Here is a 121,896-nt window from a genome sequence, read left to right on the forward strand (position 1 = left end):
TTGGAATTGTGTCTTCATCTGCCTGTTGGGAGAGATAGTCAATGGTCTTAATGGTCTTAATCCAGCGCATGTCTGCCTGACTTGAAAACAATACACGCAATTTGCACAAACCAAGAAGAATGAGCCAAAGCGGGTGGAGTTGCATCATGTTATCAAGGGGAAGAACAATAGAAGTGAAGAAGACAAGCGAGTAGTTTCCTCATTCAAGATTATCCTTGTTCATCAGGGTGTTCATTCAAATAATAGTACACCCTAATTGGAGATTCTTGTTATCAGTTTCATCCAGTCGCATTTTTATCCAGCTTATATGGTTTGTGATGTCTATACTGGCTAATGGATATTGTGACTGTTAAATTTCCTTCAGTTCTATTTAACTGGCTATTTTTTCTGCCAAAAAATTGAGTTCTCTCAATACTTATGGAAAATGATATATTATACACCTCAAACTTGTAGTGATCATATGTTATTACGGATTATTAGGGAGATTAATATTATACAATCATACAAAATTAGATGAAAGAGAATAGCCTTAATAGTCGGGCATATTTTCATTTTAATTGCTATTTGGACATAGAAATAGGTGATGAGAAGAATAGAGTTGAAGAAAATGAAATTATTATTCTAATTAATATAGATCCAAGTATATATCTAAGTCAGGATATGTAATAAGTGCGAGGAATGTAGAACTAAACAAATGGACTTATTCATCTTTCAACATGAAAATGTGATAATTTTTTTGTTCTTACTCGTTTCTTCTTTTCATACAAAATTATTCTTACAGGCACGGCAGTTGAGTTGTTCTTATCACTGCTATAGGTTTGCACCAAAGGGGGTTGTCTACTCCTACAGCCAAACAGAGATGGACTAAGTTAACCATGAACATCAATATGTTGAAAAGCTGAAATCTGACCCACAACATGACAACCTTTGCTCTGCCTTCCATATACCTGTTAAAAAAATCATGCAGTACAGGGTTCCTAGATTGACATAAAACATGATTTCAAAAGTATTCCTTCAATTTTTTGTGGCCCCTGATTCCAATCTAACACTACCACTAGTGCCATTATTTCACAAAATTATAACCTATATGACACTGCAAACTCTCGTGATACAGCAAACACATGCCTGATGGTGAATTCGGTGCGTCTATCATTCTTCTTCCGGTTCTCCCTCTTCTTGGAGAAGATTCTCTCTATTGTCATGGGCCCAGAAACCGCGCACATCTACAAGCATGCTGGCAACAGTTCCACCCTATTTGCAAGCCAATAGATCAGCCAGAGTGATCCGTAGAGGATCAGATGGTTTCACCATGTCCCAATCTCTTACGGCCTCAATACAAAGCTCATAGTTCCCTCCTTCAATCCATTTCTGGTGTACATCTCTGTTTCAAACCCACAGGGAAGAAAATTATGTTAGCTCTGTTCCATTTCTGGTGTACATCTCTGTTTCAAAGCTCATAGTTCTATATATGCGAGTTTTTTTTACCAAGTGCATGTGATTTTAAATCATATTTCCCAATCTCAAAGTAGTTTTCAACTTATTTCCCAATTTTTTTTTTTTTAAAAGTTACAGTAAGGTATTTGAAGTCATGTAACCAAACCACAACTCGAATAAACAACCTGTATTGATAAATATGTTTAAAAGTGGGGAAATTCGTTTAAAAGTCAGCCGACCTTGGTAAAAAAACTTGTACATATGCATTGAGGTTACAAAAACAAATTCAGGGGTAACTAGCTCCCTAGTCTAAAAGCCTTCAACAAGGTTTCCAAACTTAGTAGTTTGGTTCATGTGTCTTGTAATTTGGGACTTGCAGAACTAACTCAAGTAACCACAAGCAAGAAATTAGAGAGATTTTCTGTAGGAAGATTGCATCAGGTAACACCTCTGCTTGTGAAATACGAAAGTAGTATTACATGAGAGAGAGAGAGAGAGAGAGAGATCCACAAAGAGACTAACACTAACACAAGCCAGAGTTCACAATTAAATATCCACAGATGAAACTTGTCTCATGTTTACGCATTCACTGTAATAGCACAATCACGTGATCAAACCACAGTGATAAAACAACTGTGGAGTTGCATTATTAATGTTGTAATTTATCAGAGATATTTTGTTACAAGAAGGATCATGCTCTCTTATTCATTTTTTATTTTTCTTCCTCGAATAAACACACAATCAAATCCTAAAATCAATCAGGTTTCAGAGCAAAACACACACCATTGGGAATCAATTTAGAACAAAGTGGCTTAATGACAGTTATTAATGTCACCAACTACATGTAAAACGATAAAGTCCGTATGCTATGTTGCCTGTTGCCTTTATGTTGAAGTTCACATCAGTCGCTGTTTGTTTATCTATTGTTCTTAATCCTTTCTTTTGCATATGAAGCTTATGTTATTGGTGGTTGTGGTGGTTAAGTTTCTATTTTCCTATATACTTGTGTTACTCATTTTACTGTTGTTACTTATCAAAGAAAAAGTTACTATAATAATTTTTTGCAATAATTAGGCACCTTGGTATCAACGAGCCTTATTAACTCAAATTACTTAATACACTTTATAGGTGAATATCTAATTACACATGTCAGACACATATAGAAAACAAGACATTGTTATGCATAGAAAACCAAGACCCACCGTATGCATGACATAAAGGTAAAATGGCAGGATGACAATTCTTCCTGACTCATCTTTCTCGAACTTCATGAAGTTTGACGGACTGAAAAAGCGTTGACATTTAGGGCCTATTTGTTCTGTACACACAGAGGCAATGTGGCAAAAGTCCTCATAATTCATCTAACAATATGAGAAACAAGACGTGTTTTAGCATCATTAGAGAAAAAAAAAAAAACAGACAAACAAACAAAAGAGTAGTTATAAGGCTGTAACTGTACGAGGGATATAATCAGAATTGTTAAAAATAATAATAATAATAATAATAAAAGAAGAAGAAGAAGAGTTGTACCACAGCATCAAATATCTGTACATTAGATCAAACATGCCAAATTATTAACTTCAAAATTAGTAAGCTTAAACAAGCAGTTAGCAAGAAATCTAAGAAAACAAATGCACCAGATGTGGCTATAGCAGTCTAATCCACACTCAGTGAATGTCCGCTAATTCAATAATGTGAAAGAAAGACAACATTTCTTTCGGTCAGGTTTGAATAGAAAATAAATGGACAGAAGAAAGAGAAAAACAATGAAAAATCAAGATACAAAAACTGGCATGAGAGAGAAAGAAAACAAAGTATTGTACTATACGGAGAATTGGTAAAATGTTTGCACAACAAAGTATTGTACTTAAAATTATCAGGACATGTCAGAAATCCAGAAGAATCTAAAGAAGAAAATAAGTCAACTACCACTGCTAGTGTAGACATTTTGCAAAGAAGTTGAACATATATATTAGATTCTTAGCAACATGAAAGAAAAATTATATAAAAACGATAAGGTGTACAGACCTTTTCAGCACCAGTGGCATCATCAATCACACAATTTTCTTTGAAGCAAACCCACATGGCATCCAGATCATCAGCATTTAGTAAAAGATCAGATTGTTTCTGCATGTATGAAATGATGAATTATTGCCAATCCACATCCTAATACTAAACCAAATAATTAGTCACTACAAATGAAATCATATTGAAATCTTGCACAACCCAATAAACTTTGTAAGATTCAATCTAAAAAAAAAAACAAAAATGGCAATATGGAGTTCCAATATCACACCAAAAGACAGAGATATACGCTTGTTTCAATCTGCCAAAGATGAATTGATTAAGTGATGATGACTAACAACAGTCAACAAACGAGGAAAAGTGTAACTGATACCTTTAGAAAACGATATTTAGCCACCCTCTGGACCCTATGACTGATGGAGCCTTCTTCTGGTTTCTGAACAAAGGGGAAACAGAAAACAAACAAAAAAAAGAGGCTAAAGTAAGTACAAAATATGAAAAAAAAAATGAAAATGGTAAAAAACATTATCATATTAACGAAACGAACAAAACTATATGAAAATAAGGAACCTTCTCCCTTCAGCATTTGCACTCAAGTTCTATCCAAGTAGATACCAAAACAAATGGACAAATTTTGTCTGCAAAAAGAACAAGAAAGAAAGTGACAAAATCACCTGGCCTATATTAACTCAAACACCTAAGCAACAATAACAATGCTTACCTTCTTATAGAAGCTTGGAATTGTGCCAGCTTCAGCACTCTTTTGCTGCTTCTCTTTGAAAATATTAAGCAATATTCTCTTTGTCTCAAGTTCTATAAATCAAAGCACAATGTATACAGTTATACTACTAGAGAAACATGCACGTGGTAATCATGGCCATGTTTACATCTGCCATGTAATTCATGCACAAAATGCCATATACAAGCCGCCAATAACAACAGATAAAGAAATCCCATTTTGAGATAACTAACTAACATAAATATGTTGTCAACATGCAATCTTTAATCCATACCCACATGAATTAACATTAACATTACCATCAAGCTTGACCAAAAAAATAAATCCTAAAAATGTATAATCCATACCCACATGAATAACCCCCCTATCGTGGATGACCCACAAACTCCGGAACAGAATTTTAAGCCTCAACCTCCCCAAATCATTAACACCTAGTTTGGATTGAGTGATTTGGAGAGAAAAGAAATGAAATCAAATTCTCTGGGTCCTAATCACTTGTTTGGATTACTGAACAGGAGATAAATGAGGAGAAATGGAACTATTGATTTCTCTCATAACTCACTTTTTGAATCTCTCCAAATTGGAGAGATTGGGAGAGAAAATAAATAAGAACATTACTAATTAATTGTCCATCTACCAACAAAAGAAATAAAAACATAAACGGTTATTTTGGTAATATAAACTGTAAGATTTTCTTTTCTTTTCTTTTATATAGTCTATCCAAACAATTTGGAGTCTTTCCAACTTAACCAAACAAGAGGGAGAGAAATCACAATTATTTCTTTTCTTTTCTCCCCTAAAAATCCAAACATAGTGTAAAAGACTGGCAGCAAGGAATCCGAGCCTTGAATTTTGAGTTGGAAACCACCTTAAGCTGGTTCCAATTCCACCACGGCATTGATTATACTGACAAAATCACAACAATAACAACAGCAAAATTGTTTTTGTATAGACAACTAAATTCAGATAAAAGACACAAATTTAAGGGCAAATTACATATACACCCCTCGAGGTTTGGCTAAATTACAGATACCCCCCTGAGGTTTGAGAAATTACGAATTCCCCCCTGAATGCTATATTTGCATAAGAAATTAGGGGGTAATTTGTTATGAAATATAAACCTCAGGGGGCAAATTGTTATGAAAATACAAACCTCAGGGGGCGGGATGTAATTTCCGAAACCTCAGGGGGGTATCTGTAATTTAACCATACCTCGAGGGGGTATATGTAATTTGCCCCAAATTTAAACACTGTTAAGATAGCCAAATTTGTGAAATTACATAGTCTATTCAAATTCAATCATGTCATAACTGCCAATTGGTTTTTTGAGTTTCGCAATTGATTAACCAAAACACATAATTGTCAAGGAATTAGATAAAATACAGACCCATTAATGCTTTAGAACCGAGACCAGAACCGGATCCGATGTAATGGCGAAGGTTTCGGGCCCATAACAGGGACGACGATGGTGGAATCTTCCTCGGACGCGATGCTTCGTGGTCTTGGCCATCAATCGATACACTGTACATTGCTTGAGATTGCAGCCTCTTCGTCTTTGTCTCTCTGATTCAGAAATCTGAGGAGCTTAACCTTTCAGATAGAGAGCTCGATCTATGTACATTACGACTTGGAGGCAGAAACATTGCTCACTGTTTTCGAAACCCTAGTGTTCGCTCGCGAGAGAGTCTTCTTTTCTTGTTGAACGAATCTTCAAATGGTGAACGTGCATAGAGACCCATCGTCCCTGGATGTTTCCAAATTCGCATTAACCACCCTGTGAGCTTTCAAGGCATCTACTTTGGTGTCACGAAGCCTGGCTTAGAAGTGAGGCTTGAATTTGGTCTATTGAAACCTCTACCATACGCTGCCACATGAAATTTAAGTAATTTGGAAAAAAAAAAATAGATCCCACGTTTTTCACTTTCTTCCTTAATCAACTACCCAATACTCAATTGGTGAGAAACGATTTTGATTTCCGTCTCTCTCCCACACACAAAAACACAAACACATTAGCGATATCTCTCTCCGTTTCTTTTTCATTTGTTTTCGTCTGCACTTTCTGTTTGTTTCTTAGCAAAATTTGTCGACTGTTTCGTTCCTTCTGGGTGTTCTTTGATGGTGGTTGTTCTACATATTTGACTCTCTCTCTTCCATTACTCTCATTTGTGGGTATACAAAGAGAGTTTTAGAGAGAGAGAGAGAGAGATATGAAGATAGAGAAATATGGACGCGAATAAGCAAATGGGTTCTCCTTCATCTTCCTCATTCACTTCTGATCTTTTCAGTTCCAAGGAGTCCTCTGCTTCATCATCTTTTGGAATTTTTGGGTCTATCTTTGAGCCTTCTTCCAAGGTATTCATTCCCTTTTCCCACCACTTTGAATTGTGGACATTTGGCGAGTTCTTTGCATTTTCTTTGAATTATTTGATTCAATTTTAGTTTTTATGGTATTGGGTTTTGTGCATTTTTCTCTGAGTTTTGTTAATGGCATCAGTTGTTGTGGTTCTGTTCTTTTGTGGATTTGTTGTTTTAAAACTTTTTGAAGACTTTGAAGGTTGTGTGTCAGGTTCTTGCTGTGAATTTTTAATGGGTTTTTGTGTAACTTCATCAAATTGCGTAATAGGCCATGCAGATTAAAGAGAACTATATACAATTTGATGTAATATATGGGTTTTTCTTGAACCTCACCATATTTGTGTAAAGACACAATTGGGTATTTTCCTACAAAGCATACAAATCACAAAAAAATTAGGGTGTACATAGAAGACTTCAAACTCCCCCACAAAGAGAGAGAGAGAGAGAGAGAGAGAGAGATGCAACTTAGTTTTGTAAAACATGCAGTATTCTACTGGTTGTTTCCATCATTCCTATGAGTCTTCCAGCATATCTCTTGGACATGGAATACATTTGAATAATTTAAATAAGGAAAAATGCTAAAGACAGCCTTTGGGCTGTTAACAGTACCAGTGGACGTGTAAAAAGTGTATCCAAATTTGTGAAAAATCTGAATACATGCATGAAAATGCTTTGGGATGTGTAAAAAACACATTGAGAGTTTTTTTGGCTTTTCTTCCCCTTATTGGTAGCCCATCGCGCTGTCATTAACATGACTCTTTAAATAATTTAGCATTATTATTTATTAGAAAAAAGGCTTGTATAGAAGTTAGTAGACAAAATGAAAAATTTACAAAAAAATTTCCAAGTAAATATGAAAAAATATTAAAGAAAACAAAGAAGCTAAAGTTGCATCTGGGAAAGTTCCTGGACAGTTTTCTAGGGCTAGGCAATAAACACTATGAACAAACACAATGTTGCCAAACAACATATATACTCCCTGGAAGGAGCAAGGCATATTTGGCACAAAAAAAATAAAAAAATACTCTTCCATCAAAGTGGAAACATACAACGGAGAAATGAAGGCTGTTAGAAATTAACCACACCAAAAGCTCATGTCTAGGCAAGATTCACCATACCTCAAGGTTGCAACTGTTAAAAGAACCAAGCAGCTAGAGCCTTGAGTACACTTTGTTTAGTGCTCGCAAAATTTAGATTGTTGAGCTAAATGAACAAAGTTCAAGTTCTATGAATCAACCCAATTTGAAAGAAATCAAACTTGGCAAACAAGAGTACACTAAAATATTTTTAGTAATGCATGTGAAAGAGAGTTAGGGGTAACCATTGGTTCAATGGTAAAATCTTGGCCTAATAACCTTGAGGTTATGGGTTTAAGTCTCAGGGTAGCCACTTTGTGCACTATGCCAAAGGTTAGGTGTGTACCCAATCTTTCCCCTCCCAAACACACATTAATGTGTACTATTTGGGCGTTGTTTTTCCTATGTGAAAGAGAGTTGAAGTAAGACATGACAGGTTGTGGGAATTTTTGTCCAATACCAAATATCAGGCAGATCATTAGGCTAATTTTACTCCTTGAGTTTTATTAAAGCTGATGAACAAACAAAGTGAGAATCCATTCTAATGCACCGTGACAAAAAAATCCTTTCTTTCCCACATTTTACCCAAAGGCCCCTATTCTTTTGACTTTTCGACAACGTAAAGCTTATCCAAGGTTAGGAGCTCAATCTTTTGTCTGAAAACTTTGAGCTGAACTTGAGTAAGATTGGCTTAGCTCTTGCCAAGTTTGAAAACAATCTACTCCTCACCAGCCAAGGCTAAGCAGCTAGAAGTATGCTTAAGAATTTGGACAGCCAGATATATTGCTTGATTTGGCTTATCTACACACCTTCACTAAAGGTTCAAGGTCTACATGTCAAGTGCTATGACTTAGACATAACGCACCAAACATTAACATATTGTATACTCTTCTTCCACAAAATTACGACCTTAAATTTCATTTCCAAGTTATTTTATTTTCTCATGTTCCATTAATTAACAATTCATTATTTACTGAAACCATAGAAAAGAAACCAATTAACATAGATAGAAGTAATACTATATTTACATTTTAAAGATCTGTTTCAAGACTCCAGTCAAGATGAAAAAATCTCCTTGCTAGAACTAAAGGAATACAAGACCTTTTACTGGCACATTAATTTTTCCAAGACTTCTCTGCTGCATTTTTCATCTCTATTTTTTCAAATTAATCTGTGATCCTTCCTCCATTCAGTAATATATATAGATTAATCAATAGTCATTAATAAAAACATTAATTCAACTTATTTATTTTGGAAGAGAGGAATTATAAGTGTTAAATGGTGTGCTTCAAGGCCTACACCTAAAACATTATGAGATCTCAAGGAGACAATGTAAATTCCATCATTGCAGCTACATCAAATATTCTTGGTCCATTGCAAAAAAGGCCATCAAATTAAGTTTAAGAGCTGAAATCTAGCACTTCATAGAATGTTTAAGTGAAGTACAAGATCATTTTTGCTAACCTAAAATCAAGATAAACTATAAAAGCCAAAACACATGGAGCACGAAAAGTGACCTGTTTGGACACGGAGGCTTTTGCAAGCAACATGATGTCCCCATAGGAATGAGATGTTTGTACAGTTAGTGCAACCAGGCAAGACTCGGCAATCTAGGATTCAATCCAAGACCAAACTAGAGATATGTTGTCCTGCAAACCAAACAAGTCAAGTGTTAGTTCAACTTTTTGTAACAGAGTTAGTTAGGTAGATATTTTAGTTAGATATTTTGTAAGCATGTGGAGTGTATATCATTTTAGATTTTGCAAATTTCCAGTGGGAACTTTGTTATACATGGTTCTGCCCTTAAGAATCAAGGCAATACACCAACAGCTACTAAAAGAATACAAAAGGGAAAAATTTCCCAAACTAAAGACGTACAATAGGAAACTATTCCTTCAATTGTAATAAGTTGACATAGTGCACACAAAAGACACGAGGGCTATTGCATGTGCAGTTACACACAATTTTAATAAGTTGTTTTTCCTAATCAATAACAGTAAGTGACCAATGAAAGTATGCTATTATTGGTTTGGGCATATTATTATCAAACATATGGCAAGCAAAAGACAAAATTGTAGCAAAACAACAAAACAAAGACAATACATAGGCTGAGCCAAATATTAAATAGAATTTGGGCAATAACAAGCATCAATCTAATATAGAAGCATAGAAATCAAGTAATGACATCTCCATAGAAGACAAAGAAACAGCAAGCCAAATAATTACATACCAGATTGTTTGGATTTGCAGCCAAATAATCATACAGAGTTTAGCCCAATGCAAACTGCAGAATAAAGGAAGATACAACACTCAAACGAACATTCATTGTAAGAAATTGAACAATTTATTTGATAAACTAGAGAGTAATTTGCAGCAAAGAAATTGAACAATTTACACTTCTTAATATCTCATGACTTGAGGAACAAGCTTGGGTGAAAAGTACACCGCGTAATCTGTAGCGGCACACTGCCTAATCTGTTGTTTAAGCTCATTTAAAGTTCAATCAAACCAGACCCTCCAAAACCAATAAACAAAACCCATCTGGTCAATGATAACTGATGCATTAATAGTTCCCAATTTAGCAAAGCAAATGCAAAGATCACAATTTTCACATCTTAAATTTATCCCTCCTAAGCACCATCTTCTTAATCTTTAAGAGCACAACAACAACTTAAGCAACTAAATACATACTTTAGCATAGGCCTTATATGCTAGATACACATTTCTATTTCCTTACAATTACCAGACCTCAAACTCAAAGGGCCTGAAACATGGAGGAAAGATTTTTTTACCTAAAGTATACTAACACAAGAACATGGCATAAACTCGGCCAGTGGCCAGCAATCAACCATCTCATTATTATGAAGTCACACAAGGCATCAAGCATATCATCTCACATCAGTCATTCTTTTCAATAATAAATTGCAAATGGTTGCTAATCAGGGTCCATCAAACTCCCATCCAAGCCATCAATGCCATACTTGATAGGAAAATGGCTCTGAGAATTAGCTCTATCAAGTATAATGAGTAGAATGCCCAAAAAATTAAGATCCTATCAATCAGTTATTCGACTTGATGGTGTATGCTCAAAAAATTAAGATAAACTCACAAATGTAATGAAGAAACAATATTTTTAACTTCTGATGCATTCCTGAGTTAGTCCTAAGAATTCTTGCTACTGCTATTTTCATATTCTTCTAAATATAATTCCTAATCCCTAAACATTTCAATCCCAATTAATTTCCGGGTCACAAAAGAATAAAGAATGACACAAAGATGAAGGTGAATATGGTCTCACCGATGAACATAATGAACTCCTCAAATGTACTGAAGAAAACAAGAGAAAATTATTTCACATCTTAACCGTCTAAAACAATATAGGAGAAGAAAACCAAGAACAAAAACACAAAAGAGACAAAATACTAACAATTTACATCATATGAAAGTAAAGCAATTAAAAAAGAACAATAGTTATCAAGCTGTTACTTTGACGTTGAAAATAAGAAACAAAAAAAAAACTTCCTTGTAACTAACAGCGTTTCCAAAAATGCAAGTTAAGCAGGAAGAACCATTTCCTTTATTCGAATAACTACCCAATGAAAACTTGACATATATATGCTTTCACCCAATTCTCCTTCACTCCAATTCAACATACTTTTGTTGCATTCCTAAATCTTAAAATTTATAATTAATCAAAATTCTAAAACATAATTAATATATTAAAATTAAAATCAAAGCATAAAGAATAAATCGTTTACAAACACATCCATAAATACGTAGACATCAAGCATGGGGACAAAGGCTTGAATTTTTCGAAGAAGTGAATGAACCTTACCCGAGAGTTGACTGACTGAATCTGTAGCAACCTTACCATCTTCAACCAATTTGGTCTGTGAACTACTCGTCTTAGTATGCATTCGCCTCTTGAAATTTTGTTAATTTAGTCCCAGTTTCATTTTGTTAATTGGCATAAAATTCTGTTTGAAAGAGCTTTGATTGATGGGAATTTATCTATGTTTTGCAGGAGGTCTATCTGCCATATTAATTTGTCAAAATAAGGCCCTACACTACACAAGGTATTGGAATCTACCAGTAGAATGAATGTTTTACATTTTTTCTGATTAAATCCACTTGAGGAAGTGAAATATTTTATGGTAGATATGGTATTACTTCCAGCTATGTAATTAAATACTCCTTTCTTCAATAAACCACATCATAGAATAATACAAAATTTGTTTTCACTTGTCTGTTTTGAACATAAAAATCATTGTGTTATGCAACTTGTTCCAAGGAAGATCAGCTGTTAATTTTGGTGGCTGGTAGTTAGAATGCCTCTTTATTCATGGTTGAGACACCAACAGATTTTCTATTTTCTATTTTCGAGGACATATTAGCAAACAGTTGGTGTACATAATTTACACATAAATTAAATTAAAGAAAAAGAACAACATAGAAACCATACACCGACACAACTTGTAAGGCATGGAAGCAGCTATCTACACAACTTGTTACGGTTTTGAAATCAAAGCCCCAATGGCACAACTATCTTGGGTAGCTATGGATATTAATTTTGACTGATAAAAAAAAATTAATAACAGATATTCAATGGTTAGGGTTTTGAAATCAAAGCACCAACGGCACATTTGGATGAAGCTTAGAGTTAGCAACAAACCTGAACTACAGAAAAGAGTTCTCGAAAAAATTCGATTCGACTGGAATGGAAAGGAAAAGACGATGACTAGGTCTTTGCTCACAAACCCATAGTGGAGACATCCAGAGAGTGAGAGCTTGTGAAGAAGATGTCGACATGGTTGAAGCCCGGATAGCCGACGAGGCTGATAGTCCTCGGAAGCTTCGGCTATGGCAGAAGAGAAGAGGGAGGAGAAGAGCCAACAAAAGGGCCAAACACGGCTGATTCAATTTTGCTTCCCCTTGTAACCAGTTACACCGGTTGCCTATTTGAGAGTTAAATTATTTAAATAATTTAGTTATGACTTGATTATGAGGTAATATGGTATAAATAAATAATTGAATATAACTAAGTTATGAGTCAATATGATAGTAATTATGACTAATATAGTATTGGTTATGACATTAAATCATATAAGTTCATAACTAAATGTATGGTACATCTAAATGGATCATTTATTTGCATTGAGGTACAAATTACAGCAGATGATTCAAATATGAAGTTGTAGGGTTCTAGTGACAACTTGATTGTGAGGGGTAGGAAAACATGTTATATATCAGAAACTATGTTTCATCATTTGGTCACAACTTAAGAGAGTGTTTCAACTATTCACTGTATGTGCTGCAACAATACTTTGTAACATAAATAAATAAAGAAGAGGGGAGGGGGCTTATGACTTGTGAGCTTGAAGAATTTTTTCTCAAGTAAAAGGGTTATTTTCATTGTAATCATGTTGAAGATGATCCTTTTAACATACATCCACATAAAACCAATAATTAACTCTATTTACATCTTCTCTGTACCTGGTCAGCGACATCTAACCCAATTGTAATTATGCATTATTTTCAGTATTGAAGTTTTGTAATATTTCATTCTTTCTAATTTAAGTTGAGCTATAGTCTATCTGTGTGTATTCTTGGTATGTTCATATATTTGCTACAGAATAATATGATATCATGATGTTCTTTAGCATCATCTTGGTGCTTTTTTCTAATAAAAAAATTCCTTATTCATCACAATATATATATATATATATATATCATGATGTAGACATTTTTTAATCAAAGCTCAAAACTTCACTTTTTTCAGATTTAGTTTGTGGCATGAAAAGAAACAAGTTTACAGCCACCGAGAGGGATCGGATTTCTTCTGTCTTAGAGTGGGCATTTGTTCGCCTTGAAGCATGGTTTCAATGGTTTAATACTACGCAATTAGGTAAATCTGGAGTTTTATTTTTATTTTTATTTCTCTCTCATTGGGTGATTAATTTTTGAGAAATGTTAGGGATACTAACAGTTTTATCAACACACTTACAAGTTTATGCAGGTCCCATGCCAAGTGATGGTAGATCCATTAAAGCTTATGAGTTGTGTTAGTAATAAGATTGTTAGTTGAATATCCCTAGCATTGTTAATTTTTTCCATTTGGAGATATCACTGGAAAACTCTACCACCAATCCAAAATTGGGCATTCCAATGGATGTTGCCCGTCTCCTCTAGACGTCTTGATGATAGGATAAACTTTCCACATTTCACATCATATTGATCTGTCAACAATGTGTCTGATGGACCCTGCTACCCCTTTAGTCAGACATTTTAAACCATGAATAGCAAAGAAGTGAGCAAAAGGACGAATGGTTATTCATGTAGCCAAGCAAAGTAAGATCCTTGCGACTCTGTTGAGTTTGACTATATAGAGAACGCATTCACAATTTATTTTTTCTTTCATTTTGAATATTTTTCTTTTTTTCTATTATTAGTAGAATTTTGTTCTTTGTTGCTAATCAAAAAAACAAAAACAAAAAAAGGACATTCACAATTCCTGCAAAATATGTTTCAACTTGGATCATTATTTCTGAGAAAGATAAGATATATGCTGATATGTTTCTTACTTCTGTGAGTATTTTCTTTTCTAAGTCAGTGCTTTGATTAACAGGCAAGAATATGAGCAGCTATTTTTGGCATGGAAGAGACAACGCAACCATGCGCGAATTAAATCCTAAGGTTCCACTCCACATGATTTAATGAAATTTCCGGAATAATTAAATACAGCCCTACTAAGGACACCAACTTTTCCCCTGCCCTCTCATTGTGATGGGGGCAGTGATAAAGGCTGTGAAAATATGTGGTTTTTGTGATCTTTTCCAATTAAATATGCTCGTTATTTCCTTTTACTTATGGGCTTTTAAACAGGGAATGATATTCAATATTGGGCATGATATGGAATATGAGTTCTCAAGCAGTATTTTTTGGTTCAAATATTGGGAGTTGTGTAGTCCTGTACACTAGTAGGATCTCTATTTCTTTCTCTTTTTTCCTTTTTTGAGAAGAAAAATTATTAAAAAAAATTTAAAAAAAACACATAAAGGGGCGCAGCCTCTGTACATGATGTATACAAGTCAACTAAAGCCAATCCATAAGGTTGAGCTGAATCAGATCAAAATTGATCCTAATCAATATGCTGTAGGAATCCCTTAATCAGTGCACCTGCTCTAACCTATCAAACTTATGGGTTCACCATATATCTACCTAAGCCATTTTTGTTCTTCTTCCAACATTCTGTTCTTTTTCACTCATCCTCTAACTTAAAAACCTTACAAAGATTGTTTCTTCTAATCCAAAAGGAAACAAGAGTATCATAATCAACTCATTGAAGAACCTTTGAAACCACTAGCTGTGTAACTAGATGAAGTACACGAATGCTGGTGATTCTGGATCTCCAATCATAGTTTATTCCATCTATTTATCCAATTGTTCCCCTTTTAGTAACATTACCAATGTTTAAAACAGATTTATTCATCAAACACACCAATGGTTGTGTTACCATATTAACATTGTCACTGGAATGTCCAGACACTGACCTCTGGGTTGGATGATTATCCATGTGCGTCGCACCCAATTGAAGATGAACGTCATTTGGATCTTAGATGTTAGATGTTTCTTGTAGCAGATTGCATGCATTCAATCTCAAAGCTTCTTCAGAAGGAACATGAACTCGGGAAGGTATGACAATAGGAATAGACATTTGCATCTCGGGGTTCATGTCTTGCCATATTAAACCTCCAAATGGAAATAATGCAGGAAAGGAATATGATTCAACAGCTAAGCTACTCTCGAATTTTGAAATCCTAAATCAGGTTTGTGCAAAGTTCATTATGTTATCTAGCATTATTTCTTGTTCTTCTAGAGCTTCTATAATCTTTTGTAATTGGTGATGCCTTTTTTTTTTTTTTTTTTGGTAGTTCTATAATTGGGTAGAAAGCAAAAGAAAAGTTTATAATTATTTGGAAATCTTCTTTGCTGCAATTCATTTGTATTCTATCAAAAAATTATTTCCAATTCAATATGAACTGATGTTTCAAGAAGTTAAATAAGGTGCTTAATGTTTATGCATATGCACTTTGATGATGCACATGGAACTTAATTGGATTTTGGAAATCACACGGTAAAGGTATGCTCCTTGCCCATTTATTATTCCTTTTAGATTATGGTACCACTATCCTATATTCAACTGAAAAAGTCTAGGATCACAAAACCGGACACAACTGATCAATTTTTGTGTATGTAGAACTCGTATTCAACTTATACACAATAATTACAATTCACGAAATTATTATATGCAACTGAACCATAATATAAAATGCTAAGAACTGTTTACATTGTCATAGTCTTAAAAAATGATTAATCCTTCCAGGTTCGTTTGATTTGGTGAGAAGTAATGGGAAACAACCATTATGCAAGTCGAGAGCTCGTCCAGGAAGCTTTAGAACAGCCAAGATTGAGGTTTGTTCCTCATATTGGCTATGTTTGCCTTTTGCCATTTGTGGCGAAGATTATTCCACTTGTAAGTTGCATGAAGGATCTCATCACGAAGCAATGTTTTCTCAATCTATTTGTGCTTCTGTTTAGTGTTTCTTACCTCTACACTGTCGTAGTATGAAGCTCTGATTCAACAAAAAAAATCCCCATTCCTTCATTTGGGTTGTGTTTGGATCTTGGATTTAGGTGGAGATTTGTGTAGGGAAAGGAAATGAGAAGAGAAATGTGAATGGAATACGAGCTGATGTTATTTCACATTTCCATTCCTTTTCCCTCAGCAAATCACTAACCAAATCCATGATCCAAATACAGCCTTAATGTTATTTTCAATTGGTGATTACATATCATTCGCATTTACAAATACACATACAGGACTCAACGATCCTAGAACAACAGCTGAATCTCATTTCAAACCGGAGCATTTTATGGACTGATTATGGACTCCGCTCTCTTTCCAAAACAAGGTGATGGAAGTTTCTCAAGTAGTGCATCATTTATGAGCTCCTTTATCCATACATCTATTCTATTATATAAAACACACGATCAACTTGGTGTGAGCGCTTATGTCACATATTTTCTCATGCCCAAATTCCCACCTATGTAACTGCGAAGTTTCTTATTTCAATTTTTTTCTCCTCCATCTACATTTAAATTTCTTTTTTCATAAGACGGTGACAACTGTCTTCTATTTCTGCACACGCATTCACTTGTGTGCTCAACTTCTAGTGTATGTTGTTATTTGCATGATATCATGTTTATTCTAGAACTACTAAAGAAATTAATTTGTGAAACTCCTCTTGTATGCCAAAGCTCAATGTACATGAAATACAACACGGAGCATGATGCACCCTATTGGAGAGGCCAAATTTGGATGAACATCAACTACATGATTCTTTCCTCGCTTCACCATTACTCTAAAGGTACACAAATACAAACATAGATTTATCTATTGTAAATTAAAAATAAAAATAAAAAAACTCTGATTTTCAATAAAATCTGAACGCATGGCATTGACACGTGCAAAAAATGGACCGTATAGAGACAAAGCCAAGATCATCTATAATGACTTGAGGAGCAATTTGATTAGGTAAGTGGTATGATATTTTTAGTTCTTAATCAATGCCTCTGATCTAAACTCTTCAGTCAATTCTGATGAGTATTGTTCATTTCTATTATGGCAAAAACGTTGTGAAGAATTACCAGCAGATACGGTATTTCTGGGAACAGTTTGATCAAAAGAAAAGTAAGGGGAAAGGTGCACGCGTATTTCCTGGCTGGACATCGCTCGTGTTGCTGATCATGGTAGAAGCTTATAGTGAATGCTCGGAACTTGGGACTCAATTTTGTAATTTTCTAAGAAAATTATAAAGTCATTAGAGGATAAAGAAGACCACAAACAAATCAACTTGTTAGTTCTGTATAATCTCTCCAATTCAAGATATGTACTATACTTATTGTCGCAAGTTAATTTGAAAGGTAAGGTTTGAAGTTATTGGTTGTGATATGTGGATGATGTTATTGAGAGTTTGTAATATCCTCCTCTCTCAGGCTGGTTTTACATTGATCATGGATGAAACCAACTGATATGCTGACCATAATGGACCCCATTAAAAATTGTTGTTTAAGAATGACCCCAAAATCAAGCCAATATTTATGGCATTTATTTTTGCTTCTCAAACAATTTTCTTTTTGGATTTAACCATTTCCTGTTAGGCTCTACTGTTTCAGGGGAAAACGTTTTTAAATTTTTTCGTAAAAAATGTTTTCTTATGTTTAATTACAATCTTGAAACTAATACGTTAGTGGCGGTGTTAGTGATGATGGTGAGGTGGTGAAAATAATGCATTTATGGCAATGGTGGCGGCAGCGGCAAGGTGGTGGGGTGGTCAAATAGGTGGTGATGATGATCATGGGATGGTAATAGTGTGGCTTAAAATTTGTCTAGAAAACATTTTTCACCATTCAAAAAGTTAAATATTTTTTACTCAAATAAGCTTAATTTTTCATTTTGTCATTCCAAACAACTACAAATGCGAAAAGAATGATTTCCAAAAACAATTTTCACCAAAACAAGGCCCTAGTATTAACAGGAAGTTTGGAGAGCTGAACCTCACGCTTGGATTTTGAGGATCGATTATGGATGGTTTCAGATGAAAATCAGATGCAATCAAGATTAGTCCAGTCTTTCTAACAGATGCATTATTTGTAATGAATTTAGCCATGTCCAGCAGGATTATACATGACCCCTCCTTCAACAATTAAAATGCAAACTAATGGTCTCTAATCAATTGCAATTTGTGTAACACTTTTTTTAAAATACTTCACTAGCAAGTCAAATGCAAGGTGTCTTAACGCCAAAATCATTATTAGAAAATTGCAAAAACTGTTTCCATTATTCAAGATATCAGTCTTTAACTCCCATTTTCTGTCATCTCCTTGTCCTCAGCCATTATGATCTCCATGTCCCTGATATCCCGCTTCAACACATTACCTAGCCTTGCAATGGCTTCTGTCTACTGTTGTAAAACCTGCATCAGAAAATACTATCATTTATCAGAGCATCACACATTTAATGAACACAAATTACAACCATGCATTTCATTCTAGACATATCCACACTTATTAACTGACATTGCAGAAGGAAGAACGAAAAACTCATAATCGCCATATCTACCTCTTCTAGCCTCAAGAATAGCATTTCAAATATTGGCACTCACCTCCTGCATATCAACAAGACTCTGATCATGTATTTTGGTTGATCCCGGAAGATAAATGGAACCACCACCACCACCACCACCTGCCTGAACACGAGCCATAGTAAGCAGATTTTGGACCCTCCTAGAAAGCTCTGCTCTAGATCCTTTCAACTGTATAGGTATGTGCTAATCAATATGATGCTTTTCCACAGGCCAACAAGAATAGGATGTATGAAACAAGAAAGACGAGGAACACCAACCTGCCTAGTTATTACAGCCAACTTCTTAGCCAATTCAGCTTCACCTTTCATTAAAGGCACTCTGAAACCTTTACCCTCCAATGCCTCTATTATTCTCATGACCTTTTGACACCCCCACATACAAACAAACATATAAGAAAAACAAGTACACCGTGCTACATGCATTGATTTTTCACATGAATGATCAAGAACGCAAAGCAAACAAATGTATGCGTCGCCTAGCGGATCTGGTAGAAATCAAGCATATGTAGAGACTTGAACCCTTGCACCTTGCTAGGAGCTTTAGGGTTAAAGTCTTGCCACTGGCAAGATTGCCCCCTCCAAAAAGTTATGGTCTCTAATGTACCGGAGAGAGAGAGAGAGAGAGATTACCCAAATTAGACAAAATTGTTCAAACAGACTACCAAAATGATTCACAACCATGTTGCTTAACCACTTGGAGTACAGAAGACAACGACAATTGACCCGGCCATGCAGACACGTCCTTACTACTTGTATAACGAATTTTCGAACATTCATCTCCGTTCTCAAAGTAAAATAAATAATAAAGCCAAAAGAGGTCCTACCCTTGAGAGGCGCCTTTGAAGACCTTGCTTTTTCTGTCTCATTCTTTTTATCCAGGGAAGAGTATCAGCTTGAAAGTGCCTTTGAAGCTGCAATCACATGTATGAAATTGAATATTATAAATCCATGATATGCACCCAAAATGCGGGCAAACTGAGGGTGCGCACACAGAAAAAGAGAGAGTACCAATTTCACATTACTTTGAGTCATTCGCAATCTCTCAGCATTAGAGAGTATAACTTTATCTTGAAGCTGTATTAACCAAAACACTATAATGTAAAACAATTGAAGTACAACAAAGCGGTAACAACAATACATTAGGCCAAGGAGCATCCACTTAATGCTGAATACATTAAATAGATAAGCATCCCCAAAACTAAAACTACATCATGATAAAAACACATATCATTATGAATATCACATCCTCACATCATCTATATCATTAATCAGCTTTAAAGAAGAAACAGAATCCTGTAGTAGAACAACGATCAGTAGGGTCCTCTGCCCAATCAGCATCAGAAAATGCATGTAACTGTAGGAAAAAGTGAGCGGAGTAGTGAAGACCATGACATATAGTGCCTTGGAGATATCGTAAATTGCGAACTAGAGCATCATAGTGTGGAGAGCGAGGAACAGTCATGAACTGACTAACAATATGAACAGCATAAGCAATGTCTGGACGAGTAACTGTGAGATAGACAAGATTGCCAACTAGTTGACGATATAAAGCAGCATTAGACAACATGTGACCATCAAGAGGTGTAAGACGAGTCTGAAGATCCACGAGAGTAGAGGTAGTCTTGAAATCGGTAAGACCAGCACGAGCCAAGAGATCAGAAGTATACTTGGCTTGGGAAAGAAAGTAACCAGACGGATCATGAGAGATTTCCAAGCCGAGAAAATAGCTGAGAAGACCCAAATCCTTCATCTCAAATTGGCGGCTGAGAAACTGTTTGAGACTAGAGATACCCACTGTGTCATTGCCAGTGATGATCATATCATCCATATAGAGAAGAAGAAGAATAATACCGCGCTCTGTCTTACGAATAAAAATGGTAGAATCATAGGCACTGGAGGAGAATCCAAAATCATGAATGGTGGAGCTAAACTTGGCGAACCAGGCACGAGGAGCTTGTTTATACAAATGTGTATAGGGAAAGAAAGTTGAGTAGGTTGTACGGCTGTCCTGCTGGGGCAGCATGTCTTACACAGCAAATTATTGCCTCATTCGAGGCAAAGTGTTTGGACAGTGATGGTCGGTCCGTGGGGGCCACCATAGATCCCATTTTAATAATCTGAACCGTTCAATATGTACAACTTGTCAAGTATTATATGCTTGTAAAAAATCACGTTGATCGGATATTGATAGCTATGTGATTGGATTAGTTTTTTTTTCAACAGTTAACTATCACACCATCCGTTTTGTTTATACAAAACTGATTTGATCATATAGTTAATGATATCCGATCAACGTGATTTTTTACAGACATATAGTACTCAACGAGTTTTACATATTAACGCTTCGGATTATCAAAACGGAACCCTTAGTGGGCCCCCAAGGACCCAACATTGCCATGTGGCTTTATATATGTAAATTTTTTTTTTCCCCAAAAAGTGTATGACCTGCCTTCCTACTGCGGCAGTACGGCTGACAGTGTAATTCAAACTTTTGTATTACAAAAATGTATAAAATATTTTTTTAATATATTTTATTTGTGAATAGTAATGACTTTTTTGCTTTTTGTGTAATTTTTTGACTTTTTTTATTTTTGTGGGACTTGCCAAACCTGGCCTTAATTGTGACAATTAATCTTTTTATACTTGATAGTTGTGATGTCATTTTTCTATTTATCTACTGTTAACGAAGCTAAAACAAATTTAAAATGGAGATATCAAAGTGAAATTTTGGTACAGATGTAAGAATTAAAGTGAAATTTTGATGAAAATATAAAGGTGCTAATACCTATGGCTCATATAATCAGTTTTGTCAACTTATTAAGGTCATATGTACAATGAAAATGTGACATTAATTGCAACTTGATTTAAACCATAAAAGATTAATTATTAAAAGTGACAGAGGCAAAAGAAATTTTGGTAGAACGAGTGATAAGTGAAATTTAACAAACACTTTTGCTTACATGGAAAAATAACAATAATATTTTTCTTTTTTCTTTCTTTCCTTATAAATTTTCAATGCCATGAAAAGCATCCTTTGGTAGAATTTTAATTACTAGTATGGCCGTTAAATAAATCAAGTTAAAAACTCATCATTCGAGATTAACTTATTATGTAAATAAGTCAAACATAAACATAAACATAAACTTGTTAAGTTCTACTACTTGACTTTTGGGAAGTAGGAAAAAAGCTAACAAAGCTATTTATTGGCTTTTTTTTTTTAAGAAAACGTACAAAAAAGTAGAGGTGATATAATCCTAATAAACCAATATGATGGCTTTTTTTCTATGTTCCCAAAATAAAGTTATTTAAACTCGATTTATGTACAACTTGTTAAAAACTCATTCAAAATCAATTCGTTATATAAAAAAATCAAATTTAAATATAATTTTAAACTCGTTAAATTATCAAATCAAAATTAAACAACCTATTACTTGGTTCATTTTCGACCTTAATTACTAGTTTTAGAAATATTGATTATTGCTTGTGCTCCGGTTTTTTCCAAGTTTGCCTGGGCCAGTTGGACAGCAAAGTTTGTCAAAATGGGCTTCAATTAAACAATGGGCCTCAAAGTGGGCCAATATTTTCTAATTGAGCGTTATTACTTATTGGGCCTAAACTTGGGCCAGACAACGGTCCATACTCGCCCAGCCGAAGTCCACGGCACATTTCTATCTTCATCTTCTTCTCTCTCTCTCTCTCTACTCTCTCTCCTCAGTGCTCACTGATCTGAAAATGGCTGGAAGTGGGCGACGAAGTGCGAGAAGCAGAATCAAATACAGACGCCGACGAAGATCGAACCCCTCTCCGCAATCCCAAACTCCGAAAGCACAGAAGCAGAGACCACAGTCTCATTCGCCTCTTAAATGTTGATCTCAAAGTTGTTCTAGGGTTTGCTATCATCGCGTTCTTGATTGTCCTTTTCATGATTCATCGACTTATAATTGCCGTTGAACATCCTCAGAAACCCAGGGTCGTGACCCCATTCCCTGCCCCAAAGATCATGGATCTTCCTCAGGTGAAACTTTCATCTACAATTTGAATAAACTCATATATGTGTGTGTGTGTATGTATATTATAGAATCTATAAACTGTTGCTTTCATTGTTTCTAAAAAATGTAGTTTTTTCTAGTGGGAAAGTTGATTTTTTAAAGATTTTTTAGTTGCTTTTTAGCCGAAAACAAATGGGCTTTAGCCAGGAAAAAAAAAAAAAAAACAGCTTATTTTGCCTCCAGTTTAAGAACAAAGTTTATGATGTTTGCCTCCAGTTTAAGACTTATGTTTACCACAGCAATACAAAGAAGAGGCAGAGAGAGAGGGGAAAATAAAATTCCATTTTTATGACTGTAAAATGATTTACGAACATAATTTTCATATAGAAATTAATTCAGAATTGTGTAGCAGGGTCGCTTTCAAAATTATGAGTCAAAATAATGGGTGTTTTGATTTGAAATAAAAGGAGCCGAGGATGACTGGTGTTATATTATATGTGATATTTATATATTGTGTTTGAGCATTGTTTCCTCGATCCCAAGAGGTTCCATAAATTCACGGTGAAGGTTGTTAACCCTTTCAATTTTATCCATTGTGGTAAAGATGGTTGTAATTAACAGTTATTTATCAAAAAATAAATAAAATTAACAGTTGTAGTTGTCAGGACTCCACAGTCTCTGGTTGCTGGATTGATGTGGCTTGGATTAAAGGATGGAAGATATTTCATGCGACATGTCTGCCAAGATTCAGATGAATTGAAGACATATGGTTGGACGTGTCACAATGGACGGGATTATGGACGTCAATGCTAGTTGACCAAGATATGACCTTGATGACAAGTTTTTTGAAATCCAAAGAAGATGGCAGTGGCTATGGAGGGGACTGGGCAGTTCGAATTGATGTGCAAAGTGAGAAGTAAATATCTTTCCCACCAATCTTACATTTGTCTTATCAAATACCTCTAATAAGCATGTTTTGTTTAGTGGATATAGCCCCAAAACTGGAGATTTTCTACAAGACAACCTATAAGAAAATAGCATGTGAATTTGAGGTGGAAATTATTGGTTTGCATAAAAAGAAATGTGTGTTAGCCTTGATTAACATCCATATACCTGTCATTGACCATTTTACGGCAATTGCACACATTTTTTTCTATGTTATGGTTTTTATTTGTTTGAAATTTTACACAGTAAAGATGCTGGGAATTATTGGTTTGCATTTTTAGCAGTTTAGGCATTAATTATGGGATCTTGTAAGAATACACTCATCAGTACTAACGATTGGGTTGTGTATTTGTGTTGCCAGTACATTTACCCATTGTTATAATAGTAGTTTTATATTGTGGGTGCTTTGTAACAGTACTTCTATATTGTCGAAAGTAAACTTGTACTGAATGAATACTTCTCATGGGTTAAATGTGTGTTTGGAAATTTATCAAATGAGTGTATATTTTTGGGGGGAAATTTTAAAAGGTCTATATTTAGGAATTACACATCATGTCATCAGCTAACAATTGATTTTTGTAAATTAAATAGAATTTTAGGACTAAAGACGAAAACAAAGGATCATAAAAAATGTTTGGTTCTGTTGAATTATAATTGCAAACAATTTATTGAAACCCCCCAAAGAAATGAATGAATTAAATTTAATTAATGACAGCATTGATACAAACAATGACAGGATGAAGATTAGAATGCGTTCTTATCTTAGAAGTCTTATTTTTGAGAAAAATATTTATTTGTTAATGAATTCAGCAATATATAAGGATGTGGCTATTCTTAAGTTCAAAACCTATGTGCTTGCCACGTGCTTCACACTTTGAAGTATAGCCTAGGAAGCTCTCTTTAGATCTGTGCCTCGTGTCATGGTTTACAAATATGACTAAAGAAACTTGCTCGCTTCTTGGACTATGGCAGTGAGGTTCTCTTTTTTCTTTTTCTTTTTCTTTTTATTTTTCAAATTCGACTTTGTATACTCTGTAAGAATTGGTAAATTACATTTATGTTCTCTTACTTAGCATAATTTATAGTTTTCACGTTTTTGTTTCATATCATGAATTCTTGAATATTTTCTATTCTTAAATTGGGAGTTGCTAGAAGTAGGATGGTATTATTGGCTTATGTTTCGTTCATTTGTTTTGATTTTTATCAGATCCAAGCTTAGTGAGGTGATGCAAACTGTGCACCGTTTCTTCTATCTTGCGAATGAAGATGGGAACGCTTTGAGTTTGAGTAGGGAGACCTTGAACATTCGTGAGAATTCTCTCCTGGCTTTTGGATCACAAACAGATGTTGGCAGTTTGAATCTAAATTTAGAATCAATGGTATGTTGTCAAATAGATGCGCGGGAACCTTCATTGTGAAAGAGGAAATAATTACTCATGCATGCCTGTGCTCCTCCATGTTTATGTATTTTGTGGCCCCAACAATATTTTTAATTCAGCTTTAATCTCAAACCAATTTTTTGCAGGATGATTTGGAAGTCCATTATTCTGGCTTCAGGACATCTCACATTCACAATTTATCAGACCTTGTCCAGCAAAATCTTGGAGCCCAAGTAAGAATTAATGTTTTTTGTTGTCTGCTGTTTTTTCTGCATGTTAAATCATGTTGATTTTTGCTATTGGTAAAACATTCATTTGCTTCCATTTTACAGTGTTATAATCGTACTAGTGTTTCATGTTTCAGTTTTCAGCAGTGGTTCTTTCACTTATGCTCTGTGTGTGTGCGTGCGCTTGCTTGCTTGCTTGCTCACTCACACTCTTGTATGTGTTGTTAGATGAGGAAGTTTGGTCGTTTGCAACTCTCAGACACTACCGATGATTCTTATAACATTTTAGTATTTCAGGTAGGCAGTCAGGGAGGTAACAGGTTACATGTGTCCACGGACTATGATTGCCATTCTCAGGTTTCTATTTCTCTTCTACCCCATATGCTTTTCTGTTTTTTATGCAGATCTTGGGTAGGATTTCTTTCAGAACAGATGTAGCTTTTATATCTGGAACTGGCGTAAAAGATTCAAGACTTAAAGAACGTCTCAGCAGCCTTACAGGTATCTTCTGTCAAGTTCTGTGCATGTTTCCTTTATCTTGATTGTGAACATTGTGTTTATAAGATTACAAGTGTCTCATTCTTTATGAAACTTCCGTATAAGTAATACTGGTATAACTTATTAGAAGCACAAGAAAACAGGCTGCTTGTTGGTATTGCCAAACAAGAAAGACTGCAGAATTAGATTTGAGGTAAATAACCTCTTTTCAATTTGAAAAGAGGCAACTAAAAATATTTAGCAATATGCTAGGAAGTCATGAAATCTAGAGGACTGCATATAGGATTACATGAAAACCTTCACTTACATTTTTTAATTAACTTGGTGGACAAGTTCAGTGAGGAAGGAAAAAGATCAGCTTAATAGACAAAGGAGAGTAAACGGGCATGCCGATTAAGAGAGAGAGAGAGAGAGAGAGAGAGAGGGGGGGGGGGGAGAACTTTGGGAATGATTGTTGTCTAAAAGACCTAGAATAAAAACTTCAAAGAATTGTTACAGAGATGGGATTCATGTCAATTCATAACGTTCATTAATTTGATTTAGCAGAGGAAATGAAGAGTGAAGTTGTTAACGCTGTTAAAAGAAGTGAGTGGTGTAGTGCAGTCATTCTCACGGGAGGGTGTAGAGATAAGATGGGTGCGCTGTGATCAAGATTTTAAGTCAATAGGCAATGTGATGATGTCAATGTCATTGACAAGAACTCAGCATAATGGTACCATTTTCCTGACCACGTATCCCAGTCCTCCGACCAAATTTCCCTGTTTATTTTAAATTTAAATATTTTTTGAACTTTTTGCTCTTTGGGGAATTGAAATATCTTCTGAATGTAGGATCATATTCCTTTTGCATAAACAAGTTGAACCCTCCCTCTCGAAATTATATTTCTTTTTTTAGTGCGCAATATTACAATCCTTTTTGTATGGACACGTTGACTTATACCCCAATTTCTTGTAATTTTTTTGTTTACTTTCAATAGCACAAGCTATTTATTTCAGCTTTGTAAGTTGGGATAATTTTGCTTCATACTTTTGGGTACCTTACTGACTAGTCAACTAGATGAGAAGGAAAAAGAATTTGATGACAAATTCAAAAAATGCTTTAATTTGGCTGATGCGGTATCCATTCATATGAAATCCTTATATTTGTGTCATTTGTTTTTTGAAATCAAATAACTGTATGCAGAATTTTTAGGATCATGGCATGTCTTTGATAGTTTTGTTGGAAGTAACATGTCACTATAAGCCTAGTCACATTGGTGACTGCAGGAAAATTATACGATTCTTAAGATATAGTTTTTATTATTATTATTGTTATTCTTATTATTATAATTTGAATGGTCTCATTGTGTTTAAACTTAAAATTATGAATATGTTGATAAAAGTTATTCATCCAGTTCATAGGCTCAAGGAGACTTTTTCAGCTCTCAGTTTGAAAAGAACAATGCTTGTCTCCCTTTTTTTTCGAGGCTTAGGGAGAGCTTGACCAATTCTTTAATTTTGTGATCAAGATTTTAAGGAAAATTATACAATTCCTATGATCTCTTTTCTTGACCAACTCTTAAATTTTGTAGAGCTTTTTGATACACATGAAGATGTATAGGGTTTTTTTTTTCTTCTCCTCTTTTGTATACAGATGGCATTCCCTTGATGCCTTTTTTAAATGAATCTTACTTTAACTCACCAAAATAAAATGTCAAGCAGTTCAAATAATCCCGGTGGCCATTTCATTTTATGTTTAAGTTGTATTCAATTGTACAAAATCTATATTTTGCATAAAATGGACTGTTCTGATATTATGATATGTTGTTTTCAGCTTGATTCTGAGTCCATCTCCACTGGTAAGGCTGCAGTTGCGAGTTTGTTGGGTGGAATTGGCTACTTTTATGGCCAATCAAAAATCTCAGTCCCAAGTAACTCTAATGTAAGTTTTACAGATCTGTATGTGATCGTCTTAATCATATCAAATCAATTATGTCTTCATGAATTCCATTTGAAACACAATATCTCCATCTAATATGATTAACTGTGTTTTGAGGGAGAGAGAGGAAGAGAGGTGGTTTGAGTTTACAAAAGTTATTAGGATAGATGGGCTGGGTTTACAGGTTAGCTGTAAAAGGTTTATTTGATTTAGCTTGATTGTCTGCATGATTTAATTAGGGGCCAAGTCATTGCTAATTAGAGTGGCCTGTAGGTTAAGTAACTTTAGGCCTAACAGACTGATGAATCTCTGCTGCAATAAAGTATTTGGAAGGCTTTTTTGGGAGAACAAAATTTTAGGGGGAATTTCGAATTTTATGAAAAAATGGTAGAGAACGAAGTGGTGACCAAATCTTCAATTTTGAATAAAATTCGAAATTCCCTAGAAAGACATTTGACAGAGGAGACAATTGTTTGATTAGATACTTGGAATAAGATCGAGAGCTCCTTGGGAGGAAAGAATTGTGAAAGAAAACCTAAGTAGAATTTTAGAAATTATGGAAAGTTTTTGATCAGACAGAAATCCTTAGGTTTTTAACTTTAGAGGGAATTTGATTTTAAGGAAAAGTGTTGATGAGGAGGTGATGACCGAGTCTTTCACTTTGAAGTGAAATTTTGAATTTCCTTAGAAGACATTTGACTATAAGGTGATTGTTTGATTGATTTCTTGGAATAAGATCTAAAATTCTTTGGAAATTTTTTGAAAATAAAATTTGAAAAGAGTTTTGAAATTATGGAAAGTTCTTTTTATCAGGTAAAAATATTTGGGCCGCTGACTTTGAGGGAACCTTAATTTTATGGAGAAATGTTAGACAAGGAAGTAATGACCGAGTCTCTCATTTCGAATAAAATTTTGGTTCCTGTACAAGATATTTGGATAAAGGGTGATCGTTTGGTTGATTCCTTGGAATAAAATCCAAACTCCTCAAAACTTTCAAAAAAAAAGAGGAAAAGGAAACATTGAAATTTTAAAGAAGAAAAAAAAACTACACTTTATTTTGAAAAAGGATTTTGTAAAAAATAGAAGTTGAAATTTGATTACGCACTTTTGAAAATAAATTGGGGCACATTTCGGGAAATAATAAGTAATGGAAAGACAATTGTTTAGATTGATCACTTTGGTAGAAATCCCTTAAATTCCTCATAATTCCCTTGGTCGGGCTACTATCACCCAATGGGTGATAACAATGACTTCGAGATCCAATGGTAAGTGTTAAACAAAATTAACTGGTTTCATTCACCCATCCTCTGGCTTGTTGCTTAGTGTCCCGGACACTATTCATGGGTTATGTTATGTTAATAAGGCAAGCATGAGACTATAATTCTAGTACTATTTGATCATTCCCTTGTGGAAGGAGTGGTATATTGATAGTAACAACTGATGTGCCCTTTTGTGACCAAACTTGCCTCCTTTTGCATGGAGAGAGCATTAGCAGCTTCCAAACTAGGGCAGGATACCCTCCTTTCCGGGATTTTATTATTGCCTCTTTGAATGATTTAGTGAATCCTAGGTCTAACTTCTAAATTAGGACAGGGCAACCCTACCCCCCAGATAGGCACGAATGCAAATTATGTCCTTGTGTTATATTTTGGAAAGGATTGGATTTGATTCCAGCGATCTAACAACGAGAAAGACAGTGATTTCATTCCCAAAGTCTGGGGAGTTTGATGTGGCAGTGATTTGATTCTGTGGCAATCTGAGTTGTTTGGGGGCAATGATGCAGTTACAAAGATTTGGGGGTTCAATTTAGGCAGTGATTCATATTTTGATCATGATTTTAGTAATCAGTAGTAAATTAGGTGGGTGGTTTCCCAATTTTAAAGAATTTGAGTTTGAATTTGGGTTCTTACCTTAGTGATCAAAGAAGAAGAGGAAAAAGAAAAGAATGATTGGCTTTTTAAAATTTAAATCCCCAAGAAAACATGTTATTAAAGAATTAACATCTAAAAAAAAGAAAAAAGGAACTTTCTAACTTAAGTTGAGCCTCGGAGATTATGGAAGGTGTTTGATCGAATAAAAATCTTCAAGTCATTGACTTTAGGGGGAATTTCGACTTTTATGAAAAATGGTAGATAAGGAAGTGGTGACCAAATCCTCAGTTTTGAATAAAATTCGAAATCCCCTATAAAGACATTTGACTAAGGAGACAATTGTTTGATTAGATACTTGGAATAAGATCGAGAGCTCCTTGGGAGGAAAGAATTGTGAAAGAAAACACGAGTAGAATTTTAGAAATTATGGAAAGTTTTTTATCAGACAGAAAACCTTAGGTTTTTGACTTTAGAGGGAATTTGATTTTATGGAAAAGTGTTGATGAGGAGGTGATGACCGAGTCTTTCACTTTGAAGTGAAATTTTGAATTTCCTTAGAAGACATTTGACTATAAGGTGATTGTTTGATTGATTTCTTGGAATAAGATCTAAAATTCTTTGGAAGTTTTTTGAAAATAAAATTTGAAAAGAGTTTTGAAATTATGGAAAGTTCTTTTTATCAGGTAAAAACATTTGCGCCGCTGACTTTGAGGGAACCTTAATTTTATGGAGAAATGTTAGACAAGGAAGTAATGACCGAGTCTCTCATTTCGAATAAAATTTTGGTTCCTGTACAAGATATTTGGCTAACGGGTGATCGTTTGGTTGATTCCTTGGAATAAAATTCGAACTCGTCAAAACTTTCGAAAAAAAAGCGGATTGGGAAACATTGAAATTTTAATGGGAAAAAAAAAAAAAAAGCTGCACTTTATTTTGAAAAAGGATTTTGTAAAAAATAGAAGTTGAAATTTGATCACGCACTTTTAAAAATAAATTGAGGCACATTTCGGGAAACAATAAGTATTGGAAAGATAATTGTTTAGATTGATCACTCTGGTAGGAATCCTTTAAATTCCTCAGAATTCCCTTGGTCGGGCAACTATCACCCAATGGGTGATGACGATGACTTCGAGATCCAATGGTAAGTGTTAAACAAAATTGACTGGTTTCATTCACCTATCCTCGGGTTTGTTGCATAGTATCCCGGACACTATTCGTGGGTTATGTTATGTCAATAAGGCAAGCATGAAACTATGCTACTAGTACTGTTTGATCATTCCCTTGTGGAAGGAGTGGTATATTGATAGTAACTGATGTGCCCTTTTGTGATCAAACTTGCCTGCTTTTGCATGGAGAGAGCATTAGCAGCTTCGAAAGTTGGGCAGGACACCCTCCTTTCCAGGACTGTATTATTGCCTCTTTGAATGATTTAGTGAATCCTAGGTCTGACTTCTAAATTAGGACAGGACAACCCTGGCCCCCAAATAGGCATGAACGCAAATTTTGTGCTCTTGTGATATTTTTGAAATGATTTGATTTGATTTAATTTGATTCCAGCGATCTAACAACGAGAAAGACAGTGATTTCATTCCCAAGGTGTGGGGAGTCTGACGTGGCAGCGATTTGATTCTGTGGCAATCCGAGTTGTTTGGGGGCAATGATGCAATTACAAAGATTTGGGGGTTCAATTTAGGCAGTGATTCATATTTTGATCATGATTTTAGTAATCAGTAGTAAATTAGGTGGGTGGTTTCCCAATTTTAAAGAATTTGAGTTTGAATTTGGGTTCTTACCTTAGTGATCAAAGAAGAAGAGGAAAAAGAAAAGAACGACTGGCTTTTTAAAATTTAAATCCCCAAGAAAACATGTTATTAAAGAATTAACTTCTAAAAAAAAGAAAAAAGTAACTTTCTAACTTAAGTTGAGCCTCGGAGATTATGGAAGGTGTTTGATCGAATAAAAATCTTCAAGTCATTGACTTTAGGGGGAATTTCGACTTTTATGAAAAATGGTAGATAAGGAAGTGGTGACCAAATCCTCAGTTTTGAATAAAATTCGAAATCCCCTAGTAAGACATTTGACTAAGGAGACAATTGTTTGATTAGATACTTGGAATAAGATCGAGAGCTCCTTGGGAGGAAAGAATTGTGAAAGAAAACACGAGTAGAATTTTAGAAATTATGGAAAGTTTTTGATCAGACAGAAATCCTTAGGTTTTTGACTTTAGAGGGAATTTGATTTTATGGAAAAGTGTTGATGAGGAGGTGATGACCGAGTCTTTCACTTTGAAGTGAAATTTTGAATTTCCTTAGAAGACATTTGACTATAAGGTGATTGTTTGATTGATTTCTTGGAACAAGATCTAAAATTCTTTGGAAATTTTTTGAAAATAAAATTTTAAAAGAGTTTTGAAATTATGGAAAGTTCTTTTTATCAGGTAAAAACATTTGGGCCGCTGACTTTGAGGGAACCTTAATTTTATAGAGAAATGTTAGACAAGGAAGTAATGACCGAGTCTCTCCTTTCGAATAAAATTTTGGGTCCTGTACAAGATATTTGGCTAACGGGTGATCGTTTGGTTGATTCCTTGGAATAAAATTCGAACTCCCCAAAACTTTCGGAAAAAAAAGTGGATTGGGAAACATTGAAATTTTAAACGGAAAAAAAAAAAAAAGCTGCACTTTATTTTGAAAAAGGATTTTGTAAAAAATAGAAGTTGAAATTTGATCACGCACTTTTAAAAATAAATTGAGGCACATTTCGGGAAACAATAAGTAATGGAAAGACAATTGTTTAGATTGATCACTCTGGTAGGAATCCTTTAAATTCCTCAGAATTCCCTTGGTCGGGCAACTATCACCCAATGGGTGATGACGATGACTTCGAGATCCAATGGTAAGTGTTAAACAAAATTGACTGGTTTCATTCACCTATCCTCGGGTTTGTTGCATAGTATCCCGGACACTATTCGTGGGTTATGTTATGTCAATAAGGCAAGCATGAAACTATGCTACTGGTACCGTTTGATCATTCCCTTGTGGAAGGAGTGGTATATTGATAGTAACAACTGATGTGCCCTTTTGTGATCAAACCTGCCTCCTTTTGCATGGAGAGAGCATTAGCAGCTTCGAAAGTTGGGCAGGACACCCTCCTTTCCAGGACTGTATTATTGCCTCTTTGAATGATTTAGTGAATCCTAACTCTGACTTCTAAATTAGGACAGGACAACCCTGGCCCCCAAATAGGCATGAACGCAAATTTTGTGCTCATGTGATATTTTTGAAATGATTTGATTTGATTTAATTTGATTCCAGCGATCTAACAACGAGAAAGACAGTGATTTCATTCCCAAGGTGTGGGGAGTCTGACGTGGCAGCGATTTGATTCTGTGGCAATCCGAGTTGTTTGGGGGCAATGATGCAGTTACAAAGATTTGGGGGTTCAATTTAGGCAGTGATTCATATTTTGATCATGATTTTAGTAATCAGTAGTAAATTAGGTGGGTGGTTTCCCAATTTTAAAGAATTTGAGTTTGAATTTGGGTTCTTACCTTAGTGATCAAAGAAGAAGAGGAAAAAGAAAAGAACGACTGGCTTTTAAAATTTAAATCCCCAAGAAAACATGTTATTAAAGAATTAACTTCTAAAAAAAAGAAAAAAGGAACTTTCTAACTCAAGTTGAGCCTCGGAGATTATGGAAGGTGTTTGATCGAATAAAAATCTTCAAGTCATTGACTTTAGGGGGGATTTCGACTTTTATGAAAAATGGTAGATAAGGAAGTGGTGACCAAATCCTCAGTTTTGAATAAAATTCGAAATCCCCTAGAAAGACATTTGACTAAGGAGACAATTGTTTGATTAGATACTTGGAATAAGATCGAGAGCTCCTTGGGAGGAAAGAATTGTGAAAGAAAACACGAGTAGAATTTTAGAAATTATGGAAAGTTTTTGATCAGACAGAAATCCTTAGGTTTTTGACTTTAGAGGGAATTTGATTTTATGGAAAAGTGTTGATGAGGAGGTGATGACCGAGTCTTTCACTTTGAAATGAAATTTTGAATTTCCTTAGAAGACATTTGACTATAAGGTGATTGTTTGATTGATTTCTTGGAATAAGATCTAAAATTCTTTGGAAATTTTTTGAAAATAAAATTTGAAAAGAGTTTTGAAATTTTGGAAAGTTCTTTTTATCAGGTAAAAACATTTGGGCCGCCGACTTTGAGGGAACCTTAATTTTGTGGAGAAATGTTAGACAAGGAAGTAATGACCGAGTCTCTCATTTCGAATAAAATTTTGGTTCCTGTACAAGATATTTGGCTAACGGGTGATCGTTTGGTTGATTCCTTGGAATAAAATTCGAACTCCCCAAAACTTTCGGAAAAAAAAGCGGATTGGGAAACATTGAAATTTTAAAGAGAAAAAAAAAAAAAAAGCTGCACTTTATTTTGAAAAAGGATTTTGTAAAAAATAGAAGTTGAAATTTGATCACGCACTTTTAAAAATAAATTGAGGCACATTTCGGGAAACAATAAGTAATGGAAAGACAATTGTTTAGATTGATCACTCTGGTAGGAATCCTTTAAATTCCTCAGAATTCCCTTGGTCGGGCAACTATCACCCAATGGGTGATGACGATGACTTCGAGATCCAATGGTAAGTGTTAAACAAAATTGACTGGTTTCATTCACCTATCCTCGGGTTTGTTGCATAGTATCCAGGACACTATTCGTGGGTTATGTTATGTCAATAAGGCAAGCATGAGACTATGCTACTAGTACTGTTTGATCATTCCCTTGTGGAAGGAGTGGTATATTGATAGTTACAACTGATGTGCCCTTTTGTGATCAAACTTGCCTCCTTTTGCATGGAGAGAGCATTAGCAGCTTCGAAAGTTGGGCAGGACACCCTCCTTTCCAGGATTGTATTATTGCCTCTTTGAATGATTTAGTGAATCCTAGGTCTGACTTCTAAATTAGGACATGACAACCCTGGCCCCCAAATAGGCATGAACGCAAATTTTGTGCTCATGTGATATTTTTGAAATGATTTGATTTGATTTAATTTGATTCCAGCGATCTAACAACGAGAAAGACAGTGATTTCATTCCCAAGGTGTGGGGAGTCTGACGTGGCAGCGATTTGATTCTGTGGCAATCCGAGTTGTTTGGGGGCAATGATGCAGTTACAAAGATTTGGGGGTTCAATTTAGGCAGTGATTCATATTTTGATCATGATTTTAGTAATCAGTAGTAAATTAGGTGGGTGGTTTCCCAATTTTAAAGAATTTGAGTTTGAATTTGGGTTCTTACCTTAGTGATCAAAGAAGAAGAGGAAAAAGAAAAGAACGACTGGCTTTTAAAATTTAAATCCCCAAGAAAACATGTTATTAAAGAATTAACTTCTAAAAAAAAGAAAAAAGGAACTTTCTAACTCAAGTTGAGCCTCGGAGATTATGGAAGGTGTTTGATCGAATAAAAATCTTCAAGTCATTGACTTTAGGGGGGATTTCGACTTTTATGAAAAATGGTAGATAAGGAAGTGGTGACCAAATCCTCAGTTTTGAATAAAATTCGAAATCCCCTAGAAAGACATTTGACTAAGGAGACAATTGTTTGATTAGATACTTGGAATAAGATCGAGAGCTCCTTGGGAGGAAAGAATTGTGAAAGAAAACACGAGTAGAATTTTAGAAATTATGGAAAGTTTTTGATCAGACAGAAATCCTTAGGTTTTTGACTTTAGAGGGAATTTGATTTTATGGAAAAGTGTTGATGAGGAGGTGATGACCGAGTCTTTCACTTTGAAATGAAATTTTGAATTTCCTTAGAAGACATTTGACTATAAGGTGATTGTTTGATTGATTTCTTGGAATAAGATCTAAAATTCTTTGGAAATTTTTTGAAAATAAAATTTGAAAAGAGTTTTGAAATTTTGGAAAGTTCTTTTTATCAGGTAAAAACATTTGGGCCGCCGACTTTGAGGGAACCTTAATTTTGTGGAGAAATGTTAGACAAGGAAGTAATGACCGAGTCTCTCATTTCGAATAAAATTTTGGTTCCTGTACAAGATATTTGGCTAACGGGTGATCGTTTGGTTGATTCCTTGGAATAAAATTCGAACTCCCCAAAACTTTCGGAAAAAAAAGCGGATTGGGAAACATTGAAATTTTAAAGAGAAAAAAAAAAAAAAAGCTGCACTTTATTTTGAAAAAGGATTTTGTAAAAAATAGAAGTTGAAATTTGATCACGCACTTTTAAAAATAAATTGAGGCACATTTCGGGAAACAATAAGTAATGGAAAGACAATTGTTTAGATTGATCACTCTGGTAGGAATCCTTTAAATTCCTCAGAATTCCCTTGGTCGGGCAACTATCACCCAATGGGTGATGACGATGACTTCGAGATCCAATGGTAAGTGTTAAACAAAATTGACTGGTTTCATTCACCTATCCTCGGGTTTGTTGCATAGTATCCAGGACACTATTCGTGGGTTATGTTATGTCAATAAGGCAAGCATGAGACTATGCTACTAGTACTGTTTGATCATTCCCTTGTGGAAGGAGTGGTATATTGATAGTTACAACTGATGTGCCCTTTTGTGATCAAACTTGCCTCCTTTTGCATGGAGAGAGCATTAGCAGCTTCGAAAGTTGGGCAGGACACCCTCCTTTCCAGGATTGTATTATTGCCTCTTTGAATGATTTAGTGAATCCTAGGTCTGACTTCTTAATTAGGACATGACAACCCTGGCCCCCAAATAGGCATGAACGCAAATTTTGTGCTCATGTGATATTTTTGAAATGATTTGATTTGATTTAATTTGATTCCAGCGATCTAACAACGAGAAAGACAGTGATTTCATTCCCAAGGTGTGGGGAGTCTGACGTGGCAGCGATTTGATTCTGTGGCAATCCGAGTTGTTTGGGGGCAATGATGCAGTTACAAAGATTTGGGGGTTCAATTTAGGCAGTGATTCATATTTTGATCATGATTTTAGTAATCAGTAGTAAATTAGGTGGGTGGTTTCCCAATTTTAAAGAATTTGAGTTTGAATTTGGGTTCTTACCTTAGTGATCAAAGAAGAAGAGGAAAAAGAAAAGAACGACTGGCTTTTAAAATTTAAATCCCCAAGAAAACATGTTATTAAAGAATTAACTTCTAAAAAAAAGAAAAAAGGAACTTTCTAACTCAAGTTGAGCCTCGGAGATTATGGAAGGTGTTTGATCGAATAAAAATCTTCAAGTCATTGACTTTAGGGGGAATTTCGACTTTTATGAAAAATGGTAGATAAGGAAGTGGTGACCAAATCCTCAGTTTTGAATAAAATTCGAAATCCCCTAGAAAGACATTTGACTAAGGAGACAATTGTTTGATTAGATACTTGGAATAAGATCGAGAGCTCCTTGGGAGGAAAGAATTGTGAAAGAAAACACGAGTAGAATTTTAGAAATTATGGAAAGTTTTTGATCGGACAGAAATCCTTAGGTTTTTGACTTTAGAGGGAATTTGATTTTATGGAAAAGTGTTGATGAGGAGGTGATGACCGAGTCTTTCACTTTGAAATGAAATTTTGAATTTCCTTAGAAGACATTTGACTATAAGGTGATTGTTTGATTGATTTCTTGGAATAAGATCTAAAATTCTTTGGAAATTTTTTGAAAATAAAATTTGAAAAGAGTTTTGAAATTTTGGAAAGTTCTTTTTATCAGGTAAAAACATTTGGGCCGCCGACTTTGAGGGAACCTTAATTTTGTGGAGAAATGTTAGACAAGGAAGTAATGACCGAGTCTCTCATTTCGAATAAAATTTTGGTTCCTGTACAAGATATTTGGCTAACGGGTGATCGTTTGGTTGATTCCTTGGAATAAAATTCGAACTCCCCAAAACTTTCGGAAAAAAAAGCGGATTGGGAAACATTGAAATTTTAAAGAGAAAAAAAAAAAAAAAGCTGCACTTTATTTTGAAAAAGGATTTTGTAAAAAATAGAAGTTGAAATTTGATCACGCACTTTTAAAAATAAATTGAGGCACATTTCGGGAAACAATAAGTAATGGAAAGACAATTGTTTAGATTGATCACTCTGGTTGGAATCCTTTAAATTCCTCAGAATTCCCTTGGTCGGGCAACTATCACCCAATGGGTGATGACGATGACTTCGAGATCCAATGGTAAGTGTTAAACAAAATTGACTGGTTTCATTCACCTATCCTCGGGTTTGTTGCATAGTATCCAGGACACTATTCGTGGGTTATGTTATGTCAATAAGGCAAGCATGAGACTATGCTACTAGTACTGTTTGATCATTCCCTTGTGGAAGGAGTGGTATATTGATAGTTACAACTGATGTGCCCTTTTGTGATCAAACTTGCCTCCTTTTGCATGGAGAGCGCATTAGCAGCTTCGAAAGTTGGGCAGGACACCCTCCTTTCCAGGATTGTATTATTGCCTCTTTGAATGATTTAGTGAATCCTAGGTCTGACTTCTAAATTAGGACAGGACAGGACAACCCTGGCCCCCAAATAGGCATGAACGCAAATTTTGTGCTCATGTGATATTTTTGAAATGATTTGATTTGATTTAATTTGATTCCAGCGATCTAACAACGAGAAAGACAGTGATTTCATTCCCAAGGTGTGGGGAGTCTGACGTGGCAGCGATTTGATTCTGTGGCAATCCGAGTTGTTTGGGGGCAATGATGCAGTTACAAAGATTTGGGGGTTCAATTTAGGCAGTGATTCATATTTTGATCATGATTTTAGTAATCAGTAGTAAATTAGGTGGGTGGTTTCCCAATTTTAAAGAATTTGAGTTTGAATTTGGGTTCTTACCTTAGTGATCAAAGAAGAAGAGGAAAAAGAAAAGAACGACTGGCTTTTTAAAATTTAAATCCCCAAGAAAACATGTTATTAAAGAATTAACTTCTAAAAAAAAGAAAAAAGGAACTTTCTAACTGAAGTTGAGCCTCGGAGAATATGGAAGGTGTTTGATCGAATAAAAATCTTCAAGTCATTGACTTTGGGGGGAATTTCGACTTTTATGAAAAATGGTAGATAAGGAAGTGGTGACCAAATCCTCAGTTTTGAATAAAATTCGAAATCCCCTAGAAAGACATTTGACTAAGGAGACAATTGTTTGATTAGATACTTGGAATAAGATCGAGAGCTCCTTGGGAGGAAAGTATTGTGAAAGAAAACACGAGTAGAATTTTAGAAATTATGGAAAGTTTTTGATCAGACAGAAATCCTTAGGTTTTTGACTTTAGAGGGAATTTGATTTTATGGAAAAGTGTTGATGAGGAGGTGATGACCGAGTCTTTCACTTTGAAGTGAAATTTTGAATTTCCTTGGAAGACATTTGACTATAAGGTGATTGTTTGATTTATTTCTTGGAATAAGATCTAAAATTCTTTGGAAATTTTTTGAAAATAAAATTTGAAAAGAGTTTTGAAATTATGGAAAGTTCTTTTTATCAGGTAAAAACATTTGGGCCGCTGACTTTGAGCGAACCTTAATTTTATGGAGAAATGTTAGACAAGGAAGTAATGACCGAGTCTCTCATTTCGAATAAAATTTTGGTTCCTGTACAAGATATTTGGCTAACGGGTGATCGTTTGGTTGATTCCTTGGAATAAAATTCGAACTCCCCAAAACTTTCGGAAAAAAAAGCGGATTGGGAAACATTGAAATTTTAAAGAGAAAAAAAAAAAAGCTGCACTTTATTTTGAAAAAGGATTTTGTAAAAAATAAAAGTTGAAATTTGATCACGCACTTTTAAAAATAAATTGAGGCACATTTCGGGAAACAATAAGTAATGGAAAGACAATTGTTTAGATTGATCACTCTGGTAGGAATCCTTTAAATTCCTCAGAATTCCCTTGGTCGGGCAACTATCACCCAATGGGTGATGACGATGACTTCGAGATCCAATGGTAAGTGTTAAACAAAATTGACTGGTTTCATTCACCTATCCTCGGGTTTGTTTCATAGTATCCCGGACACTATTCGTGGGTTATGTTATGTCAATAAGGCAAGCATGAGACTATGCTACTAGTACTGTTTGATCATTCCCTTGTGGAAGGAGTGGTATATTGATAGTTACAACTGATGTGCCCTTTTGTGATCAAACTTGCCTCCTTTTGCATGGAGAGAGCATTAGCAGCTTCGAAAGTTGGGCAGGACACCCTCCTTTCCAGGATTGTATTATTGCCTCTTTGAATGATTTAGTGAATCCTAGGTCTGACTTCTAAATTAGGACAGGACAACCCTGGCCCCCAAATAGGCATGAACGCAAATTTTGTGCTCATGTGATATTTTTGAAATGATTTGATTTGATTTAATTTGATTCCAGCGATCTAACAACGAGAAAGACAGTGATTTCATTCCCAAGGTGTGGGGAGTCTGACACGGCAGCGATTTGATTCTGTGGCAATCCGAGTTGTTTGGGGGCAATGATGCAGTTACAAAGATTTGGGGTTTCAGTTTAGGCAGTGATTCATATTTTGGTCATGATTTTAGTAATCAGTAGTAAATTAGGTGGGTGGTTTCCCAATTTTAAAGAATTTGAGTTTGAATTTGGGTTCTTACCTTAGTGATCAAAGAAGAAGAGGAAAAAGAAAAGAACGACTGGCTTTTTAAAATTTAAATCCCCAAGAAAACATGTTATTAAAGAATTAACTTCTAAAAAAAAGAAAAAAGGAACTTTCTAACTGAAGTTGAGCCTCGGAGAATATGGAAGGTGTTTGATCGAATAAAAATCTTCAAGTCATTGACTTTAGGGGGAATTTCGACTTTTATGAAAAATGGTAGATAAGGAAGTGGTGACCAAATCCTCAGTTTTGAATAAAATTCGAAATCCCCTAGAAAGACATTTGACTAAGGAGACAATTGTTTGATTAGATACTTGGAATAAGATCGAGAGCTCCTTGGGAGGAAAGAATTGTGAAAGAAAACACGAGTAGAATTTTAGAAATTATGGAAAGTTTTTGATCAGACAGAAATCCTTAGGTTTTTGACTTTAGAGGGAATTTGATTTTATGGAAAAGTGTTGATGAGGAGTTGATGACCGAGTCTTTCACTTTGAAGTGAAATTTTGAATTTCCTTGGAAGACATTTGACTATAAGGTGATTGTTTGATTGATTTCTTGGAATAAGATCTAAAATTCTTTGGAAATTTTTTGAAAATAAAATTTGAAAAGAGTTTTGAAATTATGGAAAGTTCTTTTTATCAGGTAAAAACATTTGGGCCGCTGACTTTGAGGGAACCTTAATTTTATGGAGAAATGTTAGACAAGGAAGTAATGACCGAGTCTCTCATTTCGAATAAAATTTTGGTTCCTGTACAAGATATTTGGCTAACGGGTGATCGTTTGGTTGATTCCTTGGAATAAAATTCGAACTCCCCAAAACTTTCGGAAAAAAAAGCGGATTGGGAAACATTGAAATTTTAAAGAGAGAAAAAAAAAAGCTGCACTTTATTTTGAAAAAGGATTTTGTAAAAAATAAAAGTTGAAATTTGATCACGCACTTTTAAAAATAAATTGAGGCACATTTCGGGAAACAATAAGTAATGGAAAGACAATTGTTTAGATTGATCACTCTGGTAGGAATCCTTTAAATTCCTCAGAATTCCCTTGGTCGGGCAACTATCACCCAATGGGTGATGACGATGACTTCGAGATCCAATGGTGAGTGTTAAACAAAATTGACTGGTTTCATTCACCTATCCTCGGGTTTGTTGCATAGTATCCCGGACACTATTCGTGGGTTATGTTATGTCAATAAGGCAAGCATGAGACTATGCTACTAGTACTGTTTGATCATTCCCTTGTGGAAGGAGTGGTATATTGATAGTTACAACTGATGTGCCCTTTTGTGATCAAACTTGCCTCCTTTTGCATGGAGAGAGCATTCGCAGCTTCGAAAGTTGGGCAGGACACCCTCCTTTCCAGGATTGTATTATTGCCTCTTTGAATGATTTAGTGAATCCTAGGTCTGACTTCTAAATTAGGACAGGACAACCCTGGCCCCCAAATAGGCATGAACGCAAATTTTGTGCTCATGTGATATTTTTGAAAAGATTTGATTTGATTTAATTTGATTCCAGCGATCTAACAACGAGAAAGACAGTGATTTCATTCCCAAGGTGTGGGGAGTCTGACGTGGCAGCGATTTGATTCTGTGGCAATCCGAGTTGTTTGGGGGCAATGATGCAGTTACAAAGATTTGGGGTTTCAGTTGAGGCAGTGATTCATATTTTGATCATGATTTTAGTAATCAGTAGTAAATTAGGTGGGTGGTTTCCCAATTTTAAAGAATTTGAGTTTGAATTTGGGTTCTTACCTTAGTGATCAAAGAAGAAGATTAAAAAGAAAAGAACGACTGGCTTTTTAAAATTTAAATCCCCAAGAAAACATGTTATTAAAGAATTAACTTCTAAAAAAAAGAAAAAAGGAACTTTCTAACTGAAGTTGAGCCTCGGAGAATATGGAAGGTGTTTGATCGAATAAAAATCTTCAAGTCATTGACTTTAGGGGGAATTTCGACTTTTATGAAAAATGGTAGATAAGGAAGTGGTGACCAAATCCTCAGTTTTGAATAAAATTCGAAATCCCCTAGAAAGACATTTGACTAAGGAGACAATTGTTTGATTAGATACTTGGAATAAGATCGAGAGCTCCTTGGGAGGAAAGAATTGTGAAAGAAAACACGAGTAGAATTTTAGAAATTATGGAAAGTTTTTGATCAGACAGAAATCCTTAGGTTTTTGACTTTAGAGGGAATTTGATTTTATGGAAAAGTGTTGATGAGGAGGTGATGACCGAGTCTTTCACTTTGAAGTGAAATTTTGAATTTCCTTGGAAGACATTTGACTATAAGGTGATTGTTTGATTGATTTCTTGGAATAAGATCTAAAATTCTTTGGAAATTTTTTGAAAATAAAATTTGAAAAGAGTTTTGAAATTATGGAAAGTTCTTTTTATCAGGTAAAAACATTTGGGCCGCTGACTTTGAGGGAACCTTAATTTTATGGAGAAATGTTAGACAAGGAAGTAATGACCGAGTCTCTCATTTCGAATAAAATTTTGGTTCCTGTACAAGATATTTGGCTAACGGGTGATCGTTTGGTTGATTCCTTGGAATAAAATTCGAACTCCCCAAAACTTTCGGAAAAAAAAGCGGATTGGGAAACATTGAAATTTTAAAGAAAAAAAAAAAAAGCTGCACTTTATTTTGAAAAAGGATTTTGTAAAAAATAAAAGTTGAAATTTGATCACGCACTTTTAAAAATAAATTGAGGCACATTTCGGGAAACAATAAGTAATGGAAAGACAATTGTTTAGATTGATCACTCTGGTAGGAATCCTTTAAATTCCTCAGAATTCCCTTGGTCGGGCAACTATCACCCAATGGGTGATGACGATGACTTCGAGATCCAATGGTGAGTGTTAAACAAAATTGACTGGTTTCATTCACCTATCCTCGGGTTTGTTGCATAGTATCCCGGACACTATTCGTGGGTTATGTTATGTCAATAAGGCAAGCATGAGACTATGCTACTAGTACTGTTTGATCATTCCCTTGTGGAAGGAGTGGTATATTGATAGTTACAACTGATGTGCCCTTTTGTGATCAAACTTGCCTCCTTTTGCATGGAGAGAGCATTCGCAGCTTCGAAAGTTGGGCAGGACACCCTCCTTTCCAGGATTGTATTATTGCCTCTTTGAATGATTTAGTGAATCCTAGGTCTGACTTCTAAATTAGGACAGGACAACCCTGGCCCCCAAATAGGCATGAACGCAAATTTTGTGCTCATGTGATATTTTTGAAATGATTTGATTTGATTTAATTTGATTCCAGCGATCTAACAACGAGAAAGACAGTGATTTCATTCCCAAGGTGTGGGGAGTCTGACGTGGCAGCGATTTGATTCTGTGGCAATCCGAGTTGTTTGGGGGCAATGATGCAGTTACAAAGATTTGGGGTTTCAGTTTAGGCAGTGATTCATATTTTGATCATGATTTTAGTAATCAGTAGTAAATTAGGTGGGTGGTTTCCCAATTTTAAAGAATTTGAGTTTGAATTTGGGTTCTTACCTTAGTGATCAAAGAAGAAGAGGAAAAAGAAAAGAACGACTGGCTTTTTAAAATTTAAATCCCCAAGAAAACATGTTATTAAAGAATTAACCTCTAAAAAATAGAAAAAAGGAACTTTCTAACTGAAGTTGAGCCTCGGAGAATATGGAAGGTGTTTGATCGAATAAAAATCTTCAAGTCATTGACTTTAGGGGGAATTTCGACTTTTATGAAAAATGGTAGATAAGGAAGTGGTGACCAAATCCTCAGTTTTGAATAAAATTCGAAATCCCCTAGAAAGACATTTGACTGAGGAGACAATTGTTTGATTAGATACTTGGAATAAGATCGAGAGCTCCTTGGGAGGAAAGAATTGTGAAAGAAAACACGAGTAGAATTTTAGAAATTATGGAAAGTTTTTGATCAGACAGAAATCCTTAGGTTTTTGACTTTAGAGGGAATTTGATTTTATGGAAAAGTGTTGATGAGGAGGTGATGACCGAGTCTTTCACTTTGAAGTGAAATTTTGAATTTCCTTGGAAGACATTTGACTATAAGGTGATTGTTTGATTGATTTCTTGGAATAAGATCTAAAATTCTTTGGGAATTTTTTGAAAATAAAATTTGAATAGAGTTTTGAAATTATGGAAAGTTCTTTTTATCAGGTAAAAACATTTGGGCCGCTGACTTTGAGGGAACCTTAATTTTATGGAGAAATGTTAGACAAGGAAGTAATGACCGAGTCTCTCATTTCGAATAAAATTTTGGTTCCTGTACAAGATATTTGGCTAACGGGTGATCGTTTGGTTGATTCCTTGGAATAAAATTCGAACTCCCCAAAACTTTCGGAAAAAAAAGCGGATTGGGAAACATTGAAATTTTAAAGAGAAAAAAAAAAGCTGCACTTTATTTTGAAAAAGGATTTTGTAAAAAATAAAAGTTGAAATTTGATCACGCACTTTTAAAAATAAATTGAGGCACATTTCGGGAAACAATAAGTAATGGAAAGACAATTGTTTAGATTGATCACTCTGGTAGGAATCCTTTAAATTCCTCAGAATTCCCTTGGTCGGGCAACTATCACCCAATGGGTGATGACGATGACTTCGAGATCCAATGGTGAGTGTTAAACAAAATTGACTGGTTTCATTCACCTATCCTCGGGTTTGTTGCATAGTATCCCGGACACTATTCGTGGGTTATGTTATGTCAATAAGGCAAGCATGAGACTATGCTACTAGTACTGTTTGATCATTCCCTTGTGGAAGGAGTGGTATATTGATAGTTACAACTGATGTGCCCTTTTGTGATCAAACTTGCCTCCTTTTGCATGGAGAGAGCATTCGCAGCTTCGAAAGTTGGGCAGGACACCCTCCTTTCCAGGATTGTATTATTGCCTCTTTGAATGATTTAGTGAATCCTAGGTCTGACTTCTAAATTAGGACAGGACAACCCTTGCCCCCAAATAGGCATGAACGCAAATTTTGTGCTCATGTGATATTTTTGAAATGATTTGATTTGATTTAATTTGATTCCAGCGATCTAACAACGAGAAAGACAGTGATTTCATTCCCAAGGTGTGGGGAGTCTGACGTGGCAGCGATTTGATTCTGTGGCAATCCGAGTTGTTTGGGGGCAATGATGCAGTTACAAAGATTTGGGGTTTCAGTTGAGGCAGTGATTCATATTTTGATCATGATTTTAGTAATCAGTAGTAAATTAGGTGGGTGGTTTCCCAATTTTAAAGAATTTGAGTTTGAATTTGGGTTCTTACCTTAGTGATCAAAGAAGAAGAGGAAAAAGAAAAGAACGACTGGCTTTTTAAAATTTAAATCCCCAAGAAAACATGTTATTAAAGAATTAACCTCTAAAAAAAAGAAAAAAGGAACTTTCTAACTGAAGTTGAGCCTCGGAGAATATGGAAGGTGTTTGATCGAATAAAAATCTTCAAGTCATTGACTTTAGGGGGAATTTCGACTTTTATGAAAAATGGTAGATAAGGAAGTGGTGACCAAATCCTCAGTTTTGAATAAAATTCGAAATCCCCTAGAAAGACATTTGACTGAGGAGACAATTGTTTGATTAGATACTTGGAATAAGATCGAGAGCTCCTTGGGAGGAAAGAATTGTGAAAGAAAACACGAGTAGAATTTTAGAAATTATGGAAAGTTTTTGATCGGACAGAAATCCTTAGGTTTTTGACTTTAGAGGGAATTTGATTTTATGGAAAAGTGTTGATGAGGAGGTGATGACCGAGTCTTTCACTTTGAAGTGAAATTTTGAATTTCCTTGGAAGACATTTGACTATAAGGTGATTGTTTGATTGATTTCTTGGAATAAGATCTAAAATTCTTTGGGAATTTTTTGAAAATAAAATTTGAAAAGAGTTTTGAAATTTTGGAAAGTTCTTTTTATCAGGTAAAAACATTTGGGCCGCTGACTTTGAGGGAACCTTAATTTTATGGAGAAATGTTAGACAAGGAAGTAATGACCGAGTCTCTCATTTCGAATAAAATTTTGGTTCCTGTACAAGATATTTGGCTAACGGGTGATCGTTTGGTTGATTCCTTGGAATAAAATTCGAACTCCCCAAAACTTTCGGAAAAAAAAGCGGATTGGGAAACATTGAAATTTTAAAGAGAGAAAAAAAAAAGCTGCACTTTATTTTGAAAAAGGATTTTGTAAAAAATAAAAGTTGAAATTTGATCACGCACTTTTAAAAATAAATTGAGGCACATTTCGGGAAACAATAAGTAATGGAAAGACAATTGTTTAGATTGATCACTCTGGTAGGAATCCTTTAAATTCCTCAGAATTCCCTTGGTCGGGCAACTATCACCCAATGGGTGATGACGATGACTTCGAGATCCAATGGTGAGTGTTAAACAAAATTGACTGGTTTCATTCACCTATCCTCGGGTTTGTTGCATAGTATCCCGGACACTATTCGTGGGTTATGTTATGTCAATAGGGCAAGCATGAGACTATGCTACTAGTACTGTTTGATCATTCCCTTGTGGAAGGAGTGGTATATTGATAGTTACAACTGATGTGCCCTTTTGTGATCAAACTTGCCTCCTTTTGCATGGAGAGAGCATTCGCAGCTTCGAAAGTTGGGCAGGACACCCTCCTTTCCAGGATTGTATTATTGCCTCTTTGAATGATTTAGTGAATCCTAGGTCTGACTTCTAAATTAGGACAGGAGAACCCTTGCCCCCAAATAGGCATGAACGCAAATTTTGTGCTCATGTGATATTTTTGAAATGATTTGATTTGATTTAATTTGATTCCAGCGATCTAACAACGAGAAAGACAGTGATTTCATTCCCAAGGTGTGGGGAGTCTGACGTGGCAGCGATTTGATTCTGTGGCAATCCGAGTTGTTTGGGGGCAATGATGCAGTTACAAAGATTTGGGGTTTCAGTTGAGGCAGTGATTCATATTTTGATCATGATTTTAGTAATCAGTAGTAAATTAGGTGGGTGGTTTCCCAATTTTAAAGAATTTGAGTTTGAATTTGGGTTCTTACCTTAGTGATCAAAGAAGAAGAGGAAAAAGAAAAGAACGACTGGCTTTTTAAAATTTAAATCCCCAAGAAAACATGTTATTAAAGAATTAACCTCTAAAAAATAGAAAAAAGGAACTTTCTAACTGAAGTTGAGCCTCGGAGAATATGGAAGGTGTTTGATCGAATAAAAATCTTCAAGTCATTGACTTTAGGGGGAATTTCGACTTTTATGAAAAATGGTAGATAAGGAAGTGGTGACCAAATCCTCAGTTTTGAATAAAATTCGAAATCCCCTAGAAAGACATTTGACTGAGGAGACAATTGTTTGATTAGATACTTGGAATAAGATCGAGAGCTCCTTGGGAGGAAAGAATTGTGAAAGAAAACACGAGTAGAATTTTAGAAATTATGGAAAGTTTTTGATCAGACAGAAATCCTTAGGTTTTTGACTTTAGAGGGAATTTGATTTTATGGAAAAGTGTTGATGAGGAGGTGATGACCGAGTCTTTCACTTTGAAGTGAAATTTTGAATTTCCTTGGAAGACATTTGACTATAAGGTGATTGTTTGATTGATTTCTTGGAATAAGATCTAAAATTCTTTGGGAATTTTTTGAAAATAAAATTTGAAAAGAGTTTTGAAATTTTGGAAAGTTCTTTTTATCAGGTAAAAACATTTGGGCCGCTGACTTTGAGGGAACCTTAATTTTATGGAGAAATGTTAGACAAGGAAGTAATGACCGAGTCTCTCATTTCGAATAAAATTTTGGTTCCTGTACAAGATATTTGGCTAACGGGTGATCGTTTGGTTGATTCCTTGGAATAAAATTCGAACTCCCCAAAACTTTCGGAAAAAAAAGCGGATTGGGAAACATTGAAATTTTAAAGAGAGAAAAAAAAAAGCTGCACTTTATTTTGAAAAAGGATTTTGTAAAAAATAAAAGTTGAAATTTGATCACGCACTTTTAAAAATAAATTGAGGCACATTTCGGGAAACAATAAGTAATGGAAAGACAATTGTTTAGATTGATCACTCTGGTAGGAATCCTTTAAATTCCTCAGAATTCCCTTGGTCGGGCAACTATCACCCAATGGGTGATGACGATGACTTCGAGATCCAATGGTGAGTGTTAAACAAAATTGACTGGTTTCATTCACCTATCCTCGGGTTTGTTGCATAGTATCCCGGACACTATTCGTGGGTTATGTTATGTCAATAAGGCAAGCATGAGACTATGCTACTAGTACTGTTTGATCATTCCCTTGTGGAAGGAGTGGTATATTGATAGTTACAACTGATGTGCCCTTTTGTGATCAAACTTGCCTCCTTTTGCATGGAGAGAGCATTCGCAGCTTCGAAAGTTGGGCAGGACACCCTCCTTTCCAGGATTGTATTATTGCCTCTTTGAATGATTTAGTGAATCCTAGGTCTGACTTCTAAATTAGGACAGGACAACCCTGGCCCCCAAATAGGCATGAACGCAAATTTTGTGCTCATGTGATATTTTTGAAATGATTTGATTTGATTTAATTTGATTCCAGCGATCTAACAACGAGAAAGACAGTGATTTCATTCCCAAGGTGTGGGGAGTCTGACGTGGCAGCGATTTGATTCTGTGGCAATCCGAGTTGTTTGGGGGCAATGATGCAGTTACAAAGATTTGGGGTTTCAGTTGAGGCAGTGATTCATATTTTGATCATGATTTTAGTAATCAGTAGTAAATTAGGTGGGTGGTTTCCCAATTTTAAAGAATTTGAGTTTGAATTTGGGTTCTTACCTTAGTGATCAAAGAAGAAGAGGAAAAAGAAAAGAACGACTGGCTTTTTAAAATTTAAATCCCCAAGAAAACATGTTATTAAAGAATTAACCTCTAAAAAAAAGAAAAAAGGAACTTTCTAACTGAAGTTGAGCCTCGGAGAATATGGAAGGTGTTTGATCGAATAAAAATCTTCAAGTCATTGACTTCAGGTGGAATTTCGACTTTTATGAAAAATGGTAGATAAGGAAGTGGTGGCCAAATCCTCAGTTTTGAATAAAATTCGAAATCCCCTAGAAAGACATTTGACTGAGGAGACAATTGTTTGATTAGATACTTGGAATACGATCGAGAGCTCCTTGGGAGGAAAGAATTGTGAAAGAAAACACGAGTAGAATTTTAGAAATTATGGAAAGTTTTTTATCAGACAGAAATCCTTAGGTTTTTGACTTTAGAGGGAATTTGATTTTATGGAAAAGTGTTGATGAGGAGGTGATGACCGAGTCTTTCACTTTGAAGTGAAATTTTGAATTTCCTTGGAAGACATTTGACTATAAGGTGATTGTTTGATTGATTTCTTGGAATAAGATCTAAAATTCTTTGGGAATTTTTTGAAAATAAAATTTGAAAAGAGTTTTGAAATTATGGAAAGTTCTTTTTATCAGGTAAAAACATTTGGGCCGCTGACTTTGAGGGAACCTTAATTTTATGGAGAAATGTTAGACAAGGAAGTAATGACCGAGTCTCTCATTTCGAATAAAATTTTGGTTCCTGTACAAGATATTTGGCTAACGGGTGATCGTTTGGTTGATTCCTTGGAATAAAATTCGAACTCCCCAAAACTTTCGGAAAAAAAAGCGGATTGGGAAACATTGAAATTTTAAAGAGAGAAAAAAAAAGCTGCACTTTATTTTGAAAAAGGATTTTGTAAAAAATAAAAGTTGAAATTTGATCACGCACTTTTAAAAATAAATTAAGGCACATTTCGGGAAACAATAAGTAATGGAAAGACAATTGTTTAGATTGATCACTCTGGTAGGAATCCTTTAAATTCCTCAGAATTCCCTTGGTCGGGCAACTATCACCCAATGGGTGATGACGATGACTTCGAGATCCAATGGTGAGTGTTAAACAAAATTGACTGGTTTCATTCACCTATCCTCGGGTTTGTTGCATAGTATCCCGGACACTATTCGTGGGTTATGTTATGTCAATAAGGCAAGCATGAGACTATGCTAGTACTGTTTGATCATTCCCTTGTGGAAGGAGTGGTATATTGATAGTTACAACTGATGTGCCCTTTTGTGATCAAACTTGCCTCCTTTTGCATGGAGAGAGCATTCGCAGCTTCGAAAGTTGGGCAGGACACCCTCCTTTCCAGGATTGTATTATTGCCTCTTTGAATGATTTAGTGAATCCTAGGTCTGACTTCTAAATTAGGACAGGACAACCCTGGCCCCCAAATAGGCATGAACGCAAATTTTGTGCTCATGTGATATTTTTGAAATGATTTGATTTGATTTAATTTGATTCCAGCGATCTAACAACGAGAAAGACAGTGATTTCATTCCCAAGGTGTGGGGAGTCTGACGTGGCAGCGATTTGATTCTGTGGCAATCCGAGTTGTTTGGGGGCAATGATGCAGTTACAAAGATTTGGGGTTTCAGTTTAGGCAGTGATTCATATTTTGATCATGATTTTAGTAATCAGTAGTAAATTAGGTGGGTGGTTTCCCAATTTTAAAGAATTTGAGTTTGAATTTGGGTTCTTACCTTAGTGATCAACGAAGAAGAGGAAAAAGAAAAGAACGACTGGCTTTTTAAAATTTAAATCCCCAAGAAAACATGTTATTAAAGAATTAACTTCTAAAAAATAGAAAAAAGGAACTTTCTAACTTAAGTTGAGCCTCGGAGAATATGGAAGGTGTTTGATCGAATAAAAATCTTCAAGTCATTGACTTTAGGTGGAATTTCGACTTTTATGAAAAATGGTAGATAAGGAAGTGGTGACCAAATCCTCAGTTTTGAATAAAATTCGAAATCCCCTAGAAAGACATTTGACTAAGGAGACAATTGTTTGATTAGATACTTGGAATAAGATCGAGAGCTCCTTGGGAGGAAAGAATTGTGAAAGAAACACGAGTAGAATTTTAGAAATTATGGAAAGTTTTTGATCAGACAGAAATCCTTAGGTTTTTGACTTTAGAGGGAATTTGATTTTATGGAAAAGTGTTGATGAGGAGGTGATGACCGAGTCTTTCACTTTGAAGTGAAATTTTGAATTTCCTTAGAAGACATTTGACTATAAGGTGATTGTTTGATTGATTTCTTGGAATAAGATCTAAAATTCTTTGGAAATTTTTTGAAAATAAAATTTGAAAAGAGTTTTGAAATTATGGAATGTTCTTTTTATCAGGTAAAAACATTTGGGCCGCTGACTTTGAGGGAACCTTAATTTTATGGAGAAATGTTAGACAAGGAAGTAATGACCGAGTCTCTCATTTCGAATAAAATTTTGGTTCCTGTACAAGATATTTGGCTAACGGGTGATCGTTTGGTTGATTCCTTGGAATAAAATTCGAACTCCCCAAAACTTTCGGAAAAAAAAGCGGATTGGGAAACATTGAAATTTTAAAGAGAAAAAAAAAAAGGCTGCACTTTATTTTGAAAAAGGATTTGGTAAAAAATAGAAGTTGAAATTTGATCACGCACTTTTAAAAATAAATTGAGGCACATTTCGGGAAACAATAAGTAATGGAAAGACAATTGTTTAGATTGATCACTCTGGTAGGAATCCTTTAAATTCCTCAGAATTCCCTTGGTCGGGCAACTATCACCCAATGGGTGATGACGATGACTTCGAGATCCAATGGTAAGTGTTAAACAAAATTGATTGGTTTCATTCACCTATCCTCGGGTTTGTTGCATAGTATCCTGGACACTATTCGTGGGTTATGTTATGTCAATAAGGCAAGCATGAGACTATGCTACTAGTACTGTTTGATCATTCCCTTGTGGAAGGAGTGGTATATTGATAGTAACAACTGATGTGCCCTTTATTGACCAAACTTGCCTCCTTTTGCATGGATAGAGCATTAGCAACTTCTAAACTAGGGCAGGATACCCTCCTTTCGAGGATTGTATTATTGCCTCTTTGAATGATTTAGCAAATCCTTGGTCTGACTTCTAAATTAGGCCAGGGCAACCCTACCCCCCAAATAGGCATGAATGCAAATTATGTTCTTATGTGATATTTTGGAAATGATTTGATTTGATTTAATTTGATTCCAGCGATCTAACAACTAGAAAGACAGTGATTTCATTCCCAAACTCTGGGGAGTCTGACGTGGTAGTGATCTGATTCTGTGGCAATCCGAGTTGTTTGGGGGCAATGATGTAGTTACAAAGATTTGGTGGTTCAACTTACGCAGTGATTCATATTTTGATCATGATTTTAGTAATCAGTAGTAAATTAGGTGGGTGGTTTCCCAATTTTAAAGAATTTGAGTTTGAATTTGGGTTCTTACCTTAGTGATCAAAGAAGAAGAGGAAAAAGAAAAGAATGATTGACTTTTTAAAATTTAAATCCCCAAGAAAACATGTTATTAAAGAATAACTTCTAAAAAAAAAAAGGAACTTTCCAACTTAAGTAGTGCCTTGGAGATTATGGAAGGTGTTTGATCGAATAAAAATCTGTAAGTCATTGACCTTAGGGGGAATTTCGACCTTAATGAAAAATGGTAGATAAGGAAGTGGTGACCAAATCTTCCATTTTGAATAAAATTCGGAATCCCCTAGGAAGACATTTGCCTATGAAGACAATTGTTTGAGTAGATACTTGGAATAAGATCGAGAGCTCCTTGGGAGGAAAGAATTGTGAAAGTAAACCCGAGTAGAATTTTTGAAATTATGGAAAGTTTTTTATTAGACAGAAATCCTTAGGTTTTTTACTTTAGAGGGAATTTGATTTTATGGAAAAGTGTTGAGGAGGTGATGACCGAGCCTTTCACTTTGATGTGAAATTTTGAATTTCCTTATATGACATTTGACTATAAGGTGACTGTTTAATGGATTTCTTGGAATAAGATCTAAAATCCTTTATTTTGTCATGCGCTTTGTGTATATTATTCACACAAAAAATTAGATCGATCCGATAATGAATCCAAAATTAATCCAAAATCAAATAATTTACGTGTAAAAATTAATATTATTAAAATAACATAGGTTAAATTAATTTTTGAGTGATACTTTGATGGGGAAAATGATATTTCCTCTTTTAACTGTAATAAAATAATTAAATCTTCATATTAAAGTATGTTAGCCTATTTTCAAATAATAATTATACTTTATTATGATATTACTTACATAAATAATTTCTTCATAGATTAGGGCATGATTTGTATTTTTTAAAATGCTTAATTACACATTCACAGTTTCTCACTTTGTTCTCGATACAGATTCTTTTCACTTTGGTACAAATTGTAACAAATGTTATACTTCTGTGACGGAAAATCCCCCATGGGTCAAGTTCACCTAAATTTGTACCAAATCCTCCACTATAGACCACCTCAACATGCAACCCTCCATTATAGAACACTTCCATTTACCGCCTACCATGACCCATCTATTTTGAAGTGCGAAAACAAAGGTCTCCAAGTGATCAAGGTAGGAAAGTTAATTTTAAAAATTTCAAAGTTTCCCTCAGAAGTTAGAAATTGGACCAAAGTAAGAAAAGACAAATAATGTAGTGATTAGGGTAGGTACAGTGAAAAACAATATATATCTACGAATGAAAATACAATTTATTATTTTTAAAAAGGAGTGACGGTAAAAAGGTAGTGACCGTCTATGAGATAATAGGCAAGGGCTAATACTGATACGTGCTAGAGTCATAAATGTGTCAAACTGATTTATAAGTGATGTCATCATTTGGACATAAAGATGACACTAGTAGCGGTAAGACCAAAAATAAACTTTCAAACAATTTTTTTGACATTAAAAAAAAAAATGGTTTGACAAAAATAAATTCTTAAATATCATTTTTTTTATTTTTTATTTTTTTTTTATAACCAAATTAACTTTCAAATTTTAAAATAAAAAAATTCTGAAAATAAATTTTTAGATCAAAACCAAATAAGTGGCAGGTTCATTATTTGTATTTAGTCAACTATTTTGTTCTGGGGCCCTAGAAATTTTCTTGGCCTAAATTGTTGTTTAATTTATTTAGTAGGTTCTAAGTTCATTCAGTAGTTAGGTTTTTTTTTGAGCTGAGGCTCTAGAAATTATGTCGGCCCAAATTATTTTAGGTACAAACCCGAAGGCCATATAGCAAACCTCAGGGGGTGTATTTATAATTTACTCAAATAAATATTAAAGAAATTAATATTATAAAATGTATGTTGTCTAAATGGTAATTGTGTTCTTAGGTTTCGTTTGGGAAGCTAAGTTTGGGGCTTTTTTGGCTATTTTAACTACAAAAAACAAAATAGGCCTTTAAGTCTAATAAGACAAAATATTACTTCCAATCTATAATTATTACATTCTTTCTCTCTCAAAAAAATCAAAAAAGCCAAAAAAATCAAAAGCTCTTCCCAAACGAGACTTTTTAGCCCAAAGCTAAAATAGCTAACAAAGCCAAAATGCTAACTCACTTTCCAAACGAAACCTAATAAAACTTAAAATCTTGGGTTCAAATCTTGCTCACGCCTTTAAATAATATTTTTTTATTTTAGGATAAAAAAGTTTGCCACTTAACGGAAGAAGAAACCACTACACTATTAGATACCAAGTCATATTCTCACATATATAATAATATAGATAGATATATATATACTAGATTGAATTGAAAGGTGCAGTTCAAGTCGGTAGGGCCCATTAAATATTTAATTTTGATAATTAGAATAATTTTTTTTTTTTTTTGGTATATATCATTCATATAAAAATTAAACTGATTTGATACTCATGGTTGGTTCAATTTACCGCATTTGTGGTAAACAAAAATTGATGAATTGCCTCTCTTTTTAAAAAAAAAAATTTAATGACAAATTGAATAAATTAGACAAATTACAATTATCATATTAATTTTTTTTTTTTTTTTGGTATGAATTATACATGTGAAAGACTTTACAAAAATAAACTATTTAAATTATTAAAATAGAAATCATAATAAATCTTAACTGTACCTTTCAATCAAATATCCGAATTTGAAACGGGTTATTATTATAGTATGTTTAAGTTTTATATTTTGATAATTTTTTTAAAATTGAAATGTTATTATATGAGATTAAATAGAATAAATCATTAGATATATGATAGAATTATGTAGTATGATATGTATTATTTTTTGATTTATTATACACCTAATGATGTATTCCTTCCAAATTTATTATAAAAAAAAAAAAATTATAATGGGTAAGCTTCTCTCAATAGATAAATCTTAAACAAATACTAAGATAATTGTCTCATTTAAAAAAAAAAAAAAAAAAAACTACTAAGATAATTCACTAAACTAATAAAGAAGTAGAAGAAAATACACACACACACATATATATACACATAACTAATTTTATTAATACATAAATCATACTAACATAACAAATGACCAATTTTATTAATAAGTAAATCATTAAGTAAATTAACAATTTTTAATGATATGAAAAGTATTTTTCGGTTAACTATTTTGTTAATAAATAAATTATTAAGTCAATTAACGATTTTTAATAATATAAGAAATACTTTTCAATAAAAAATTTTGATAATTTATTATTATATAGGAAAATAGTTTTTTTTTTCTTCTTGATTATTGTGTTAAATTAAAATGGGTCAATTACATTGACACCCCCTGAGGTTTATGTTTATTACAGTTTATCCCTTTACATTTGGAAAATTATACTGACACCCTATGAATTTAATTTTATGTATGATGATCATTACGATGAGGGGGGAACTGTTATGAAATTTTAAACTTCAAGGGGTAATCTGTAATAAAACTTTAAACATCAGGGAGGGAAATGTGATTTTCTAAAGGTGATGGGAGAAACTGTAATAAACATAAACCGCAGGGGGTGTCAATGTAATTTACCCAATTAAAATTTATAATAAATGTAGTTGTAATTTATAGTATTTTAAGACCGATTTATATTTTAAATAAACCTTATGGGTGTATTTGTAATTTGTTAAAAAAATAAAATATTTATATTTCATAATTGACCAAGAATGTTTGCGTAATTACTAAAAAATTGTTACATAATTGACCAAGAATATTTGCATAATTACGAAAAAAAACTTCACTCAATATATAGGCCACTATTAGTAAATTATTCAAAATAAATGGGCAAAATTGAAAAAAAAAATACAAATCCCAATCAGTTAAGTGATTCTTTATATATATAGATATGTATATGTATTTTATAAAAATATTTTGAAGCGGTTTGGCAGCCTTAAGATAAATTACAAATAAATCCTGATTAAAATAATACGGATTCTCTCTTGTAATTTTGGAAATAATAAATTTTTTATTTAGTAGAATTTATGAAAAAAAGAAAATTTTTACTCTCTGCTATACAGTAATAAAATTGCTAGGATTGTTAATTAAAATATATTTTTTCACATTATTAAAAATTATTAATTGATTTAATAATTTATTAATAAAAAGTCATAAGGGACAATCTGTATTTTAAGAAAATCTCAATGGTGCAATACTGTATGTAATACAAAAATAAAAAGTTATTAAGAAAAACAAATTATATACCCTAATTATTGTTTTATTTTTATATAGTTAAATAAACTATTACCATTACATATTAACTTGTTTTGCTTAAAAAATAAAAAAAATTCTAAAAAAACAATTCTCAAATCATTCGTTTGTTAAAATGAAAGATAAATTACCCAAATAATGCATAAAATATATAACTTATTTTATTTTGAACTATTTAATTTCATATCAATTTCTTAAAAATCACATATTAATCAAATGTAATATTTTCTTAAATTATTGTTAGACTATGAATATTTACATCAACTATATTTTAGACATTAAAGAATATAATTGTATTTTTTATAAGGACAATTCTTATGTATGTAAATATATATCATATATATTTACGTAAATTCTTATAAATATACGTAAATTATCTTATAAAATCGTGTAAATTTTTATAAATATTTAACTTACAAAAATTTAAGAAATTATAACTTATGTATATTTGTAAAAATTTGTGTGATTTTATGAAACAACTTATGTATATTTATAAAACTTTACACAAATGCATATAATATGTACCTTACATATCCAAACACCCTAAACCCTTCCCTTATTATAAATGAAAAATTAAGATCAAAACGAAATAGGCATGTTTGGTAATTATTTCATTTTCAGTTTTCAGTTTATATTTACAAAAATTTTAACAACTATCATAAAAACTTGTTAGATAATTTTTTTGGTTTATAAATGGTTGTCTCAATTTATAAATTTGAGAAAAAAACGTAAACTCAAAAAATGAATTTACGTTAGTTTTTAAATAGAAATTTCAAAATTTGACTAAATTTTTTTTTTCAAATAAAATTTTTAATTAATTTTTTTTAATTATAATGTGTATAATCCTATTATCATAAATAATAAAAAATAAATATAAATATTTTAGGTATGAATAAATAAATTTTTTAATTTATATTTTTAAAATATTCTATTTAAATCAAATACATTTGTAATTTATATTTTTTTAAAAATAAACAAAAACTAATTTATAAAAATTTTGTCGAAGGTCACCGAAGTATTTTTTAAGGACTATTTGTGTAATTGATCGAAAATAAATCCCGACACGTGGCCAAAGACACGTAACCCCTATATCCACTAATTCCTCTCCATGCTGGCTCTGCAAAAAAACTGGGGACTTTGAGAATCACAAAACAGTAGAGAGAATTCAACAATGGCTTCATCTCTATCTATATACATATCTCCACAAGCCCTAGCTCGCAATACTCCAAACCCTCGCAACCCCCTCCCCAGAAACCTCTGCAAATCAAACCCTAACCACCACCATCGCATTACTCGCACCACCTCCCGTGACTTCCACCCTCCGCCGCCGCCGCCTCTCTCCTCCGTCTTTGGCGGCGATGCCGCCACCACCTACACCCGCCTCCCTCCCAAAGACGACTTCTTTCTCTCCACTCTCCACTCCTCAACCGAGGTCAAGCTATCCGAATTGAATATTTCAACTCGAAAGATTGAAAACGACGAATCGAGTCAAGAAGAGTTGTTTGATGAAAATCTAGGGCTTTCTTACGGAAAGTTCGAATTGTTCGAGGTGAATTCTGATTCTGAATTCGAAGACGATGATAATGAGGAGGAGGAGGAGGAGGAGGACTATGGTGGTGAAATGTTAGGGTTTGAGGGTGGAGAAGCTGGGGATGTGGTTGGTGGGGATGGAATTGAAGGAGAAGGAGAAAGGAGTGCTGGCGGTGATGAGATGCTTTGACAGAGCGAAGATTTTTGTTAAGGCCGGTGATGGCGGGAATGGGGTGGTGGCGTTCCGGCGAGAAAAGTACGTGCCGTTTGGGGGACCATCCGGTGGCGACGGAGGGAGGGGTGGAAATGTGTATGTGGAAGTTGATGGGTCGATGAATTCGTTATTGCCGTTTCGACAGAACATTCATTTCAGGGCAGGGAGGGGTAGCCATGGGCAGGGGAAGAAGCAGAATGGGGCGAAGGGAGAGGATGTTGTGGTGAAGGTGGCACCGGGGACGGTTATTAGGGAGGCTGCCATGGATGGAGAGCAAGGGGAGGTGCTTTTGGAGTTGTTGTATCCGGGGCAGAGGGCATTGTTGTTGCCAGGTGGAAGAGGAGGGAGAGGCAATGCTTCTTTTAAGTCGGGGACGAACAAGGTGCCAAAGATTGCAGAGATTGGAGAGGAGGGCCCAGAATTGTGAGTCTTTCAAGTTCTTAAATTGTTTGTTCAGATTTTTAAAAATTTGAAATAGGTAATTGCATATATTGATTTTAACACTCGGAAATGGTTTCGTGGATTTTTTATTTGATTTGTACATCCTTGTTGAGAGTATAGGGTTTTGTTCTGTTTAGTTCGGTTGTTTCTTTTGCTGGTACATGCGTGTGTAGATGGTTGATGCCTTCGCTGTGCATTAAAATAGTTACTATTTTGCTTGTCAATAAATAAATAAATAACTGTTGTACAAAGTGCAGCAAAGTCTATTATTATAGCTCATATTCTGAGTTCACTAATTTATATTTTTACAATTAAGTATACAAGAGTCTGACCATTTTAGGGGGTCAGATGGGTCACAATTGCAATATCTCCTATTCCAAGTGGCACTGCATTTGGAGATACAAAGTTTTAGATCACCAAGATTTTGATAGTGAGACTCACTTGTGGAATTAATAAGTTGTTAATACATGCCCGGGATACCAATTCATCCAAGTTTTAGCGGTAACATTCATGGTTGGTGTATTTATGAATAAGGGGCCTCAAGAATAGTCTCTTCATAAGAAATGGGGGGAAGGTTGTCTAGCTACTACCTCTCTCAGTCTTGGACTTTGTTATAAGCTGGAGCTTTGTGCATTGGGCATGAGCTTTTTTTTTCTTTTTAAGGTTATTCAGAGCTAATTTCCATGGTTAGTGGAAGTCTTTCAATTTTGTTATTAATTATTTTGTGAGCATTTTGACCAGGTGGTTGGAGTTAGACCTAAAGTTGGTAGCTGATGTTGGAATAATAGGTGCTCCAAATGCAGGGAAAAGCACACTTCTTAGTGTTATTAGTTCTGCTCAGCCAGCTATTGCAAACTATCCCTTTACAACTTTACTTCCAAATCTCGGTGTTGTTTCATTTGACTATGATTCTACAATGGTCGTAGCTGATCTCCCAGGTTTACTTGAAGGAGCACACCGAGGTTTTGGTTTAGGCCATGAGTTTCTCCGGCACACAGAAAGATGTTCTGCTTTGGTATAAACCCTCTCATAAATTGTGCTTGCTCACTAAGATTTTGAAATAGCATTGCTTTATAGAGTAATTACTGAAGAAAGATGTCATAGCTGTACATTTTGTTTCTTGCTTTTGAAATTCGCCACACAATGTTATTTTGTGAGATTGTGAAACTAGAGCTTTTATTCTTACTTCAGATGTAGAGTTATTCTACTTCTATTTTATTTGTGGATTTGCTTGGGCCAATTCTTTTTCGGACTAATAGAACTATTATCAATATGGAACCTTAGGTACATGTTGTTGATGGTTCATCACAGCAACCTGACTATGAATTTGATGCAGTTCGTCTTGAGCTAGAACTGTTCAATCCTGAACTTGCTGAAAAGCCGTATTTAGTTGCCTACAACAAAATGGATCTTCTGGAGGCATCTGAAAGGTGGGTATCATTCAAGGAAAACTTGCAAGCTCGTGGCATTGAACCTTTTTGCATGAGTGCTGTTATGAGAGAGGCTACTCATGAAGTGACCTGTGCTGCCTATGAGCTTGTACGAAAAAGAATGGAAGACAATAAGGAAGAAGGTTGGAAATTTATCTTATTTTCTTCATTAGAATGCATTGTGTATATCTATTTATATGTGCATCTAATGTGCATGTGCTTATGTGCACATTTCTAACGATACCAATAAAGAGTATCAATATGCATTGGGGTTGTCCTTTGCTGTGATTGTGGGATTTATTTATGATTTTATTATGTGTGTGTGTGAGTGTGTGTGTGTGTGTGTGTGTGTGTGTGAGAGAGAGAGAGAGAGAGAGAGAACAGATGAGACAATCAAAACATTACATATAGGGGTATATATGTATATATTTGTTTATATACATTTACAATCTTCTACTTCTTTTGTGTTGCCTTTGGGTGTCTGACAGGTTGGAATAATCCAGTAAACTTGAACCATGTGGCTGATATGGTGCAGAAGCAGCGAACTGCCCCTATTAATGAGTTTGAGATCTCTCATGAAAGCAGTACTAATACGTGGCATGTAGTTGGATCTGGGTTACAACGTTTTGTTCAAATGACAAACTGGCGGTATGTGTACATTGCACATTACCTGCATTTATAGCTATTGCCTTTATACCCTTTCTCCTCTTTTCTTGCTGTCATTGTCTTGTGGTGATTCTTCCTGTCTTGTTCTGTCAGATTTATACTTGCAAATTGCAAATTATCAGTGCATAGCTCATGATACTGAATGCATTTTTCGTATTCCTCATACTGAGTTTCATAGCTCATGTTCTATCAGATTTAGGCATGCACAACCCAGCTTTGAACAAAAATATGTTGCCTGAAACTGGGTCTTTGGATCATGTTGGATTATTCATTTTGATTGAGTAAAAATTCACTAATAATATTTGGTGTGATCTACACAAAACATTAATTTTGTGAACATTCCTGGTTTTGATATTACCCTTAGTAGCAGGAATCGTTATAGTAGGTGACGATTTTGTGGGAGAAACGCAATTCTTAAGAGAGAAAATCGCGTTTTGGTGTGAGATGAAACCGTCTATCAAAATCAAACAAGTCCAGATGCAAAATAAATTCGATCAAGATTTTGGGTAAAAATATGAAGCATATATACAAAAAAAAAAAAAAATAATAGCACATACGAGATATCCATTAAATTCAAATATTACTTACAGAATTTGGGTATATCTAAATTTGATTGGCAATTTCATGAACAGGTTCACATCTATTCATACATCCATTACTCCGTAATCAGTGAGGATGGCTCTGGGTCTGCCGTCGGTAATGCAATTGTTGGGCTTGAGGTTGGAAAATATTTGGTGTGGAGAGAGGAGATAGATACTGGGCTGTTTGGATGAAAGGGAACTATGTGGTGGAGTTGAGAAGACCTAGCACTTGTCAAAGAATGGAGGAAGAAGAACTGCAGTGGAGTCGGTCGGCAAGAAGCAGCTGGAACGTTGGTCATCGAAGGTATAAAGGAGGGAGAGAGGGGGAGAGAGAGAGAGGTATATGCAGAGTTTTTTTTAAATGGGTGTATATACCGAGTTTGGTTGAGAGAATAAACCGTGTTTCAATCTCACCTTTTAGATCTCCAATGCCCTCTACAAATAGGTGTAGGCTATAGGTGTAGGCTTTAATTATTTTCTTTGAAATAATACAATAAACAGTGTTGTAGATCAATAAATATGATAAGGAACATCACTTGTTAAAATTGAAATGTTAGAAAAAATATACTCACTTCGTTTAAAAATAATATAGTTTTGTTTTGGGAAATTTAATTTTTTTATAGTATAATTATTTTACCTTAAAAAATTAATTTTTGAAAATTGTTTTTTGAGAGTATATTTTTTTAGAGAATATTAATTGTCATAATTATATTTTTTGTGGTATTAATTAATTTAAGGATAAATTATAAATACATCCTTCGAGATTTGCTTAAAATACAGATTGTTCCCTCTGATTTAAAAAATTACAAATACTTCCTTATTAGAATTTTTTATTTAACAGAATTAATTAAAAAAATAAAATTCATAATTGATCTCCTATACATGAATAAAATTACCTAAATTATTAATTAAAACATATTTCTAATATGATTAAAAATCGTTAATTGACTAAATAATTTATTAATAAAATTGGCGATTTGTTATGAAATTAGAAACCTCGGAGGGTGGGATGTAATTTTCAGAACCATAGAGAGGCGATTTGTATTTTAATCAAACCTAAAGAAGTGTTTGTAATTTACCCTTAATTTAAAAGAAGGGAAAAATAAAAAATAAATATTATTTTAGTCTTTGATTTTTAAAAAGTGAATAATATTTTAGAACAATAAAAAATAAAATAAGGGACTAATATTTTGAGACGGAAGAAGTATTGAAAAAGTGTATAGATTTTATATAAAAAAAAATATTGAACCGCGATTTTAACAACCCAGGTCTCTCTCTCTCTCTCTCTTATATCTTTAGTTTTTTTTTTTTTTTTTCAAAAAATCTATTTAGTTTATTAATTAATTGTTATTGCAACTTATAAGACTAATCTGAATTCATTCAACAATCTGTTTCACTCTCTACTCATGGAATTATGAGACTATTGTTGTATTTTTGATGAATTTCATGAGAATTTTACTGGGTCTTGATTGAACTGAAAATTTAGACTTTACCCCCAATCACATGGAATAGATTAAGCATATTGCTTAAATATCTTGTGGGTTACTGTATGTTTTTGCTTTGTATTTGATTAATATGGCACAACCCAATTCTTTTTTTTTTTCATCCCCTCCTCAAATTTCCAAGTACCCAACTCAACTACTTTCTTATAAATCTTTAGTTAAAAAACAAAAAAAAAAATCAATTTAGTTTATTAATCATCATTACAACCTCTCAGACTAATCTGAATTCATTTTGCAATCTCTTTCACTCCCTATTCATGGAATTATGAGACTATTATTGTATCTTCGATGACTTTCATGAGAATTTTACTGAGTCTTGAACTGCAAATTCTGACTTTACCCTAATTAGATGGAATAGATAAAGCATATTGTTTGAATATTGAAAAAATTAAAATCCCTTAGATATTGATTTGTGATTACGTTTCACTTTTAAATAACGAAGAACAATCCCAATTAAATAATCAAAAACAAATCAACACACCGATTTAACGTGGAAAAATCACAATTGGAGCGCCTCCAATTGTGATAAAAAAAATTACGGGCCAAAGTCACAAAACAATCCACTAAGAAAATAAAAAGGAACTACATATGTGGATCCTCAATTATCTAGCGAATCCACACCCGAATTTAACCAACTCCAATATGCCTCTTCCACTACCGTCTTCACCTCAGAATTGGCTTGCCCAACGTTGAATCTACAACGCGGATATCGAATTCACGACGGCGAGCCACTCCGGAATCTACCAAAATTTTAGGCCCAAATTCTCTGAAATTCATCGAAGAACAACTCTCTCATTTGTGAATTAAAGAAAACACACAAAACCTACAGATCCATTGATTAGTCTTAAATCATCAAGAAAGCATTCTTAAAGCACCATCCAATATAAAATACTTTGTTTTTTCTTCCTCTTTGAAAATCTGGACGGCTCAAACCCTAAAAATAACAAATAGCTCACTTTATAGAAAATTAGATCACGAAGATCGCTCGAGAGCACACTTCACCACTCAAGCGGTGTGAGTAAAGGTGGTGCAAAACATATAGGCTGACCGTTCGAGCGCAACATTCACCACTCGAGCAGTAAAACTTTCTTCCTAGAAATTTAGGTGTTTTGTAAAAGTACTAAGAGATTCTTTTCTTTGCTGGAACGCACAAATGACTGCTCAAGCGGTCAAACAACTTCAACAGTATTTTTGCTTTTTGCTTCAGCGAAGTGGCAAAAATGAAAGGATCAAGATCACAAGCTACTCTGCATAGGCACAACTCAGATTGGATTCACAACTAAATACTCACATCCTCATTGAAATATAAGAGCGAATAAAATTATAATTGAAAAAAGTTTTGTCAAACGGAATTGCCAGTTACAAAAATCTAACAATCTCCCCCTTTGACAATTCCGTGACAGAACACACCTAACAAATAAAATCCTAATCACCCCAACCCATAACAACCAATCAAGATGCTATTAGTGCTATCATCTAAAAAATAGTTATTAGTGCCACAGTCTGCAAAACAACTAATATTGCCACAAGGGTATATGAAAGTAATAGACATATGACAAGATTATCTTGCAGCATAAATAGATGAAAATTTAAAGAACATGCAGACATACTAAAAAAACTCCCTCTCAAAAATATCATGTGGGTTATTGGATGTTTTCGCATTGAGTTTCATTAATATGGTACAACCCAATTTTTATTTTTTTCATCCCCTCCTCAAATTTCCAAGTACCCTCCTCCTCAAATTTCCAAGTACCCTACTCAACTACTCTCTCATTGCAACCTCTCAGACTAATCTGAATTCATTCTTTGATCCCTTTCACTAATTCATACCAAAACTTAGAACTCTCTACCTTGAATTATGAGACTATTATTGTATCTTAGGTGAATTTCATGAGAAAGAGTGTTGAATTGAAAATTCAGACTTTGCCCCCAATTAGATGGAATAGATCAAGCATATTGTTCGAGTATCATGTCGGTTATTGTATGTTTTCGCATAATATTTATTTGATTAATATGGCACAACCCAATTCTTATTTTTTCATCCCCTCCTCAAATTTCCAAGTACCCAACTCAATAACCTAAATAAGAAGAAATTCCCTACTGAATTCTCCATTAATCTATAACTTGTATAATTTTATATAAAAAAAATCACTTGAAATTTAAGCCTTTTGTTCACAATATGATGCTTTTTCTGTAGGTTACCTCACCCCGATGGGCCATTGACAACAAACAAGGCTGCGGCTTTGGTGAAGTTCCTTGAAAGAAAACTTCAAGAGCCTAATGGATTGGCTTCTATAAAGCCCAAACTTGTTGAACGGGCTGTCAAAAATGCAAAGGATATTGTAAATGCAAGTACTTACCAGTTATATCTTGTAGTTTTTTTCCCAATGGTGTTAAATTCCTTTATTCTCGAACTAGGCTATGGACCTGGTTAAACCTAGTCAAGTTTGTGGACACCCCTTTTTTTCCTTATGTGCAATGCAGATCAAATTCATGACTTATAAGCCTTATATACATGACCCAACTCATGACCTAATTTTTCTTCGAAGAGTCTTTCCTGTTGGATTATATGGTTTAGACTTGGTATAATAGTGATTTACTAAATCTCATTGATTTTGACTTTTGTTTCTTTTTTATTCTTGTCCATATTCAAGTAGCTGGTATTTTCATAATTCAGATGAATATATGCAGAATAGTTAAAAGAAGATATCTGTAATCTAATTTCTTGTTAGAGTTGGAATTCTAACAGCTAACTATAGTAAGCATTAACGGATTTTTTCTCCAAATTTTGGTTTGTCTTATCCTGATAATGACTTACAAAAGTTTAGTGTTTTTATCCCTATTTGACAAAGTAGTATTGTACTCGCATTCATTTGTATTTACAATTGGTACTATACCTAATTGGTTCTAGGTGGGCTTACCGGCCAGTGTTCACTCCTAGACTATCAATCTACTGGGATGTGGTTGTATTTGTTGGTGGGTGCTTGATCTCTTCCCTTCTTATCATTTGGTGTTTGTATGGAGGTTTGGCAGTGCGACAACTGGTTCTCTCTGTACATTGTGTGTGGAAATAATGAGTATTCAATTTGATCAATTCTGGACAAAATCCTTGATACAGTATATATTTACTTGAATGTATTCTCATAATTTCACTTGTTTTATACTTCATCTATTACGTTATGATGATGGTTGCCTTTCCTGCACGTATGTGATTGATCTACTCGCATTAATGATATCTGGGATGTTACATATATCCCTATAGTATTTCTCATATTGCAATAAGCAATAAAATCTAATGTTCTTTCTATAACATGTGGGGCTTCACATTCAGGAAGAATAGTTCGACATGTAGACTCTTTTGGCGACTATGAGGTGGTTTATTTTTGTGTTCCTGTAATCATTTTTGGAAAAGCTTCAATAAACCGGTGTGTTTCTATGACCTATTTTTCTTCCTAATTGGTTGAAAATATGATAGAATACTTTGGAAGATGGAGGTGAAAAAATTGAGTCAAAGAAACACAAGAAGAAGAAGAAGAAGAAAAAGAAAGATAAGGGAAAAAAAAAAAAGGTTTGTTGCCATTGACCATTTCATGCTAGTCAAATCAAAATTGTAACATTTGCTTAGTCTTTAATGTTTTTCTGTTGCAGTCATCAAAGGACATTGCAGATGCTGTAGTGAAACGGCCTAAAAAGAAGCTGAAATTGTGATTCAAACAGAATTTGATTCCAACTGTTTGTCTACAGACATATTGAAGGATTTACAAACTAGGTTTATCAGAGCATCTGCTTTCGCTTTTGATTAGAACAGACACTATTCCAATGAATTTTCAAGGAGTTTTTTTTTTTTAATTAGTTTTTTCAATTAGTTTTTTTTAGAATTTATTTGATGCAAATGATTCAAAACCATAATGATTAAATTCTTGAGTTGTGCAATTCAATCTATTCTTCTGGTTCTTTGTTAAAGTGGATTTGTATCTAGAAACTTCTTGCAATCTTTTCCATATGGTGTTTTGGTTGAGTCCCTTACCTCATTTGCACTGAATGATTGTTGTGTTGTGTCAATTTTCTAAGGAATTTCATAACATTCTCTTAAATGTGTCTCAATAGGATATTTAATTGTCGATTAATATTTCAAACATCCGTTAGTTGTCTTGTTTAGGTCCTCACGCTGTCTACTAAACAACCAAATGTAGTTTGACTTCTTGTGTTTATACTCACAGTCTCATGGACCAGAATGATCTAGGCCTACATGATAGGGTCAGCCTTAATTTTTTTAGGCCCAAAGCAAACTCAGAAATGGGACTCAACTTTTAAACTTTTTTTAAAGAATATATATTGGTAAAATATTAAAAATCTTCAATTTATTTTACAAATTACATTTCATTATTCCAGTATGCACGATTGATCCCGGTTCAAACTTTTTTTTTTTTAAATTAGTTTTTTTAATTTTTTTTTTAGAATTTATTTGATGCAAATGATCCAAAATAAAAATACATACTAATAATATTAAATATTTAATATGGCATTTTTCTTTATTGAAGCTACATTCTTTATAATAATATACAATAATATTTTAAAAATAAAAATACATAATAATATTAATATTCCTCATAATATAATTTTCTTTTAATAATAATATTTTTCTTTTATTGATCGGTCTTCATTGCCTTATAAATTATTTTCGTTTAAAGAATATATATTGGTAAAATATTAAAAAATTTCAATTTATTTTACAAATTACATTTCACTATTCCAGTGTGCACGATTGATCCCAATTCAAACTTTTTTTAAAAATAAATAAATAAAATACATAATAATATTAATATTCCTTATAATATAATTTTCTTTTAATAATAATATTCTCCTTTTATTGATTGAACTTCATTTCCTTATAAATTATTTCCGTTTAATAATAATATTCATCTTTATTGCCTTATAAAATTGTTTTCCTTTAATAATATTAAACTTTTTTTAAAGAATATATATTGGTAAAATATTAAAAATCTTCAATTTATTTTACAAATTACATTTCATTATTCCAGTATGCACGATTGATCCCGGTTCAAACTTTTTTTTTTTAAATTAGTTTTTTTAATTTTTTTTTTTAGAATTTATTTGATGCAAATGATCCAAAATAAAAATACATACTAATAATATTAAATATTTAATATGGTATTTTTCTTTATTGAAGCTACATTCTTTATAATAATATACAATAATATTTTAAAAATAAAAATACATAATAATATTAATATTCCTCATAATATGATTTTCTTTTAATAATAATATTTTCCTTTTATTGATCGGTCTTCATTGCCTTATAAATTATTTTCGTTTAAAGAATATATATTGGTAAAATATTAAAAAATTTCAATTTATTTTACAAATTACATTTCACTATTCCAGTGTGCACGATTGATCCCAATTCAAACTTTTTTTTAAAAAAAATAAAATAAAATACATAATAATATTAATATTCCTTATAATATAATTTTCTTTTAATTATAATATTCTCCTTTTATTGATTGAACTTCATTTCCTTATAAATTATTTCCGTTTAATAATAATATTCATCTTCATTGCCTTATCAAATTGTTTTCCTTTAATAATATTAAACTTTTTTTAAAGAATATATATTGGTAAAATATTAAAAATATTCAATTTATTTTACAAATTACGTTTCATTATTCCAGTATGCACGATTGACCTGGTTCAAACTTTTTTTTTTTTAAATTAGTTTTTTTAATTTTTTTTTTTAGAATTTATTTGATGCAAATGATCCAAAATAAAAATACATACTAATAATATTAAATATTTAATATGGTATTTTTCTTTATTGAAGCTACATTCTTTATAATAATATACAATAATATTTTAAAAATAAAAATACATAATAATATTAATATTCCTCATAATATAATTTTCTTTTAATAATAATATTTTCCTTTTATTGATCGGTCTTCATTGCCTTATAAATTATTTTCGTTTAAAGAATATATATTGGTAAAATATTAAAAAACTTTCAATTTATTTTACAAATTACATTTCACTATTCCAGTGTGCACGATTGATCCCAATTCAAACTTTTTTTAAAAAAAAATAAAATAAAATACATAATAATATTAATATTAATATTCCTTATAATACAATTTTCTTTTAATAATAATATTCTCCTTTTATTGACTGATCTTCATTTCCTTATAAATTATTTCCGTTTAATAATAATATTCATCTTCATTGCCTTATAAAATTGTTTTCCTTTAATAATATTAAACTTTTTTTAAAGAATATATATTGGTAAAATATTAAAAATCTTCAATTTATTTTACAAATTACATTTCATTATTCCAGTATGCACGATTGATCCCGGTTCAAACTTTTTATTTTAAATTAGTTTTTTTAATTTTTTTTTTTAGAATTTATTTGATGCAAATGATCCAAAATAAAAATACATACTAATAATATTAAATATTTAATATGGTATTTTTCTTTATTGAAGCTACATTCTTTATAATAATATACAATAATATTTTAAAAATAAAAATACATAATAATATTAATATTCCTCATAATATAATTTTCTTTTAATAATAATATTTTCCTTTTATTGATCGGTCTTCATTGCCTTATAAATTATTTTCATTTAAAGAATATATATTTCTAAAATATTAAAAAATTTCAATTTATTTTACAAATTACATTTCACTATTCCAGTGTGCACGATTGATCCCAATTCAAACTTTTTTTAAAAAAAATAAAATAAAATACATAATAATATTAATATTCCTTATAATATAATTTTCTTTTAATAATAATATTCTCCTTTTATTGATTGATCTTCATTTCCTTATAAATTATTTCCGTTTAATAATAATATTCATCTTCATTGCCTTATAAAATTGTTTTCCTTTAATAATATTAAACTTTTTTTAAAGAATATATATTGGTAAAATATTAAAAATCTTCAATTTATTTTACAAATTACATTTCATTATTCCAGTATGCACGATTGATCCCGGTTCAAACTTTTTATTTTAAATTAGTTTTTTTAATTTTTTTTTTTTAGAATTTATTTGATGCAAATGATCCAAAATAAAAATACATACTAATAATATTAAATATTTAATATGGTATTTTTCTTTATTGAAGCTACATTCTTTATAATAATATACAATAATATTTTAAAAATAAAAATACATAATAATATTAATATTCCTCATAATATAATTTTCTTTTAATAATAATATTTTCCTTTTATTGATCGGTCTTCATTGCCTTATAAATTATTTTCATTTAAAGAATATATATTTCTAAAATATTAAAAAATTTCAATTTATTTTACAAATTACATTTCACTATTCCAGTGTGCACGATTGATCCCAATTCAAACTTTTTTTAAAAAAAATAAAATAAAATACATAATAATATTAATATTCCTTATAATATAATTTTCTTTTAATAATAATATTCTCCTTTTATTGATTGATCTTCATTTCCTTATAAATTATTTCCGTTTAATAATAATATTCATCTTCATTGCCTTATAAAATTGTTTTCCTTTAATAATATTAAACTTGTTTTAAAGAATATATATTGGTAAAATATTAAAAATCTTCAATTTATTTTACAAATTACATTTCATTATTCCAGTATGCACGATTGATCCCGGTTCAAACTTTTTTTTTTTAAATTAGTTTTTTTAATTTTTTTTTTTAGAATTTATTTGATGCAAATGATCCAAAATAAAAATACATACTAATAATATTAAATATTTAATATGGTATTTTTCTTTATTGAAGCTACATTCTTTATAATAATATACAATAATATTTTAAAAATAAAAATACATAATAATATTAATATTCCTCATAATATAATTTTCTTTTAATAATAATATTTTCCTTTTATTGATCGGTCTTCATTGCCTTATAAATTATTTTCGTTTAAAGAATATATATTGGTAAAATATTAAAAAATTTCAATTTATTTTACAAATTACATTTCACTATTCCAGTGTGCACGATTGATCCCAATTCAAACTTTTTTTTAAAAAAAAATAAAATAAAATACATAATAATATTAATATTCCTTATAATATAATTTTCTTTTAATAATAATATTCTCCTTTTATTGATTGATCTTCATTTCCTTATAAATTATTTCCGTTTAATAATAATATTCATCTTCATTGCCTTATAAAATTGTTTTCCTTTAATAATATTAAACTTTTTTTAAATAATATATATTGGTAAAATATTAAAAATCTTCAATTTATTTTTCAAATTACATTTCATTATTCCAGTATGCACGATTGATCCCGGTTCAAACTTTTTTTTTTTTAAATTAGTTTTTTTAATTTTTTTTTTAGAATTTATTTGATGCAAATGATCCAAAATAAAAATACTTACTAATAATATTAAATATTTAATTTGGTATTTTTCTTTATTGAAGCTACATTCTTTATAATAATATACAATAATATTTTAAAAATAAAAATACATAATAATATTAATATTCCTTATAATATAATTTTCTTTTAATAATAATATTTTCCTTTTATTGATTGATCTTCATTTCCTTATAAATTATTTCCGTTTAATAATAATATTCATCTTCATTGCCTTATAAAATTGTTTTCCTTTAATAATATTAAACTTTTTTTAAAGAATATATATTGGTAAAATATTAAAAATCTTCAATTTATTTTTCAAATTACATTTCATTATTCCAGTATGCACGATTGATCCCGGTTCAAACTTTTTTTTTTAAATTAGTTTTTTTAATTTTTTTTTTAGAATTTATTTGATGCAAATGATCCAAAATAAAAATACATACTAATAATATTAAATATTTAATATGGTATTTTTCTTTATTGAAGCTACATTCTTTATAATAATATACAATAATATTTTAAAAATAAAAATACATAATAATATTAATATTCCTCATAATATAATTTTCTTTTAATAATAATATTTTCCTTTTATTGATTGATCTTCATTTCCTTATAAATTATTTCCGTTTAATAATAATATTCATCTTCATTGCCTTATAAAATTGTTTTCCTTTAATAATATTAAACTTTTTTTAAAGAATATATATTGGTAAAATATTAAAAATCTTCAATTTATTTTACAAATTACATTTCATTATTCCAGTATGCACGATTGATCCCGGTTCAAACTTTTTTTTTTTAAATTAGTTTTTTTAATTTTTTTTTTAGAATTTATTTGATGCAAATGATCCAAAATAAAAATACATACTAATAATATTAAATATTTAATATGGTATTTTTCTTTATTGAAGCTACATTCTTTATAATAATATACAATAATATTTTAAAAATAAAAATACATAATAATATTAATATTCCTCATAATATAATTTTCTTTTAATAATAATATTTTCCTTTTATTGATCGGTCTTCATTGCCTTATAAATTATTTTCGTTTAAAGAATATATAGTGGTAAAATATTAAAAAATTTCAATTTATTTTACAAATTACATTTCACTATTCCAGTGTGCACGATTGATTCCAATTCAAGCTTTTTAAAAAAATAAAATAAAATAAAATACATAATAATATTAATATTCCTTATAATATAATTTTCTTTTAATAATATTATTCTCTTTTTATTGATTGATCTTCATTTCCTTGTAAATTATTTCCGTTTAATAATATTCATATTCATTGCCTTATAAAATTGTTTTCCTTTAATAATAAAATTTTCCTCCATTGATTCCCCTTCGTTCTTCGTTCTTCGTTCCCCCTGTATCTATATATACATATTGTAGTGCATAGCTAATTGGTACACTGAAATCATATAGATACAACAAACATAGAGAAAGAGAAAGAGAAAGAGAAAGAGAAAGAGAGACAAAACATTCAATGGCATTCAAGGCTTTCTTCTCCCGTTTCACATCATCCTTCAAATTCTGCCGAGCCAAAAATTCGTCCAACATCCCAGAAAATCCTATCCAACTCCCCCCCACCCCTCTCTTCATTGACTGCCAGCCGGCCACCCCGCTCCCTTTCAAACCCCGCCCCTCCTTCAAGCACCGCGTCTCCTCCATCTTCGGCTGTGGGTTCCGCACACACGAAGACCACCTCCCCGAATCACCGCCATGCAAGTGGGACGAGACGCCACGTCCCGACTACAACTCCCCCATCTCCAGCGATTCCGACGGCGAACTCTTCCATCCTCCTCCGCCGACACGACACCCTACCACTTCCATCTCCGGCGATTCCCACAACCAGCTCTTCCCCCCTCCTCCCCCTCCGACTCCGACGCCGACACCACGCCCTGTCACCACTTCCTCGGCCGACAGTGGTTTGTGTGGTTACGAGAGTGACGATGAAAAAGAAAAGATCGTGACACTTTCACTAACTCGCAACAAGAGGATGAAGAAGCTGCTACCATCATTTCCGGCGGAGGGGAAACTGAAGGACAGCTTCGCCGTGGTGATGGAATCGGTTGACCCACATGGGGATGTCAAGGCATCCATGATAGAGATGGTATTAGCGAAGCAGCTGTTTGAGGAGAGAGACCTCGAGCAGCTGCTGGAGTGTTTCTTATCACTCAATTCGCGTCATCTTTACGGGGTCATCGTTGACGCTTTTTCAGACATTTGGAAGGCAATTTTTTTGTAGTACTAGTTGTATTTTGTTTAGTTGCTCAATTGAGTTTTGTATCTTGATTTTTTATTGTTTTTCTCTTTTGTCTGTCCTTCATTTATTTTTCTATTCAAACCTGTTACTTGACCAAAAGAAATGTTATCTTTCTTTCACATTATTGAATTAGCAGACATTTACTGATGTGGATGTTGTTGAGTGTGGATGTTGTTGAGTGTGAATTAGTAGACATTCAAACCTGACCAATTTTTTTTAAAAATTATTATTTTTTCTAAATCGTATGTGTATTTGCTTCATTAAAATTGTGTCTTTAATCGTGTACTCTGTGAGGCATTGTTCATTGGAAAGTTGAGGTTTTTGGTGGTAGAATTCGAAGATTCGACTTTGAAGTACTGGGTTTATTTTAATTTTTTATTTATGGGAATTGAATGTGCTTCAATGGTGTACTGGGTTGTAAAATAATTATTTTGATTTTTATTTATCCTTTTAGGGTTAATAGGAAATTTGTTTGTTGCTTGGAGGGTTACCAATTATTTTGGGAGTGAATGTTCTATTCGGGCATGGATTATGCAAAGGAAACCGGTGAAACCGCTGCAGGCACGGCGCTAATCCCGACGCGGTTTGTGTGGCCTTATCGGGGAGGAAGTGTTTTTCTCTGTAGCTCTTTTACAGGGTGAGACTCAAATGCTCATGTGTGATTTTGATGTTTTATTTGTTAGCTGCACTGTATTGTTCATTACTTTGTTGTAATTCTTAGTTCAATTGATTGTTATTTGTTTAATTTTAATTGATGGGAAGTAAACTTTTTTTTGGTAAAGGTGGTCTGCCCATTATCCAATGACTCCTGTTGAAGGGTGTCTCACTGTATTTCAGACTATTTGCAGCCAAGTTACCATCAAGTTGGTTTATAACTTCAGGAGGTTTTGATGATTCCACTCGAGCTGAGTTTAATTCAATAATACCTTGATCACTATTGTCAAATAATTTCCTGTTAAATCATATTTATTTTTATTTTTTTCATGCAAATTTGTCAATTATGTGTCGTTAATGGTGGATGAGTTCATATATGGTAAATGGGTTCCATGAACAAACAAAACATTTACGTTTTTTTATGGGCATAGTGAAACTTATGTACGTGCTTGGTGGTAAATTCTAGCAACCCTTTGGGGTATGTTGCCTTTTGATGTGGTTGGATGTGAAAATGGTGCTATATTTTTTCTTAAAATTTGTTTCATCCCCTAAGTTCTTGCTGTCATATGCTGCGATTGTAAACACTTCTTCCCATTTTGGTATTTCTCCATGCACCATCTTGTTTTCTTGCAAATAATACTTATTACAAGGGAGGTAATTCAGTTGTATTATTTTGAATGCTTATGGAACAAAGAAGCAAGTGTATTGTTGTTAATTGTTCAGATATGATTTCTCTCTCTTAATTTAATTGAACACAAAGTATAGAAATTTCTTCTCGGCTTAGAAGATGTGTCTTCTCTGCACACAAGAACATAATGTTGCTGAGCTTGGAAGATGAACTGATTCTGTCCTAGCTGTCATGTGATCATTTATTTTAAATGATTTATTTACTATTTTGTGATTTTATTTTTAAATTGATGTACAAAATCAGCGAAGGTTTAGATTCAGAGGAGTTAATTTGGGATCTTCACTTGGACGTGTTGTCATAATGAATGGAATATTAATGAATGCGTTAAACACCCCAATATTAAATTTGATTTCCTCCTATTTCCACAAAAAGTTTACCGTGATGATCGGTAATAACAATATTTTTGAACCCTCATGTAGTTTTTTTTCATTTTGTTAAGTTGAATTTAGCACATTTGCTAAGAGCTGTAATTGGCGCATTAGTGAAGGAAAAAAGAACATTATTAAAATAAGAAAGAAGTTGGATTAGAAGGTTTTGGAATTATATGTTGACCAATGTTAAAAGATGTCATTAACTCTAAGCATGGAAAGTCTTTATCAGTGGGCTTTTTTATTTGGTAAGCACAATTCAACTCAGTAGACTTCTATTTCTTCGTATGCTCATTTTGCATAATGCATTAGGTTTTTGTGAGGAGTTCACCATATTGACCCTATTGGTTTATGAAGTTAATGGTTATTAATAGGGACTTTAGGGTGCACTTTCAGTTGACTCTTATTTTCTTTTATGGCATAAAAAATTAGTAAACATTTTGCGGGATTCTTTACATCATGCTGTCATTGGCACCCATGATGCATTCATGAACTCGCATCGTGAAACATTCTGAATTAACCAGCCTAAGCAACCGGTGTATAGGCTACGGTGAATGCTACACCAATACTGCAGTAAAGATATATTCAAGATGTAAAAATAAAATAACCTGACTTCTGAAAAACCCCAGGATGTGTGTACTCCATGAGAAGTTTGTTCCTGACAATAAACAAAATAGCATGGTCCTGCTTGGTCTTTGGCAAAGGGTGAATGAAGCCAAAACTGAGGACTATGCAATAAATTGTGGGGTTCACTTCAGAAAAATAACTCCTCATACCATGTTACTTGGCTTCACAAAGGAAACATTAAGGAAATAAACAGGAAAAAAAATGTTCAAATCGCTAAATTAACAGTTTTGGATAAGAGTTGTATCATGTTTAAGGTAGTGCATTGAGGGTATTAGTTTTTTATGGTAAATGTGGCTCAAACATAATGTAATAGAACTCTAATGGTTTTTGGTAGAGAGAGAAAAAAGAAAAAAGAAGCATATGTAGCACAACTTCTCTTAAAATAAAATGTCCCAATATGCAATATTCACCCCAATTGTGGGTTTCATTAATGTAGCTTAGTAGCAAAAATCTGGTATGAGTGCAATAATTTTTATGATATTTAACATTGGGGGGCTAACTTCCAACACTTCTGAGTGCAAATTTTGCTCACTTTTGTTACTTCAAGGAGTTAATTTTGGTCCACTTGTCATGAAAAATGAATTATAGAGTTATTGGTTCAAGTTTTAATATCAAGTTTAATTTATATGGCTAAGTTTGCTTTGCTTTATGTAATCTCATGCAAGCATCAATGCTTTGTATACAGGTAACAAGTATGGTTGTACTTTGACTAATTGGAGTGTAGAACGAGAGTGATGGTGATTTTTAGAGTACCTAGTTCAAAGAATTTCCAGAGCCAGAATACATATGCATATGTATATACACACATAAATAAATGCTTACAAATGTTTGTAGAAAGTCAAGAGTATTTAATGAAACTGCATTCTAAATTAGTCAAATCTTCTATTTGACCATTTTAAATGCAAGAAGGAAGGTACATGATGCCCAAGTTGGCACTTATGTTTGGTTGGGGGATTTGGGAAGGGATTTGGAAAAGGAAATGGAAAGGGTGTGTGAAATGTAGTGAAATATAGGTGTATTTTATTCACATTTCACTTACCTTTTCCTTTTCCTTTTCCTTTTCCTTTTCTCTTCCCAAATCCTCCAACCAAACACAGCGTTAATAAATTAAACCCCCACCACTGACAACGGGGCAATTCAACAGAGTAGGCAGCCTAAAGTTACGCAAAGTGTAGTTTTAAAGTAAACTTTACTTCTTTTTTTTAAAATTTATTATGAAATTAAATTTTGGTAGTTAAGCGATATATGGGCTTATAAATGAAGAGCTTTTGCAATACATATTAGAAAGAGCAATGAAGAGATTGTAGATAATCAAGAACTACCCTGAAGTAGAATGATGCTATTTGTGGGGCAGTGAAAACTTGAAAAGAACTAAATGATACGTGGTCCAAGTAAGCATGATGGTTCGCAATAAATTTTTGATTCATTACTGCAGCTGAAATATGCTTGGGAACTGTCTGAATTATTTAAGCTCTGCAAATACTTGCCACTTAATTCAGGAACATAGAATGTGTTTGTTTGTTTGATTCTGTTACATACAGTACAAGATTGTTGTTGATGGCGAGTGGCGACATGATGAGCACTAGCCATTTGAGAATGGGAACTATGGGACAGTGAACACTGTTTTCTTAGCCAGGGAATCTGATTATGTTCCTGGAATCCTAAATCCACAAATGCATTCTGGTTCTAACATGGATGTGGATAACGAGGCTTTTCAGCGTTTGGTATGAGACTGATATAATGAACTGTTTTTTTTTTTACAGCTAGTTGCCTGGAACCTAATATCTCTTGTCATTTGCTCCTATGTAAATTCTATTTTCAAACAAAAGCATGCTGAGCATTTTTCCATCCTGTATACATTTGTACTTGACTAATCATGATACCCATTAGGAACTCTTGCTATTACAAACTTTTGTGTATTTTGGTGGTAAAAGTCAGATACTGGTGGATTTCTACGTGTATAGTATAGGATGTTACCTAATGTTGTTATCGTTGAAGTCAGAAATTCTTTGGTTATCTCTATGCATACTGTTGCTATAGTTTTGGGCTTGTCTGCCGTTGTTACCCCTCAGATTTTTCCTGCCTACTATTCTCTTGCTAATACAGTCGGCATAACTGGTTTAATTCAGGTTTCACCTTTTTGTCTTATCAAATCAATGTGATCGTTCCTAAAATCGCTTGAATCAGAAACAATATGATGGACTCAAAACTGTGAAAAGTATAACCCCATTTGAATTTTGGAATTTCTTTCAATAATTTGAAATAAAAAGAAATTTTATTCCTTATTTTAGAAAATGCAAAAAGGAAGTGTCTAAAGCCAATGGAGGTTTCCCTAGTTTGGAATGTGATTAATGAGTCTTAAAAGATTTTTTTTTTTTTTAAAAAATCAAGAAATCTTTTTTTGGCTCACATCTGTCTTTAAGTGTTATGTATTGCATATTCACATCTTATATCAGTGAGAACATTGATAAAGGTGGACTTTGAAGTATTGCTAGATGATCTTTTCTATGACTTTTAATTTATCAACTTGTATATAATTGCAGGTTAGGGTTTCAGGTGGTCCATTGCATGAAGCCTTGCCAAGGGTATCAAAAGCTGATTTAGAGGTTTCCCGCCACCGTATTACTATATTTCTATCTACTCACATGGCTTATGAGCTGCTTCCTGAGTCAGGCAAGGTTTGAATAATTTTCCCTTGACTTTATTTTATTTTTATCTACTCTTGGAAGATCAAATAGATTTGATTGCTGCAACTATGTTTCATGTTTCTCATATAGATGCATGTGGCTCGCAGGTCATTGCCTTAGATGTTGATTACCTATAAAACAAGCATTTCATATTCTGCATGAACAAGTATCTCTCTCTCTCTCTCTCTCTCTCTCTCTCTCTCTCTCTCTCTCTCCGATGTTAAAATTTATTGGATATTGTTAGAGTGTTATTTACCTTAGAAAGATGTGCTAATGACTGTATAGTGTTAGTTTATTGAGTGTACAAGCAAATAGTTTGCAATGAAGTTATCATACAAAATATGATTTTCTGGCAAATCATGGAGTGTAATTATCTAATATTTGGCATGTAATCCAGTGGATTCCAAATTTGGTTGGAGAAATGAGTAATATCGTTTTATTATGTGGGGTTGTGCAATATACTAGATTATTTCAGTAGTTATTTGCAAATTCCCTGAAGTCACATTTTATTAGAAGTTCATCTATGCTTTCAGATCACATTTTTATGTGTCAATTCTTTACAATGTTTTCAGGCATTTAATTTATTTTTTTAATAACTAGCATTTATATGTACCTTTCTGAGACTAGTTATTTCCAGGGAATTCCTATGGCTCCTCTTTGGGACTTCTGCAATGGACAGTTTGTTGGAGTTCTTAGTGCTTTGGATTTTATCATGATTGTAAGAGAGGTATGTTTGGGGGTTTAAAGTAAATTTGTTTGTTTTGTGTGCAGTGTGTTTGTGTTGTCATTGGTACAAATCTTTGAGCTTCTAAGTAGGCTTATCTGGTCATGATCTTTAAGTTTGAAAGCTTCTAAATTTAGGGGCTGTAGACAAGATATATAGGTTTTCTAGTTACTAACATCATACTATATTTTTGCGTTAAGTCAGATGTGAACTAGTGTAAGATTATTTCAACAAATGTTTCTGACCTATTCTGCAGCTCGGTAGCCATGGTTCCAATCTGATGGAGGAAGAGCTTGAGACACACACTATATCTGCTTGGAAAGATACAAAATCATACCTGAGCAGACAAATTGATGGGAATGGGAGATTATTTCCATGACAACTTGTCCATGTGAGTTTTTTTTTTACTGGCAAAATAAATCTTCATTGATGGAAACAAACAAAGTAATAGGTTACATCAATGAAGAGGAGCTCAGAGCTAGGACAGCTCAAAGCTCCGGTTGGTGAGAAACCAACACGAAGAGAAAACAAAATAACAGAAGCAAACAACCAATTCAGCAGATAAAACCCGAACCAGCCCAACAGATCAGATTAGCTCAACAAATTCAGCAGCCTCAACCAATTCAGCAGAACAAAACAAACATTTTGCTCCGCAAGGTTCTCATAACCAAAATCACCTATGAACAACTCCAAAGATGGTTGGAGTGTTTAAATTAACCACATAATCAGCAGCAGCAGCCAGCAGAACACCACCAGCCAGAAAACCAGTTCAGAAGCAGAACAACAGATCACCAACAGTATGGGCTAACAACAAATTGCAGATTGCAGATCACTGACAGATCAGATCAGTAACAGAACAATAGCAGAAACAGCAGAACCACCCGTGAGATAACATCAGCAAATGATGACACAAAGGTACCAAGAATGCTGCAACTGATGCTCAACAACACACAGATAGAATTCTTTTAAACTTAATAGCATAGCCTGGTTTGTCTCCAATTGAGAACCACGTCCTCGACTGTGAAGGGGAAATCCTTAATAGAACCTTTAAGCCAAAGAGCTAATCTGATCTTAATAAGTTCCCACAATTCTGCAGAATTAGGATGAGCATCTCTAAAAACACACTCATTCCTAAGCCTCCAAAGGGACCAGAGGACTACCAGTGGGATCGCTCCCCAAAATTTCCTGAGTGGGTGCTTGAATTTATCCCCCATCCACCAATTGAACAGAGCTGCTACAGATTGTGGGATACACCAACAGAGCCCCCATTCATATAACACAGATGACCAAATGGTCCAAGAGAAGTGACAATAAAGGAGAAACAATGCTGCCTAGGACACCAATATCGAGCAGAAACACCGCTGTTTTAACTCTGTTTTTCCATGCTAACCATCCGAAGAAATGTACTTTGGGAGATAAGATATTGCTCCAGATGAACTTGCTGATGTTGAGATCTGGCCCAAGGAAAGAATTCCAAAGAGAATATAAGGAAGACACGGAGAGAACACAAGAACCTGAGTTTTTACTTGTGGCATGTAAATGAATCACCAGGGTTGGCTACTTTAGTTATTAGTTATTTAGTCTTGATATAAAGGAAAAAAATTTTGGGATGCTGGCTTTGCCATTGACATCTTTGCAATGAACAAAGATGAACACCCCTTTTTGTAACTACCTTTTGGCTCTTTCTTGTGTCTTCCTTTACAACATCTTAATTCCAGCTTCTTTTGACTAAAAAAAAGTCTTACTAGATGGAATTCTTTACTAAGCTGCTATCAATATTGGGTCATATTTCTCCTGCAATCAATGATACGTGTGTAGTTCCATTTGATTTATGGATAAATTACACCTTTAACCCCTGTAGTTTTACCCATATTTTACTTTGGTCCCTATTTTTCAAACTGAACAATTTGGCCCCTACATGTGCCACTTTTAACCCCTGTAGGTTTACTCAAGCATAGGTTTTTTCTTAGTGTTTTATTTCAAGGATAACATATGCCACTAAGGCAACCTAACAAGACCTAATCTCCAAAGAGAACACAAGACCACTAAGGCAACCTAACAAGACCTAATCTCCAAAGAGAACACAAGACCCTCACAACCTGAGGGGTTTGATCAAAATAAAAATGCTTCTAACATATCAAGAGGATAGGAAAACCAAAACACTAAGGGGGTCTTTGAGCCCCCTTTTCGCCATCCCTCTTTATTGAGAGCTATATGCTTTGTTAAATTAATTCAATTCATATAATTTTTTATTATTGCCTCCCATGTCAGTCTTGAGGAAGCAAGTGACACATAAATTATTTAATCTGTTTTTGGAATTCCACCTCTGAAATAGGGATTTTCTTCATTTTAATATCCAGCATGAGTAGGTTTTGTCTGCTGACTTTTATGTTGGTTTAGCAGGCTGGGCCAGATGAGAATTTGAAAGATGTTGCTCTCAAGATTTTGCAAAATAATGTGGCAACAGTTCCTGTTATCCATTCATCTTCAGGCGATGCCTCGATTCCGCAGCTATTACACCTTGCCTCACTTTCTGGAATACTAAAATGTAAGGTTTTATTTAGTTTCCTGAACAAGAATTGGTGTTTTCTTACTAACCAATGTCTTGCTAATTTTCAGGCATTTGCAGGTACTTTAAACATTCTTCTGGGGACATTACCGATGCTCCAACTACCAATCTGTGCAATTCCTTTAGGTACCTGGGTTCCGGGAATTGGGGAAACAAATCGACGGCCATTGGCAATGTTGAGACCACGTTCTTCTCTTGGTTTAGCGTTGAGTTTGTTAGTTAAAGGTAAGAGAATATCAGGTTATTATTTCTGGGAGGGGTAAACTTGCCAACCTTGAGCCCCAAGCATTTCTGTCAACTTCTCATAATTAGTTTTGCTTGGTAAGTTGAAGGGTTGTGCTTCATTTGATCAGCAGATCTTAATGTGCATAAGAGAAGTGTTTCTTCATGGTTTGTTTGTCTGTTTGTTGGGTTAAACTGTTTGAGGTCCCATACACCTACTTGAGGTATGAACTTCGGATTGGTGATTCTTAATGGACAAATAAATTTGGATGTTATTGTGACTAGTCCCTTGCTATGGGAATGCCTAGGGATGCATTGGTGATTCTGAAACCATGTTTTTTTGTTAATACATAGCTTTGGTCAAATTTAAGTATAGAGTTTGTAATTGCATTGTGATCTGTGCCAAATTTAACTAGTTTTTTATGATATAGATAATAGATGTTTGTTCTACTCTTCAAGTAATTTGGGTAATTTAAACTACAAAAAAATTCAAGCAATTGGTTTATATATATATATATATATATTTTATTGGCTATTTTACTTTCACTATAACTTTGGTTGGGAATGGAATGATGTGTTAGTTTTTATCTTTTGTGCTTAAATTTTTGTTCCTTCATATAATTTTGGTTCAACAAAATTATGGACAAAAGGGATAATGGGGATTGGATTGGGTGATAAGATTAGTGAGAATGCTTTACTTATATTTCACCATTGTCCTTTCATCCTCATGTTATTGCGCCTTTTGTCTTTGCCACTCAAGTTACCCATTGTTGATGACAATGACTCATTATTAAATGTATATTCTGGAAGGTCAGTTCTGGTTCTAATATAGGACTCTGCATTATGAGTCAAATTTCAATTACAATTCCACCATCAAGAGTGATATGTCTGTTTTCTTCTTGACAGTGATATTACTGCTTTGGCAAAGGACAAAATTTATACTCATATTAATCTTGAAGAGATGACTATTAATCAGGTAAGTGCTTCAATTTGTTATTGTTGAGGTTATGCGCTTTCCAAGTCAAGTATCTTGATTACTTACCTAAAAAAAAAAAAAAAAAAAAGTGATGATGTATCATAGGCTTTGTTTAAGGAATTGTGTTATGATATCAACTACTTTTTTGAGTACATGCAAAAACTACATGAATTGATTTTGAAAGAGTTTGGGTTAGTACAAATTTGGCAAGAAATGCTGAAAATCTTTTCATTTTCTCTTTGTTTTTGTTTTGGAAAATATCCAGGCATTGCAGCTGGGACAAGAGCCATATTCTCCATATGGATCCAACAGTCAAAGATGTCACATGTGTTTACGATCTGATCCACTGCATAAAGTGATGGAGCGATTGGCAAATCCAGGGTATTTTCATTCTCTCTTATTTATGCTATGTGAAATGTGCTAATTTTGTGAGCGACTAAAATCTGGAGTATATGAATGTATGATAAAAGCTGTTGGATTTTTGATAAAATTAAAAATATGATTAGGAGTCACTGCTGGAAATTGGACTTTTAGTGGCGTTTAAAAAACGCCGTTATATCTATCAAAAACGCCGCTAATTCCTTTAGTGGCGTTTAGTACCAAACGTCGAAGCTGCGGCCGTCGCTGTATCTTTGCGACGTTTTAAAAACGCCGTGATATATTTTTGTGATGATCACGTGCGGAAAATGTTGTTGTCCTTGGGAATTTAATTCTCTCTAATTAAGCATCCGATTGGAGATGTGGTGTTGGAACAGATGGGTTTACTTCGATGATCTAAAGCATTTATTTGTAATGATCACATTTATTTTAAAAAATTAAACCTTTTTTTTTTTTTTTTTGGTATGCTCTACTCAGCAAATCACTCAATACTATTTTTTAATTCTAAATTTAAAAAAAATTGTTAGTTATACTACTTTTTTCAAAAAAAAAAAAAAGAACTAATTTGGTAGTTTATTTGGCATAATTATAACATACCCTTTGTAATAAAAAAAATACCAAACAAAAAAAAATTAACCTTTTTTTTTTTTGGTATGCTTTACTCAGCAAATCACTCAATACTATTTTTTAATTCTAAATTTAAAAAAATTGTTAGTTATACTATTTTTTTCACAAAAAAAAAATGAACTAATTTGATAGTTTATTTGGCATAATTATACCATGCTCTTTGAAATAAAAAAATACCGGACATATTTTATTTTTGCCCATGTCTTTATTCAGAAAATGAATATGTCCATATTTTTAAAACTAAAATATTTTTTTGAACTTTCATTATTTTTATATCTATAATACACATGATTGGAAGAATGATGATAGTTAAATAAGTTTATTAGGTAAAAACAAACGATAGACATAAACACAAAATTCAAAATGTCAACTTTAGCATAGAGAGGAAGAGAGAAGAAGAGGAGGCTAAAATTAGCATTAGCCTCTTATGTCAATTGAAATCTCATCAATTTGTCAATTTATCACTACCAAACATCTCATAACTTGTCTAGTTCTTTCATATTTGTCAATTAAATTGTATATATATTTTCACAGAAAAGCATTGAAACAGAATCAATCACACAAAAACATAAATAGAAACACTAAATCAATCGCTCATAAATTAGAAAGAACGAGAGATACCGGATGAATTATCGTGCGTGTCGATATATATAGAGAGAAAGTCATATATCTATATATGTATATGTAGATCTTGAAATCCTAGGCAAGAACTAAAAATGCAACATAAGAGAGATGAAAACTTTGATTCATTCATCGCAAACAAAAGTTGATGAAAATCTTCAAAGAAATGTGTGTAAATGTGGAGTAAGAGGGGCATTACCAAGCCGGATTATGGTGATGAAGCTTGGAGAGCTCTTTCAAGTGCAGAAGTGAAAGGTGTTTGTAGAGAGTGAAGTGAAGTACTATTTGTGTATATATATATAGAGGTGTAATGTTTCAGACCCCCACTGGGGGTGACCCCCAGTACCCCCAGAGGGGTCTGATTGGTGCAAATTTTTTTTTATTTTTTTATTTTTTTTCTTCTTCCAATAACCAACCCCCATGTGTGTGTGGGGTGGTGGAGGTGGGGAAAATTGGGAGTCTCCATCAGTTCTCATATATAGAGGGAGAGAAAAAACTTCAGGCTCTGTTTTCAGTTTCATCACATTTGCAAGCGAGAAACAAAGAAGTGCGCTCGCCTTTCACAATTGCGTTCTCTTTTTTTTTTTTTTTTTTGGACTTGTAATAACCAAATTTAAGCGTTATTATGTTTGTATTAACTATTATTTAATTGAAATTCGATTAACAATAAATTTTGAATTTCATCATTTTGAACAATAAAGAAACACATTATTATAAGGTATTTTAATTTTTCACTTTCATGTCACCACATTAGCATTATAGAAAGAGGGGGGAAAAAATGGCAAAAAACTTTTTGGTAACGAATAAGAGCAAGATAAACTTTTCAAAAAAATTATTAACTTAGTTGAATTTTGTACTTTTATTGTATCACACAACTAGTTAAATATATATTTTTAAATATCACAAAACTAATGATTGAATGAGGATAAAATCTTTATTAAATCATTTATCTAATTTATGTCAATAATGCAATTTATCTATCACAATTATTTTATAATTTCATAAAATATAATTTTGTTTTCTCCAATATCTCATTTTATTATCCAATTTTTTTTATAAAAATTAATATAATCTTAATTTAATTTGACCAAGTTGCATGTTCGATCACAACCATGGTGGATATGCAGTTTATAAAGAAAATCGAGTTCCAAGAGTTTGTTAAATTACATTTGCATTATCTAAAGTATTGATTAAATCCCATTTTAGCCTTTAATTTTTTTTCTTCAATTTGATAATTAAAATATTCAAATTGTGTCTATGTGATTTAGTTGGTTGTTGACCAGAAAACATAATTGTGGGAAAATGTAATACTTTATGAGGCAAAATTAAAATTCAACGGGAAAGTTTCAATGTCACGTGGAATTCGTTGTCAGTTGACAAAATTGGACCATAATGATTATTTTATTTAATAATTTTTTAATAAATTAAATGTGAGAATGTAATAAGATAATTATTTTATTTTATTCTTGAAACATCTCCAATTCTTTATATTTATATATATATATATATATATATTTTCCATCAAATTTATTCAACAATTTAAATTAAAAGCACGATTTGATATATAGCTCACTTTTCCAAGAGTGTAAATCAAAATTTTCATCAAATATTTTTAAAAATACCTAACCCATCTAAAAACCTTATTTAACAAATTCAATGAAAAAATAATAATTTTCAATCCTTCATCTGTTAATAATTTTTTCAAATTTAAGTAAAAATAATTATTAAAAATTTGATGAATAAATTAGATCTAAGTTTTATCAAAATTTTAACTAAATTTAAAATTTGGTGACTTTAAAATTTATCCTCATTTGGCAACTTTAAATTTTAACTCCCATTTGACAAATGGATTGGCTTTTAGTTGAGACTAAAAAAGTACGAAAATACAAAATAGACTAAATAAGTCAATAAGGTAAAATTTTACATTCAAACTATAATCATTTCACTTTTTTTTCTAAAACAAACAAAAAAGTTAAAAAATTCTTCCCAAACGTAACTAATTTAGCCTAGCTAAATTAGGCAAGAGTCGAAGAGTGAAGCTAAAATAGTTCTTTACAAACGAACCCTAGCTAAAAATTAAAAATTAATAAATTATATAAAAAAGTCAAAAATTCGATTTTCTCTTTACTTTTTACACTTTTTTTTAATAATAATTTAAAAAGTCATTCTAAATATACTAATTTTTTTCAGGAGCATTTACATACATGTCTTAATTTATGAACTTATACTTCATTAAGTCATAATTACAAAATTTTAGACCTTCAAGTCCCATTAAATTTTTAATAGTTAGAATTGTCCTTCAAACAATGATTGTTTATCATTTATGATTATTTATAAAAGAACATGATAATTTGATATTTATTTTAATTTTCAAAATTTTGAAACATCAACTTTAAAATTGAAAAAACAAAAAAAAAATTATGTGCAAAAAAAAAAAAACTAAAAGTGTTTCTGGTTTCAGTTTTTTGAAAAAATTGAGTTTTTTTATTTTCGTATTTTTTTTTGTTTCTAGTGAATATTTTTAAAATTTTAAGTAATTCTTTTATTTTTCTAGATGCACTTTACTTAGGTGTTTCTAAATAGTCAAATATTTGTGAAAAAATATTTTTAAAATTAATAAATAAACAAAAATACGAAAATGTAATGAATTTTCGTTTTTTTTTTTTTTTGTATTTTTGATATTTAGTGAATTTTTTAAAGATTTTTTTCACAAATATTATACTTTTTAAGTGTATTTATATTAGGTGTCTAAAAATTTACTTAAAATGTTAAAAAAATTCATTGAAAACAAAAAAAATACGGAAAATAAAATAAAAAAATATAATTTTTCTGAAAAGTGTTTTCTGAAAACAAAAACTATTTTTTTTTTTTTGAAAAATTGAAAAATTTGAATTTTTTTTTGTGTGCAAAACTGCAAATTTTATGTCTATAAAGTAGCATGATGATAAAACATTGATGTGCAAAACTAAAAAAAAAAAAAAACTTCAAAAAATGAGAAAATTGATAATGTTCTCAGTTTTAAAACTGAAAAAAAACTGATAATATTTTCGATTTTATTAGATAGTTGAATCAAACTAATGAGTAGAAAGACAAAAACGTTAAATCTCATGCTCTATTTTTTTATCAGTTAGTAAAACAATTATGTGGAATATTACCATACAAAATTGATAATATTCTTAGTTTTAAAAATTAGAAAATAACTAATAATATTATTAGTTTACTAAATAGGACTTACTATTTCAAAAAATCTTAGATAAGACCTGAGTTGTCATAACATTTATAAATAAAACTTTTAGATAATTAACTCTTTTTTAATCTCATATTTTAACTAATAGCCTGTTCCCAAACAAGACCTTATTTGAGTAAAAGGCAGGCAGGTTAATACGACGTTGTCTTGTTAGGAAGAACTATTTCACAAACTTCTTGTAGGTGCGCCGTAACAGAGGCAATGGTGGAGAGAGAGAGGGAGAGAGAGGCATGGAAGGACTCACAGATGAAGAAAGAAGGGCTCTTCGTGGTAGCAAATTCGCTTCTCTTCCTCCTTCTGTTTCCTTTCCTTCCCGATCCAAACTCAAACCTAGGTCTCACCTCTCTCTCTCTCTCTCTTTCTCTCTTTCTTATATCTTTGCTTAGTCTTTAATGTTTTTCTATTGCAGTCATCAAAGGACACTGTAGATGTTGTAGTGAAACGCCTAAAAAGAAGCTGAAATGGTGATTCAAATAGAATTCGATTCCAATTGCTTGTCTAAAGACATTGAAGGGTTTACAAATTAGGTTTATCAGAGCATTTGCTTTCGCTTTTGATTAGAACAGGCACTATTCCAATGAATTTTCAAGGAGTTTTTTTTTTTTTTTTAGAATTTATTTGATGCAAATGATTCAAAACCCTAATGATTAAATTCCTGAGTTGTGCAATTCAATCTATTCTTCTGGTTCTTTGTTAAAGTGGATTTGTACCTAGAAACTTTTTGCAATGTTTTCCATAATATAGTGTTTTGGTTGAGTCCATTACCTCATTTCCATTGAATGATTGTTGTATTGTGTCAGTTTTCTAAGGAATTTCATAGCATTCTCTTAAATGTGTCTCAATAGGATATTTAATTGTTGATTAATATTTCAAACATCCGTTAGTTGTCTTGTTTAGGTCCTCACTACTAAACAACCAAATGTAGTTTGACTTCTTGTGTTTATACTCACAGCCTCATGGACCAGAATGATCCAAGCCCATATGGTAGGGTCAACCTAAATTTTTTGAGGCCCGAAGCAAACTCAGAAATGAGGCTCAACTTTTAAACTTTTTTTAAAGAATATATATTGGTAAAATATTAAAAATCTTCAATTTATTTTACAAATTACATTCCACTATTTCAGTATGCACGATTGATCTCGATTCAAACTTTTTTTTTTTCAAAATAAAAATACATAATAATATTAATATTCCTTATAATATTATTTTCTTTTAATAATAATATTTTCCTTCTATTGATTGGTCTTAATTACCTTATAAAATTATTTTCCTTTAATAATAAAATTTTCCTTCATCTTCATTGATTCACCTTCGTTCCCCCTGTATCTATATATACATACTGTATTGCATAGCTAATCGTTACACTGAAATCATACAGATACAACAAACAAAGAGAAAGAGGCACTATTCCAAGCCCATATGGTAGGGTCGGCCTGAATTTTTTGAGGCCCAAAGCAAACTCAGAAATGGGTTCAATTTTTAAACTTTTTTTGAAGAATATATATTGGTAAAATATTAAAAATCTTCAATTTGTTTTACAAATTACATTCCACTATTCCAGTATGCACAATTGATCCCGATTCAAACTTTTTTTCTTTTTTTTTTTCAAAATAAAAATACATAATAATATTAATATGCCTTATAATATTATTTTCTTTTAATAATAATATTTTCCTTTTATTGATTGGTCTCCATTGCCTTATAAAATTAGTTTCATTTAATAATATTCATTTTCCTTTTATTGATTCATCTTCATTGATTCACCTTCGTCCCCCTATATCTATATATACATATTGTATTGCACTGAAATCATACACTGAAATCAAATAGCTACAACAAACAAAGAGAAAGAGAGAGAGACAAAACAATTCAATGGCATTCAAGTCTTTCATCACCCGTATCACATCATCCTTCAAATTCTGCCCTCCAAAAATCAGTCCAACATCCCAGAAAATCCTATCCAACTCTCTCCAAGCCCTCTCTTCACTGACTGCCAGTCGGCCACCCCGCTCCCTTTCAAAAAACCCCACCGCTCCTCCTTCAAGCACCACGTCTCCTCCTTCTTAGGCTGTGGGTTCCGCACGCACGAAGACGACCTCCCCGAATCACCGCCATGCAAGTGGGACGAGACGCCACGTCGCGACTACAACTCCTCCATCTCCAGCGATTCCGACGACGAACTCTTCCCTCTTCCTCCTCCGTCGACACGACACCCTATCACCACTTCCATCTCCGGCGATTCTGACAACGAGCTCTTCCCTCCTCCTCCTCCGACAACGACGCCGACACGACACCCTGGCTACGAGAGAGAAGATGAAGAAGAAGAGATCGTGACACTAGCGGCGTTTTCACTAAATCGCAAGAAGAGGGTAAAGAAGCTGCTACCGTCGTTTCCGGCGGAGGGGAAAGTGAAGGATAGCTTCGCGGTGGTGAAGGAATCGGTGGACCCATATGAAGATTTCAAGGCATCCATGATGCAGATGATACTAGCGAAGTAGCTGTTTGAGGAGAGAGACTTTGAGCAACTGTTGGAGTGTTTCTTATCGCTCAATTCGCGTCATCATTACGGGGTCATTGTTGACGCTTTTTCGGACATTTGGAAGACAATTTTTTTGTAATACTAGTTGTATTTTGTTTACTTGCTCAATTGAGTTTTGTATCTTGATTTTTCATTGTTTTTCTCTTTCTTTTGTCCGTCATTTATTTTCTATTCAAACCTGACCAAAAGAAATGTTATCTTTCTTTCACATTATTGAATTAGCAGACATTTACTAATGTGGATGTTGTTAACTGTGGATGTTGTTGACATTTGAATTAGCAGTCATTCAAACCTGACCAATTTTTTAAAAAAATTATTATATTTTCTGAATTGTACGTGTATTTGCTTCATTAAAATCGCGTCTTTAATTGTGTACTCCGTGAGGCATTGTTCATTGGAAAGTTGAGGTTTTTGGTGGTAGAATTCGAAGATTCGACTTTGACGTACTGGGTTTATTTTTATTTATGGGAATTGAATGTGCTTCAATGGTGTACTGGGTTGTAAAATAATTATTTAATATTTAACTAAAATGGATATGCATTGCAGGTTGCTCGCAGTGGTCACACTGTAGTTAGGGCAAACTCTGTTTTAATTCTATTTGGAGGTGAAAATGCTAAACGGAAGAAACTCAGTGATTTACATATGTTTGATTTGAAGTCTTTGACTTGGCTTCCTCTTCATTGCACGTGAGTAGTCTGCAGCATATTGTATCAAAATATTTTCTGAAACGATTGAAAAAAAATGTTGCTTGTCGACAATTTCAGACCTTAATTCTTTGTTGTACATCAAATTCCATTCAGAAGCTATTAACTGGGTCCCTGGCGCACTGTGCATGTGTGCAGAGGACAAGGACCATCTCCAAGATCTAACCACGTGGCTGCTCTTTATGGTGATAAAATGCTTCTAATTTTTGGAGGAGCATCGAAGTCTAAGACTTTGAATGACATATATTCACTTGACTTTGAGACGGTGTGTTCAGCTTTTAAATTTTTCTAGTTAATGTTATTGGTCTTGGTGGTTGACATCTGATTTCTTTAGTGATGCAAAATCACATCTTATCTGCAAATTTCTGATACATGCATATGGATGTTTTCTTCAGATGATATGGTCGAGAATTAAGATACGAGGTTTTCATCCATCACCTAGAGCTGGCTGTTGTGGAGTCCTGCGTGGAACTAAATGGTACATTGCTGGGGGTGGTAGCAGGAAAAAACGTATGTCGCACAATCCGAGAAGAACGTATTCAAACTTCTCTAATCTGTTTCTTCCACGGTGCAACTCTGAATGAGGAACATAATTTCTTTTTGATGTCGGGTTTAATGTGACAATTTGGCTTATTGCCTACTCTTTTCATCTATTTTTGTTATGATGGTGACCATCTCATGTGTGGTTTGGGACTTTGGGACCTATGTATGCATTCTAAGAGGAGAAGATTAAAAGCAGAAAGAAGAATATACTTATATTTATTAAAAGTGGGAAGAATAATATAAAATCAAAGAGAAGGATTACCCATGTAACTCCTATTACTTGAAAGAAAGGGAAAATGGCAAAATTAGTTGGCACTTGAGACTATTGGTTTGAATTTATTATAATTTTGCTATTGTTTGGTTCTTTTATTGCCTTTGGTTGTGTAGTTATTTGGTATCTCCAAAGAATCCAATGACTCACACTTATGCATGTCACCTAATATGCATTTTAGATTTCTATTTGCTCTTACAGAGAAATTTCTTGACTTTTCTTTCTATTCTATTCTCTCTATTTTCCAGGACATACAGAAATGTTGATTTTTGATGTTTTAAAACAAGAGTGGTCTGTTTCTGTTGCATCTCCTCCATCTTCTATCACCACCAACAAGGTACAGTTTGTTGATTTTGCAGCTTGTCCAAGTCTAATAAAAGTAGGTCTTTACAACATTATTATTGGACTTTCAACAAAGTGTGACTTGTAGGTTTTATCATTCGTTGGAAGGTAATTAAAATGAATTCCTGAGGATGTTTATGTTATGCTTTCTCCTTCACATTTTTTCAAATTATTTTCTGCTTTCCTTTGGAGTTGGATGGTTTGGCCAGTTGGCCATACCTGATATGGCTGTGATTGTCAACTTGTATGCTAGTTAGAATATAATACTGCAAGACTTGAATCTTGTTCTCTTCTTTTTTGTTTCTCACTCAACTTTTGTCACTTGGGAATAATAGATATTTATTTCCTCCTATTTGTTGGCAATTTTGCTGATGGATTACTGTTTCACAGGGGTTTAGCCTTGTGCTGCATTAGCACAAGGAAAGGGATTTTCTTGTTGTGTTCGGGGGATCCAAGAAGGAGCCTTCAAATCAGGTTAAAAATAAGTTTTCAAATATTGTTTCCTGTTAACGCATCAGTTGATACCCAACAACACATTGTTTTGTGGCAGATTGAAGTACTGACCATGGAAAAGAATGAATCATCTATGGGCCGGTGATTAGCTCCCAGTAAAGGTCCAGGATCTTTACTCTCTGAAAACAGCTTTGTTAGATAATGTCTCAATGGGACCACATATTTAAATGTGGTGTTATCATTTATAAGAAGCCTACAATTTAAGTGATTCAATTTAGTTAATAGGCTTAAGGTTATATGTGTCATGGACCTAATGTGTAGATACTAGTTGAGTAATTTCTATTTCTATGAGGGGCAGAAATAGAAATTAAAACAAAATTGGTTAAGTTGGTTTTCATAGAAACTGCCACACGGTTTTGTTTTTTGAAAACCTATTTTAACTTTAAGATGTTATGGTCCCTAATCCTGCCTGATAAGAAAAGAACTGCCAACTTCTTTGATATCCTCTCAAGGAGAAACTAAAGGCACCAAAAGGAAAGGATTGGAAGGCAACAACAAAGGCAATACAAAAGGTGGTATTGACAATCACGCTTCCGTTTAACCATTACGATGGAATCAGGTACGCTTTTGTTTGGTTTTCTTGCTAATACACATGATACATGATCCAAACTCTAAGGTTTTATGTTCTGAAAAATTTATCTAACAATTGGTATCAAAGCGGTTATATCATGTGTATTATCAGAATTGATATGCTATTATTCATCCTATTTAGTTTCCTGGTTTTCAGATTCTGAAATTCTGTATTTTCTGTTTTTTTTTTAAATAGTAATCTGTTTTCTGGAAATGTAAACTAATTGAGATGGGTAGTGGGTAGATAAGTGCATATATATATATATATATATCATGCGGTTTGATTGTGAACATTGGTTTAAAAAAAAAAACCCACTTCCGTCTGCGTTCTTTGGGCGTTTGAAACAGAGCAGTTTTATGTCAACATATATTCTTAATCTATTCATGCATGTGTTGGTTTGGTCTTTGGCATTTTGTAATCAATTCTTGCATGTAATTTGTGACTGTATAAAAGGTTTGGTTTTTTGGCATTTTCTAATCTATTCATGCATGCGTTGTTTTCCTGGGTGTTTGAATCAGAGTACCATTATGTTATTATTTTCTTATAACGAATTGATTTGGAGTTTTCTATTCACTTGATGCATGTGATTTGTGGTTTATAAAAAAAAAAATTATTTTTGGAACCTTCAATTATATATATATATATATATATGTATATAATTGGGATTGCTGCAAATTATATCATATATACGGGGTAACGCATTAAGAAATCTTTAAATTTAAAATTATTTCATACAACATCTACAGTTGAAATTTAATTTTCTAACATTCTAAATATAAGTCAATTAAAACAAGATGTCACAAAAGTGATCTCTCTTGATTAGATTGTTTTATATGGAATGTTTTGATGTTCATGTATGTGTACATCATGCGGGTATTTATCGGTCCAAAGACATGATTAATACTTGGCAGAATTACACGCACATATGCGGTGATAAACATGTGCCAATAGTCAAGGAAACCTAATGTGAATAATAACTCCATCAAAAGATAGATTTGTTATTTGACATAACTTATTGTCAATGTTTGATCATTACAACAAGAATACCACTTACAGTTAATATCACTACCCAAAGGCTTGGTATTAATGTTGTGCTAGGTATCTTGAGATGTTGTTATTAAATTAATTTAATTAGAGATTATCTGTTTGGTTACTTAATGTGAGCATAATTGTTTATTCATTTTATTTTATTTTCTATTCAGCTTTAATGTCGACTACTTCAATCTCTGCCAACATGAACAATGTTCCAATGTTAAATGGAACAAACTTTAAGGACTGGAAAGAGAACATATTGATTGTTCTCGGCTGCATGGACATAGACTTGGCATTAAGAATGCCAAAACCGAATGATCTCACTGAACAAAGTACTCCTAAGGATATTGTGTACTTTGAAAAGTGGGATCGTTCTAACAGGCTAAGTCTTATGATCATGAAGCGTGGGATTCCAGAAGTCTTTCGGGGTGCAATAACAGAGGATGTTACCATTGCCGGTGAATTTCTTTCAAAAATTCAAAAGCGTTTTGCTAAAAATGATAAGGCTGAAACAAGTACGCTTTTAGCAAGCTTGATTTCAATAAAGTATAAAGGCAAGGGTAATGTTCGCGAGTACATCATGGAGATGTCTCATCTTGCTTCAAAACTTAAGGCACTAAAGCTCGACCTATCTGATGATTTGCTCGTGCATCTAGTTCTCATCTCTCTTCCTGCACAATTTAACCAATTTAAGGTCAGTTATAACTGCCAGAAGGAGAAATGGACTCTCAATGAGCTCATTTCATTTTGTGTGCAAGAGAAAGAGAGATTGAAGCAAGAAAGGACTGAAAGTGCTCATCTGGCAAGCACCTCCAAGCATACGGGCAAAAGAAAGCATAAGGGAAAAGAAGTTGCTGCTCCTAAGGGTCCGGAACCAAAGAAACAGAAAGTGCAGGATGGATTGTTTCTTTTGTGGCAAGCCCGGACGCAGAAAGAAGGATTGTGCCAAATACGTCGCCTGGCGTGTAAAGAAAGGTACATTTTATGTTTTGGTTTGTTCTGAAATAAATTTAGCTTCAATACCAAGAAACACTTGGTGGGTAGATTCTGGCGCTACTACTCACATATGTGTTTCTATGCAGGGTTGCCTGAACTACCGCAAGCCAACTGATGCTGAAAGATACATCTTTGTGGGTGATGGCAAGTCAATAGAAGTGCAGGCAATAGGGCACTTTAGATTATTGCTAAAAACTGGTTATTATTTGGATTTAATAGACACTTTTGTTGTACCGTCCTTTAGACGGAATTTAATTTCTGTTTCTGTATTGGACAAATTGGGATATTGTTGTTCTTTTGGAAATATGAAGTTTAGTATGTCTATTAATTCAAATGTTGTTGGTACTGGTTTACTTAATGTGTTTGATAATCTATATTTGCTAGAAACTATTGCATCTTATAATGAAATCTTGCACGTGGAATCACGAGGTAAAAAGCGTAAATTAACTAAGGAAAATTCAGCCTCATTATGGCACAAACGCCTAGGTCACATCTCTAAATCTAGAGTTGAGCGCCTTGTGTCTGATGGAATTTTGGACTCTCTTGATTTTTCAGAATTTGATGTCTGTATTGAGTGTATCAAGGGAAACAGACCAAAATAAAGAAATATGGTGCCCATATGACTACAAATGTCTTAGAATTAATTCATACGGACATCTGTGGGCCATTCCCTATGGCGTCTTGGAATGGTCAACAATATTTTATCACATTCATAGACGACTATTCCAGATATGGGTATCTATTTCTTATCCATGAGAAATCACAGTCTTTGGACGTATTCAAAAAATTTAAGACCGAAGTTGAGTTACAACTCAACAAATGGATAAAAAGTGTCAGGTCTGACCGTGGTGGTGAATACTATGGCAGATATGATGGGTCAGGTGAACAACGTCCAGGACCGTTTGCAAAATACCTGGAGGTATGTGGAATCGTCCCACAATACACCATGCCAGGATCACCTAGCATGAATGGTGTATCTGAGAGACGAAACCGGACTCTTAAGGATATGGTAAGAAGTATGATCAGTCATTCTACTTTACCAGAGTCCCTCTGGGGTGAGGCTCTAAAGATAGCAACTTATATCTTAAATCGGGTGCCAACTAAAGCAGCTGCAAAAACACCTTATGAGCTTTGGGTTGGGCGAAAGCCTAGTCTAAAACACTTGCATGTGTGGGGGTGTCCTGCTGAGGCGAGGCCTTATAAACCTCATGAAAGAAAATTGGACTCTAAAACTGTTAGCAGCTACTTTATTGGCTATGCCGGACGATCACGGGGTTACAAGTTTTATGATCCCACAAATAGGTCAATATTTGAGACGGGAATTGCAACATTTTTTGAGGATGTTGAGTTTGGGGGGAGAAATCCAGTTAGACACATTGTCTTTGAGGAGGAAGCAGGAGTAATCCCACTTCCTATTACTACTTTTGACCAATTACAGGTTCCTATACCTGTCATTGCTCGAGAAGTAACTTCGGATCCTCAACTAGACAATGTTGTTCAAGACAATATAGTTCAACCCCTCATTCAAGATGAGGTAATTGTTCCTGAGGAACAAACTCTACAACCTCAATCTCAAGAACCTGTGCCACTAAGGCAATCCACAAGAGAAAGGAGATTTGCGATTTCGGATGATTATCTTGTATATCTCCAGGAACATGAGGTAGAAAATGGAATGTCGAAAGATGACCCAATCAACTATCATCAAGCCATAGAAAGTTCCAACTCTCATAAATGGATAGAAGCCATGAATGAAGAATATAAGTCTATGCAAGACAATAAAGTTTGGAAACTTGTCTCATTACCAGTTGGTGCGAAGCCTGTAGGTTGTAAATGGATATTTAAAACCAAAAGGGATTCAAATGGTAATGTGGAGAGGTAAAAAGCGCGTCTTGTAGCCAAAGGCTTTACTCAAAAGGAAGGAATTGACTTTAAAGAAACTTTTTCTCCGGTATCTACAAAAGATTCTTTTAGGACAATTATGGCGCTTGTTGCATGTTTTGATCTTGAGTTGCATCAGATGGATGTTAAAACAACATTTCTTAATAGTGACATTAAAGAAACAATTTATATGGTGCAGCCAGAAAACTTTGTGTCGGGAGACCCAAAGAATATGGTTTGCAAATTGACTAAATCCATCTATGGACTCAAACAAGCTTCTCGTCAGTGGTACTTCAAATTTCATCAAGTTTTCACTTCGTATGATTTTGAAACTAATGTTGTTGATGAATGTGTGTATCACAAGTTCAGTGGGAGTAAACACATATTTTTGGTTTTATATGTTGATGATATATTGCTTGCCACAAACGATATGAACTTATTGCATGACACCAAGAGATTTCTATCTAAGAATTTTGAAATGAAAGATCTTGGTGATGCTTCCTTTGTGTTAGGAATCGAAATACACCGCGATCGTTCTCAGGGTATTCTGGGATTATCACAAATGAGCTATATCGAAAAAGTACTCAATAGATTTGGCATGCAAAATTGTAAATCAGGTGAAACCCCGGTTGCTAAGGGAGACAAGTTTAGTCTCAGCCAATGCCCGAAAAACAGTCTTGAAATTCAATAAATGCAGAAGATTCCTTATGCCTCGGCTGTAGGGAGTCTAATGTATGCCCAAGTATGTACGCGCCCGGATATTGCGTTCATAGTTGGCATGTTAGGCAGATATTTAAGTAATCCTGGCATGCATCATTGGAAAGTAGCCAAGCGAGTTATGTGGTATTTACAGAGAACAAAGGAATATATGCTCACATATAGGAGGTCGGATAAGTTAGAGATCATTGGGTATTCTGACTCTGATTTTGCTGGATGCCAAGACAATAGGAAATCCACATCAGGCTATATTTATCTGTTGGCTGGCGGAGTAATTTCCTGGAGGTCTGCAAAGCAGACGCTCATAGCTTCATCCACCATGGCCGCAGAGTTTGTAGCATGTTATGAGGCATCAAACCAAGGGATATGGCTGCGGAATTTTATCACTGGGTTGCGTATTTTGGAAGGCATTGAAAGACCACTTAAGTTATACTGTGACAATAAGTCTGCAGTTTTATATTCCAATAACAACAGGAGCTCGACAAAATCAAAGCATATTGATATCAAGTTCCTAGTTGTAAAAGAAAGAGTGCAGAGTGGACAGATGTCCATAGAGCACATTTGGACAAACTCCATGATAGCTGATCCACTTACGAAGGGACTACCACCCATGGTCTTTCATGAGCACACTGCTCATATGGGTGTTGTTCTATTTGAGAACATTTTGGTTTAGTGGGAGTTTGTATTTACATTACTGTTTTATGTCAGCCTTGAGTTTTATCTATGTAATTAGATTAATTTCTGCAGAAATGAAGTATTCAGTTTATTACACTCTGTTACGTATTGTGAAGTATTGATCTCAATAAAGTTAAGTAGGACCAATTGGAAATAGGCATGTATGGATCACATTACATGTAATTTCCATGCTACGCATCCATGATTGATCTATGTCGTTTAGCTGTATTGGTATACGTGACCATTGGTGGGTCGAGTTACGATTACTGTAACGAAGACCGCTTTGATCCTATATCAATATAGTTAATGGACAAGATTGTTTGGATACCCTCAGGTCATGATAACAAATTTCTGAGCTCACTAAAGTTAAGCACATTTGTCAGGTTACATATGTGGTCCAATGGGAGATTGTTAGATAATGTCTCAATGGGACCACATATTTAAATGTGGTGTTATCATTTATAAGAAGCCTACAATTTAAGTGATTCAATTTAGTTAATAGGCTTAAGGGTATATGTGTCATGGACCTAATGTGTAGATACTAGTTGAGTAATTTCTATTTCTATGAGGGGCAAAAATAGAAATTAAAACAAAATTGGTTAAGTTGGTTTTCATAGAAACTGCCACACGGTTTTGTTTTTTGAAAACCTATTTTAACTTTAAGATGTTATGGTCCCTAATCCTGCCTGATAAGAAAAGAACTACCAACTTCTTTGATATCCTCTCAAGGAGAAACTAAAGGCACCAAAAGGAAAGGATTGGAAGGCAATAACAAAGGCAAAACAAAAGGTGGTATTGACAATCACGCTTCCGTTTAACCATTACGATGGAATCAGGTACGCTTTTGTTTGGTTTTCTTGCTAATACACATGATACATGATCCAAACTCTAAGGTTTTATGTTCTGAAAAATTTATCTAACAAGCTTATCATCCACAGGATTGGCTACACAATTAAATACTGGTTCTTTTAATGGGTCAGTTGATGCTGTTGCGAAACAAAATCTGGCATCTATAATTGAGCACCATGGCTCTAGTAGAAGATCATTGTGAGTCTTTACTTGTGGATTCAAATCCTGTTTCTGGTAATATTTCACTCCGCAAGAAATTTCATCATGAGGAAGACAGCATGATGGCAAAGAGTTCTGAAGATGGAAGTCCTTCACAGGTGAACTACTAATTCCCCAATGTAATTGCTCACTGTTGCATTTCAATATTAATTTAAATGTCTGAAAGTAGATATCCCTTGTTGAAAATCCAACAATGCCATCATCTGTGGACATATGAAAGTTCATTTTGCACGTTTTGTGTATGTCATTGTTGACTTCATTGGCCTACCTTGTATTTTCCCGGCCTGGGATATGTTCTACATTGAAACCAAAGATAAGCTGTTGAGATGTAGAAACCTGTTTCCCTAGGATTTTCTTGTTCCCACTCATCAGTTGTCATTCTTTCCCACTATCCATCTTTTGAAACCAAATGGTCTGGATTCCAACATTTTCGCTTTGTGGCAGTCCATCCAACTGATATTCCCAAGTTCAAAAACCAAAAAAGTAACCGATGTTGCTTAGAACCTCAAAAACCCTATCCAACTGATATTCCCAAGTTCTTGTTCCAGCAGGTAGCAGAGCAGAGAACAAAACAACTTGATATGGGTGTTCAGGCTAACATTGCTGGGAATAAAGCCAATTCAGAAGAAACATCTTTATTTGAATCTGATGGTTCGAACACCCACAACAAAGGAAATGAAAATCTTCCGACTGATGATGATGATATAGTCGTATTATTAGAAACTGACGGTAAATCAAGAGGACCTTCAGTTCCTTCAAGCATCTATCAACTGTATGGAACAAAAATGGCTGCCCTAATAAAAAGAACGAAATTTTGGAAGGACAGCTGGCAGTTGCATTGGCTAGCCGAGAAGCTGCAGAGAAGAACTTATCTTCTGTTCTCAAGAGCAGACAAGAGATGGAAAAAAAACTGACAGATGCAGTCAAGGAGATGGAATTGCTGAAAGAGAAGCTAGCTGGAGTTGAGCTGGCACAAGAAGAGGCCAACAACGTATCAAATATTGTCCACTCTGACAATGTAAGGCTTGAGCATGATGTGGCTTTCCTCAAGGTAGTGTTGGATGATACAAAGAAGGTACTGTAATTACATCATCTTCTCATGTGGATTCAAATTTGTGATTTGTAAGTTTGAATATATCATCGGGTTTGCTTGTCCTCCCCCTTTTCTTTTTAAGAGTTGCATTCGACTAGAGGAGTACTTGCGGGAGAAAGGGCAAGGGCACTCCAACCACAGGTATGGCTGCCAAATGATATTGATCTTTATTACAGCTGTTTATACTGTTGTTCTAAACTATGTTATATGGACTCTTGTAAAGTTGTGAAGTACCCGTTTCGGGCATTTGACCCGTGGTAAGAGTTTGAGATACGTATCCTACATGCCCAACAAGTTTGTATAAGTAGTTCAGTTTAGTATGTAAACATCGTTTTATTCTTACAAATAAAATAAGTATTTTCGAAATATAAAATCTAATTGTGTCTTAGTGTGATTGACATGAGAATTAAATAAATTTGAATAAAACAAGTATTTTCGAAATATAAAATCTAATTGTGTCTTGGTGTGATTGACATGACAATTAATAAATTTGACATTTAGACATGTACTTGGACTCAAAATTGCCTATTGTAGCCATCAAAGTTATATGTAATCATCCTAACTCGCACGCAAGACTCTAAATTCTCATTCATAGTTGGTTTCGGATTAGGACCCGATTTACATACCACCTCCTAATAAAAAATGCATCGAGTTTTGAACACTGCAATTCAAGTACAGTCACTATGAAAGTAATAGAGATTGTATACCATTTTCCTTGTAACATGTTTTATGATACAATTGTGGGCTTATACTATTCCAATTCCATATACATAAAAATTTGCAGGTTGAAGTTTTCCATCTGAAACAAAGATTGCAGTCTGTGAAGAACCGAGCACCAACCCCAAGGAAATCTTTCCATCATGTATAGTACGGAGAATTGGTCTCCGCGCTGTTAAAGTAATATTTTTGTACACGCCCATCAGTTATATATTTACAATATTTTGTAGTAATATTTCTTTGTTCATTAAAGTACTTGATGCTGGTGCTCCATATTGTAAAATATCTTTAATTGCTAGGCCAGGTATAGCTTGGGCCCTCTTGGGTTGGATTGGTCTTTTACCCCTTTTAGTGACTAGTATCCATGGGTCAAATGCATCTTCCTCCCCTCTCTCTGTTTGCAAGTATCCGTTAGCTTCTGTCATGGGATTGTCAGGACGTCTTTGCCGGTAACGGCTATGTTATTTGCCGCCGGTTGGACGTTGGGAGTTTTGAACCTGCAGGCTTCTTTCTTTCTTGTGATCAATTCTAGCACAAAGAAAACAAAAGAAGTGTAGAGATTCGTATTCTATGTTGTAGTACCTATCCTCCAAAATAAACTTTGGTTTTAGAGGTTTACTGGCTTTGTTTGGTTTGTGTTTCTCAAAAAATTTTGGGAAAAATTTTCTACAAATAAGTTTTCAAAAGTAGTCAAACCAAACAAATTTTCCCAAATTTTTTTTCCAAAACTTGTTTGGTTTACAAGTTTTCCAAACAAATCTCTCTCTCATATACATCAAATCAATCACTTTTTTCAAAACTCTTTCTCAAAATAATTTTTCAAAACATCTTTTGAAAAAAAATCAAACCAAACAAATTTTCGTACTTTTTATCTCAAAACATATTTCTCAAATACAAACCAAACAAGCCCTAAGATCCATTTCAATACATATTCTTGCAAATTTCCCTCTTGTCGCCATAGCCGTGATCTAATCAATCTTAAGAGGTTTCCTACTAGATTTGGCAATGGCGAAAAGAAGTTTCTCCTGGTAATACTCAATCAGAAGCTTTGGAAACCAAACCCAAACTGCGGTTGTGGTTTCAGAGGCTTCCGATGGTTTGAAATTCGGTTCCCACCGTCGCACAGTGAGATAGTAGTCCATGATCACCCATGGTTCTCCCATGAAAACATGAGTACAGTCTGACTATTCAGAAAATTTAAAAAGGAAGTAATTGTTACCCAGGTCAATGCCATTAAAATCCCCTTGCAGACCCCAAATATTCTTTACTCGAGTACATAGCATTTTATAGCCTATGCTCCTGCCCAGAAGCCTGATGATTAGAGCATTCCTCCACGGTTGCCTAATCTTTTCCAGTAGTTCTTTGGGTAGGGTGACTTTGGGAAAGCCCAAGTGTTCTGAGCAGGAGTGTTGGATTTCAGTTTGTCTCTCGAGCTCATTATCCTCTTCATTAGATGAGAGGATTTCTACCCTATTGTCGCATAAATGATCACTTTTTCTATTCATGTTCAGAGCTTATTTGAAGGATTTGGGAGGTAGGGAAGGAGATCCCATAGCAGTAGGAACTTGAGCAGGGGTTCCCTCTTTCGACTCTAAAATCTCTATGTTCACCCCATTTTCTATGGTTGTTGCGATAGGTGAATCAGAACTTTTAATTTTCTTGGTGCTTCTGATCAAGTGGTCTTCTTATTCGATTGTTTTCTCAAGATTTAGAGGATCTCGATGATTGTTGGTGTTGCCTGAGATGTTTTCCGTCATATTGTTAGGCTTGATCAGGACTAAACCGAACCGATCCGTCGCATTTTGGACGGATGCGTGATGACGAGCGGACGGTTGTGGATTGATTTTCTCCAATCCGCCAATTTGGCGGACGGATGGCGGATTTGAGATTTCTTTGGCCGCAACCGAACCGCCAAACTGCCAAATCGCTAGCACCCCTAGTAATTTATAAGATTTTGTATTTTCAATTTGTTTAAATATTATGTTTGTGTTTTCAATTGAAAAAGAGTTTAAATATTCTGTTGTAAAAAAGTTTTCAACTTTAATATATTTTTGAATTGAAAAAAATAAACGTATTATTTATCTAGATTTTTTTGTTTTTAAATCTAACTCTAAAAATAATAAATAGAAAATATGATATACGCTGGTTGGTTTTTGTTTTCAAAAACATATGTAGACATAACAATACAGAGACATACAATCTCTACTACTGCTCTATTTATGGTTTTGGTGGTTTGAATTGTTATTATATTTTAAGAATCACAGATTGTAATACTTTATGTGAATAAATCATGCTGTGATTGTAATATGTGGATGAGGCATGTAGTGATCGTGATATTCTAAAGTTTCAAACTTTCTTTATTTGGATAAGGCATACAGTGATTGTAATATTTTTTTATATCATTGACTGTAATACTTTTTTTTTTTTTGAGGAAGTGCACAAGTTGAATTATGTTGAAAATTTATAAAATTTTAAACCGCCAAACCGCCAATCCGCTCAATCTACATCCGCCGGATTGGCGGATGGATGCGGATTGATTTTCTTCAATCCGCCAATCTGGCGGACGGATGGCGGATTAGAGGTTCCGCGGCCGCAACCGACCCACGCCCACCCCTAGGGACCATACAACTTTTAAAATACAGTATATATATTCAAAATTAAATTTTTTTGTTAAAAAAATAATAAAGCGAATATTATACCAAAAATGTGATTAGAAAACTATATTAAAAAACTAAATGCTAGTGTGTTTGGTTTGAATTTTTTGAATTAAGTTTTTGAAAATTGAGTTTTTTGGTTTTCGTGTTTTTTTTTTGTTTTTAGTGAATATTTTTAAAATTTTAAACATTTTTTTTATTATTTTAGATGCACCTTACTTAGATGTACCTAAAAAGTAAAAAAATTTGTGAAAAAATATTTTAAAAAATTAATAAATACATAAAAATACAAAAAATGTACTGAATTCTCGTATATTTTTTTGTATTTTTGGTATTTAATGAATTTTTAAAAAGTTTTTTTCACAAATTTTTTACTTTTTAGGTATATTTATGTTAGATATGTCTAAAAAGTTAAAAAAAAAAATTTGCTTAAAATATTAAAAAAACTTAGTAAAAATAAAAAAATAAGGAAAATAAGAAAGTAGAATTTTCTGAAAAGTGTTTTTTAAAAAATGGAACTAAGAAAAGTAATTTTTGAGTAACAAAAAAAGCAATTCATCCTCATAAATTCATTTTCATTAAATATTTTTTTTATCGCTTTTAAGAAACTTAATCATAAATAAACAGAAACAAAAATACGATAAAAATGATTGAATTTTCAAACCCTCAATAAAATAATTTCTGGGAAACAAAAAAAAATTTTAAAATGAGAATTGACACAGACTTTGAGTCCAAATAGGGTAGGGTCGGACCTATAAATCTATATCTAGCATTAGGGGTGTAATTTTGGCCTGGCTCGACCCATTTGGGTTCGGGCCTGGCCGAGCCCATGTCGGGCCTTGCGGGCTCTCCCGTCAAAAAATCGGGCTGGGTCCAAGCCCAAGCCTAGGCTCAAGGGTATTTGGGCTTTGGGCGGGCTAGTGGGCTGGGCCCCTGGGCTTGAGCTTGGGCTTTGGGCGGGTCTAAACAATTTTTAAATTTTTTTAAAAATTTTTTCCACCAAAATTTTATTATTTTTCATTAAAAATAATACTTCGGCATCAGGTGGGCCGGGCGGGCCGTGCTTTTGGGTAGGCCTTGAGCGGGTCAATGGGGCGGGGCTTCAAAACGATGGCCCAGGCCCAGGCCCTAACCCAAGGCCTCGAGCTGGGCATGGGCTCAGACCTAAACGGGCCTTCACAGGCCGGGCCCACCTCGGGCAGCAGGCGGGCTTCAGGTCACCCGCGGGCCATGGGCCAAAATTACACCCCTATCCAGCATCTAACCCACCAACCGTCTTTACCCGATCCATCATCATCATCATCATCATCATCTTCTTGTTCTTCTTCTTGATTGGAACACTCCCAGTATGAGGTGTTTTGAGAAGATGATTAAAAATTATTTTTTAATTTTTTTGATTTTTTTGTGAGAGATGGAAGTAGATTAAGGCCAAGTTTGGGAAGACTAAAACAGTGCACTTTTTGTCTTTTTGGACTAAAAAATTGAGGTTGAAAATATGGATGTTTGGGTTAACTTTTTGACTTTTTATTGAAAAATGTGTAATAAAAAATTGTAAAAATTGATTTGTATGGAAAAATTTGAATTGGGAGTTGTGTTAACTTTGAATTGATTTGTTGACTTTTGATGAATAGTGTTAACTTTTTAACTTTCTGAGTAACTTTTTGACTTTTTAACTTTTTTTGAAGTCCCAAACTTGGCCTAAAAGTTGAGAAGTGACTTTTAACTGACTTCTCAAAACATCCCTATATTTGGAACTTAGGAGTAAAAAGAAAAGAAATAATTACTTAAGTTATAAGAAAAAATAAAAAAAAAGAAATAATTGTGATTTATCTCTCTCTTATTTAGATAAATAAGAAATAAAAGAAAAGAAATTATTATTTGGTTAGATTTCATAAAAAAAAAAATGAAAAGAAATTTTTTTATGTTATATCATCAAAATAATCTTTTACTAAATATAAAAAAACCCTAAGAACTTGAGTGTCACATTGCTTGTTTTCACTTTTCAAAAGGCATTTTTTAGAAAATTCTATTTTCTTATTTTTCATATTTTTTTTGTTTTTACTGAATTTTTTTAATATTTTAAGTAATTTTTTTACTTTTTAGACACACCTAACATAAATACACCTAAAAAGTAAAAAAATTGTACAAAAAATCTTTTAAAAATTCACTAAATACCAAAAATACAAAAAAAATACAAGAATTCAGTACATTTTTTGTATTTTTATATATTTATTAATTTTTTAAAATATTTTTACACAAAATTTTTATTTTTTAGATACATCTAAGCAAAGTACCTCTAAAAAAGTAAAAAAAAATGTTTAAAATTTAGAAAATATTTACTAAAAACAAAAAAATACGAAAACCAAAAAAGTTAATTTTAAAAAAATTTAATCCAAAAAATTCAAACCAAACACACTGAATCATTTTATTTTTTTTATTTTTATAAAAATATAAAAATTTATTAATTTCTTTTCTCGGACAACCTTTATAAAGGTTAAAAATAAAGATTATAAGAAAAATAAAACTTCTCCCCGTTTCCCTCTTTCGTCCCCACTTAAATTACCCAAACAATTAAAAAAAATACGTATCTCTTCGTTTCGTTTCATTTTTCATTTCCAAACCACTCAATCCAAAACATAGTGTCAATCAATGGAGTCTTCGTCTTCGTCTTCACGAAGATCGCTGCTACATACGCATACATCTACAACCAGTCCTCAAAGATTTCTATCGAAGCGAATCGAACCAGCAATTCGAGGCAAATCGTGTCCGATATGCTTGAATCACATCGACCATCGCAGAGCAGCGGTGATCACAGCCTGCCTCCATGCCTATTGCGTCGATTGCATTCGCAGATGGAGCGATTTGAAGCGAAACTGTCCTCTCTGCAACGCAGTCTTCGATGCTTGGTTCTCCCAAATCAACCTCTCCTCTCGAACCTTCCTCAAACACAAATTACCAGAAATCAGTGAGGATATTAGGAAGCTCAATGTCGAAGTTTTGCGTAGCAGGCGAAGAGTTCTTGTTGCGGAGCGAAGGTGAGATTCTGGTATTTCTTTTCTTCTGTTTGGTTGATGAGACAATTGGGGAAAATGAAAGGGAATTTTGTAGTTTTTGGTGTAAACCTAGAAAACATGAAGCATATGAGTTAAAATTAGGGTAGAATGGTAAATACCGAAGCTTTGTACAACCAGCCATGGATATCCTCTTGCGGAGCAGAGGTGAGGTTCTGGTATTTTTGTCTTGTTTGTTTGGTTAGTGGGAAAATTGGGTGAAAGAAAGGAAATTTTGAAGATTTTGGTATAAACCCAAAAACACATGAAGCATAAGAGTCAAAATTGGGATAGAAAGGTAAATAACGAAGCTTGATACAGCCAGCCATGAAGAACCTCTTGCGGAGCAGAGGTGAAGTTTTGATATTTTTGTCCTCTTTGTTTGTTTGGTTGGTGGGAAAATTGGGTGAAAGAAAGGAAATTTTGAAGTTTCTTGTTGTAAACCCGGAAAACCTGAAGCATAAGAATCAAAATTAGGATAGAAAGGTACACAATCAAGTTTTATACAGCAGTCATAGATATCTTTTGAGGAGCAGAGGCAAGGTTCTGTTATTTTTGTCTTGTTTGTTTGGTTGGTGGGAAAATTGAGTGAAAGAAATGAAATATTTCTGTTTGTGTGGTGTAAACCCAGAAAACATAAAATAAAAGGTTTTCAATAGTAATTTTTTTACTAATGAATTTTTAGGTTTTTGAGAGAGGTTTGTGTTTGAGTCTGCGAATTACAGTTGGAATTTAACATGTTCTTAGGGTCCTCAGAAGATTAAGGGAAGAATTTGATTGTGTCAATGGGCGAACGATGCCTTTGCCGAGACAAAGATGGTTTGGAAGGTCAGGATCAGAGTCTTCTAATTCTGTTGCTGAGAGAGTTCTTCAGTGGCGTGCTAGGTACTCTCCATATTGTTCTGCTCCCCCCAATTTTTATTTTATTTTAACCTATAGTCAGATTTTGATTTGTCATCTGCAAATATGCTAGTATTGTTTGAACTTTTTTTTATCATTCATGTATTTAGCTAATGGATTCAAAACCACAACTTAATGTCAACTTTGTTACGATTTGGTTGAATGGTTTTGCTAATGTGGAATTTGGTCTTGCAGCATATACGAGCAACACTTGCGGGCTGTACCTTGTTTTTCTCAGAGTTGTCTTGAGCGGGTATATTCACTAGCCCAAGCTACTGAGATTCAGAGAGAGGACAATGACATAATTCTGTTTGTTTATTTGTTATCCAATTTCTTGAAATAAATCTATATTGCTGTGAAAGTCCATGTGCTTGACAAGACGTAAGGGTTTTAAAGATTTGCACAACCTTCTATCGCCAAAATTTTGTTTCCTTAGAAGTAAATTGCATACCACTTGGTTCTCTTATTTTCTTTGTTGTTCACCAATTCAGCTGGCAGTCAAGCATGCTCCCTCTATTGAGTCTGGAATGCGTAGAAATCTGTCTGGACAATGGGTTCTTGTTTCGACAGCCTCTATGAAGTTGTTCCCTTGGATGCATGATGAGTGCTATGTATTGATATTATGAACACATAAATGTCGCATAACACTAAGTATGCAAAACTATACACTGTCCATTGTAAAAAATCTGAGACGTGCCATTTTTGACTTCTTTGCCATTCTTGTGTCTAGTTGGTATGTCTACCCAACACTGTGTCACATGCCATTTTTGCCATTCTTGTGTCTTAGTTGCTATGTTTGCTAGTGTTTCTAGTATTACTGTGTAGGATAATATCTTATGCTTGAACCTAGTTTTACTGTTAGGCTTTGGCTTTGTTGAATTAGGTTGCACTTGATTTCCCAAAAAAAAAAAAAAAATAAGAAAAGAAAATTGTTTCCTTCTGGAAGGTTTTATTTTTGAGAGCTGACTTCCCCCTTATGTTTTCATCAGAACACAGCAGGAAACAATGGTGTCAAAGATAGGATACTAAAAAGAATAGAGCCATGGATTCATAGGGAACTGAAAGCTATACTTGGGGATCCAGATCCATCTGTTATTGTGCATGTGGCATCCTCACTCTTTATCTCAGGCCTTGAAGAGAAGCACGAGGCCCCTTCCAAACAATTTGTTCTCGAGGATAACTTTATTGAACCTTTGCGACCTTTTCTGCATGAAAGGACGAATATGTTTTGGCATGAACTCCGGTACATCATCTGCATTTAATTGACAAAAGATTGTTTGTTGCCCAGATAAGAAATTTATTTTTCCAAATTCTTAATTTATGTATGCATGTATTTTTTGTTTTTAAATTTTAAAAACAATTAGCATTTTATTTAGGTGAGAATGATCTATAATTACTTTGTTTCTCAGAATGACAGTTATCTAATGAACAAAAACTGTATGCCTTTCTTAAGGTGTTTTGCAGAAAGTCCATTCAACATTGAGACATACGACACTGTAGTTGAATATAAAAATTTGTCAGAATAAGTTCAGAAGAGAAACTTCAAAGGCTTTGTTGGCAACTTGGGGGGTCATGTTCTTCAAAAAGATCTATGGCTCCAAAGGATCGTGCAAGCTGTCATTGGAATTGTGTCTTCATCTGCCTGTTGGGAGAGATAGTCAATGGTCTTAATGGTCTTAATCCAGCGCATGTCTGCCTGACTTGAAAACAATACACGCAATTTGCACAAACCAAGAAGAATGAGCCAAAGCGGGTGGAGTTGCATCATGTTATCAAGGGGAAGAACAATAGAAGTGAAGAAGACAAGCGAGTAGTTTCCTCATTCAAGATTATCCTTGTTCATCAGGGTGTTCATTCAAATAATAGTACACCCTAATTGGAGATTCTTGTTATCAGTTTCATCCAGTCGCATTTTTATCCAGCTTATATGGTTTGTGATGTCTATACTGGCTAATGGATATTGTGACTGTTAAATTTCCTTCAGTTCTATTTAACTGGCTATTTTTTCTGCCAAAAAATTGAGTTCTCTCAATACTTATGGAAAATGATATATTATACACCTCAAACTTGTAGTGATCATATGTTATTACGGATTATTAGGGAGATTAATATTATACAATCATACAAAATTAGATGAAAGAGAATAGCCTTAATAGTCGGGCATATTTTCATTTTAATTGCTATTTGGACATAGAAATAGGTGATGAGAAGAATAGAGTTGAAGAAAATGAAATTATTATTCTAATTAATATAGATCCAAGTATATATCTAAGTCAGGATATGTAATAAGTGCGAGGAATGTAGAACTAAACAAATGGACTTATTCATCTTTCAACATGAAAATGTGATAATTTTTTTGTTCTTACTCTTTTCTTCTTTTCATACAAAATTATTCTTCGGTGCGTCTATCATTCTTCTTCCGGTTCTCCCTCTTCTTGGAGAAGATTCTCTCTATTGTCATGGGCCCAGAAACCGCGCACATCTACAAGCATGCTGGCAACAGTTCCACCCTATTTGCAAGCCAATAGATCAGCCAGAGTGATCCGTAGAGGGTCAGATGGTTTCACCATGTCCCAATCTCTTACGTCCTCAATACAAAGCTCATAGTTCCCTCCTTCAATCCATTTCTGGTGTACATCTCTGTTTCAAACCCACAGGGAAGAAAATTATGTCAGCTCTGTTCCATTTCTGGTGTACATCTCTGTTTCAAAGCTCATAGTTCTATATATGCGAGTTTTTTTTACCAAGTGCATGTGATTTTATATCATATTTCCCAATCTCAAAGTAGTTTTCAACTTATTTCCCAATTTTTTTTTTAAAAAAGTTACAGTAAGGTATTTGAAGTCATGTAACCAAACCACAACTCAAATAAACAACCTGTATTGATAAATATGTTTAAAAGTGGGGAAATTCGTTTAAAAGTCAGCCGACTTTGGTAAAAAAACTTGTACATATGCATTGAGGTTACAAAAACAAATTCAGGGGTAACTAGCTCCCTAGTCTAAAAGCCTTCAACAAGGTTTCCAGACTTAGTAGTTTGGTTCATGTGTCTTGTAATTTGGGACTTGCAGAACTAACTCAAGTAACCACAAGCAAGAAATTACAGAGATTTTCTGTAGGAAGATTGCATCAGTAACACCTCTGCTTGTGGATGTCCCCCCTTCTTTTCTTCCAATATTAGGCTTCACTCTGTTTGGTTGCTAAGAAGGAAAAGAGAATTCCAAAATTCCCATATTCCTTCTCAGCAACCAAATTAAGCATGGACCAGCTACATGAATCATTTTTCACTCTATATGCTCAACTAAATTAAATAAATTCAAATCTTTTTTTTTTTTTTTAATTTCCGCATCCCGTGGAAGAATAATTGGAGAAAAATAAGTTATCCCCCTATGATTAAAGTCAAAATAATAAAATGTAGAGTGTTCACCTGAAAAGTGTGTGAATATCAGCTGTTGTGAGGTATCCTCTTCCACGGAGATCAAGACACTGAAACAAATATTGTTTTCTAGGGCCAGAACAAAGTCTAGAAAGCTTTCAAAATCCATCTCCCGAGCATTACCTCCTCCAGTTTTGCCATGACGGACATGCTCATCAAATGCTGTTAGCAAACCAAAGCAAACAATGAACAAAAGCTTAAGAAAACACAATGCAACATAAACAATTTAATCAAAAAATAATACAATAATGGTAACAGGTAAGGAACGTTCCAAGTTAAACCACAGCTGGTGAACTGGTGAAGGGCATTTTTGGGTATGGACAAAATACTGCATTATAATGAAAAATAAGCTTAGAAAATTCTGTAACTGACACCCTCCATCATTAACAAAAGAAATGAGCTTTGAACAAGCAAATCATTTTCTAAAACAGGCAAATGCAAATAATTTCAATAGGCAGCAAAGCAATGGAGTGTGACCAACCACACTCATTATATAAGGGTTGAAAAGGCCATATTTTCAAGCAATTGAAAGAATACAAGATGCACGGCAGAAACTCCTACCCCTCTCAATAAAAATATCTGTCAAAGTCCCATCAACATATTCTCGAAGTTCCTGCTTGCTCAATGTTCCATTCATATCTTTATCGAGTGCAAGAAACATGTCTGCAGAACTAAACTGATTGCTATAAGCTACAACAATAACGATAACAGTAGTCACAAGCTATGTAATGCAACCAGAACTACTTTTTTGAGATTAACAGTAGAAGATAAATGCATAACGAAATACAGCCCCTGGTACATGACAAGAATTGAAATAATATCATTCTACACCTAAACATTCAAGGAGGAATACAGAACTATTTTCCCCTTATAAATCTACAATTATATTTCTTAACACTCTCGAAATGAACTTCAGATGGAGAAATTCAATGCACCCACCACAAATGCGTTGGGCAGACGTCAATGAAAACCAGTTTTCAGCTTGTTCAATGTCGGTGACTTCTTCCTCACTTTCCTGACATAGATAATAGGTAAGAATCCAAAGTCAACTTCTATTCAAGCACATAGAAACAAAATGCATTTTGATACTTCATGCTTCTTACTTCATACATAATTAGGTTTAAAACAAGCTCATGTAAATACTTCGGTCCTCTGCTTCTACCAAATCCAATTTCAAACAAAAATAATTTCAATTGATATTATGTAAAACAAGTTTTATATGGATTAATCCTTGAATTTGATGATGGAAAATTTCCTTCAAATCACCAAGAATTATTTCTACCAATTTTGTTCAGTCTGAAAGAAGCAGGCCAACAACAACAATAGCTGTTTGTATTCACTCTTGCAAGTATAGCATTGATGCAGAAATTTAGAACTTTAAATTCATCATTTCAGCAACCACAAATTTCCAAGTAGAGAAAAGACAAAGATCCACAGTAAACAACCAATTAGGCCTAGCCTAGTTGGCCACCATGCCTTCCTTAGGGCATAATCCCAAGGAGGTCATGGGTTCAATTTCCCTTAGGGGGTTGAATTAAGGGTGTGCAAGCACTTAGGTGTTTTGCCAAGGGTGGAGAGATTTTCTATCATAGTGCTAAACTAACAACTAACATTTGTCGATCAAAAAAAAAAAAAAAAATAGAACTAAGAGCCTTAAACCCCTTTTGTTTGAAAAGGGCAAAAAAAAAAAAAAAAGAAAAGAAAAAGATTAATAAGAAATACTTGGATCAATTTTAATAGTACATCAGTGTGAACTTTTCTTTACTCACAACAGTGGCAATAAAAATAAAAATACAAATACAAATCTAATGTAAAATTATTACACCAGCAATGAAACGACAGAAGGACGCATATTAATATATGGAAATGGTTGTTCTTTTGAAGTCTATAACCAATCAGCCATTGTAGTCTCAAGATGTAATGGGACAGGCAACACTTTCAAAGTTAGAGATTAACACATTTACCAAGGATGACAATAACAACAGCCTTAATGCAACATCTTCCCATTTCAGGGGACAGTGACAATTAAGGAAACAATCACATACAAATTACCTGGTGTAGTTCCATTAGTTCCTGGAGATAGTTACTAAGCAGAATCTTCTTTATGCATCCCTTTTCTGCAAAATAAACTAAAATCCTAAAAAAATCCAAAGGTCAAAGAGAAAGCTGAGAATCCATATGAATGAAGGCATTCAGCTGAGAATCCCTATGAATGAAGGTATTTAGTTACTAAGGTTATGTCGACCATTAAAAGGGGTTTGTCAGCAATCAACATCATTTCCCTATCAGTGGATGTTCAGACAAATCGGTTTTTCCATATTTGGATTATTTAACAAATCTGTCACCAATATCTACTCTGCCCTTTAATCCCCTTAGTCCAATTGGTGCAACTGAAAGTGGTATCTAGATATGGTTGCAACCGGCCTGTGCAGCTGCAGAACAAAGAAATATACAGGATAAAGTCTGTGCTGGTGGTGATGGTTTTTTGAGAAAAGGAGGCATTAAGCAAAAAATAAAAATAATAACATCACATGCTGCAGCTACTGTAAAACAACATGACAACAGTGCTATCATAATAAATAAAAGATGAAAATTTGAGTACACTTCAATATTTTTATGAAAATGCGAAATAGAAAGTTTGTGATTGTGCTAGCAGTGGTTGAGGAAAGAGGTGACATTACACATAATATAATCAAACCACATTGGAACATATTACAGTTAAAGAAAATGACAAGCACCAGAGCAATTTCATTTCATTAAATGAAACACTAAAATACATAATGACTTCAATTGAAATCATGCTATAGAAATTCAACTCTTTCTTTTGAATAAGATAAATAAGATTTAGAACATGACAAACCTCGTCTGTGAGGATCACAAAAGAAGAAAAATTTGTGTGCAGCTATGCGGCAGTACATTTGAAAAAAGGCTGCAGGCATGTCCCGAAGTTGTGCCAAATTAGGAATAAGGCCTCGTATATACACCTCCATTTCCTGCAGGCATCAAAATATAGATTGTTCTTTTTACATACAAGATTAAAAAGCATGCAACAAGATTACATTTGAGAGAGATAGAGAGAGAGAGAGAGAGAGAGAGAGAGAGAGAGAGAGAGAGAGAGAGAGAGAGAAGCTACTATCCAATTTTGGACAATGAGGGGTGGAAATGTGTAAAGAACCATACATGAGGTTGTAGAAAACCATCAGAATCCTCATCGAGCTCATTCATGTCAATTCTGGCCTGTGTAAGTGAAACCTGGCAAAATACGAAAGTAGTATTACATGAGAGAGAGATAGAGAGAGAGATCCACAAAGAGACTAACACAAGCCAGAGTTCACAATTAAATATCCACAGATGAAACTTGTCTCATGTTTACGCATTCACTGTAATAGCACAATCACGTGATCAAACCACAGTGATAAAACAACTGCGGAGTTGCATTATTAATGTTGTAATTTATCAGAGATATTTTGTTACAAGAAGGATCATGCTCTCTTATTCATTTTTAATTTTTCTTCCTCGAATAAACACACAATCAAATCCTAAAATCAATCAGGTTTCAGAGCAAAACACGCACCATTGGGAATCAATTTAGAACAAAGTGGCTTAATGACAGTTATTAATGTCACCAACTACATGTAAAACGATAAAGTCCGTATGCTATGCTGCTTGTTGCCTTTATGTTGAAGTTCACATCAGTCGCTGTTTGTTTATCTATTGTTCTGAATCCTTTCTTTTGCATATGAAGCTTATGTTATTGGTGGTTGTGGTGGTTAAGTTTCTATTTTCCTATATACTTGTGTTAGTCATTTTACTGTTGTTACTTATCAAAGAAAAAGTTACTATAATAATTTTTTGCAATAATTAGGCACCTTGGTATCAACGAGCCTTATTAACTCAAATTACTTAATACACTTTATAGGTGAATATCTAATTACACATGTCAGGCACATATAGAAAACAAGACATTGTTATGCATAGAAAACCAAGACCCACCGTATGCATGACATAAAGGTAAAATGGCAGGATGGCAATTCTTCCTGACTCATCTTTCTCGAACTTCATGAAGTTTGACGGACTGAAAAAGCGTCGACATTTAGGGCCTATTTGTTCTGTACACACACAGGCAATGTGGCAAAAGTCCTCATAATTCATCTAACAATATGAGAAACAAGACGTGTTTTAGCATCATTAGAGAAAAAAAAAAAACAGACAAACAAACAAAAGAGTAGTTATAAGGCTGTAACTGTACGAGGGATATAATCAGAATTGTTAAAAATAATAATAATAATAATAATAAAAGAAGAAGAGTTGTACCACAGCATCAAATATCTGTACATTAGATCAAACATGCCAAATTATTAACTTCAAAATTAGTAAGCTTAAACAAGCAGTTAGCAAGAAATCTAAGAAAACAAATGCACCAGATGTGGCTATAGCAGTCTAATCCACACTCAGTGAATGTCCGCTAATTCAATAATGTGAAAGAAAGACAACATTTCTTTCGGTCAGGTTTGAATAGAAAATAAATGGACAGAAGAAAGAGAAAAACAATGAAAAATCAAGATACAAAAACTGGCATGAGAGAGAAAGAAAACAAAGTATTGTACTATACGGAGAATTGGTAAAATGTTTGCACAACAAAGTATTGTACTTAAAATTATCAGGACATGTCAGAAATCCAGAAGAATCTAAAGAAGAAAATAAGTCAACTACCACTGCTAGTGTAGACATTTTGCAAAGAAGCTGAACATATATATTAGATTCTTAGCAACATGAAAGAAAAATTATATAAAAACGATAAGGTGTACAGACCTTTTCAGCACCAGTGGCATCATCAATCACACAATTTTCTTTGAAGCAAACCCACATGGCATCCAGATCATCAGCATTTAGTAAAAGATCAGATTGCTTCTGCATGTACGAAATGATGAATTATTGCCAATCCACATCCTAATACTAAACCAAATAATTAGTCACTACGAATGAAATCATATTGAAATCTTGCACAACCCAATAAACTTTGTAAGATTCAATCTAAAAAAAAAACAAAAATGGCAATATGGAGTTCCAATATCACACCAAAAGACAGAGATATACGCTTGTTTCAATCTGCCAAAGATGAATTGATTAAGTGATGATGACTAACAACAGTCAACAAACGAGGAAAAGTGTAAGTGATACCTTTAGAAAACGATATTTAGCCACCCTCTGGACCCTTTGACTGATGGAGCCTTCTTCTGGTTTCTGAACAAAGGGGAAACAGAAAACAAACAAAAAAAAGAGGCTAAAGCAAGTACAAAATATGGGGAAAAAAAAAATGAAAATGGTAAAAAACATTATCATATTAACGAAACGAACAAAACTATATGAAAATAAGGAACCTTCTCCCTTCAGCATTTGCACTCAAGTTCTATCCAAGTAGATACCAAAACAAATGGACAAATTTTGTCTGCAAGAAGAGCAAGAAAGAAAGTGACAAAATCACCTGGCCTATATTAACTCAAACACCTAAGCAACAATAACAATGCTTACCTTCTTATAGAAGCTTGGAATTGTGCCAGCTTCAGCACTCTTTTGCTGCTTCTCTTTGAAAATATTAAGCAATATTCTCTTTGTCTCAAGCTCTATAAATCAAAGCACAATGTATACAGTTATACTACTAGAGAAACATGCACGTGGTAATCATGGCCATGTTTACATCTGCCATGTAATTCATGCACAAAATGCCATATACAAGCCGCCAATAACAACAGATAAAGAAATCCCATTTTGAGATAACTAACTAACATAAATATGTTGTCAACATGCAATATTTAATCCATACCCACATGAATTAACATTAACATTACCATCAAGCTTGACCAAAAAAATAAATCCTAAAAATGTATAATCCATACCCACATGAATAACCCCCCTATCGTGGATGACCCACAAACTCTGGAACAGAATTTTAAGCCTCAACCTCCCCAAATCATTAACACCTAGTTTGGATTGAGTGATTTGGAGAGAAAAGAAATGAAATCAAATTCTCTGGGTCCTAATCACTTGTTTGGATTACTAAACAGGAGATAAATGAGGAGAAATGGAACTATTGATTTCACTCATAACTCACTTTTTGAATCTCTCCAAAATTGGAGAGATTGGGAGAGAAAATAAATAAGAACATTACTAATTAATTGTCCATCTACCAACAAAAGAAATAAAAACATAAACGGTTATTTTGGTAATATAAACTGTAAGATTTTCTTTTCTTTTCTTTTATATAGTCTATCCAAACAATTTGGAGTCTTTCCAACTTAACCAAACAAGAGGGAAAGAAATCACAATTATTTCTTTTCTTTTCTCCCCTAAAAATCCAAACATAGTGTAAAAGACTGGCAGCAAGGAATCCGAGCCTTGAATTTTGAGTTGGAAACCACCTTAAGCTGGTTCCAATTCCACCACGGCATTGATTATACTGACAAAATCACGACAACAACAGCAAAATTGTTTTTGTATAGACAACTAAATTCAGATAAAAGACACAAATTTAAACACTGTTAAGATAGCCAAATTTGTGAAATTACATAGTCTATTCAAATTCAATCATGTCATAACTGCCAATTGGTTTTTTGAGTTTCGCAATTGATCAACCAAAACACATAATTGTCAAGGAATTAGATAAAATACAGACCCATTAATGCTTTAGAACCGAGACCAGAACCGGATCCGATGTAATGGCGAAGGTTTCGGGCCCATAACAGGGACGACGATGGTGGAATCTTCCTCGGACGCGATGCTTCGTGGTCTTGGCCATCAATCGATACACTGTACATTGCTTGAGATTGCAGCCTCTTCGTCTTTGTCTCTCTGATTCAGAAATCTGAGGAGCTTAACCTTTCAGATAGAGAGCTCGATCTATGTACATTACGACTTGGAGGCAGAGACATTGCTCACTGTTTTCGAAACCCTAGTGTTCGCTCGCGAGAGAGTCTTCTTTTCTTGTTGAACGAATCTTCAAATGGTGAACGTGCATAGAGACCCATCGTCCCTGGATGTTTCCAAATTCGCATTAACCACCCTGTGAGCTTTCAAGGCATCTATTCTATTATTAAGAGCCAACACCAACTTTGGTGTCATGAAGCCTACCTTAGAAGTGAGGCTTGAATTTGGTCTATTGAAGCCTACCTTAGAAGTGAGGCTTGAATTTGGTCTATTGAAGCCTCTACCATATGCTACCACGTGGAATTTAAGTAATTTGGAAAAAAAAAAATAGATCCCACGTTTTCCACTTTCTTCCTTAATCAACTACCCAACACTCAATTGGTGAGAAATGGTTTTGATTTCCGTCTCTCTCTCACACACAAAAACACAAACACATCAGCGATCTCTCTCTCCGTTTCTTCTTTATTTGTTTTCGTCTGCACTTTTTGTTTGTTTCTTAGCAAAATTTGTCGACTCTTTCGTTCCTTCTAGGTGTTCTTTGATGGTGGTTGTTCTACATATTTGACTCTCTCTCTTCCATTACTCTCATTTGTGGGTATACAAACAGAGTTTTAGAGAGAGAGAGAGATGAAGATAGAGAAATATGGACGCGAATAAGCAAATGGGTTCTCCTTCATCTTCCTCATTCACTTCTGATCTTTTCAGTTCCAAGGAGTCCTCTGCTTCATCATCTTTTGGAATTTTTGGGTCTATCTTTGAGCCTTCTTCCAAGGCATTCATTCCCTTTTCCCACCACTTTGAATTGTGGACATTTGGCGAGTTCTTTGCATTTTCTTTGAATTATTTGATTCAATTTTAGTTTTATGGTATTGGGTTTTGTGCATTTTTCTCTGAGTTTTGTTAATGGCATCAGTTATTGTGGTTCTGTTCTTCTGTGGATTTGTTATTTTGAAACTTTTTGAAGACTTTGAAGGTTGTGTGTCAGGTTCTTACTGTGAATTTTTAATGGGTTTTTGTGTAACTTCATCAAATTGCGTAATAGGCCATGCCGATTAAAGAGAACTATATACAATTTGATGTAATATATGGGTTTTTCCTGAACCTCACCATATTTGTGTAAAGACACAATTGGGTATTTTTCAGTCAGTCAAGAAAAGAAATAGGAAATCAAAGTAAAATCTTGCAACAGAACCTGTTAAGTGAAGCTCTTAAAGCTTTTCTCACCTGTAAATTATATATTTAAAAAAAAAATTATTAAATCTCAACTGCCCTACACGTTCTGCTCCCTCACATTTTATTATTTCAAAACAAATAGGATAAATTATAAGCACAGCTGTGTTTTACTTAAATTATAAATTATCTCATATAATTCTAAAAATTATATTATATCTTTTAAGATTTTTAATTTCATAAAAGATAGTTCTCTTATTAATAAATTATCAAGCTAATTAACAGTTTTTAACAATATTAAAATTTTATTTCAATTAATAATTTAGATAATTTTATTATTGTATAGATGAACAGTTAGAAATTTTACTTTTTTCAATTAATTCTGTTAAATGAAAATTTCTGACACAGAAATATTTGTAATTTTCTAAACCATAGGGGGCAATTCGTATTTATTTTTTATCCCTAAAAATTATGTTGGCCCAAATTATTGTTTTATATGTTTATAAACTTATTTGTATTACCTCCAATTCTTGTCAACTTTTTTGTCTGAATCAAAATTTATTTATCTATTTATTTTCTACATAAAAAAATTAGTTCTTTGAAGCAATAAATCAAACAGATAACATGCAAGCATTTACTACCATCAAGCATGTACTTAAACAACCAACAAAATCAGATTTTAATAGAGATAATAATAATAATTCTAATGAAAAGAATGATTAGCCTTAGGTTATAGTTTTATACACTTAAAACAAAATTGGTTTATAATAATTGATATATCATAATAAATAAATAAATAAAATAATTGAGAGAAAAAAAAATCAGTTGACTATCCATAACTACAATGTGGGTCCCATCCTCAAACACCGCATAGAAACATTTCACTCATACACAACAGATACCACTACACATAATAAGAAATTGAGGAAAGGAAGAAAAGAGAGTAAGAGCGAGGGTACTCGAGCTAAGAGAGCAGTAGTGCGAGCGAGAAAGAGAGCAGAAGTGTGAGCAAGAGAGATTTCTTTGGAAGATGGACTGATTTCAGTGGGAAGAGGCGCGAGCGAGAGAGATATGGGCGAGTGAGAGATTTGGACTGATTACAATAGTAAGATGAGAAGAACTGAAAATCAAAATTCTCTTACCGGTAATATATAATAAAACATCTCTTACCGGTAAGATAATATACATTAAATAATCCTTGACTTGTTTTAGTTTATTGAAGGCGGAGAATTTAATTTAATCCTTGACTTGTTTATTTTTATTTTGAAAGGCTTGCTTTTCAGTTAAAATTAATGAACTTTGTACTGACTGTTAAAATAAAAACAGTTTGTAAAAAGTTCATTAATTATATGTATGAAAGCCTTATTTTGTAAAAGATGATATTTCAATTAATTTTGATGAACTTAAAAAAAAAAATCAATGACAAGTTCATTTAAATGATGTGTAAAAATATCATTTTGTATCAAATTAGTGATATATATTGTTATTTTACAATCAATTTTGCAATTTATCTTTTATTTTTGTTTTTTTAATATTAATTATTATAATCATCTTATTAAACAAATTTAAACATTGGAAATTATATATATGCAAAACACAAAATTATACACAAATAATTTTTTTATACACAAAAATAATTCAGATTGATTGCTTCATTCCACTATCAAAATAAAAATTTACAAATTCAGACCAACTGCTCCATTCCGTTATCAAAATAAAAATTTCAAATTCGGACCAACTGTTCCATTTCACTATCAAAATAAAAATTACAAAATACTAAACAATGTCTATTTATAACAACTTTAGCCCATTATTATCTTCGCCGTTGACACCAAAAACATCCACCTCAATAACTTTGCATAATGCCTATTTATAGCATTTGTAGTCCGCATAATGCCTATTTATAGCATTTGTAGTCCATTATTATTATTAT

General features: G+C 33.5%; 5 protein-coding genes, 2 non-coding genes and 4 pseudogenes across 14 annotated transcripts in view; 7 read left to right on the top strand and 4 right to left on the bottom strand.

Moving 5' to 3' along the window:
- LOC145793133 (uncharacterized) overlaps window positions 1-322 on the top strand; it is a 3,326-nt gene extending 3,004 nt beyond the window's left edge. For both annotated transcript variants that reach the window (XM_082875770.1, XM_082875771.1), the window contains exon 5: window positions 1-322. This exon is cut by the window's left edge and continues 167 nt beyond it. The gene's annotated coding sequence lies outside the window, so the exon portion shown is untranslated.
- Window positions 323-681: 359 nt separating this feature from the next.
- On the bottom strand, window positions 682-6,034 carry LOC145793134 (putative serine/threonine-protein phosphatase 2A regulatory subunit B'' subunit TON2). 3 transcript variants are annotated; one of them, XR_014333742.1, is made up of 6 exons: window positions 5,586-6,034; window positions 4,181-4,272; window positions 4,030-4,097; window positions 3,463-3,895; window positions 2,637-2,795; window positions 682-1,381 (listed from the first exon to the last, which is right to left on the bottom strand). XR_014333742.1 is itself a non-coding variant. In XM_082875783.1 (4 exons), exons 1-3 carry the CDS (start codon window positions 5,725-5,727, stop codon window positions 4,059-4,061), a joined length of 273 nt encoding a protein of 90 aa, XP_082731909.1. In that variant the 5' UTR covers window positions 5,728-6,034; the 3' UTR covers window positions 2,839-3,895; window positions 4,030-4,058. The 3 variants fall into 3 exon arrangements, 1 of the variants encoding a protein (XP_082731909.1); XR_014333743.1 differs by lacking the exon at window positions 2,637-2,795; XM_082875783.1 differs by lacking the exons at window positions 682-1,381; window positions 2,637-2,795 and having other exon boundaries at window positions 2,839-3,895.
- On the bottom strand, window positions 1,785-1,915 carry LOC145794368 (small nucleolar RNA snoR104). Its single transcript, XR_014334291.1, has one exon. It is a non-coding gene; the product is annotated as a small nucleolar RNA snoR104 (small nucleolar RNA).
- Window positions 6,035-22,504: 16,470 nt separating the features above from the next.
- Window positions 22,505-60,482, top strand: LOC145789200 (mannosyl-oligosaccharide glucosidase GCS1-like). Its single transcript, XM_082875774.1, has 8 exons — window positions 22,505-22,850; window positions 23,490-23,740; window positions 24,977-25,148; window positions 25,295-25,381; window positions 25,604-25,672; window positions 25,780-25,876; window positions 27,686-27,793; window positions 60,270-60,482. The coding sequence occupies exons 2-7, from the start codon at window positions 23,631-23,633 to the stop codon at window positions 27,688-27,690; spliced, it is 540 nt and encodes a 179-aa protein (XP_082731900.1). The 5' UTR covers window positions 22,505-22,850; window positions 23,490-23,630; the 3' UTR covers window positions 27,691-27,793; window positions 60,270-60,482.
- On the top strand, window positions 57,634-65,732 carry LOC145793129 (GTP-binding protein OBGC, chloroplastic-like; annotated as a pseudogene). Its single transcript, XR_014333735.1, has 5 exons — window positions 57,634-58,915; window positions 59,675-59,948; window positions 60,218-60,506; window positions 60,852-61,011; window positions 65,310-65,732. The product of XR_014333735.1 is annotated as a GTP-binding protein OBGC, chloroplastic-like (transcript).
- Window positions 65,733-73,002: 7,270 nt separating this feature from the next.
- Window positions 73,003-73,764, top strand: LOC145793949 (uncharacterized). Its single transcript, XM_082876864.1, has one exon. It carries the CDS (start codon window positions 73,003-73,005, stop codon window positions 73,762-73,764), a length of 762 nt encoding a protein of 253 aa, XP_082732990.1.
- A 296-nt stretch (window positions 73,765-74,060) lies between these two features.
- Window positions 74,061-90,668, top strand: LOC145793950 (sucrose nonfermenting 4-like protein; annotated as a pseudogene).
- A 569-nt stretch (window positions 90,669-91,237) lies between these two features.
- On the top strand, window positions 91,238-101,980 carry LOC114278356 (uncharacterized; annotated as a pseudogene). Its single transcript, XR_014333947.1, has 10 exons — window positions 91,238-91,395; window positions 91,552-91,678; window positions 91,809-91,923; window positions 92,476-92,564; window positions 92,960-93,043; window positions 93,120-93,215; window positions 99,968-100,117; window positions 100,571-101,094; window positions 101,197-101,253; window positions 101,897-101,980. The product of XR_014333947.1 is annotated as an uncharacterized LOC114278356 (transcript).
- A 5,016-nt stretch (window positions 101,981-106,996) lies between these two features.
- LOC145793131 (uncharacterized) lies at window positions 106,997-110,375 on the top strand. Of its 2 annotated transcripts, none has more exons than XM_082875766.1 (5): window positions 106,997-107,518; window positions 108,281-108,418; window positions 108,629-108,686; window positions 109,423-109,676; window positions 109,887-110,375. In XM_082875766.1, exons 1-5 carry the CDS (start codon window positions 107,133-107,135, stop codon window positions 109,957-109,959), a joined length of 909 nt encoding a protein of 302 aa, XP_082731892.1. In that variant the 5' UTR covers window positions 106,997-107,132; the 3' UTR covers window positions 109,960-110,375. The 2 variants fall into 2 exon arrangements, with proteins under 2 accessions (XP_082731892.1, XP_082731893.1); XM_082875767.1 differs by having other exon boundaries at window positions 107,009-107,518; window positions 108,290-108,418.
- A 325-nt stretch (window positions 110,376-110,700) lies between these two features.
- Window positions 110,701-119,038, bottom strand: LOC114299429 (putative serine/threonine-protein phosphatase 2A regulatory subunit B'' subunit TON2; annotated as a pseudogene). Its single transcript, XR_014333744.1, has 12 exons — window positions 118,543-119,038; window positions 117,402-117,493; window positions 117,051-117,113; window positions 116,682-116,780; window positions 115,863-116,021; window positions 115,050-115,121; window positions 114,730-114,862; window positions 113,922-113,986; window positions 112,809-112,884; window positions 112,431-112,532; window positions 111,861-112,031; window positions 110,701-111,073 (listed from the first exon to the last, which is right to left on the bottom strand). The product of XR_014333744.1 is annotated as a putative serine/threonine-protein phosphatase 2A regulatory subunit B'' subunit TON2 (transcript).
- LOC114299437 (small nucleolar RNA snoR104) lies at window positions 111,476-111,593 on the bottom strand. The gene has a single exon (XR_003642325.1). It is a non-coding gene; the product is annotated as a small nucleolar RNA snoR104 (small nucleolar RNA).
- Window positions 119,039-121,896: the final 2,858 nt, after the last annotated feature.

This window comes from Camellia sinensis, chromosome 6 (genome assembly GCF_055761805.1).
Source record: "Camellia sinensis isolate YWXY chromosome 6, ASM5576180v1, whole genome shotgun sequence".
NCBI lineage: Eukaryota > Viridiplantae > Streptophyta > Magnoliopsida > Ericales > Theaceae > Camellia > Camellia sinensis.

Excerpts from the sequence above, each read along its gene's own strand:
- LOC145793134 (XM_082875783.1), bottom strand. The coding sequence starts at position 5,727 with ATGTACAGTGTATCGATTGATGGCCAAGACCACGAAGCATCGCGTCCG. Across the intron at positions 4,273-5,585 it reads CGGTTCTAAAGCATTAATGG|AACTTGAGACAAAGAGAATA; the intron begins GTCTGTATTTTA and ends TTTGATTTATAG. Across the intron at positions 4,098-4,180 it reads TTCCAAGCTTCTATAAGAAG|ACAAAATTTGTCCATTTGTT; the intron begins GTAAGCATTGTT and ends TTCTTTTTGCAG.
- LOC145789200 (XM_082875774.1), top strand. The coding sequence starts at position 23,631 with ATGCTAGTTGACCAAGATATGACCTTGATGACAAGTTTTTTGAAATCC. Across the intron at positions 25,149-25,294 it reads ATCTAAATTTAGAATCAATG|GATGATTTGGAAGTCCATTA; the intron begins GTATGTTGTCAA and ends AATTTTTTGCAG. Across the intron at positions 25,673-25,779 it reads ATAACATTTTAGTATTTCAG|ATCTTGGGTAGGATTTCTTT; the intron begins GTAGGCAGTCAG and ends TTTTTTATGCAG.
- LOC145793949 (XM_082876864.1), top strand. The coding sequence starts at position 73,003 with ATGGCATTCAAGGCTTTCTTCTCCCGTTTCACATCATCCTTCAAATTC.
- LOC145793131 (XM_082875766.1), top strand. The coding sequence starts at position 107,133 with ATGGAGTCTTCGTCTTCGTCTTCACGAAGATCGCTGCTACATACGCAT. Across the intron at positions 108,419-108,628 it reads GTTCTTCAGTGGCGTGCTAG|CATATACGAGCAACACTTGC; the intron begins GTACTCTCCATA and ends TTGGTCTTGCAG. Across the intron at positions 109,677-109,886 it reads ATGTTTTGGCATGAACTCCG|GTGTTTTGCAGAAAGTCCAT; the intron begins GTACATCATCTG and ends GCCTTTCTTAAG.